General features: G+C 37.7%; 5 protein-coding genes and 1 pseudogene across 5 annotated transcripts; 3 read left to right on the forward strand and 3 right to left on the reverse strand.

Annotated features, from left to right (window-relative positions):
• The first annotated feature begins 51,153 nt into the window (after positions 1-51,153).
• LOC103453698 ((R)-mandelonitrile beta-glucosyltransferase-like) lies at positions 51,154-55,012 on the forward strand. The gene is made up of 2 exons (XM_029095310.2): positions 51,154-51,756; positions 53,919-55,012. Exons 1-2 carry the CDS (start codon positions 51,246-51,248, stop codon positions 54,857-54,859), a joined length of 1,452 nt encoding a protein of 483 aa, XP_028951143.1. The 5' UTR covers positions 51,154-51,245; the 3' UTR covers positions 54,860-55,012.
• Positions 55,013-78,802: 23,790 nt separating this feature from the next.
• Positions 78,803-80,448, reverse strand: LOC114821638 (uncharacterized). The gene is made up of 2 exons (XM_029094592.2): positions 79,413-80,448; positions 78,803-79,239 (listed from the first exon to the last, which is right to left on the reverse strand). The coding sequence occupies exons 1-2, from the start codon at positions 80,323-80,325 to the stop codon at positions 79,226-79,228; spliced, it is 927 nt and encodes a 308-aa protein (XP_028950425.1). The 5' UTR covers positions 80,326-80,448; the 3' UTR covers positions 78,803-79,225.
• Positions 80,449-88,293: 7,845 nt separating this feature from the next.
• Positions 88,294-89,696, forward strand: LOC114821569 (protein PHOSPHATE-INDUCED 1-like). The gene has a single exon (XM_029094268.2). It carries the CDS (start codon positions 88,572-88,574, stop codon positions 89,562-89,564), a length of 993 nt encoding a protein of 330 aa, XP_028950101.1. The 5' UTR covers positions 88,294-88,571; the 3' UTR covers positions 89,565-89,696.
• A 1,107-nt stretch (positions 89,697-90,803) lies between these two features.
• On the reverse strand, positions 90,804-91,495 carry LOC139191967 (uncharacterized). Its single transcript, XM_070813006.1, has 2 exons — positions 91,159-91,495; positions 90,804-90,835 (listed from the first exon to the last, which is right to left on the reverse strand). The coding sequence occupies exons 1-2, from the start codon at positions 91,493-91,495 to the stop codon at positions 90,804-90,806; spliced, it is 369 nt and encodes a 122-aa protein (XP_070669107.1).
• Positions 91,496-97,260: 5,765 nt separating this feature from the next.
• Positions 97,261-98,241, reverse strand: LOC114821413 (protein PHOSPHATE-INDUCED 1-like; annotated as a pseudogene).
• Positions 98,242-105,678: 7,437 nt separating this feature from the next.
• Positions 105,679-107,092, forward strand: LOC114821735 (protein PHOSPHATE-INDUCED 1-like). The gene has a single exon (XM_029094945.2). It carries the CDS (start codon positions 105,987-105,989, stop codon positions 106,929-106,931), a length of 945 nt encoding a protein of 314 aa, XP_028950778.1. The 5' UTR covers positions 105,679-105,986; the 3' UTR covers positions 106,932-107,092.
• The last annotated feature ends 37,087 nt before the right edge of the window (positions 107,093-144,179 follow it).

Genomic DNA, 144,179 nt, shown 5'->3' on the forward strand with positions numbered 1-144,179 from the left:
TCTGCAGACTTCTCCTTCTTTTAATTTTAGTTTGGGGTCTTTTCGAGCAAACCAAAACTTGTGAAGCCGGTGAGTCTTTCGCTTGCAACCCAAAAGATGCGGCGACCAAGGACTTGCCATTTTGCTGTGTGACATTTGTTCGTACAAGACAGAGTGAGGGACCTTCTCGGAAGGTTGACATTGCAAGAGAAGGTTAAGTTGCTGGTGAACACTGCTCTGCCTGTCCCACGCCTTGGCATCAAAGGCTACGAATTGTGGTCCGAGGCACTTCACGGCGTTTCCAATGTGGGCCCCCAGGACTAAGTTTGGTGGGGACTTCCCTGGTGCCACTAGCTCAAGTCATTACAACCGCTGCTTCCTTCAATGCTTCTCTGTGGGACGCCATCGGACGACTGCAAAATCAGAACGAGGAGTAGAGTAAGTAACAGCGAAGCAAGCAAAAGCAGAGGAATTTGAGGTGAAGATGGCGTTGCTGAGGTCATTGCCGATGTTGCTCTTTGCCCCTTTGAGGCAGTCAAGGTCCGTGTGCAAACTCAGCCTGGATTTGCTAGAGGTTTATCAGATAGATTTCCTAAATTTGTTAGATCAGAAAGTGCTCTTGGGTAAGTTGTACTGCATCATTGGAGATAACCCATATTGGAGGAGCAAGCCCTGAGATGACCACTATGGAACTGAAAAGGTTGTGGACTGGAACAAGAAGACCAGACCGACAGTAGAGAGGAAGAAGATAAGCTTTCTCAATAACAATCCTATTATTATTCCTTTTGTCTGCCATCCGCCAAAAGAAAGAAAAGAAAAGAGAAACGAATATTACCCTTAATCATGTCATCAAGTGACATATCCAAAGCAGGAAGAAAAGCAGAAAGAAAAACAGAGAGAAAGAAAAAGCAAAAGGATGTCTGGAAATAGAGTGGGAAACAAAAGCAGTCATGATGAGACAAAGAAAAAGCCAAAGATGCTTTTTCCAAAGATGCATTATTTTTTAATATGCTCCACTATTCCATTATCCCACGGGATAACATGGTCAAAGATAAGAAGATGCCCACCAAGGTTCCCTGTCTCCACTTTCTGTTGAACCAGAAGATGCCCGTCAACATGCTGAAAAAGATGAAACTTTCATCATGAAGGGAAGTGTAGTCCCCTAACGACTGTTTTATTTATTTTTGAATGATGTAATTTATTTTTCTTATCTTTCGGAGACATCTGTATAACCCCATCAGAGGGTAATAAAAAATAAAAAAAAACTAAAGGCCCAAAATAATGGGCTGGAATGTTATGTGGAGGGCGAAGACCCATATGCCCAAAAGAGCCAGGCCCACTACTATCACCAACCAGGTGATCAAAAGTACATCCAGTACTAAAAAAAATTATTCGGCAGCTTGCCGCTATTACCACCAACCAGGTGATCAAAAGTACGCCCAGTACTCCAAAATTATTTGGCAGCCTACCGCTATTATCACCAACCAGGTGATCAAAAGTACGCCCAGTACTCCAAAATCATTCAGCAGCCTGCCGCTATTATCACCAACCAGGTGATCAGAAGTACGTCCAGTACTCCAAAATTATACATGAGCATCACTCATGTCAATCATACATAAACATTCATGAGCATCACTCATGTCAATCATACATAAACATTCATGAGCATCATTCATGTCAACATTCATGAGCATCACTGATGTCAACATTCATAAGCATCACTCATGTCAATCAACATAAACATTCATGAGCATCACTTATGTCAATCAGCTTCGAAAGCTTTATTTATAGAGCTCTAGCTTCAAAAGCTTCTTTATAGAGCTCCAGCTTCGAAAACTTCATTTACAGAGCTCCAGCTTCGAAAACTTCATTTATAGAGCTCTAGCTTCAAAAGCTTCATTTATAGAGCTCCAACTTCGAAAGCTTCATTTACAGAGCTCTAGCTTCAAAAGCTTCATTTACAAAAGCTCCATCTTCGAAAGCTTCATTTACAGAGCTCTAGCTTCAAAGCTTCACTTGCAAAGCTTCACCTATAAAGCTTCAGTGCAGGGTATACAAATACCGCCTCCGAACAACCGCCACTTCGACCCATACATGGATTCAATTTGAAGTCTCCAGCCAACAAACCCTATTGACTGAAGACTTGGGGGACTACACTATGTACCATATATTAGGCCTCAACTGGAACTCATGAAAACTCTTGGGGAACTTAGCCCATCACTTATGTATTGAGGAGTGAGCCCTTATTTTATAAAAGAGATTCCCTCACCATCATTAGAGAGCATCGCCGCCTATTGAGCAACCGCCTCGCCGCGAGCATCAACGCTAGCCCATCACTTATGTATTGAAGAGCAAGCCCTTATTCTATAAAAGGGACTCCCTCACCATCATTAGAGAGCATCGCCACCTACTGAGTAACCGCCTCGCCGCGAGCATCAACTCTAGCCTATCACCCATTATTTATGTATTGAGGAGCGAGCCCTTATTATATAAAAGGGACTCCCTCATCATCATTAGAGAGCACCAACTCTAGCCCATCATTCATGTATTAAGGAGCGAGCCCTTATTCTATAAAAGGGACTCCCTCACCATCATTAGAGAGCATTAACGTTAACCCATCACTTATGCATTGAGGAGTGAGCCCTTATTCTATAAAAATGACTATTTCACCTTCAACGTCACAAGCCGAGCTAACCAAGGCAACATAAGCCATAAGCCGAGCAGCCTCGCAACATGTGCTACTTCCAGTTAAGCATCATTTCAGGTTGAGCACCTCCTCATATTGAGTATCAGTTCAAGACGACATCTAGTTACTTCAGCCCACACATGGACTGAATTTCAAGTCTCCAGCCAAAAGATTCTCTTGACTGAAGACTTGGGGGACTACTGTTTGTACCATACTTAGGGCCTCCGTATTTAGATCTCGTATAAATACTCGGAGGACTCAAGAGTAATTATGTAATAAATGGAGGGGCAAATATGTAATAAGTCAGGAGCCCTGATTCTATAAAAGAACCTCTCACTCTCCTTATTAGGGGAGGCCAATTCTTAGGCCATGGAAGGGCTCCTTCACGCTTAGAAGCTCTCTCCATCTCTCTCGCTCACAAACAGAGAAATACAAATATCAATGTGGACGTAGCCCAAACATTGGGGTGAACCACGATACATCTTATGTTCTTTACTTTCTTGTAGATTCACGGTCGGATTTACGTTGTTCCAAGACCCATCTTGTTTTGTGCATCAACAGAATGCATGGGTGGTAAAACTCATAAAACCTTGCTATGGAAAAACCCAAGGTGGGACAAAATTCCATAGTCAAAGGGGAAAAGTGAGAAGTTGCATTAAGTCAAAACTATACGTCTTCATGACACAAGTAGAACGTACACAAGGGTATGACCAACCCAGGATAGGTGCCTCATCAAAACCTAGTCAAGTAGCAAAAACCCTGTGGGAAAAATGATCATAAGTGTAGGGAAAAATAGTACATTAAGTTCACGTGAGCATTGCAAGTTAGAAAGTTACCCATACCAATTCCTCAAACAAACTTCTGAACAGTAGACTTCAGCAGTGACTCTGTGTAGAGGTCAGCAAGGTTGTCTGAGATTAGATTGCTTGACTTTAATCTTCTGATGCTCATGCTGATGTAGACATAATATGCTTGGAGTTGACTTGTTGGATGTATCATGATCTGGTCAATACATACGGCGTTGTCTTCATTAATCGTTATTGAGACTCAACGATGGATGAAAATCGCAAGGAGTTTGAATATACTCAACAAGAGTTCTCAACCATATCTCTCATGTGATGAGATACAATGAGTCTTGGAACAATTCAAAGGTTACATAACTAAAGGTCTATATCAGGGACCTTTAAGAAATTGTGGTGTTCTTTAATGATAAAGACTTAACTATTCGAGAACGTACCTTGTGCGGTCAGATAGATAGTCTGATTTAGCGAATCCCATAAGGTAGGCATCATTTTGAAGATCAAGGGGGTGTGATATATTCTGAGATGCAAAGGGATAGATAAGCCCAAATCCATAGTAACGAAAAAACGTCTTTAACACCAAATTTAGTGGTGGCATGTAGGTGCAGTGCTGCTTTATGCCAAAAGATTATTAGCACATAAGATGTCCAATCTAGTGCATTGAGCTAAGTACAACAAATGCCAATTGTGTTTAGATATGGTTGCCTCACGTTCTAATATGGAACCTTATGCTCCATATCCTCCGTAAAGGTCTCATTTCTATCTAGCGTACAGACGATCAAGATATACTCGGACATAACACCTTCTGGGTCTAGTTCGATTGGTGAACCATAATACCATCAAAATTAGCTTGAAACTTGAGGTCGAGGTAATGTCGAGTTTTCCCATGATCATTCATCTTAAAATTCGACTTTAGATGTGAGTCAGTTTTCTCAACTCTAGCCATTTTGGATTTTGTACACGCAGGGGCATATATCCCTAACTGATCAAATATTCACTTAGACGGGTATACAGTATCCGCCCGGATAGTTCTACATCCACAAAGTGAAAGCCTCATCAGAACCGAGAGGGTGTTCTTATGGTCTAGAACTATTTAAATCAATACATGTAAGTCATTTGGAAACTCCACGAAGTATCAGGATCCCAGAGATACTACAACCATGTTTGTAATGCTACAATCAATCATATGGCTCATGAGAGAAACCTTGCGCCACAAGGTATCATATCCCACTATTTCATTCATCTCATTCATCATGGATTGATTCTTCTAGTTGACCAATCAGTTCTACGTTGACATTAATCAAAGGAACGTGGTTCGTTATCGCCTCTTTTCATTTATGTTGGTAGTAACCATATAAATGAAACATCGTCTATGATAATCTCTTTCTAATTCCATATCTCATCCAAACTAGTATACTTAACCAAGAACTTTAAGTATCGGGAGTAATCCGGATTGAGACAGTGATCGAGGGGTGGATTCGTTCATGCCACGTTCCTCCATTTTTAGAGAGGCAAATCTTTCAAAATGAGTGATCTTCCATGATTTTGGTGCATGACAGATTGATTGGCCACAGTAGTGTCGTTTCTACTTTTGGGACGAAGGTCCGTTGTACATTTGGTACATATCTTTGTAGGGACATTTGCAGCCGGTATATATGATCTCCCTAAATCAGAAAAAGTGTCTGGTTATACTCTGACGATCAAGATTGGGATCGAGAAGAAACATAATAGGGACGTCCACAATAATTCACGTCGTTCTTTAGGAACGTTGACATTCTTATCTCCTCCTAATGGCAGGAGAATTGTCTCATAAAAGTGATAATCCGCAAAACAAGCAGTAAAAAGATCGTCTATCAAAGGTTTTAAGTAATGAATATTAGGAGGAGAATCATAATCGACATAGATTTCAATCATTCTTAGAGTACCTTTTTTTTTCTTTTGTATGTAAAGGCTGACACATCGACCGCACAACCAAAAATATGCAGATGTGATATATTAGGTTCATATATGGTAACCAATTGACGCGCGCTTTATAAGGTTGGGTAGTGTCGGGCCTCAGGTGGACCAACATGGCAACTTGCAATATTTTATGGCCCCAAACAGAGATTGGGTACTTGGTACGTATGACATATCGATCGTGCAATCATTTGAAGGCGTTTAATGAATGCTTATGTTGGGTCGTTCAGGGTATGAACATGGGGTATTGGATGTTCAATTTCAAAACCTAAACGACATGCAATATCCACTGAAAATTTTAGATGTAAATTCTCCAACTTATCAAATCAAATAGATTTGATCAGATAATTAGGGTGGTGAGCCTTGAACTTGTTAATTTGAGCCACCAGTATGAATAAGGCAGCTTGTGAATAACAGCCACACGTGTGACCAACGTGTAAAAGCATCAATCAATACTATAAAGTATCTAAATGGTTCGCATGGTGGTTGAATTAGTCCACAAATATCCCCTTGAATCATTTGCAGAAAAGATGGAGGGTGCTAAGGCATGATACGCTTCCAAGTATAATGTCTTTACTTCTGGTAAGAGGATGCCCAAAACAGCGCATCATAGATCATCCTAGATATCCCAAACGTACATCCATGGTGAAAATTCCTTTGGAATCTCGGGATTCTTGTCGGCCACATAATGGGCCTGAATGGGTGTAATCCACTCGTTAAGCATTTCATCTTCTCTAGACTACGCTTCTGGCTATATTCGTATGAAGTGCAATATGGTAATAATGCTCTCGATTATCCTTAAAGCTTAGAAAGGCATTCTTCTGGAACAAAGTGAGTATAAGGCTTCCATTTATGGTAAAATTAGTATTATTGGACAATACATGGTAGTGCCATACCCCAGAATTAGATAGGATAAGCCTGAAAGGTTGTCAAGGGGTGATTAGGTATGAAGTTAGCATAGAACCAGACATCTAACTTCCCCACAAAACATACCTATGCATGAGTTAATTGTAGTCACATATAATAATTTTCGTTAATGAACTCTTATTTGAGAATAATAGTGACATCCAAACACCAATCTTAAATCCAATTACAAAATAAATTGTTCACTAAGTAAACCAAATATACAAGGGGGTTTGGCCATATGGTATTCCATGTCAATTTTCGCTCGCCAAATGTGTTAGGTGGAGCAAAATTAGTAACATAGAGTGATTATGGGAATGGTACTCCTCAATAACATTGGTAAAGGCACATACAAGTATAGAATAAATGATCTATTTGAGCAAAATAGAATTAGATTCTGCATAGTTGAGGTTCGAGAATACCATCCTTTATTCTTGAAGCTTTTAGGTCGTAGGTGCCAATGATCATGCTTTGGGCACGATACCACCTCTTCATAGGCCCATATTCTACCATAGGTTAAAAAACAAACTCGAAATTAGATTGTGAGAGAGAGACAGACCAAACTTGGGTTCGGTAGGCTCTATTTGAAGCTAGATGGGTCTGAAGCAGAGCACTACTATTTGGTGCACCTTTGCCGAAGTAGAGCATGGCTTTTGGTGCATCCCTATCGAAGCAGGACACCATTATTCGATAGACTCCAGCCGAAATTGGGTCTATACCATTCGGTAGCTCCCACCTGAATTGATGGGGGTACCATTATCTCACAAGTGTGGTAGTAATCAGATTCGAGAATTTGGTAAACCTTCACTCTCTATTTTGCTACTTTGGGAGCAATTTAGATATAGACTGAAGAGAAAGATTTTCTTCCAGCCAAAATTTGATCGGATATAAACTTCAAAATTGTACCTATTCATGGGCATAAAGATTTCAATCATGTTTTGCTTTAGGCAAGAATTCATCTTTGAATGATTTGAAACGGTTCATAGCGAGTCAAAGAGCCATGGAATCCTTGGCAATGAGGTACTTGTAAACAAGAAAATTCTATAACATATGAAATGAGAACACGTATACAAAGTGGATTGTATTGATGAATTTGTAGGGTTACAATCTTTGTTTACAATTTTTCTCTAATTCAGTCTTCAAATTTAATGTAGATGGTTGATTGTTAATCCAAGGGTCACAATGACTTGATCTCGGATGAACGATTGAATGATTGCTTCAAATTTTAAGCTTGAAACAATGCGTGGATAGTTTTTACCTCATGTTTAAGGTTGCGGCAAAGGTAGAGTTGATGTAGGACTTTGTTGATTTAAGGGTCTTGGCGACTTAATCTTCAATTGAATGTCGTTACAAGTTTTGAGCTTGTAACAAAGTCTTGAAGGAATCAGCACAAATGCTTGTTGATTTTTCAAGGGAATGCTTCGGCTTTGGTTGTACGTTCTTTGAAGAGAGTTTTGGCAGCGTATTAGTCTTCAAAGATTTGGCAGAAGTTCTCCTTAATGTGATAATTTCGGCCTTGAATGTAGAAATTTGTTGACCTTGAATGTAGAAAATTGTTGACTTATGCTTTTCTTGGGACCTTGTATTTATAGACTTCTCAAAGCTTACCTTTGGATGGATTTGGCTTTGATTTGTGTCTTGATTCATCCATGGGAGAATTTAGGCATGTTTTGTGTGTTAATTTCAGCCACTTTCCCTTACCTTGGCCGAATTAGAGGGCTTGTTGCCTATTTGGTGAGCAATTTTCAATTCTTGCTTGTTTTGTGAAAATGCTTTAGTTTTCTTTCCGGTTTTAGGAGCAATTTGGACCCCTTACCGATTTTAAAGAGAGATTCCCTCATTTTGCTGAATTTTAGGGAAGTTTTATGTTGGGTTTTTTCCAGCCCATGATAAGTTGTCGTAAGTCTATTGGGAATTAATAGTCTTAGAGGATTAAATTGTTTTCCCAATTGGAGTTGTTTTCCCAATTGGAGTTAGTTTCTCAATTGGAGTAGGATTCATAACTAGATTCCAATTAGGATTAATAATCCTTATTAAAGAAGACCTTTATTATGCCTATATAAAGGGACTATTGTATTAGTTTTGAGAAGGGGAGCAAAACAATAAATTGTATACCACTCAAGGGATTAGAGTGAGAGAATATTGTAAAGTATATGCGAGAGAAAAGAAAAGAGATAGTGTATTTCTTGTTCTTGTTCTTTTAGGTTTTTCGTCAAGTCCTAGTTCTAGAGATTTGGCAAGATTATTGGTTGTACTCATTATTGATATAGTGAAAGATTGTTGTTGCTGTCCCGTGGACGTAGGCACATATTGTCGAACCACGTAAATTCTTAGTGTTATTTATCTTGGTTATTTATTTTTCAATTTCCGGAGTTTGTTCTTGTTTTTCCCATTCTTAAACGTGATATTCTCAACATTTTATTCTTCCTTTGCTTGATGTGTGCCACATGTCATTGATGACTTATCCATTTGTGATGAGTCATATGGCACATAGAGCTTTGTAATGCATCATTTGTATGCAATGAAATTTACATGTCTACAAATGCCCCCACTTCAAGGCGAATTGTAGGCATGTGCTTGTCACATGTAGGAAATGTGTTTTGAAGTCCTGCAATGTGAATGCTCTAACTCAAGGGTTGTCGAGACTTGATCTTGAATTAGTTTGCTTCTTCAAGGGCCATAGAGGCGTATTTCTTGAATTGACATAATGAATTTTGCCAAGGGCCGTTGAGGCGTATTTCTTGAATGAAACATTTCTTCAAGGGCCCTTGAGGCTTGGTCTTGAATTGAAGTGATGAATTTGGTCAAGGACGGTTGAGGCATATTTCTTGAACGAAATATTTCTTCAAGGGCTGTTGAGGTGTATTTCTTGAATTGAAATGATGAATTTCGTCAAGGGCCATTGAGGCGTATTTCTTGGACGAAACATTTCTTTAAGGGCTGTTGAGGCTTGATCTTGAATGAAATGAAAGTTTTCCTCAAGGGCCGCAAAGGCTTGATCTTGAAAACACCCCCTTGATTTTGAATTTTTTCCATGTGGTTGTAGGAAAAAAAAAATGTTTTTCCTTCCTTAGGTTGGAACCTCCCTCAATTTTGGTAATGAGGGTGATTTCCTTCAAAGTGTTGGAAAACTTTTGGTGATTTCCTTCAAGGTTTTGGAAAGATTTAATGCTTGTTCTTTGGTAAGTAGGATTGCATTGTTTTTCTTTTCCCTTTTCTTTTTTTCGGCCGAGGGGGTGTTTTACCCTTTGGTTTAGGAAACTTGAAGGCTTGTCCTTGCTTTGGAGGGATTACCTTTTGTATTTTGGCAAGGAAAGGTACTTTCCTTTGATGTTTTGGAAATTTTAAAGCCCTTTCCTTTTTTTTTTGTTTCCTTTTCTTTTCTTTGCTGATTTTTTTTGTTGCAAAAAAAACAGCATTTTTTCCCTCTTTGTGAATGAAATTAACTTCCCTCTTTTGCTTGGAATTTGCTTCCTTCTTTTGGTTGGAATGTACTTCATTCTTTTGATTTTCCTTTTGCTATTTGGTATGTATTCTCCCTATAGCATTAGGAAGCAATTGACCCCTATTTATAGGACAATTGGGAATGTGTTTTGTCACAACATATCCTTGGCATGCATTGCTTCTGTGTTTGTCGTGCCTTGTAGCTACTTAGAGCTGTCATGGGTATGCTTGCTACTTAGTGCCGTGGCTTTTAATGCTTGGTGCTTGTTGCAGTGCATCACTTTTTACCGCGTGGTGCTGTGCAAAAGACTGCAGTGAGGTTACAATGTGTAGTGCTTTTTGGTCACAATTTTCCCTCGATGGTGGTGTTGTCGTACAATGCAAGAAACTACTTATGTAATCGTTGCGGGGTTGCATAGTGCGATTGCATAGCATTTTGGTTTTCTTTGCTACTGTAGCATGCTTTGAAGGACCGTCTTGTAGTTGCCCTCTTTAATGTGTTGCTCAAGCTTTGTGGCAGATTTCTTTTCGTCATTGTGACTTTGTCATCGTCATCCTTCAATGCTCATGAGGTTTGTGCCACATGTCTTTTACTTTAGTGAAGCAATTTTTTTTTCTTGCTGTCTCACCTTGTGCTTATGTTGCCTTGTTTGTTTTGTTGCAGCCATGGTACTTTTCATGTTCTTTAAGAGCAACACCATCACCATTCTTGTGAAGGAAGGCAATTCGCAAGATAGGGGAATGACGTTGAAGCTTTGTGCGTCGTTGAGTGGCCTTAAAATGCTTATTCTTCATGTGAAAGATAACTTGATGCATATCAAGTCATGGTCTTCTGAAGTATCTTGGGAGGTGATAGATTTTGGTCTACCAAATACAATGAAGAAGGCGTGTATGTCGATGATTCTTATATTGAATCCTTCGCACAGGCTTTGTTTGAGCTTCTGAGTGATCGTATCCGTAGCGGAGCTATGACTTAGAATAACACTTTGTCGACTACTGGAGAAGCCGTCTTTGTTGAGTTTTATTGGGAGTGGCATGAAGATGTCTTGAGCTGACCCAAAGACGTGCTTACCAAAGTGGGCCTTTATTACGTTGTGTATGCATTTTTGTTTAGTTATGATTGCCATCCTTCCGTTCTTCATGTCTTCTTTGAGCATTGGTGTTCAGCAACCAGCACACTTCACACGTCACAAGGGAAGATGCTGATTTCATTTTGGGATCTCCACAAGATATAAGGCTTGCAGATCCAGGGTAAGTTTTACGACGAGGTTGTTCCTAGTGTGGATGAATTTTCCCACCGTAATAGCCGATGATTGCCTGCGAGTTGCTACTATTTGTTTTGGGCGTATCACAAGCTTTCCCAAAAGGCTCAAGGTAAGTCAGGGGTGAAGATTTCTTCATGGATCTGATTTTGGTATTGGGATGCCATGAAGTACAAGAAGCCTTCGAAGAAAAGTGGCCGCAACAAGACCATTAAGCCAAAGGGAGACTCAGACATGTCAGGTGCCATTGGTTTACCTAGGCACCGTACCCCTACCGAATTGAAAGCGTTTGAGGTTATTGGCATAGCGTTAGAGCACATGGAAGAATCTTATCTAGCCATTTTCTTAGCTTGTTGGCTTTGTAAGTTTGTTTTCCCCAAAGACAACGTCCACTTTATCTTTCCCGGAGTCTTCAAAGTGGCTAGCAAAATGGTTGTAGGTGAATCTTTTAGCCTTGCTATCCCAATCTTAGCCAATATTTATGATGGCTTGAGTGTTGTTTTAAACTCAGCGAGCACCGATGATCGTGCTACAATGTGTACAGTTGGTTGGGTGAGTACTTTGACACTCATTTTCCTTCGTCAACTTTAGACAAGTCGAGGCCTTCTTCGTTAACTTTAGTCAAGTCAGGGCTTTTGATGGCGAAGTATTCTGGCGTGCTTTCTGCAAAGAGCCTTGATGATTTGCAGGTGCAAGCGTTGTTTAGAAGTTGTGAAGGTTTGAGAATGGATCACTTGGCAAGGGTTGGCTCGGCACATCGAGTCCTTATAGATGATTCACATCTTCATTTCTTATACTTGTCTTACCTTACAAGTCTTCGTTAGGGGTATGTTTCGTTATAGCAAGGTGGCCGATATATTGTTTAGTTGTATAATCTTTACCGTTTCAGCATGCAGTTTGGTTTTGTCCAACATGTATCAGGCAAGCTGAAGGAAACACACAATCAAAATCATTGCAAGCCGTATATATGCATTCAGAGTCTTGTACCCGTGCATGTACAAATGCTTCTATCACACTGCTGGCCAAAGACGAGTTCAAGAGTAATCCAATGACACGTTCCTATGTATGTTGGTGGTCAAAGGTACATCGTGAAGACTTGGGGATGACAAGTGACACCAATTCTTCTCATTCACGCAATGATGTGCTGAGAGAAGGTTGTTCTGCGGTTCCTACATAGCTGGCACCTTTTGATTGTGCGAATGCAGCTCATTTGCAAGATGAACCTGCAGTTTTAGCTCCTCAACGCCCGTGCTTGGCTTTTCAACTTTTGGATGCTTCGGAAGAGGCGGGTGACAAAGTTGATTCGCACGAAGATGAATTTGTTTTGCGGCAGCGTCAACAAGTTTTGAACAGGCGACCGTATGAAGGTGCTTTGGATGACAGCAACGTTAATTTTCGTCATAAGATGAAGAAAGTGTTTAGGCCTCCTTAGTTTGATGGCCATGTGTTACTTGAGAAAGATGTATGTATTTTCTTCTTTCTTGTGATTTCTTATGATTTCATTGGTTTAGCTTTTGTTTCTAACACCTTTCTTTGTCTTCTTTAGGCTGGGCCCTCTTGTTATTTTAACTTGGTGAACATGGGCGTTCATTCCTTTACGAAGATCCTATTTGGAGGCAATCTATCGACAGACGAGGAGATTTGGGATCCACCCGGTGTAAAGCTTGTTCCAAAATCGGCCAAGTTACCCAAGTTTGTTATATGTAGGTGAAGGTACGCAAGAGCCCATCATGCGTCCAACACATTTGCCAGGTAGCTCTGAGATCTCTCTAGGAGGACTGAACCTTAGTGGCACTTAGCAACTTATCCATCGCATCAACCTTCGCGTGGCCATGGATATCAATAGCCATATTGAGAAAAGGATTTCAAAGTGCCCATTGGAAGACCTTGCATTGCTCAAGGAGGACTTGTCGAAGCTTGTTTCTGCGATTGACAACCTTAACGTTGACTCCTCACTCTTGAGGGTCAAGATAGCTTATGGCTATCTCAACTGAGTATTCTTCTTTGCATGCTGTTTACTCGAAGAAGTTGAATCCAAAGGATCGAGCTCAGCAACTTGTGGGAATAGACTTATCAATTGCCCAAGTTTGGTCTTCGCAGTAAGCCGCTTCGGAAGGTTATCAAGCCTGAGGGACTTCTTTGGCTTTTGTCCAGGAGTGTTTAGAAGCGTTGGCGCGAGAACGAAGACATTTGGAAGTTGAAGCATCACGACTTTAGGGTGTTCTCTCGGAGTAAGAAACTGCACTTTCTCAGCATTAAGAGGAGATTTCATGCCTAGAGTAAGATAAAGGCATGGCTATGGTGTTGCCGATCTTGTCTCCCACCGATGTAGAGATTTTGAAGACTTTGGAAGGCTTGCTTAAAGATCGTCGCCATAGTTTTAAGGACATAGCTTTCAAGTAATATCTTTCATTCTTTGTACTTTAAGCCTTATATATATATTATTTTATTTTGTTTTTGTAGTAAGGCTTTGGAGCTGACTTCTTCCTTTAAAGAAATAAAGTATTCACATTTTAAATTTTCTCTTTATTCTTCAAAGTATTTGTGTTTTTGTTGATGATGTGACTGTACTTGAAGTTTTGAAGTTTCAAGTTGCCTACGCACCCTTGGTTGATGAGGGATCAAGTCATGACGTAGTTCAAAGGAATGATGGATTGCTTTTGATGGTTTTGGTGGTGATTTTGATGATGATTTTGATTTTTTTGATTTTGTTGTACACAATTTATGCTCTTGCGGGTCAAGAGCGTTGATTATCTCCTTTTAAGCTTGTGCAAACAAGGAGCATTGAGTGTCGCCTTTTAAGCTCGTGCGAACAAGGAGCATTGCGTCACCTTTTAAGCTCGTGCGAACAAGGAATGTTGTGCCATGTCCAATTTAGGCTCTTGTAGGTAAGGAGCTTTGTTTGTTTGGTTTAGGGTGGTAGCACTTTAAGAATCTGCCGTTGATGGAGCCGATCTTTAAACCACCTTCCTCCATAATTAAGTAGACGCCATTGGTGTAGATTTCTTGTATTATGTAAGGTCCATCCCATTTTTGACGTGAACTTGGTTTTTGTCTTATGAGTTGTGATGATAGGCCTTAGTAATGCCAAGACAAGATCTCCAGTTTGGAATACCTTGGGCGGACCTTTTTGTTGAATACCTAGGATAATCGTGCTTGGTAACATTCCAAGTGTTATTTTGTCGAGTGCTTCCAACTCTTGAAGTCATAGCTTTGCATTTTCTTTTTCAGTCAAGCCTTAGTGAGGGGATTTGACTTTCGAGTAGCAGAACAGCTTCCATGCCATAAACGAGAGAATAAGGTGTAGCTTGGGTACGAGTTCTACGTGTCGTCCTATATGCCCAAAGTGCTTCGCTTATTCTTTCATGGTAGTCTCTCTTTGTTCGGTCGATCACCTTCTTTAGCATGTTGCACAACGTTTTGTTGACTGCTTCTGTAATACCGTTATCTGAAGCATGATACATAGAAGACTTGTGCTGCTTGAACTTGTATTTCTTGCAGAGCTCATCCATGAGTTAGTTGGAGAACTGTTTTTCATTATCGGTGGATGATATGCTCTGTGATGAAACGGATGACAGTTTCCTTTTTAACTTCCTTTAAGGGTACGACTTCAGCCCACTTAGAGAAGTAGTCCGTTGCGGCTAGGAAGTAGGCTTCTCCAATAGATGATTTTGGTGTGATTGGTCCCACGACATCCAATCTCCATGCATTAAATGGCCATGAAGTAATCGTATGGTGTAATTGGTCAGACGGTTGATGTATAAGTTGGCATGGAATTGGCAGGCTTGACACTTTTTGGCGTACTCCAGGCAATCATTCACCATACCCGGCTAGTAGTAACCCATTCTCTTGAGCTGGAAGTGTAGTTTCGGTCTAGACTGATGCGCTCCATATACGATTGAGTGTGCTTCTTCCATGGCTTGATTGGCTTCTTCCTTACCTAGGCATCTTAGAAGTACTCGTTCAAAAGAGCGTCAGTAGAGTGTTTCTTTGTAGGTCCAAGCAAAGATGTCTCTGTACTTCAAGAGCAGTTAGTAATACTCCTCGATCTCATCTATATTTAGTGGTGCCCTTACGAAAATAGGCTTCGGTTCCTTGCTTGTGCCTAAGTTGAGCTCCTTGAGATCATCAACCGTGGCTTGCCTTTCATCGTCGAGTTGTGGTGGCGTAGCAATGATGTCCTCCTCAGGGATTTTGTCTTCTTTGTCTTCTAGGATTGTGATATGGAAGACGTTTTGGACCTTCTCTTCAGTGTTGTCCCATTGGGCTTGTTGGTGTGAAGATTGGCCAATGTAAATAATGGTGAGCTTCTTTACCTTCAGTTGTCCTTTTGTATTGACTTCCAAGGTTGATTGGCGCTTTATCCTTGAAGGAATCGAGTCTCAAACGTCATCTTTTTCTACTAAACCGTTGAGCTTTTCTTCATTGGGTGTTGTCTTCCTCTTTCTAGAAGGCTGTTTGGTTTCTTCAAGTCTTTCTAAGGTTGATCGTCCCGGAGGAGAGCTAGCCATGTTGCTTTGTTTCATAGGTTTTGACAACCTTTCAAAAATAGAGATTTGGGGTGTTTGGCGTGCTAAGCCGCTTTAAGATAGAAGTTTGGTCTTAACCACCAATGTAATCAAGTGCCGAAATTCTGGGTTTTGAATGATTTAGCCTATCAAAAACTGACGCTCGAGGGGCAGGTTTAGGCTCATTCTGATTTTGTTCAATGCTCACGCTGATGTGTTGAGCCCTAACATTTTTTGCTTCGCTTGAAATCTTCATGGGTGTATTAAGTGTGAAGCTAAGTCCAGCTTTGTTGCTGTCAACTCCTTAACCATGCTCATTCAACTTCTTTTGAGTCTTGGTGAGGTCACGTTCTTTGTCGTTGACGGTGTTTGCATTCTTCTTTCCAAGATTTGAAGAGGAGGCGGAATTATACCCAGCCTTTGACATGAGTTTGTAAGCATTTGGGTCGAAAACTTCTTTTGTCCTCTTGGTTGGAAGAGAGCTTGGTTTCGTCCCCTTTGGCAGGGGTTTTATGAAACCTTGTGGTGGTTTTGAAACTTTAGCTTTGCTTAGCTGTGTCAGAGGTAAAACTACATTTATCTTGAGCAACTTTACATCGTCTTTATGCAACTATGTGTCGGCTTTGCTTGTTCTAGTTTCGAACAGGGATTGCCCATTTGTTCTTGTTGACATTGGGATGTATCGAAAAACGGGTGTGTTTGGTCTTTTAGAAGGCATCACACTCCCTTTGATTGTTGTGTGCTTAGCAGGCTCATCATCGTCTTTGCTTGAAGATGGCAAGGCTTCTTATTCTTGCTTCTTGGGCATGGCATGCCACTATTGCTTTTTGGGCACAACTTTGCTTGTGGATTTGACCTCTTTTGGAAGAGCTTTGGGTACCATGTTTTCATCCATGTAGAACTTGGCGTCCGCGAAGTGTGATTCGGCTTCGGTGAACTGCTTGGTGTAGCCTTGTATCACTTTCACCCCTTCTCGTTAGAACTTTAGGCATTGGTGGAGGGTGGTCGGCGCTACTCCATTCTCATAGATCCAAGAACTTCCTAAAAGCAAGCTGTAGGAAGTTCTTGCATCAATCACATGGAATAGCGTGCTTGATTTGAGTTTGCCAATAGTCGTCTTCACTCAAATCATGCCCATCACTCTTTGTCCTCCTTGGATTAGCAGACGGCTTCGGGATAGTTTATCCACCTTGATGCCGATTGTGGTCATTGTTAACTTTGGCATGATGTTTATGGCCGACCCGCTATCCACAAGTATGCGGTTGATTTTGTTCTCTATCACGTACCCAAAGACGAAGAGATGATGGTTTTGAGGTTTTGATCCCAGCAGTAAGTCTTCTTCAGTGAAGTTGATTGCGTCATGGATGACACATCATGTGGCATATTCATGTGGCTGAAGTTTCAAACCTTCTTTTTTGCTTTCTTACATTTCTTGGTCGTTAGGACTTGCCAAGACCGCTATAGTGTTTTTCACATCTCCTTGGGAAATCGTAGTACTTCCTCGATAATAAAGTGTGCCGACAAGCCTTATTTGAACCATGTGAAAGGCAACGGTAGTGCACTGTTGGATGAAATCCTTCGGGAATTACTCGTGCAAGGAGACAGGAATACGGGGCTTTTGTTTCATAGGTTCCCTAATGTAAGTTGGCTTGGTAGCTCTTATGCTCCTTTTAGGCTTCCTATTGTTGCGGCAGTGGTGCTTTCTCCCTTGTTCCATCTTTGGCCGTATGGCTTGTGGTTTTGGCTTCCTTGGTTTTTTGTAGGTCACCAATGTCCACCATTCTTCATCGTTGGTAGGTGCATTTTGGTTGGTTGCCCTCAGCAATTGTTATGCAAAAGGTGTCGTGTAGCTTGAGCATGGACGGGAATGATCATGCGTCACTTGGAGAGGCATGAGATCGAATGATCTAAATACAATTCTAATAGTATGTGTTGTGGCAGTGTCTTCAAGGTCAAGCTCGATTTGCCCTTGTTGTGCAAGCTTCAAGATGAGCTCTTTAAGGATGAAACAATTGCCAATAGGATGGCTCACTATACAATGGTACTTGCAGTACCTAGGATCATTAACGTGATTCATCTCTTCAGGGTGCTTGCATTCGAGTAGTTCGATTACTTTCTTTTCCAGCAAGTCATCTAACATTATAGCCACGTCAGAGTCAGGAAAATTGTACGTCTTCTGCTTCTGTTCCCTCAAGGTGTTTTTGTACTTGTCTTGGGTGTGAGAATGCTCACATCTCTTTATCTTATTCGCTTTGTTCTTGGAGAAGATCTTGACGAACACAAAGGAAGTCTTGATGGGAGTAGTATTGACTGTAAAAGCTTTATTGGCGGGCTTTTTCCCAGTCTTGTCTACCTTTGGGGTGAACGCCTTATCCTTCTTGAAGTTGGTGATCAACTCATTCTTCCCATGATTGGTGATGCTCAGCTCTATGCCGTGGGAACAAGTTGCCAGCTCCTCAAATATTCTCGGTTTTATGCCTTAGAGGATGTAATGTTGCCCCCAGTCTATACCTTAAACACACATCTCAATGGAAGAGGTTTCAGAAAGCCGATCTTTACAATCCAAACTTAATGAATACCATCTATTGACGTAGTCGATGACAGGTTCGTCTTTCCGCTGCGTTGTACTCGTTAACTCCAGCATGCTTATGGTACGACGAGTGTTGTGGAAGCAGTTGAGGAATTCTCTTTCAAGCCAACCCCAGCTGTTGATAAACTCGGGCTCTAGGTCGTTGTACTAGTCAAAGGCATTACCTTTCAACGAGCACACAAATTGCTTGATGAAGTCGTCTCCCTCTGTCCCAGTGTTGTTGCAAGTCTCGATGAAATGGGCAATATATTGTTTAAGATTGCTCTTTTCATCGAATTGCATGAATTTTGGTGGCTGATAATCATTTGGCATCCTTAAGGCGTCAATCTTCTTAGAGTAAGGCTTTGAATACAACATGGAGTCATGTAAGCTTCCTTCGTACTACACCTTGATGGTGTGCTTGTGATCATTTTTTACAGTTGTTGGATAAAGAGAGATCCTATAATCATCACAGCGTGGTCCATCTATAGCTTCTCCTCAGCTTTGTCCATCAGATGCTCTTCATTTTCGTTAGTTTTCTCCTTTGGTGGATTAACCTTCAGGTCAGTTTTCCCATCCTACTGCGCCTCGAGACGGTTAACGAGTGTAGCAATCTGCAAGTCATTTTCCTTCATGGTCTTTGTCAGCCTTGTGATTGCTTCGCTCATTTATGCCAGCTGCTCCTTATTGAAATCGCACCAGTAGTCATGACTTGTATGGCTACGGGATACGAGTTGCTGCTTGAGTCAGCATCGAAAGTTAACGACTTTGAGTAGCTCATCGGGATTTCTTCCCTTGACGCTCTTAGCGAGGCCAGGGTGATCATTTGCTCGTGCCTCGGGTGCTCTTTCTCATTCAGCAGAGTTGATGTAAGGGTGGAAGGCACAGCCGAGAAAGCTCTTACCTTGCTTCGGGTTGTGACGCCCAAAGTGCCACCACTTGCTGCAAGCATGTTCTTATTCTTCGCGTTAGTTGCGGGAACAACTTGACCTTTTCTTGATGCCATGTGGGTTTCTTATGTATTTGAAGATAGAGATGAGAGGCAGAGATATCCCATCGGGCATGCCAAATTTGTAAACACGAAAATTGTGTAACAAATGAAACCAGAACACGTGTACAAAGTAGATTTGTATTGACAAATTTGTAGGGTTACAATCTCTGTTTACAATTTTCCTTTGATTCAGTCATCGAATTTGATGTAGATGGTTGATTGTTAATCCAAAGGTTACAATGACTTAATCTCGGATGAGCGATTGAACGATTGCTTCAAGTATTGAGTTTAAGACAATGCATGGATAGTCTTCACCTCAGGTTTAGGGTTATGGCAAAGGTAGAGTTGATGTAGGACTTTGTTGATTCAATGGTCTTGGTGACTTGATCTAGAATCGAATGCCATTACAAGTTTTGAGCTTGTGACAAAGTCATGAAGAAATCGGCACAAGTGTTTGTGATTCTTCAAGGGAACGCTTCGGTTTTGGTCGAAAGAAAGCTTTGGCTTTGGTTCTACGTTCTTCGAAAAGAGCTTTGGCATCGTCTTAGTCATCAAAGATTTGGCAGAGGTTATCCTTAATGTGAGAATTTCAGCCTTGAATGGAGAAATTGTCGACTTTAAATGTAGAAAATTGTCGACCTTATGCTTGTCTTGAGACTTTGTATTTATAGACTTCTCAAAGCTTGCCTTTGGTTGGATTTAGCTTTGATTTGTGTCTTGGTTCGTCCATGGGAGAATTTAGGCATGTTTTGTGTCTTAATTTCAGCCACTTTCCCTTACCTTGGCCGAATTATAGGGCTTGTTGCCTATTTTGTGAGCAATCTTCAAGTCTTGCTCGTTTTGGGAAAATGCTTTAGCTTTCTTTCTGGATTTATGAGCAATTTGGATCCCTTGCCGATTTTAAGGAGAGATTCCCTCATTTTGCCGAATTTTGGGGAAGTTTTATTTTTCCTTTGCTTGATTTGTAGCATATATCATTGATGACTTGTCCTTTTGTGACGAGTCATATGCCACATGGAGCTTTGTGATGTATCATTTGTATGCAACAAAATTTACTTGTCTATAGTACTTCCATTTAATATGCTTCAAGGATAAGTCTTCGAAAGAAGATTATGGCAGAGGCTTATTTAGCTCTTCTATACTATAACTGGCTACAAAGATTTCGCAACTAGTTGTAGTCAAGCAAGGTGTCACGTCTTCTATCCACATAAAGTAGTTTCTTATTTAAAGCTTCCAAATCAGGAAAAGTGAACTTGTTAAGGTTCGACAATATGTTGAACGACGGAAACAAGAATGTGATTGGTGTTTTAGGAAATAAAATTTCCATAAACATCAAAGTTAGAACATTCAGGTTGTAAGACATGGTTTGGTTTAAACAGATTTAAGCATGTTAGACTTCAGGTCTCAACATGAGTGTTGCGCATTAAGAAACTTCAGGTTTCCATGGAACTTTTTCGAAACTTCGAGTTCAAAAGTATGATATGAACTTCAAGTTCATAATACTTGCAAACAAACGCTATATATACAAGACAAAAAACATATAAAGCAAAAAGAAAACAAATATATGTGAATAGGTTTTCGAGGCCTAGTATTATAATTGAATTTAATTATTTGGACTTCGGGCCAAAATTAAACTTGGGTGAAAAATTATAAAAACCCACGGGCAACCTAAAAAATAGGCATTTAAAAATTGTTGTCGTGGGGTCCAAGCCCAAATTTGGGCTGGACATAAGGCAGGCTGAGCCAAGGGCAATAAGCCCATGTGCACAGAAGGGTTGCAAACGTAGGCCCATATGGTAAAACCCTAAAAGAAGGCGCAATTATGTACATTGCGTACACAAATGCACCCGCAAAGAGGCTGGGATTTAGTGTGGCGCGGTGCAAGAAATCCACAAAAGCCACGTGGGTTGGGTTCCACTGTGGTGTTGGACATAGGAACACAAGAGCCCAATTAGGCTTGTGTCGTGTTGGCTGAGCGCGAGAGGTGGCTGGCCCTCAGTACAGGCCTTACTATAAGCCGAGGTGATCCACGCCTAAAATGACGTGGGTTTGTTCCAATTAAGAATCCTAGTGGTGCTGGGTGGGTTCACCGGGGAAGAAAACCGGAGCTGTCATTTATGGTGACGGTGCCGTGGTCTGGAAACCTCATGAGTAAGTTGCGATGCATGGTTGTTCATCGAATAACCAGTTTCAATGACGAAGGAGGACCTTCGACGTCGGGAAAGGGTAGAACTTAGAGGATTCGATTTAAGGAATCCTCGATTTCAATGAATTTGAACGGGAAATTCAAGGGACATCGTTGAAGGCGATGGTGCAAACCCCAAAGGGGACAGGACTGCAGGTTGTGATGTCTAGAAAAAGAACGGCAAAGTCGTGGTCTCGACTTCCGGTGAGGCTAGGTTTTCTGGGTTAGGGATGACACCAAAACAGCATCATTTTCTTGGGTTCTCAGCGCATCAGAGTTGTGCTCTGGTGCATCGTAGCTCCGTGTCTAACGCATGGCTCAAAGCCTACAGCTCACTGGGTTAGGTTCTCGAAGCCCTAATTTTTAATTAATAATTTTTTTTTCAATTCAATTATATGCATATGCAACAATATATCATTCAATTCATGTATATTCAATATAATTCATAACAATATCAATTTACATAATTTAAAATTTTGAGTATAATGCATACACAATTTATGTAGAATTTAAAATTTGAAAAACGTAAAGTTGGGTCATGCATTATCGTGGTGAATGTTCATGCTATCAGGGTTGCAAAAATATCGAGATAAAAACCATTGTTTAGGAAGAACCTAATTGCATGATGATATTGATGAACTGGTTTGATGCAGAAAAAAATTGTATCATGTTGAAGAAAAAAACTGTAAATTGAATCAATAAAAATATATGAATTCAATAAAGTCAAAATTTAATCAATTAAACATAATTGAAACGTAATACCCCCTTAATTGAAGAATAACCACGTCAAATCCTTAGAGAAGTAGAAGAGCGTATTGATAACATGTTGTTGCCTATATTTAACTGAGGGGTGCGGCATGGAGAGAAAGAGAGTGGAGAATAGGCTTGAGGAATTGTGTGTTAATTCTCCATTCATTGTGCCTTTATTTATAGAAATAAGAAAGAGAGAAACTTGCTCTCCATGTAATACAAAGTCCAGTAAGAATGATCTTCTAGATCCCAAAGGATTTCTAATCTATCTCTGCTTAGGATTTACACAATCACAATATGTATTAGAACATATGTCACAACACTTTATAACATTTCCTCTTAATACCTCTTTTTAAGATAATTTTTTTTAAGAGAAACAATGGCATTTTATTCAATATCAAAATTGATTACAATCTTTAAATAGAACATCCCAAATTAAGTGTGGGAGTTCCTCAAAACAAAAAGAGTCATACTCATAATATAAGAGCAATTCCATTGTGTAAAGGCTCCCCATGACAATAGGTAATTGAATCCCATCCAGTGAATAGTAACTGCCTTTAATGAACAGTAATTGCGTTTTACATCTCCACCTCTAAACCGAGTAGTCATGGCAATAGGCAATAAAATATTAGTATTTTTTATTTTTAAAAAATAATTTTATTTGTAATTTCAAATAGGGTTTTAACCGGTCTCGTCATGCCACGTATCATTATTCAAAAGTACAATTTTTTGTGATAGATTTCGATAAGATTTTATCCAATTCCATCGTGCCATGTGTCATTACCATTTTAGAATCATTGAGGATAGATTTCCAATAAGATTTTTAACCAATCCCATCGCGCCACGTGTCATACTCTGTTTAGAAGCTTTGAGGATGAGGATGAGGAATGTAGAAGGAGACATGACGAACCAAGAAGCCAAAGAGCCTCACATTCCCCTCGAGTCATCCAAGCTGTGGCTGAGATCTCCAGGCCCATGCACTCCGTAAACATTGATAGAAGCATGCAACAACGAGTAAGGATCTCTTGGACGATTATTGTGACTGTAACAGTGCATTCCTTGATACGTACTTTAGACGTCATTTTAGAATGCAACGACATTTGTTCAACAAAATCATGATTGTTGTTTGCAACCTTGATTCTTATTTTATGCAAAAAACAAGGATGATTTTGGTGTCATAGGTCTCACTCCTGAGCAAAAAATTACTACTGCCTTGCAGATGCTTGCATATGGAGCATCTGCAGACCAAGTGGATATGATAGCGATAATGGGGAAAACAACCATTTTGGAGTCCCTGATGAGGTTTTTCTCTGCAATCGAATCTATCTACACTAAAGAGTACCTCCAGAGACCCAAGACAATGGACTTGCAAAGGCTTTTTGAAGAAATGTGAGATGCGAGGTTTTTCTAGCATGATTGGAAGCATCGACTATATGCATTGGACCTAGAAAAACTGTCCACATGCATGGCAATGAGCTTATGAGGACAGAAAAGAAGCCAAAAGAATCATTTTGGAGGCGGTGTCATCATTTGATACATGGATTTGACATGTTTTTTTAGGTGTTACAGGAGCTCAAAATGACTTCAATGTCCTTGCTCAATCCCCAGTGTTCAACAATGTCCTACAAAGAAGAGCTTCTCAAGTCATATATACAATCAATGGAACCGTACACTAAGGGGCAATACTACCTAGCAGACGGCATCTACCTAATGTGGGCATTATTTGTCAAAACAGTGTCACGTCCACAAAGTGAAAAGGAAAAACACTTCGCAAAATGTCAAGAGGGGTGTAGGAAGGATGTGAAGTGTTATTTTGGTATCTTCCAAGGTCGTTGGGCGATTGTCACGGATGCCGCCAGATTGCTTGATTTAAAGTAGCTTCAATCCATCATGATTACGTGTATCATTCTTCATAACATGATTGTTGTCATTCTTCACAACAAGATGAGTATGATTATGATCCCATTGATGAATTTGAGCCAGACACAATGAACAATTCCAAAACACAGATATATTATGCTCATGTCGCCATTGAAGAACCTGTGCGGCATGAGCCATTAGAAAGGAATAGACGTTACAATGAAAGGCTCATTCAATGATATACTTCACTTCAATCCTCATACAATCATAAAGCCCAGCAAGGTGACTTGACAGAACACTTGTGGTCATTGAAACAAGCTCAAGAAACTTAAAAACAAGCTTGTGGTGGAAGAAGAATGCTCTTAGTTTGTTTGGTGTGTTTTTTAAGTTCATTTAGTGTGTTTATGTATTTTATTTGGCGTGTTTTTTAAGTTCATTTAGTGTTTTTTTTTTAATTTGGTGTGTTTATGTTGTCACATCCCAGCCCGGGCCCATACCACATCCCGGGCTCGACTCCATCGTAGCAAGATATTGTCCGCTTTGGGCCCCAACCACACATTCACGATTTTGTTTCTAGGCAAGGTTCTAAAAAATGCTAGGCTAGTCGGGCGGTGGCCTGGAGCCTAGCGCCTAGGCGGATTTTGGTAAATATCTTGTATATCTTGTAAATTATTTGTATGAAATTCATGGATAAGATAATAAAAGAACAATAAAATGCAAAAAGAGTATCCAACAAGTCCAAAATTTAAAAACACATTAAGCATATATGCCATATAACCATAGTGTGAAGTATTGTAGGATGACACATGTACAATAAGTTCACAATTTAAAACCACATAAAATGCAAAATATGAGGGAAATAAGGAAATATAGTAATGTAGATAGGAATATTTTTTTTTAATTTAAAAAAAAAAGCTCCTACCACCGCCTAGGACCGTCTAGCGCCCAGCCTGCCTAGGCACCGCCTAAAATGCATCCGATTTTTCCAACCGATTTGCCAGAAAACGCCTTGGGTCACCACCACCCAGCGCCTAGGCTGTTTTTTAGAACATTGTTTCTAGAAACTTACACGAGAACTTCTTAGTGGGTCATCCATCCTGGGATTGCTCTCGTGCGAACTCACTTAACTTCGGAGTTCCAATGGAACCCGAAGCCAGTGAGCTTCCAAAAGGCCTCGTGCTAGGTAGAGATGGAAATATACATATTACAGAATCCATTCCCCTGGGCGATGTGGGATGTCATAATTAAATGTCACATCCCGGCCTGGGCCCCCACCACATCCCAGGCTCGACTCCGTTGTAGCACAATATTGTCTGCTTTGAGCCCCGACCGCGCCCTCACGGTTTTGTTTCTGGGAACTCACATGAGAACTTCTCAATGGGTCACCCATCATGGGATTGCTCTCACACGAACTTACTTAACTTCGGACTTTCGATGGAACCTGAAGCCAGTGAGCTCCCAAAAGGCCTCGTGCAAGGTAGAGATGGAAATATACACATTAGGCTTACAAGGTCCATTCCCCTGGGCGATGTTGGATGTTACAATTAATTGTCACATCCCGGTCTGGGCCCCCATCACATCCCAGGCTTAACTCCGCGGTAGTACGATATTGTCTACTTTGAGCCCCGACCACGCCCTCACGGTTTTGTTTATGGGAATGCACACGAGAACTTCTCAGTGGGTCACCCATCATGGGATTGCTCTCGCATGAACTCGCTTAACTTCGTAGTTCCGATGGAACCTGAACCCAGTGAACTCCCAAAAGGCCTCGTGCTAGGTAGAGATGGAAATATACATATAAGACTTAGAGGATCCACTCCCCTAGGCTATGTGGGATTTTACAATCCATCACCCTTAGAGTCTTAACATCTTCGTCGGCACACATCCCGGCCCGGGCCCCCATCACATCTCAGGTTCAACTCCATCATAACACGATATTGTCCGCTTTGGGCCCCAACAATGCCCTCATGCTTTTGTTTCTGGAAACGCACACAAGAACTTCCAAGTGGGTCACCCATCCTGGGATTGCTCTCGTGCGAACTCGCTTAACTTCGGAGTTCCGATGGAACCTGTGGCCAGTGAGTTCCAAAAGGCCTTGTGCTAGATAGAGATGGAAATATACACATAAGGCTTACAAGATCCTTTCCCCTGGGCAATGTTGGATGTTACAATTAATTGTCACATCCCGGTCCGAGCCCCCACCACATCTCAGGCTTGACTTCGCCATAGCACGATATTGTCCGCTTTGGGCCCCGACCACACCCTCATGGTTTTGTTTCTAGGAACTCACACAAGAACTTACCAGTGGGTCACCCATCATAGGATTACTCTCGCATGAACTCGCTTAACTTCGGAGTTCCGATGGAACCTGAACAAGTGAGCTCTCAAAATGCCTCGTGCTAGGTAGAGATGGAAATATACATATAAGGCTTAGAGGATCCACTCCCCTGGGCTATGTGGGATTTTACAATCCATCACCCTTAGAGGCCCGACGTCCTCGCCGATACACATCCCGACCTGGGCCCCCATCACATCCCAGGCTCGACTCCATCCTAGCACGATATTGTCCGCTTTAGGCCCCGACCATGCCCTCATGCTTTTGTTTCTGGGAATGCACACGAGAACTTCCAAGTGGGTCACCCATCCTGGGATTGCTCTCGTGCGAACTCGCTTAACTTCGGAGTTCCGATGGAACCTGCGGCTAGTGAGTTCCCAAAAAGCCTCGTGCTAGGTAGAGATGGAAATATACATATAAGGCTTACAAGATCCATTCCCCTGGGCGATGTGGGATGTTACAATTAATGGTCATATCCCGGCCTGGAACCCCACCACATCCCGGGCTCGACTCCGCTGTAGCCCGATATTGTCTGCTTCGAGCCCCGTCCACGCCCTCACGGTTTTTTTTTTCTGGGAACTCATACAAGAACTTCCCAGTGGGTCACCCATCATGGGATTGCTCTCGCACGAACTCACTTAACTTCGGAGTTTCGATGGAACCCGAAGCCAGTGAGCTCCCAAAAGGCCTCGTGCTAGGTAAAGATGGGAATATACATATAAGGCTTAAAGGATCCACTCCTCTGGGCAATGTGGGATGTTACAACCCATCCCCCTTAGGGGCCCGACATCCTCGTCAGCACACATCCCGGCCCGGGCCCCCACCACATCTCGGGCTCGACTCCATCATAGCACGATATTTTTCGCTTTGAGCCCCAAGCACACCCTTACGGTTTTGTTTATGGGAACTGACACGAAAACTTCCCAGTGGGTCACCTATCCTGAGATTGCTCTCGCGCGAACTCGCTAAAATTTAAATTTTCGATGGAACCCGAAGCCAGTGAGCTCCCAAAAAACCTCGTACTGGGTAGAGATGGAAATATACATATAAGACTTACAAGATCTATTCCCCTGGGTGATGTGGAATGTTACAACTAATTGTCACATCCCGGCCCGAGCCCCCGCCACATACTGGGCTTGACTCCGCCATAGCACAATATTGTCCGCTTTGGGCACCGACCACGCCCTCACAGTTTTATTTCTGGGAACTCACACGAGAACTTCCCAGTGGGTCACCCATCCTATGATTGCTCTTGCGCGTATTCGCTTAACTTTGGAGTTCCGATGGAACCCGACGCCAGTGAGCTCTCAAAAAGCCTCGTGCTAGGTAGAAATGGAAATATACATATAAGGCTTACAGGATGCATTCCCCTAGGTGAAGTGGGATGTTACATATGTTGTTTGAATAAAGATTCTCTTAGTTTAAATAAAGTACCAAATTAAATAAAGATACTCTTAGTTTAAATAAAGTACTAAATTAAAGAAATACGAAATTACATAAAGTACTGAATTCAATAAATACAGAAATTACATAAAGTACCAAATTAAATGAATACGAAATTGCAACCCAACGTGAATGGAAAATTATGGGCTTCGATTATACAACAAATTCCCTAGTCCCTTGTGAATGGAAAATCATCACCTAACCAATTTGTGGTGCTAGAACGATCTCCACTTGTTCCCTCATCTCTGGCATGCCTCATTCGCACCATGTCCGCTTTCTCCAAATTCCAAAAATATTTAGAATTTAGAGACATTGCATCTACATGTGTGTTCATAATGTCACAATCTTGTTGAGCCCTTCTTTCTTCTTTAAGCATCCCCCTTTCTTGCCTAAGTAGCTCTCTTTCTTTCCAATTAGCTTGAAATACTCTCTCAGCAGCTGTAGCGTGTGCCTCATCTCTAGCCTTATCAGCCTTAAATTTAGCCATTTCCCACGCCAAAGTCAATTCACCTTGGCAAGCAAGTTCTTCCATATATTTTGCATAATCATTCTTGGAAGAACTCATTCTTCTCTTTAAAGTTTTTTTACCTTGTGCCCTAAGTGGATAACGGGTCGACCCTAACACTTGTTCAGGGGTCGCTTTCGGCTTTTATTCTATATCGTTTTCATGACCACGCAAATCGTGATTTAGCATAGAGTGTAAAGGGGTGCTATTCATGACAACTTCTGGATCGACAGGCACAACACTGAATTTGGGACAACCTTTGACAATATAACTATAAACACGAAAATTCTGTATCTAATGAAACGAGAACACATGTACAAAGTAGATTTGTATTGATTTGAATTTGTAGGTTACAATCTTTGTTTACAATTTTCCTCTGATTCAGTCTTTAAATTTGATGTAGATGCATTAGTTGTTGATCCATGGGTTGCGATGACTTGATCTCAGACCAATAGTTGAACGATTGCTTCAAGTTTTGAGCTAGAAAACAACGCACGGATGATCTTCACCTCAAGGGTGCGACAAAAGTAGTGTTTGATGCGGGATTTCATTACTTCAAGGGTCTTGGCAACTTGATCTTGAAATGAACATTGCTACAAGTTTATAAGCTTGCATCAAAGTCTTGAAGGAATCGGCACAAATGCTTGTTGATTCTTCAAGGAAGTGCTTCGGCTTTGGTCAAAAGAAAGCTTTGGCTTTGGTTGATTGTTCTTTGAAGAGAGCTTTGGCAGCGTATTATTCTTCAAAGGTTTGGCAGGGTTCTTCTGTGTAGATATTTTTTTTACCTCTACGCTTGTATGAGGACCTTGTATTGATAAGTTTTTCAATGCTTGCCTTCAGATGAATTTGGCTTTGATTTATGTCCTAATTTCTCCATGGGAGAATTTAGGCATGTTTTGTGTCATAATTCCCTTGCTTAGCCAAATTTAAGAGCCCTTGTTGCCTATTTTGTGAGCAATCTTCAATTCTTGCTTGTTTTATGAACATTTTTTAACTTTTTTTTCGGTTTTAGGATCAATTTGGACCCTTTTGCCAAATTTAAGGGACATTTCTCCCCTTTATTGTATTTTGGGGAACTTTCAACTTCTTTTGCTTGACTTGTGCCACATGTCATCGATGACTTGTCAATTTGTGATGAGTCATATGCCACGTGGAGCTTTATGATGCATGATTTGTATGCAACAAAATTTACATGTCTACAAATGCCCCCACTTCAAGGCACGTTGTAGGCGATGAGCTTTGTGTTTGGTTTAGGGGTAATAGCACTTCAACAATCTGTCGTTGATAGGGCTGATCTTCAAGCCATCCTTTTGAGTTTGTTGGCGTAAAGATTGGTCAGTGTGGCTGATGGTGCGCATCCTTACCTTCAGCGGTCATTTTGTGTCCACTTCCAAGGTTGCTTAAGGTTTACTCCTTAAAGGAATTGAGCTTCGAACATCGTTTTTTTTTTGCTAGACCGTCGAGCTTTTCTTTCTTCGACTTTGTCTTCCTCTTTCTAGAAGGCTCATTGGTTTCTTCAAGTCTTTCCAAAGCCAACGGTCATGGAGGAGACCTAGCTGTGTTGCTTTTTTTCTTAGGATTTGACAACCTTTCGAACACAGAGCTTTGAGGTGTTGGCGTGTTAAGCCTTTTGAAAACGGAGGTTTGGTCTTAATCACCAATGCGATCAAGTGCTGAAATTCTGGGTTTTAAATGGTTCAGCCTATCAAAGACTGATGTTCGAAGGGCGAGTTTAGGCTCCTCTTGACTTTGTTCAATGCTCACGCTGATGTGTTGAGCGCTAACGTTTTTTGCTTTTCTTGAAATCTTCACGAGAGTATTTGGTGTGAATCCAAGTCCAGCTTTGTTGTTGTCAACTCCGTAACCAAGCTACTTCAACTTCTTCTGAGTCTTGGTGAGGTCACATTCTTTGTCATTGACGGTGTTTGACACCTCTCCTCCAAGATTTGAAGAAGAGGTGAAATCGTACCCAACCTTTGACATTAGTTTGCAAGCATTTAGGTCAAAACCTTCTTTGGTCCTCTTGGTTAGAAGAGCACTCGGTTCCACCCCCTTTGGCAAGGGTTTTATGAAGCCTTGCGGTGGTTTTGAAATTTTAGTGTGGCCTAGCTGTGTTAGAGGTAAAATTACGCTTGTCTTGAGCAGTTTTACATCGTCTTTATGCAGTTGTGTGTTGGCTTTGCTTGTTTCAATTTTGAACAGGGATTGCCCATTCTTTCTTCTCGACATTGGGATGAATTAGAAGAAAGTGTGTTTGGTCCTTTCAAGGGCGTCACACTCCCTTTGATTTTTATGGGCTTAGCAAGCTCATTGTCATCTTTGCTTGAAAATGGCACGGCTTCCTATTCTCGTTTCTTGGGCACGGCTTGCCACTCTTGTTTCTTAAGTGCGGCTTTGCCTGTGGATTTGATTTTTTTTTTAAGAGCTTCAGGCACCATTTCTTCATCCATGTAGAACTTGGCATCTGCGAAGTGTCAGCTTCGGTGAATGGCTTGGTGTCGCCTTGTATCACCTTCACTCTTTCTCGATAGAACTTTAGGCATTGGTGGAGGGTGGATGGCACTACCCCATTCTTATGGATCCAATGCCCTCCTAAGAGCAAGCTATAGGAAGTTCTCGTATCAATCATATGGAATAGCTTGCTTGATTTGAGTTCACCAATAGTCATCTCCACGCGAACCATGCATATCCCTATTTGTCCTCCTTAGTTAAAACCTTAGATTAGAAGGCGGCTCCGGAATAGTTCATCCACCTTGATGCCGATTGTAGTCATTGTTGACTTTGGCATGATGTTTATGGCTGATCCTCCATCCACAAGCATGTGGTTGATTTTGTGCTCCTTTATGTACCCAGAGAAAAAAAAATGGCGGTTGTGAGGCTTTGATACCAACAACAGGTCTTCGTCAATAAAGTTGATTGCATCATGGGCAGCACAGCATGTGGCATATTCATGTGGTTGAAGCTTCAAGCTTTCATCCATGCTTTCTTGCTCTTCGTGGACGTCGGGACTCGCCAAGATTGCTATTAGTGCTCATCACATCTCTTTGGGCAATTGCAGCGCCTCTTCCATGCTAAAGTATAACGCCAGGCTTTCTTCAAGCGTAAGAGTTTTCTCTTCCTTGATGACGATAACTTTGCCTTTTGAAGGCTTTTCTATCTCTACTTCAACCATATAACAGGCAGCGGTAATGCACTGTTGGAAGAAATCTTTTGGGAAGTACCTGTACAAGGAGACATGATTGCGCGGCTCATGCTCCATAAGTTCCCAAGCGTACGTTGGCTTAACAGCTCTTATGTTTCTTTTAGGCTTCCTATTATTGCGGCGGCAGTGCTTTCTCCCTTGTTCCACCATTGGCTTTGCAGCTTGGGGTCTTAGCTTCCTTGTCTTTTTGTAGGTTACCAATGTCCATCCTTCTTCATCGTCGGTAAGTGCATTTTGGTCATTTGCCTCCAGCGATAACTGTGTAGATGGTGTCATGTAGCTTGAGTAAGCATACGTTACTTGGAGAGGCACGGGATCGAATGATCCAAACACAATTGCAATAGTGTATGTTACGGCTGTGTCTTCAAGGTCAAGCTTGATTTGCCCTTGTTGTGCCAGCTTCATTATGAGCTCTTTAAGGACGAAGCAATTGTCAATAAAATGGCTCACGATATGATGGTAATTGCAGTGCGTAGGATCATTAACGCCATTCATCTCTTCAAGACGCTTGCATTCCGGCAGCTTGATCACTTTCTTTTCTAACAGGTCGTCTAGCATTATGACAACATCAGATCCAGAAAAGGGTACGTCTTTTGCTCCAGCTCCCTCAAGGTGTTTTCGTACCGATCTTAGGTGCGAGAAGACTCACCTCTCTTTATCTCCTTCGCTTTGTTCTTGGAAGAGATCTTGACGGGCACATGGGAGGTCTTGATAAGGGTTGTGTTGACAGCAAAAGCTTCCTTGGCGAGCTTCTTCCGAGTCTTATCCACCTTCGGAGCGAACACCTTGTTCTTTTTTAAGTCAGGGATTGGCTTTTTTTTCCCATGGTTGGTGATACTCAGCTCAATGTCGTGGGAACGAGTCACCAGTTCCTCAAATGTCCTTGGCTTTATGCCTTTAAGGATATAGTGTAGCCCCCAATGTATGCCTTAAATGCACATCTCAATAACGGAGATTTCAGTAAGCCGATCCTTGCAATCCAGACTTAATGAATGCCATATGTTGATGTAGTCGACGATAGATTCATCCTTCCATTGCTTTGTACTCGTCAACTCCAGTATGCTTACTGTGCAGCAGGTGTTGTAAAAGCATTTAAGGAATTACCTTTCAGCGAGCGCACAAACTACTTGACAAGGTAGTTTCCCTCTGTCCTAGCGTTTATTGCAAGTTTTGATGAAATAGGCAATATGTTGTTTAGGATTGCCCTTTCTATCGAATTGCATGAACTTTGGCGGCTAATAACCCTTTGGCATCCTCAAGGCGTCAATCTTTTTAGAGTAGGGCTTTGAGTAATGCACAGAGTCATGCAGGCTTCCTTGGACTGCGCCTTGATGGTGCTAGAAATCCTATGAGCGTTGTTGCTTGGTCCAGCTTCTCTTCTGCTTTCTTCACCAGAGGTTCTTCCTTTTTGTCTGTTTCCTCCTTTGTTGGATCAACTTTCAAGTCAGCTTTGTTGTCGTGCTGCACCTCCATACGGTTGACAACTGTTTCACAGTCATTATCTTCCACGATCTTTATCAACCTTGCAATTGCTTCACTCATTTAAGCCAACTGCTCCTCGATGGAAGTCGCGCTAGTAGTCATGATTTTCATGGCTACAGGACACGGGTTGCTTAAGTTGGCGTCAAAAGTCAAAAACTCAAAGTACTTCCTCAGACTTTCTTTCCATGGCACCCTTAGCGAGGCCAGGGTGATCACATATTCATGCATTGGGTTCTCTTGCTCCTTCAGCAGAGTTGATGAAGGGGCGGAAGGCACAACAGAGAGAGTTTTTGCCCTGCTTCAGGTTGTGATGCCTAAAGTGCCACCACTTGTGGCAATGATGCCCTTGTTATTTGCGTTGGTAGCAGGAATAACTTGATCCTTTCTTGATGCCATTTGTGCTTTTTGCGGATTTGAAGACAGAGATGAGAGGCAGAGATGTCCCAATAAGCATGCCAAATTTGTAAACACGAAAATTTTGTATCGAATGAAATGAGAACACGTGTACAAAGTAGATTTGTATTAATTTGAATTTGTAGGTTACAATCTTTGTTTATAATTTTCCTCTAATTCAATCTTCAAATTTGATGTAGATGTGTAGGTTGTTGATCCAAATGTCACGATAACTTGATCTCGAACGAATGGTTGAACGATTACTTCAAAGTTTTGAGCTTAAGAACAACGCGTGGATGATCTTCACTTCAAGGGTGAAGCAAAAGTAGTGTTTGATGCGGGATTTCGTTGCTTCAAGGGTCTTGGTGACTTGATCTTAAAATGAACGTTGCTACAAGTTTATAAGCTTGCAACAAAGTCCTAAAGGAATATGCACGAATGCTTGTTGATTCGTCAAGGAAGTGCTTCAACTTTGGTCGAAATAAAGCTTTGGCTTTGGTTGATTGTTCTTCGAAGAGAGCTTCGGCAGCGTATTTACTTTAAGGTTTGGCAGAGGTTCTTCTGTATAAAGATTTTTTTCGACCTCTATGCTTGTATGAGGACCTTCTATTTATAGGCTTTTCAAAGCTTGCCTTTGGATGGATTTGGCTTTGATTTATGTCCTAATTCATCCATGGGAGAATTTAGGCATGTTTTGTGTCTTAATTCCCTTGCTTGGCCGAATTTAAGAGCCCTTGTTGCCTATTTTGTAAGCAATCTTCAATTCTTGCTTGTTTTATGAAGATACTTTAACTTTCTTTCCGGTTTTAGGATCAATTTGGGCCATTTTGCCGAATTTAAGGGAGATTTCTCCCTTTTGCCGCATTTTGGGGAAGTTTTCTACTTCTTTTGCTTGACTTGTGCCACATGTCATTGATGACTTGTCCATTTATGATGAGTCATATACCACGTCGAGCTTTGTGATGTATCATTTGTATGCTACGAAATTTACATGTCTACAATTTCCAACATTCGCACCGGTTGAATGATTTGTTTTTGTTTTTGGCATTGTACCAAGTTTGTGCTTAAAGTGCCTACAAAATGTGGGAGAAGAAAAAATTATAATCAAGGTAGCTAATGTAAATTTGGGTATAGTACAAACAAATAAATAATATATTGTTACCTGATTTGCGTAATTTCCCTTACTTCGAATATTAGTACTAGATTGTGCCAAGGCATTTCTCCAATGAGTAAACAATTGGCTAAGTATTCTCCAACGACTAGAGAATGATTGTTCCGTTCTTTTGCCACCAATTTTCTCAAGAAAAAGAAAATGAATATTGCTCCACATTTCTCGCAACTGCATCTCATTACCCGTAGTCGGATCATGAGTAACTTCAACTGAGTTAGAACACAATGCAACATCTTTAATACGCATCCAATTTGTACCAGCATGGCCCTTTGTTTGGAAACATAAGTATATAGAAACTTTGAGAGAAAAATTGGAATGTGGTTGAAAGTATTTGAGAAAATATGAAAGTGTGGTGTAAGGTGGAAGATAATGATAAGGTATTTATAGAAAAATAAAATAATTAAAAAAAATTAAATTTTTTATTAACTTAATTAATTTGTACCATTGGATTACACAAAATTTGAAATCCAACCCTCTAGATTGTGACACGTGGCATAACGGTAACATATCAGATTTTTTTTTCTTTTTTTTTTTAATTTTAAAGCCAAAAAACTTGAACCGTTCATTTGGATTCGAAGGGCTAAGATCGTGCCACATCATTTAGCTGTTAGGGGAGTTTTGAAATTTTTTTTACTATTGGAAATCGAATAGTCTAGAAAAAATAGCCGTTGAAATTTAACGATCGAGAGGGTGTCAAGTTGCATCCAGCAATGGCTACAAAAAGCCTATCCAGTGCGGAACCCATCGCTTGCAAATCCTGTCAGTGATGCGCCCCCACACGCGCTTGTGTTGCACGCGCCTGATGCAAATTTTTTAATAACGTGGCTAACGTCATGCCTACGTCAGCCTTGCATTATCTCCCTCCTCAGGCACTTGAGCCTTGGATTTTCCCCTAAGCTCTCCCTCGAGCTCCCTCTCAATCCAATAGCCCGAATGGGTTGGAGTTGCTTAGGCTGGCGATTTGGGTTGTTAGAGCAACCGGTCCCCTTGGCGTTTAACCATGCTGGACTTGCTCTAAAGCCAAATTAGCTAGTCTCTATGTTGTCATATTGGTGACGAGGATGACAAACACGTGAGTCATAAATGAACATAGCCAATATCTAATATGATTCACCACATGGCTCAGTGGAGCACCATCATCCCTCAAACTATAAAGCAGAGGGATGCTACATGAAGATTTCTTAAGAGGTCACGAGTCTTAGTATTACACTTTCTCAAACACACTTAACTTTATGTTCTGATGGAATTCAGTGCATGTGACTTGGTATGATCCAATCCCTAAACCAAATAAATTTTTAAAAACAAGGGAATCATAAATTTGAGAAAACTAGGAAATCACTTCAAGCACTAGAAAGAGCTTTTACCTGATAATACTTTTATAAAGAAGCGGTTTGATATTTGGCAAGCAACCAAATAGATGCTTTTACACTATAAACAAGTGGTTTTGATATTGAATAGACCGTTTCACTTCCAAATGAAACATAAAAATTAAAAAAAAAGTTTTAGTTTCCATAACAATATGACTTAAAAATTTGGTATGTATATGGATAACTTGATAATTGTTGTAGGCATGATTTATTGAACAATTATGGAGATCAGAAAGAGAGAGAGGGTGTGGCATAGAGAGAGAAGAGAGAGATGTGTAATTGTGAGATGTGTTCTATTCCGCCCCATTGTGCCTTTATTTATAGTGGTGGGGAAGGTTAATTCCTTACCCTTTTAGGATTACAACTCTAAAAGGATATTAACTACTAAAGGGAATATTCAAAGATATCCCTAGATGCACTAGGATTTACACAATCACATTCCTAATCTAATAGGACTGCAACACTCCCTTTTAGTGTGTAAATACTCAAGTAAATGGCGCATCAGGTCTTCAGCGATGAAGTAAGTATAGTTGATGAAGTCGTCGGCACAATAAGCGAACACGAGTCTCAAATTAACGGAAGAATGCATAAAAAGGTAAAACTCACAAAACCTTGCTATGGTAAAACCCAAGGTGGGAGAAAAACCCATAGACTAAGGAGAAAAGTGAGAAGTTGCATTAAATCAAAACTATAGATCTTATGGATGCAAGTAGAAGAGCTCACAAGGGTATGATTAGCTCAGGATGGGTGCCTCATTAAAACCTAGTTAGGTAGCAAAAACTCAGTGGGAAAAATACTCCTAATCGTAGAGAAAAGGAGTACATTAAGATCAAGTGAGTATACTTCTGGATACTCCCCTTAAGTTTGAAAAAAAGTTCTAAATGAGAACTACAAGCATTGTTTTGAATAGTTAGGCATACCAATTCATTGGACAAGCTTCTGGAAGGTTGACTTTAGCAGTGACATCGTGTAGAGGTCGGCAAGGTTGCCTGGGATCGGCTTGCATGACTTCAATCGCCTGATGCTTTTCTGATGTGATGTAGATGCAATATGTCTTGGTGTTGACTTCGTTGATGTATCATGTCTTGGTCGGGTTGATACATGCGGCATAGTCTTCATAGATCATCGTTGGGACTTAACAATGGATGAAAACAGCAAGTACTTTGAATATGCTCAATAAGAACTCCTAACCATGTCTCACGTGTGGCATAGTGAAGTGAGGTGAATCTTGGAACGATTCGAAGATTTCGTAACTAAGGTCATATCGTGGACTTCTAAGATATTACGATATCCCTTATCAGTAAAGACATAACCATTCGAGGATTTTGCCTTGTGCGAGTTTGATAACTAACCAGCGTCAGCATAACAAACAAGGCAAGCATCATTCCGAGGATCAGGGATCGAATCCGTTCAAGATGTGTTGGGATTTGCCCAAATTCGTAGTACCTTTAGGGTACGTCTTTAATACTAATTCAGTGTTTCCGTGTAGACGCGGTGCTGCATCTTTACCGATAGATTAACAGCGAAGAAGATGTCCTATCTAATGTAATGAGTTAAGTACAACAAAGCACAAAGTGGAACTTAGATATGGAATTTCGGATTTTATAACCTCTTCAAGGGTCTCATTTGCATATAACGTATGGACAATCACAAGTATACTCAAAAGTAACACCTTCGGGGTGTAGTTCGACTGGTAGACCAAAGTAGAGTCAGAACAATGCTTCAACTTCAGGTCAAGGCATAAACGAGTTTTCCCAAGATCCTTCATCTCAAATTCCACCTTTAGGTGCGAGGTAGTTTTCTCAAGCTCTTCTAGAGTCTTAGTGAGATGCATGTCATTAACATAAACTGTAACTCTAGCAATTCGGAATAAAACTTCATAGTTTAGCATGCAAGGGTATTCATTTATATCCCTAATTGAGCAAATAATCACTTAGACGAGTATACCACATCCATCAGATTACTTCAATCCGTAAGTGAACGCCTCAAACGAGCTGAGAGGGTGTTCCGTGGTTTGGAACTATTTGAACTAGTCCATGTAATTCTTCGAGAACTTACATGTAAATCTCCATATTTATATCGCCATGGAGAAAACACTAACCACATTCCATAATGTTGATATCAATCACAGGATGTTTGAGAGAAACCTTGCATCATAAAGCATGCATCATATCGCACTGTTTCATTCATCCCATTATGTTTCCTTTCCCATATGTAACACAACAGGGTTACCTTGGGCAGTGTTGGAACGATAAGTCCAAAACATACTTTGTTACGGAATTTGACCTAGTTTGTAATTTCGGTTGTCCAATCAATTTTACGTTGTCACTTAATCAACGAAACACGGTTCGATATTGTCGCTTTTCATTTATGTCGATAGCTACCATATAAGTGAAAACATCATCGATGACAATCTCATTTCAATTCCATTTTCTCATCCAGACTAGTATACTGGACCAAGAACTTCAAGTCTTGGGAGTAATCCGGATTAATCTCATGAGATGAAAATGATTTGAGACAACGATCAAGTATGGATTCATTGTTGTGCCGTGTTTTCCGCTTATAGGGAAGTGAATCCTACAAACCGAGATATATGTCGTGCTCCTGGCCAAGACAGATTGATTGGCTATCCGCCAGTGTACTGGACCTTCCACTGGACCTTCCACTGGACCTTCCAACAAGGGCATCCAAATTGTCCAATAGGGGCGGCACACCCTTCAGGGATGTTGACTCAACGTCTGTTAAGTACGTATATCCTTACAAGCATGTCTGCAAATGGTATATGATCTCGTCACTTTAGCTAAATCAGAGGAATGCGTTTGGAGCAACATTTTGAAAGCTAGAATACATCACACTTGCTTATCACACTTGTGTGGTACGGAGATCGAGATGAGACATAGTAGGCAACGTCCACGCAACTTCGCGACGTTCTACAGGAACGTTGTCGTTCTTATCTCCACCTAACGGCAGGAAGACTATCTCATTGAAGTGACTCCGCAAATGAATGGTAAAGAGATCACTTACAAGGGCTATGAGAGAGCTAGTGTGAAGGAGAATCATGATCGACAAAGATTCACATCCTTCTTTGAGGACCCATGTTGGTACATTGCAACAGCACAACTTGGCACATGGAATGCACACCCAAATGTGTATATACAAAAACGTCAGGTTCGTGCCCAGTAACCAACTGTAATGTCGAAATGGTTGGGTGGCAATGGGCCTCAAGGCGGACCAACATAATTGTGTACAAGATTGCATAGCCCTAAGTAGAAACAAAAAATTGGTACATTCACCAAAGTCCGAGCGATCATTTAAATTGCGCTTTATGATCACTAGGCGAGGCTATTTGGGGTGAACATGGGAATTCGATGTTCAATTATAAATCCAAAAGACATGCAATACTTAATCAAAAACTGTCGATATAAACTCTCCGGCATTATCCAGTCTCCCGGACTTTATGGGATAAGTATGGTGGTGAACCTTTAAAATCGGCTAGGAGGTTTAGCAACAACGTTTGTGGACAAACATGTGACCAGTTTGTCGATTCATCAACCAAAACCATAAGTATTTATTGGTCCGCATTTTGGTTGGATTAATTCACATATATTCCCTTGAATCCACTCTGAAAAGAGAGTCATTTCATATCTTTGCTAGAAAATAGGTTGTTTCGAAAATATGAAGTGTGTTTTGTTTCCAAAAGTTGAAAGAGAAATTAAAATATTAAATTATAATTTAAATGTTATTGAATCGAATCACGAAATTGGTATAGTATGGTTCCACTAATAATTGGATGAGTATGTCATGATCATGGTCTAAAATATCGATATTATCGGCGATATTTAGCCGATAATATCGTTTTTGTGAGAGGGCGATATTTTTATACTTATCCACTTATCCACTTAACTATCGTTAATATATCGAGATATTATCGATAATATCACGATATTTTAGGATTGGTGCGAATCGGAGAAGAACGCCGGAGCTTCTACAGCTCCGGCTAACTGTAAAAGAGCACCCTAGACTCCGATCTAGGTATCAAAATGAAACACAAGACAAGAGGAATGTTTGTATTCCTTCTGTTTGCCATGAAACGGTTGGAGGTGTTCGAAATGTTCCTCGACACTCACGGCCTCGCCGGAGCTGGGTGTGCCTTCCCCGGGTCAATCTCGTTCTAAAACCTTGTTAAAAAACGAGATAAAACTTCGTATATCTCAACCACACAACATCCAAGATGAATTGAGGTAACCCGAAGGTTACCTAACTGGAGAAGGATCAAGAGAACTAGCCGGAGAGTTCCTGGGTTCCACTATCCTAGCTGCACCGAAAAAATGGAGAGAAAGATGAGGTTTAGATGGTGATAATGATGCCGTTGATGGAGTACTACGAAAGGTGTGCGGTGATTGGGTGTGTGTGTGTGTTCGACGGGAAGATGAAAGAATACAGAGAGACTCGGGGAAGAAGAGGAAAAGGAAAAGAGTGTGAGGGAGGGAAAAAGAAGAGCGAGAGAGAGATAAGCTTGGACCCAGGGAACAACAAACAAATGTGGGCCCCGTGGCACACCTATTAAGACTCAAAAACAATTTTAAAAGTAAAATAAACTCAAACTTAGTGAAAATACAATTTAAATTGGGGGTGGGTGTAACAATCTACCATGCAATGTATAAAGTGTAAAATATATAATGAATTAGTACAATTCATTATATATGCAATGTAGAGAGATCCTATGAGGTTCAAAATGTTGTACTAATTCATTATATATAAATGATTATGGTGTGTTTAAACTTTTTTCATTAATTATTACATATTTTCTACACTCACAATGTTTGTTAGCTCGTTATATAATCAACTTAAATCAGTTAAATCCATTATACAATGCATTTCCTTCCAATTTTTTGTGATAAACTAATGGATAATTGACTAAATAAACATCCTGCAAAGTTTCAATAAAAATTTCCAAGTTTTTCTTACAATTTCCGTGATTATTATTCAATTTTTATCGATATCGATAATATCTCGATATTTCTATCGAAATTTCTGTGTTTTTAGACTACCGATATTTTCGATATCATCGATATTTTAAACCTTAGTCATGATTAATAAAAGTTCGTTGCAACTTGCAAGGGAGAATTAAAGTCTAAAGATAAGACCATAACGACCAGAGTTCTCAAAAAAAAGGATAAGACCATACCGACCAAGATCATATCACAAACAACTGTGCATGTGTCCAACTACAAGTAGGTTTACGTATTAATCGTACGTCTGCTTTTGTGATATTTTTTCTTTTTCTGTCAGGATTTGGTATTTTGACTAATTATTTAATAACTATGCGTGTGTAAATATAAAAGTTTAAATATATATGTATATATTGAAAAGAAAGAAGTTTGAGAGAAATGAAAATGAAAGAAAAAGAAAGAGAGAAATGTACAATTTTTTTTTAATTATTTTAGTTATTAGATTTAATTTTAAATCGTTAAATATTTTTTCATCGTAAAATTTCATTATACTTGACTTAAATTGTTGAATTTAATACATTTATAATTAAAAAAAAAATGAATCTTGAGTATTAAATGAACCAATAATTCATTCACTAAAGTCGCCGCCATAGCCATCGATGATAACTAGCTAGGGGAATTTGGGCGGCTAACAGAGCTGTCAGTGGTGTGTCCAATCATTGGATTTGGTTCATCATCGAAAACACATGTAGACACCGATTGCGGAGGGAATTTATCATCGAAAACACATGCAACTATGCATGTGCTCCAAATCGCACAAGGATTGTTCTCGTGCCCTCCCGTGCCCTTCTGTTATATGTGATCACGGTTAAGTCAAATCAATATTTTATATTATTTTTTATAGAGATAATAAGATAAAAATGAATATTAATATAAAATATTGATATGATTTAATCGTGACCACACAAACAGAAAAGTATGGGAGAGCACGGAAACAAGGAGGCAGACCATCCTTGTCGCTCCAAATCGGTTCACAAAAAATTAAAAATTGCAAATTGCATGGACCAATATGGAAGCGACTCACGATTTCAAATCTGACTTTCATTATCCAATACATTTTGTGATCAACCGTAAAAGTTAAACAATCCGATTTATGGACTTTTAAATCAATTAAAAAACTTATTTAATAAATTCTAAATATATTCTTGTGGTAGTTTTCACATATTTTTATTTTTAATTGGTACCCCCATATTTTTTTATTTTGTGCCCCTATTCTTAAAAATCTTTAACGTGTACCCATAATTTATATTTTGATATGTACCTACAATTTTTAATTTAATTTGTATAATTTGTACCCATATTGTAAATTTGTACAAATATTCTTCTTTTTTTTTTTTGGTTGGGAAAGGAAATGTAATTAGATAGAAAAGCCTCTAGTACAATCTCTCCCATACAATCAAATAAAAAAGCAATATTAGGTATACCAGTATCTCAAATATACAGATTCCCAACTTGATGCCTGATCGGATCATATTTATATATATTTTTACTTCAAATTCACTCGTCTTTTCTTAGTTAGTTCCTTATATTTTTGAGCTATTTACGTTATTTTTGTGTTTATAGGATTTGTTATGCAAAGAAAATAAAAATAGAACAAGTGAAATTTTATGTAATAACTTCGTCAAGATTGTATTCCATTAAAATAAGTTGGAAATAAGTACATAGAGTAATTAACGTCTTTCCTATCTAGCCAAAAACATAAACTGAAAAGTAATTTAATGAAAAACTCATTTTCGACATGTTTGTGTGAAATTTGCATGCAGGATCTCTTTATTCAGAGTTGGCAGTCAGTGGGTTTATATACTGAAAGTCTTAAAGAGCATTGAGAGGAGAATAATAAGGAAAGCAAAGCTGCCTTTGCAGCTGGCGTGAAAAGAAGAAGGCCAGCGTTAGAAAAGGAAGCTGCTTTGCAGCTGGACAAGGCGGGCAGAGGAGCTGCTTTGGCAGCTGGATAGGTCAGAAACAAGAAGAAAAAGAAAAGTCAAAAAGTTAGTGAGGGCAGCGAGGCTGCCAGGAGGAAAAGGAAAAAAATAATAAAAAGATGCTGCCCAAAGTAGCGCAGAAAACGGGATAAAAGAGAGCAGGCGCAGAAAAATGAGGGGAGGAGAGGAAAGCTGCCTTTGGGCAGCGTGGAAAACCAGAAAAACGTGAGAGACTAAGGTGAGAAGGGGAGACTTGCGAGGAGCTGCGGGAAAGAAGGAGGTCAGGGAGTACGGGACAGCAAGAATAAGGAAGCACAGTGAGGGCAGAGAGCAAGGCTTCACTTCTTTCTCTCTTGGTTAAATCTTTCCAAACTCATATTTTATTTCTGTTTTAATAATGTGTAACTAAATTTATTTTGGCTAGAGGTTAATTCGAAACCATGAATATATTTGTAATATGAATTGATTACCTTCAGTTGTGATTTCTGAGTTGTGATTTAATTTGCTTAACTGCTTGATTGATAACTTATTTTTGTATGTCTTTTAAGGATGCATACTTAATTTACATGCATGAATTTGATGCTAGAATATAAGTGAATTTCACCTAATCGTTATGAACTTATATTCACAAGTAGTGAAGGTTGTTATCTACAATCGTGTTAAGTGAATTCTTGGCAAGAGTATCATGCTTTTCATAGTTACGAATGCCTTGTCAATGCTTATAGTTTTCACAAAGTTTAATGATCTTTGATTGTATCTCTATTGTGCTTTTCACGTAGGGGACTTTTGAAGAATGTTTTGAATTGTTGTATGCGTTTTCCCGTCCAATTCAATAACTTAAGGAAAACTTGAAGATTAAAAAAGTGATGTTCACGGTTAATCTGAAGTGTTGAGATTTACAATTTATTGAAAGAACAACTGAAAATCAATTTAGGTTGCATATGTGTCATGTGTGGAGAAGAACCCTCTAGCTAGTCCGTCACCTATCCTTTCACCTTAATTCATGCTTTTGTCAATTCTGTAATTTATTTAAGTTTAATTTACTTTTCATCAAAACCAAACCCCCCATTATTAAATTATATTATTTAGTTAGTTTTCATTGTTGTTAGTCTTTTAATTCAATTCCGTCCATTTCAGTTCCTAGTATCCAATTTGATTGTTTTTATTATTTTGAGTCATTCTTAGTGTGTTTCGAGTTATTAGAGTTTTTAGCCTAGTTTTGTGTCCTTGAGTCTTGTTTAATATTTTTAAATTAATTTAGAATAGATTAGCAATCCCTCCTAATCCCCGGCCTAGAACGATACCCTACTTACATCTATTCTACAATTGTCAAAAAGAGGGTTTAATTTGTGTGCTTATATATTACGCATCAATGCCCCATCATTGCAAGCGCATCCGTCACAAAGTTTGTTTCCTGAAAAACATGAGCCCATCTAACCTCTAAGAAGGCAGAAACGAACCATTTGATATTCTCCAAAATTGACCTTAGGTTCCAAGGAATGTTACAGCGTCCCTGAGGAGTTTCAGTGATTAACTTAAACTTCCTTCTTTTAGCTATAATTCGTACCATATGATTATAATTTATTTTTATGCCCATATTTCTTTTAAACTTTGATTTGTACTCATAATTTCAAAATTGATTTGTACCTATAATTTGTAATATAATTTGTCCCATATTTTTTTTTATGATGTATCCATAGTAATAGTTTTAAAATATATCAATATATAGTTATTTCTTAAAACATATTAACAATTATGTGGGTACATTCTTTTTTTTTTTTTTTTTTTGCTAGAACTATGTGAAGAACAATATTACCCTCTTATTCTTTTTTTTTTTAAAGGGGACCAAATGGTGGCTTCGCCACAATAGTCCACCCTTCTAGGATCCGATAAGACTCACAAAGGCATTTCAACCTTCCTCTGGCCACCATCGTCTGATTCACTAACGACATAAATTGAACCCAAGATGTGTCGTGTGAAATACAAGTGTAGAATTCATCTCAACCAATGGGCCACCCTATGATGGTTACAATATGGGAAATTTTATTTGAACCCACATAACCTCTCTCTACACCAAACTTAAACTGTAAATGTGAATTATCTTTTTTACCCTATTGCATAATTAGCATCAAGTACAAGATAAAACTAACAATAAAATTAAAATTTATCAATAAACCCACTTAATAATCAAACCCTATCATCACATCAAACTCTACCATCACACAATCTTTATCCTACGTCCATTCTAGCTAAAATACTAAGACACTCTCATACAATAAAACAAACTCTTTTTGACCGATGGTGGTGATTTTAAAGTTTTGAATCCTCCCACTAAAGGATGAATCAATATAATCTCAACAAAATCCTCTACGAAGTAGTTGGGCAATTTATACCTAGCTCTAATTAAAAATTAAGCTTGAACTTGACAAATGCAAGAGCAAGGATCGAATATTAGCAACACAATTATTTAAACTCGACTCAATTGTATATCAGAGTGACGAGTACTACATCATATCCAGTATCCACTAGGCCCTTGACTTTGTATATCAGAGTGATAAATATGTCATAGATTGGATTTTGGTGGGAAAGACTGAATAACATGAGGAAATTCATGTTTCCTTTTGATTCAAGCATCTGATTTTGATGTTAATTGTCGATTCAACAAATTTGGGATTAAGGTTAGAACTAATTTTGTATAAACAATGTGTCTTAGGTTCACTTTGATTATTGGGTTTTAATTCTTATTTGGGTTTCTTTTGCAGGTGGTGATTTCTAGGTGTGGCTATGAGGTAATTGCAGTGTACTCTTTTCGTAATTAAAATTGTTTTTGCAATAAGATACGATGAGTTTGATTAAGTGATTATGTTACTCCCGTTGCAATTAAGATTGTTTTTGCAAGTAGAAGATGATAGAAGCATATTTATGTGACTTAGTTAGCTTGTTCTTGTTCATTTATGTTGTTATTTCTTAGTCAATTTTGTATTTTAAGCTATTTTCGTGTGTTTGTAGGTCCTAATAACAAAGTTGGCAAGAAAGTGCATTTTGGTGCATTTTGGAGCAATTTTGGGCTGAAATGGATTGCATGCTTATGGAGCAAGTTGGATGGACGTTTTTGGTGTTTTAAAAAGGGTTTCAACATATGCAAAAATCTGAATAATGAAGTTGAAGTGTGGAAGTGTGCAGATACATACACTTAAGGAACAATTTGAAAGGAAAAGAAGTGAAAGATGCCATTTGTTGGATTGCTTTACAAGTTCTATTCACATTTCCAGCAACTACAAACATAATTGCAAGCTGAAATGATGCATAGCATGTGTGTAAAAGTATCTAGCAGCAGGTGCATGTGTGAAGAGGTGTAAAGTGGCCAAAAGTTGGCGTTTGCAAGATGAAATGATGCAAAACATGTGTGTGAAAGTTGTCTAACAGCTAGAACATGTGGAAGTGAGCTGGAACACAAGGCAAAGAGTGCAGAAATCCACCCATGCCGTGCAGGCCATCCATGTTCAATTGTTGCAGCAACTTTCCACTTCCTTTCCTTTGTCTACCATGTGCACAATATTCTTGTCCACTCCTTGCACTCATTGATACACCACTCGTTCTCCTTTCCACCCATGTCGTGCACATTCATTGTCCCCTCCATCATTTCAGATTTCATGCACCATTTCATCACTTTAACCTCCACTCCATGCACTCATTGCAGCACCATTCCATGTCCCCTTCAATGAATCATTTCAGCACCACTCTATTGAATCATTGCTGCACACACCACTCCATTTACCCTCCCATGCCGTGCATCATTACTTCACTTTCACATTTGAATCATTTCAGCACCACTTCATTGAATCATTGCTGCACACACCACTCCATTTTCTCATACAAATGCCATTCACTTCCTCTATAAAAGGAAGGGTGTGTAACAGCCATGGAGTTCATATTTGGTTAGATCATTTCACCACCATTTCAACACTACACTACATCACAAACACATTCAGCCATTCTTCCATACAACTCACCACCCAAACCTTACACCAAACCTTGTGCCGTGAGTGAAGAAAGAAGGAAGAACTCTTGGATGTTCAAGCTTGATTGTTAAAGCATTCGAGGTGTAATTCGTTCTATACTTACGATGTTTAAATTCATTTTCTTTCGTTTTGTTATGAACATGAGTGGCTAAACCCCTCTTGGCTAGGGGTGATTTCAAAACCATGATTACATGTGCAATATGATTTGATAAATTCCAGTTATGAGTTCTTGAATCGTGAATGCAATTAGCTTAACTATTTGATTGATAACTTATTTGTATTTGTTGATTAAGGGTCGACACTTAATTGGCATGCATAAATCCGTTGCTAGAATATAAGAAAGTTTCACATAATCGTTACAAACTTATATTTACAAGTAGTGGAGGTCGCTTATAAACGATCGCGTTAAGTTTAATTCCTAGCATGAGTGACAGATGTCATAGTTGCAAGTGCTTTGTCAATGCTTATGATTTTCATTAAACGTAATGATCTTTGATTGTATCTCTATTATAATGTCATGTAGGGAACTTTTGAAGAATGTTTTGGGTTGTCGAATGATGTCATCCAATCCAATAAAACAAGGAAAATATAAGGGTTAACTAGTGATGTCACGGTTAATTTGGGGCATTGTCATTCATAATTAAATGAAGTAGTAACTGGAAATCGAGTTGTTTGCATACATGTCATGTGTGGGGAAAAAGCCTCTAGCTATCCCATCATCCATCTAATTTCCTAAATTTGTTTTCAAACCTATTTTTAAGTTATGATTTTTTTTGTTATTCTAAATTCATCCAAAACACAACCCCCCCCCCCTTTACTTTCTTGTTTCAAATTGTTTTAAACTTGTTTTGTTTGTGTTCTAAGTGTTTTGAGTCAAGCCCAAACCTTATTTTCGTCCAAAATTGTGTTTAGTCTCAGAAACTACCTAGTTGATGTTTTTAGGCAGTTTTGAGTGTTTTTATCTTATTTTGAGTCTTGTGAACTAGTTTTGAGTCTTTTGAATCTATCCTATTGTTTTTAAGTTTGTTTTTGTGTCTTTAAGTCAGTTTAGAATCAATTAGCAATCCCTCCTAATCCCCCGCCTAGAACGATCCCTACTTATACATATACTACAATTGTCAAAAGAGGGTTTAATTTGTGTGTTAAGTTAATTTTCGCATCAGAAGATAACAGAAGACTTAACAATGTTAAGCTGTGTTAAGAAATTAGAAAAGCCACAGAGGGACCGCAACCTCATGAGTGCAAAATCTTTGAACTCTATTAAGCACGAGACAAATATGTGAGAGATATTGCTTTATGTACGCCATAAATAAGTTGTAGAACATTAATTTTGAGTTTTTATTTTTGAATGGGTGTAAAGATAGATCTATATATTGAATAATTGGGTTTCCAAGGGTAATTTAAGTAGTAAATTTGGGTTTAAAGAGATATTGATAGTTTAATTAAAAATAATATGGGTGTAGAGGGTAAGTTGGGTGTAAAAAGAGGTTATATGGATTCAAATAAAATTTCCCTTACATTGAGTAATATTTCAGTAATTACCATATTTCAAAAATACAATTTGAACTTGTATAAATTTCATAATTTGTGGGCTATGAAATCATTAAATGTGGGAGTTAAATCACCTAAATGATCCAAACATTTAAATGTTGGATGTGGTAGCAAATTCCACCCTCTTTGATCTTGACGACTTTGTACCTACAAAACAATAAACAGCTTTGATCAAGGGCAAAGCCTTATGCGCCCACATGGTAAAGGTGTTTGACCAATGGATCTCCAATGCGAAGTCAGTATGTTCGAAAAAAGTTAGTGCTTAGGGCCTGTATACGGAGCACAAGCTTACCAATAAATGGCAAAGATGAGGTATTTATAGGGAGGTGGTCAACCATGGTAAAGGTGTGCCATACACTTGGTGGCTTCCTATTGGCCAAGGTGAGTCATCCATAGGATGGATGAGGTAAGAATACTCCCAAGATATCAACTAGGAGATAATATCTTGGGATGATGGGGTAAGTATCCTTGACTGATTTTGATGAGGATTCCTTACTTGTTTGAGTTGATCTTAAATCTGAATTTTATTAAAGGTAGGATTTGATGATTAATCTTATCTTTAATGCCCTTGACTTTTTCATGCCACAAGCAAGGAAGCTTGGTGACGTCATATGTAGATGTTCGAGCTTCTAGGGACGTTGAACTGGTCGTGGGAACATTTGTGTGCCCTGTTTATTTAATGAGGGAAATCTTGTCTTCTTCAGAAAAAGTCCATGCGATATCTTCTAGATTTTTGAAAGGGAAATTTTATTTGAACCTATATAACCTCTTTCTAAACCCAACTTAAATTTTAAATGTGAAATGTCTTTATTAACCTATTGCATAATTACCATCAAGTACATGATGATATTATTAATAAAAATTATATTTATTAATAAACTCATATCCAATAATCAAACCCTAATCATCACATAATTTTTCTGTTACGTTCTATTGCGACCAAAAACTCAATAAATTGGCTAATACCTCTTTAATTTAATTAACACTCTGTTCCCTGGATGAGTTTTGAGATTAGACCCTCAGTAATGATTTTAAACTAAGTACAGTATAATCACATGCTTTTAATTAACTGACGAGGTTAAAATTTTGTGTGGTCAATTCCTCGATTAGTTGGAAATTACATGATATCGAAGTTTTTTTTGTTGAACTTAATGTAGTGTTCATAAACTCATAATGTTATAAGAAAATGTGGTTCTTCAATTTACGTTTGTGTACTTGTTTCATCATTTTTTAATACTTCTTTCTTTGACATCCGAATCTGAACGTAGTCTACATATAACTCATATAAAATCTATGCAGACTAATAAATCGAAAAGATATTAAAAAATCTTTAAGTTCATTACTGTTGTTTCTGTAGCCTACCAAGAACGTTACAACAGCTAGATAAAACTCAAACTCAATGAGGCCTTTATGTACAAACACAGTGAACCCTTAACTCAAATATATGCACACACTAGCGAGTAAGTTGGAGAAGCCACAATAAATACAAGGGTTTTTATCACAAACGGTCCCTGAAATTGACCCACCCCATCAAGATGGTCCCTGAAATTAAAAATCAATCAATGTAGTCCCTGAAATTGGGTGTCGCAAATCAATGTAGTCCTTCCGTCATAATTCCGTTAAAAATTCTGTTATGTGCTGATGTGGCAAATGACGTGGCACACTTTATATTAAAAAACTAAAAAAATATTATTAAAAACTAAAAAAAAATCATTTAATATATATTTTTTTCTTCTTTTTTTTTCTCCTCTTCTTCTTCTTCTTCGGGTTGCAGGGGGTGCGGGAAAAGGGGTTTTTTTTTTTTCTCTTCTTCGAGTTGTAGGGGGTGGGGGAGAAGGGTTTTTTTTTCTTCTTCTTCGGGTTGCAGGGGGTGGGGGAGAAGGGGGTGAAGGGTTTTTGTTTTTTTTTTTTCTCTCTCTTCTTCTTCGGGTTGCAGGGGGTGGGGGAGAAGGGGGAGAAGAGTTTTTTTTTCTTCTTCTTCGGGTTGATGGGGGTGGGGGAGAAGGGTTTTTTTTTTTTCTTCTTTTTCCTCTTCTTCTTCGTCGGGTTGCAGGGGCTGGGGGAGAAGGGGACGGGTTGGGGGGTGGGGTGGGGTTTGACAAACATGGTTTTTTTTTTTTTTAATAATTAATTATTATTTTAACATTTAAAAAATATTAAATGATTTTTTTTAGTTTTTAATAATATTTTATTAGTTTTTTTAATATAAAGTGTGCCACGTCACTTGCCACATCAGCACATAACAGAATTTTTAACGGAGTTATGATGGAAGGACTACATTGATTTGCGACACCCAATTTCAGGGACTACATTGATTGATTTTCAATTTCAATGACCATCTTGATGGGGTGGGTCAATTTTAGGAACCATTTGTGATAAAAACCCTAAATACAAAAGGGCAGTTTAGAGGGGAAGGCTTGTTTGATATGGTCATGCAAAGCAACCTAAGATTTATCGAGAGCAACGCTATAGAGGGTGATAAAGACTCCATCGAAAGCAACTGTTGGAAGGAGAGAATGTTTTGATTTTGGTTTTTTATTTTTCAAATGGGTGTTAAGATAAATTTACATATTGAATTGGGTTTGTGAGAATAGTTTAGGTGATAAATTTGGGTTTAAAGAGATATTGATAGTTTAATAAAAAAATAATGTGAGTGTAAAGAATAAGTTGGATGTAAAAAAAGGTTAGATGGGTTCAAATAAAATTTTCCTTTTTGAAATTATTTTTTGCTCCATATTGAACTACGATGGAAATATTTGAATAATAAAGTTTCATCCTAGCAATCGGGTTGAACAAGGACTGCAATCATAACGTCCATGACAAATTAGTCAGGTAATTTATACACCGACATTTTATTGTATAAAAATATCCTAGACCCTTCTCTTCCCACCACCACCACACCATTTATTCATTTCCATTTGCTTTTGTGCTTTGTTTTAAAAAAAAAATGAGTTCGCCTAGTTTGGCAGAAAAGCCGCATGCGGTTTGCGTACCATTCCCAGCTCAAGGTCACATAAACCCCATGCTCAACGTAGCCAAACTCCTCCACTTCAAAGGCTTTCACATAACCTTTGTTTACACAGAGTTCAACCACAAACGCCTCCTTAAATCCCGAGGTCCCAACGCCCTCGATGGCCTTCCCTCCTTCCAGTTCGAAACCATCCCCGATGGACTCCCTCCAACTGATGCTAATGTTACCCAAGACATACCATCTTTGTGTCATTCCACTAGGAAAAAATGCTTGCCTCACTTTAGAGAGCTTTTGTCCAAGGTGAACTCTTCGCCCGATTCGCCTCCTGTGAGTTGCGTAGTTTCCGATGGTGTCATGAGTTTCACTCTAGATGCAGCTCAGGAACTAGGGATTCCCGAAGTGCTTTTCTGGACAACAAGCGCTTGTGGCTTCTTGGCCTACATGCAGTTTTACCGTCTCATCGAAAAGGGTCTCACTCCTCTTAAAGGTATATTTTGGTCAATAGAAAATTTCATTCTAATCTTTGGCAAAGATAACTTTTGGACTAAAATTACGAGTAAGATCAAAATATAATTTTAGTCCCTTGATATATTAATAACCTCATCTATTAATTACATTTTGAGTTTTTAATTATTTCTCTTTTTCTTCCTAATTTTAATGTATTAATTTTATTTCATTATAACTTGGCTTTTTATATTAGTATCCAACAAAATGTTCAATGCACCCCACATTAAAATTTAATATTAAATGATTTATTTACACTACTATACAATGGCAATTTTGAACTTATTAGGTTTAAAAAAAAATTCTAAATACACCTCAAATCACTTTTAATGTATTATTTGTCTTCTTCAACTATTAAAATCTCTCCAACCCTCCATTGTTGAAAAAAACCCTAACCAATGAAATTACAAACATGTTGATTGAGAAAAAAAAATTTTGACGAATGAAACACGAAATCGATGTTTCGGAAGCTTCACATGAGGTAAGACTTCATATTCTTTATTGTTTTAGTAATTTTGACGACATCGATAATTATTTAATCTTGCTTTTGCTGCGTTATTCAAGCTTCTATATTCGTATTCATATTTTAGGGATCACAGGGATTACATGAAGAATTAAACACCTAAAATTACCATCAAATATTAAAAGCAGATCACATGGGTTTTAATGGTGGAATTGAAAACAACCCACATATGCTTTAAATCCCAGATGGCATCTTTTGTCAAAATTCCAGCCGGCATTTTTTTGTCCAAATTAAAAACTTTATAAGATTTGAGAAATGTGGGGTGGATAAAAAATATGGGGTGCATGTAAAAAATATAAGGTGTATATTGAGAATGTGAGGTGTGGGGGTATTATGGGGAAGTAAGTGGGGTGTATTATAATAATTTTTCGTTGAAAAAGCAAATGTGGGGTGTATTAAGTATGTAGGGTTTATTCAACAATTTGTGGAGTGTTAATAATAAGCATTATAATTTTTATTTTCATTTTATTTATCGTAATATATTTTGTTGTAAACATTTAGATAAACTAATTTTTGTTATACAATAAATTTTGATGTACTTTGTCTTCTTCATTTAGGTACATTAAATTCATTATAATACATTTTGATGCATACATATAGGTACACACATTTCGGTACATACATTTCGATACAAACATTTAGGTGCATTCAATATAATACATTCTGGTACATACATTTCGGTACTAACATTTTGGTGCATACATTTCAGTACAGATATTTGTGTACATTAATTTAATACAATACATTTCAGTACTAACATTTAAATACACTACTTCAAAATAATACATTTCAGTACATATATTTCGGTACTAACATTTAGGTACATTAAATGAGTCTTTCAAGTTTGAAGAATGTTAAATAAAATTAATAAATTAAAAAAAAAAAACTCTTTTTTGGTCAGGAATCAGGATAGAAAGGTAAGTGCATTTGTCGAATAAACCAAAAGAGCTAGGAAAACTAAATTTATAGACTAAATTTTGAAAACTAAATGACATAAAAATTGATAATTGGATTATTACTTAAATATTGATAAACAATCTCATTTCCTATTGGTGACACATTATTTAGTTTGCAAATTTATAGCTGTTAAAAGCTTAAACACTGTCGCCATCAACAATTTCTGCAATTGTAGATCCGTCTTCTACACCCCTGTCTCTCTCTCTCTTACTTGGGAAATTGGGGCCGACGTATTCATTCAAAATCTTCTTCGGTTTAGCTCGATTTTGTTTGGAGATCGAGAGGGAGACGGCTAGTCTCGGGGATGGGTCTCGAGATAGATTTTTTTCCTAGCCCGCCCGGCGTCCGCCCAAACCGCCCACGTCCATCTAGCCCTCTCAGGCGGCCACCTTACGCCACCTAGTAAACTGACCGATTTAATAAACGATTGGTGTTAATCGCGACATAGCACCGATGCCTAGTGCCTAGACGGCCACCTAGAGCGCTTTTTAGGATTATGGATGCAACTCATGTTTGTTGCAGGCTCTACCTTTATTAAATAGTTGGTAAAATGTGGTATAAAAAATGTAATAAGTGTAGCATAACTAAAACAAGTTTATAGGAGCGCTTTTCATTAAAACCCTCGAATTATAAATGTTAACATACTTTCTTCATTGGATTAGCAGATCCCAACTATTTGACAAACGGGTATTTAGATACCATGATAGATTGCATACCAGGCATGAAAGATATCCGATTGAAGGACATTCCAAGCTTCATAAGAACTACAGACCCCGATGACCAAATGCTGGATTTTTTTCTGGTCGAGACAGAACGAGCAAAAAAGGCTTCAGCTATTATTTTGAACACATTCCATGACTTTGAACGTGAAGTTTTAGATGCACTTTCAACTCTGCTTCCGCCTGTTTACTCCATCGGACCTCTAAATCTACAAATCGGTCAGATTCCGGCAGATAACGAGTTGAAATTGATCGGATCAAACCTATGGAATGAGGAACCAGAGTGCCTTGAGTGGCTTGACACTAAAGAACCCAACTCTGTGGTTTATGTCAACTTTGGAAGCATCACGGTTATGAAAAGTGAGCAGCTAATTGAGTTTGCATGGGGACTTGCAAATTGTAGGAAGACCTTTCTGTGGGTTATTAGGCCTGACCTAGTTGGTGGGGATTCAGATGTGGTTCCTCCGGAGTTTGTTGAAGAGACCAAAGATAGGAGCCTATTGGCAAGTTGGTGTCCTCAGGAACAAGTTTTGAGTCACCCAGCTATCGGAGGGTTTTTGATGCACAGCGGATGGAACTCTACCCTTGAAAGCGTGTGCTGTGGAGTGCCAGTGATTTGTTGGCCCTTCTTTGCAGAACAACAAACCAATTGCAGATTCAGTTGCAAAGATTGGGGCATAGGGTTGGAGATTGAAGGTGATGTGAAAAGAAAATATGTGGAGGAGCTTGTGAGAAAGTTAATGGACGGGGAGGAGGGCAAACAGATGAGAAAGAAAGCCTTGGAATGGAAAAAGTTGGCAAAGCAGGCCATTAGTGGTCCTGATGGATCGTCTTTTGTGAATTTTGACAAAATGGTCAACCAGGTGCTTCTGTCACCAAGAACGTAGAGTGAAATGATTAATTAGTGATGTTTGTTGTTGATTAATTGTCTTATGAGTTTGAATCTAGTTGTTAATTGTCATGTCTTTGGACCATATCTATCTTCATCGTTGTAACTTTTTACTGATTTCAATGCAGTAAAATCGTTCTATTCAAGTACATGTCTGAAGTATTCTTTCATATTTGTCTTACTATTTTAGGGCGTGTTTACTAACCCGGAATCGGAATGAAAGTAAGGAATTCGATTTCGATTACCAATCATACTTGTGTTTACTAAAACTGTGAGGAATCAACAGTGTGTGGGACCCACACAAAACGTGGAATCCAATTCCTGGAATGGGAGGAATTGGACTCCCTACATCGATGTGGTAATTGAATTCCAGGAGGATGAGGGAATTGGGAATCCATTTGCTCTTCCTATTATGCCCTCCTATCAATATGTTGTTTAACCCAACAAATTAATCTCACGAGCTTGAAATCTGGTAGGGTGAGGGAATCGGAAATTTGATAGGTTCAGGAGATCTACGATTCACATATGAGATCTTGTCCCCGAACACCGGATCATCGTCGTTCAGGAGGCGATGGTCCAGCTGCTTGGACACCGCCAACATGCACGTGTGGACGTAGCTTCGGACGATGACGCCAACTTCAGTATCTCACAGATGTGCTTCTTGCTTGTCGGCTCATCCTCCTGCGACATCGCTTTGACGATCGCAGCGTTGAGGTCAAGGGCCAAATTCCTCATGTTTCTAGGTTTTTTCTTCTGTGGGGAGGGAAGATGAATGCGGCTGGATTTTTTATTTTGCGGGGAGGGAAGATGAATGTGGCTAGGTTCTTTATTTGGTTTTTACACAATTGTGGATATTTAATTCTTTAATTTAACTAAATAAGTAAAAATAAATAGTTAAAACGTTTTTAAAAATAAATACATAGAATAAAATAAAACAAAAAAGGGTATTTTAGTAATCACATTAAGTCTTATTCCGATTCAACTGAATTAGTAAACAACTTCTATGAACTCAGTTTCATTTCTATTCTGATTCCTGAACATTTAAGTAAACAGCTTTAACAGGAATCTGATTATGATACCTTTCCATTTCAATTTCTCCTCAATTCAATTCCTCCATAATCCAATTCCTCCTATTTTGATTATGGCTACGTAAATGAGCCCTTAGTGTGTGGCATGATGCGTTAATTAAAGTTTGTACTTATGTGATACATGAGCTTAAAATAGTTTTATTTTATTTTTAAACAAAAGTTGCTAAGAAAATCCAATCACAACTATAAGTCTAAGCAAAATATATCAAGCAGAGTGAGCCTCACCCTCACATTGCAAATATATCGCAACTATAAGGTTAAGTTGGTCAACGCACTTCCCTCGACGTAATTCTTTTGTCGTTTAAGGTTTTGCCCGACATACTTCTATCGGCCAAAATTCGTTGCACAAAGGTCGGAGCTGAAACATTTGCATGACGAATTATAGCACTTTGTTGGGCAAGTAATGTTTGCCTAACGAAAGAAGTACGTTGAGTGAAGTGCGTTGACCTACTTAGACCGACAAAACATGTCATGCCCTGATCCTAACATACGTTCAAGATTGACGCGTGATGTTCAACTGTAGGGGATCCGAGGAAATATAAACAAGAAATATTGCACTGAAATTTCAAAATTTACATGGTTGTTGGGTATTTGTCACAAAATACAACTATGCAACGAAGCTAACCTAGTAGGCTCCCAAAAGAAAGTCTATAAGAAATACAAGGAAATATATAAGGGTAACATAATCACTCCAAGCTCTCTAACCTTTGTACGCTACCCCAAGAGCTCTTTGTACTCATACACCGTGGGGTGCACTAGGCAAATCAAAAACCCGAATAAGCTGCAAAGCTCGTGTGAGCAACAATAATTTGACATATGTGATAATCATAAAACAAATCCATCGATCACAGTTTATAAACAGCAAATAAAAATCCATTCTTTATAAAATCATAATCAAACCACTGAACCCTAAAGGAATCACCTAAACATCCATTGGCCTTTCTAAATTAAACCACAAAGGTTCTCAAATCTACGTTTCGTAAGATACACTGGAAACTAGGGTTAGAGTGACTCAGTTCGGCCAAATCCTACATCTTTTAAACTTTCACATTTTAGACTGAATCCAAAGAATCAACAAGTCAACGAAGATCAAAAATGCAATTTCAGATTACTCAAAAAAATCCAAAGGAAAACAAGTTCTGGACAACTCAACAGAATCGAACACAAAGAAGGATTCCGAATCACTAACAGAATATGAACAAATACAATACTTGACCACTCAATAGAATAGCAGAGTATGAGGGATTTTGGACCACTCACCGAAATCCGAACAAAGACAAATGGATCAATTCCAAACCACTAAATGGAATCCATACGGAGCAGGAAAACCAAACTACTCAATGGAACAACAGCAGAACTCGATTCCAGACCACTCAATGGAATCAAGTAGAATCCAAGGAAACACAATTTAAAATGACTCAATGAAACAAGGCATGACAAGTCGTCTAGGAAAATATAGATGGATTTGGGACTTGTTGACCAAATCTCAACTGTCGGTCAAAGCTCAACAATAGGGTCAATAACTCCACCTAACTTAATCCGTAATATTCGCACATCGAATTTTCGATTCGTAACTTTCTTGGAATTTTTCACGAAAAAAAAAATCCATGATTGGATTCGTGGGGTTGGCATGATCACAATAGTGCTATCTGTTAGTTAAATTTCACTGGAAAATTGGATAGGTGATGGTAGTGTTTTCTTGGCAAAGTGGAGAGGCGAGAAAGATGAGAGAATTGGAAAGAAACGGGAAGGAAATTGAGAGAGAAGGCTCCATAGAGTGGGGGAAGGATCCCACATGGCACACAAGCCAATATCAAAAAATAAAATCACATGTGTCTAAATGATGGCAAATTACCAAAATGTCTTCAACTTCCAAGGCTCGTAGAATTTTCATTATAACTCCAAATTGTGTTCCACTTGTGCCCACGCATTCATAGCAATATGCACTATCCAAATATACAAGAAATGTACAAAACATGTAAGGGTAAAATGCATCCATGTACAATTTTGTGTAGCCCAATAGGGGCGTTGTCATCTTTTTTGCAATTTCGAAAATAATCTATGCCGTAACTAAACACGTCGTAACTACTAGATATGAAATATAAATTGTGAAATCCAGGAGTAGGATTTCACATGCCAACTTGCCCGACAAAACTATGTTGTCAAGTTTTAGGGATTTCACAAAACCAACTAAACCTAATCCGCTCCTAGGTCTCGGAGCTCTCAGACTTTTCCTCATTAACCCTGTGCATCAACAATTTTAGGATACCTTTAAGGTGTCATTTGCTCCATTGGTATTTCTAGTTGTTGCTGTGAAGAAGCTAGGCAGATTAGGGCTCCTAAACTAATGAAGCTGATGGAGTAGCCCGGTTGCCAACTCGTATCACTGGTTCCCGTTACTGGAATATCCGCCATCTATGTCGTTGGGTCATTCTGACCTGGATAGGAGGCAAAAGAATGACCACTAGTGATCAACTGCAATGAAATCTGTGGAAAATAATTCACAACAAAGCTAACAACATTGTACAAAATTACATTATTTCAAAATTCATACATAAAAAAAAAATTACTAAATGACATTATTCCTTAATATGCATACAAAATCATAAATTTCTTATATTTCCAACAAAATTACTAACTTCTAATATCTTCTACAAGTTTCACAAATTTAAGAAATTTCTTACAAATTTCACAAATTTCCAATCTCCTACAAAATTCTAATATGACATCATGTCCCTTTCCCACCTTACCTTGCCCCCTCCCTCCAAATATATCACACATCTCACCCCATATCATAAATGCAATTACATATTACCAAAATCAATAAAAAGAAAAACCTAGGAAAGAGAGAGGACAGACCTTCCTTCTAGCTTGAAAGTGAGGTGATAGAGAGAGATAGGGCGTAGAGAAATAGAGCAGAGAAGGCAGAAAGAGATGGGACTGAGAAACGAAGCTATGAATAATAAGAAGGCGCTCGGCCTAATATCAGACCTTTGCCCATGAATTGGTATGTAGGGCAAAGGTTCTTAAATCGTGACACGTGTATTTTGACCTAATACATTAGTTGAACAAGTAAACAGTTCGTCTGGCAAAGTTTGCACAAAAATGCCTGTGCTGTTTAATGTTGGCATAAAAATGGTGGGAAAATAACCTTGCTCAATGAAATTACAATATTGCGTCTGGCAAACCCTTTAATCTGAAGGGAAACTAATTTTTGGCTAAATCCCGAAAATGGTCCCTGAGACTTGTATAACACATCACTTTGGTCCCTGAGATTTCAAATCAATAGAAGTGGTCCCTGTGATTGTCCACCATCCATCATTTTCATCATTCCGTTAAAAACTCCGGTAAGTGTCCTGGAGTTCTTGGCCAGAAGTTTGAGCAATTTTCAAAGTTTCGTAACTCAATCGTTTCTTAACCAAATTTGACCCATAATATATCAAAATAAAGATAGGAAAGTGTAGAATAAGATTATATCTATTTGGAAGCCCAATAGTTGTCGAAGATGGCCGGAATATAGCCTCAAAGTTGATTGGTCGGAGGGAAAACTGGAAAACTCGTCGGAAACTGGGTAAAATTTGAACGTTCATAACTTCTTCAATACTCAAAAAAATCAAGTGATTCAAAAACAAAAATCATACTTCTCGACGAGATGAAGAGAATGGTACCTTTTTCAGCATCTAATTCTCAGTGGTTTGGCCAGAAAACGGCTCAAAATTGGCTGTCTTGGTCTTGAGTTAGCCACTCCCCTGAGCAATGTCTTGGTCTCGAGAAGTATGATTTTCATTTTTGAATCACTTTATTTTGTTAAGTATTGAAGAAGTTATGAACGATTAAAATTTACCCAGTTTCCAGCGAGTTTTCCACTTTTCCCTCGGACTAGTCAACTTTGAGGCTATTTTTCGACCATCTCCGGCAACCATTGGGCTTCCAAATAAGTATAATCTTATTCTACACTTTCCTATCTTCATTTTGATATATTATGGGTCGAATTTGGTTAAACAACGATTGAGTTAGGAAGCTTTGAAAATTGCCCAAACTTCCGGCCAAGAGCTCTAGGACACTTAACGGACTTTTTAACGGAATGACCAAAATGATGGATGGTGGACAGTCTCAGGGACCACTTCTATTGATTTGAAATCTCATGGACCAAAATGAGGAGTTATGCAAATCTCAGGGACCATTTTCGCAATTTTAATTTTTTTTGGAGAAAAAGTGGGGGAAATTATAAAGTTTGCTCGACGAAAATGGTAAATTTTGTCGAACAAACACCAAATATTCAAAATTTCCCTATTTTTTAGATAAATTTTAAATGGTTAAAACATCATCCAATTTGATGATTAGATCAATTCAGCGTGTGAGTTTATATTCAATTAACGTCTTTGCAAAAAATCATCAAAATCAAAGGTGATGTAGCCATTAAACCATCGAACCTTCCACCCCGTTACCTAATCCCTAAAAGTTTACTTTTGGTGATTTGGGGCATATTTGATCTCATACTATATTCAAATAGATATGACTATTGGATCATTGATATTAGTTTCGTACGCTGCATATTCTGTCAAAACAACATATTTAACAAATTTAGAGTTTATTCTACAATTCCAATAAGTACAACGTAAGATCATGTGGTAACCACTTGTGTAAGTTTTTTAAATTATGTTCCGGCTCGTTCATTGTATTCTTATAGGGTCGAGGACTATAGTTGTAAAAAAACATAAAAATCGAGGCTAAAATAACCGTTAAATCATGATGATACGTTTGTAACCGTTAAATCATGATGATACGTTTGTAACCGTTGAATAATTTGGTCATGTTACCTAATCCCTGAAATTTTGTTTTAAGTGATTTTTAGCAGATACGATCTCGTATTATTTCAAAAAAGTATGACAGTTGGATTGTTGAAATTAGTTCCGTAGACTGTGTCTCTCGTCAAAAAAATAGATTCAATAAACACTTAGAATTTATTCTATACTTCCATTAAGAAGAACATAAGATTTTATGGTAATCACTATTGTAAATATTTTATGTAACATCCCACATCATCCAGGGGAGTGGATCATGTAAGCCTTATATGTATATTCCCATCTCTACCAGCACGAGGCCTTTTGGGAGCTCACTGGCTTCGGGTTCCATTGGAACTCCGAAGTTAAGTGAGATCGCGCGAGAGCAATCCCATGATGGGTGACCCACTGGGAAGTTCTCGTGTGAGTTCCTAGAAACAAAACCGTGAGGGCATGGCCAATGCCCAAAGCGGACAATATCGTGCTACGGTGGAGTCGAGCCCAGAATGTGGTGTGGGCCCGGGCCGGGATGTGACATTTTAAATTGATGATTGGGTTTGTAAAAAATCATCAAAATCGAAGCTAAGATAACCGTTATATCATGATTATAAGTTTGTAGCTGTTGAAGGATTTTGTCTCATTACATAATTTCTAAAAGTTTGTTTTAGGTGAGTTTTGACATATGCAATTTTGTAGTATTTTCAAAAAGTATAATGGTCAGATTGTTGAAAATAGTTTCGTAGACTATGTGGATGCAAATTTCCGCCTTCTTCTTCTTAGACGAAAATGCATCTGCAAAACAATTAACAACTTAGGTTAAGGCCAAGAACCTCACGCGCCCACGATGAATGGGGGAGGCTTTGGCCGAAGAACCTCCGATGCCAAAATTAGAATTTGAGGGAAAAGTGTATAGAGAAATTTGGAGAATTTTTAGAAGAGAATTAGACTTAGGTTTTTGGAGAAATGAGGTGGTATTTATAGGGGTGTGGCCGGCCCCCTTTTGGAGAAAAGGGATCCGGCCACTTATGGTGGTTTTTGGCTCTAATTGCAAGATATTATGCCAAAATAATATCTTGCAATCAATTAGGAAATTAATTAGAAAATTAATCAATTCATTTTGGTAATTAATTCTAATTTGAAAGGATAATTGGGGGTTACCTTGTGGGGAGGATTTGATGAGGATGAATGAAATAAGTTTTGAATAAATACCTATTTTGATCACCTTTGACCTTGATTGAGCTATTATTGCCCGCTGCTTGCGCGTGGGAGTTCCGATGCGCCTCAAGGGTAATTTTGTCATTTTTCATCCAAAAATTCACGTGTCGCCTTCATATTTTTCTTGAATATATTTGTCTCCACAGACTGTGTATCTTGTCAAAAAAAAAATTCAATAAACACTTACACTTGTTTGGATGAGAAATTTTCAGATTACAAGGAATTCAAAAATGACAGAAAAAGAAATGACGGAATTTTATTTTCTAGAATTTGTGAATTTTCTTATTTTGTTAACCTAAAAGAACAATGGAACTTCAATATGTAATTTAATGTGTGTGTATATAGCCATTAATATATAAATGAAAATTAGTAGTTATGAAATGTCCTAATAATGGTGGTGGCAACGACAGTGATAATGGTGGATGGTGGAGGTGGCGATGATGGTGGTGGCAGCGGCAGGGGCCATGTGGTGGTGGATGTAGCCGTGGTGGTGATGATGGTGGTGGGTGGTGGTGACATGTGGCGGTCTTGGCAACTCATGGTTGAGTTTTTTTGAATTTTTATTTTATTTTTAAACTATTACATAGAATTTAAACTTGGTAACTGAGGAAACCAAATTCTAAGTTTTATTTTTTTTCTTGTTTCCACGCGGAAATTGTAAATTTTTATGTTTATGAATTCACATAAGGCTAGAGATATTCTGTACTTGAATGGTTCATCGCGCAAGGTGCTATATTAGGGGCCAATTTTTTCCCTTGACGCGAAATCTTTGCCCAATGAAAGATACTTTGCCCGACGAAAGATACTTTGTCCAACTAACAAGATACTTTGCCCATCGAACCTTGTTCGTTGGGCAAAGATCTCTAAAAAACACAAAACGTTGAGTATTTTGCCCGCCCAAATGCTTTGTTCTGTCGGACAAAGTTGCTTTGGCCGACGAAAGTTGGTCTTAGAAAAATGACAATTTATGGTAGTGAGGTGAATTGACATATCGTACAAGAGCATCTGTAACAAAATTAGCTTCCCAATAATAATAAACCTAGGTACGAAGCTGCTAGGTAATCAAGAAGCGACCATTAACAACATCAATGATAACTTTGGAGTCACTGTATATCAACTTTCAAATTGAAAATTCCTTTACTCGAGGCAACTCGTAGACTATCTGAGAATATGATCGTCAACAATAAGAAAGTTTGAAAATCCAAGCTTTCGAGCACCAGCTGAAGCCTGAGCCACATAACGGTTGAAGAAAACATAACCATCAAAATTTAAGTTGAGAGAGTTATAAACCATCCTCAGACAGCTTCCATCATATAGCTTGAAATTGACTCAAAGTTAGGGTCCAAAAGTTCACTAAAAGCCCAACTACATTTGGAAGCTCAATCATCGCATATTCGTGGCAAACCAAGCTCAAATTTATGATAGCTAAAAGTGCATGACAAGGGGTGTACGAATTCACAATCATGCCATGCTAAAAGAAACTATAATTCATAACTTGTGCTAAATATATGCAATAACACACTTATCCACCATGTCGGGCTACATAGAATCAAGCTTGAAATATTTATACATTAACATGTCACCTTATTCTTCACCTAACACACTTGAGTGGGCTCAAGCCACATAGCAGGCATGCTGAGTAGATTTGTGATGTGAACGGTTACAAAAGTCTATCGGACCTACATGAAATTCAAGCTTGTGGAGATTTTGGGCTGCTTAAGAGTACCAATATCCAGCCCACAACTTTAATCTCGTGTGGGAAGGCAGTGAGAGATGAATTTCATATCCCTTCCTTACAAACCAACTAGAATCCTTGATATCTATTCATATTCACCAGATAAGAACCTTACTTGGAGCCATGCGTTGCCAGAACCCACCCTTACCTAGCGCCGCGCATCTTGTTTTGACTGGTAACAATCTTTTCATTTTCAGCTAACACAGGGAATGAAGAGAGAAATTGAAGAGGAGCGTAGTAAAAAATGGATTTCTGTTGTAAGACTTGGTGCAAGAAAGAAAGGGCTTTGGACAAATCGGCTTCTCTAGCTTCACGAGGAGAGATTTTTCAGTGTAACCGTCACACAATGTGGTACACCACGTGTCCCTATATAAATGGTGGGTTATATGTGTTAAAAGGTTAATAACTTAAAATTTAAAATTTTTCACCACTTGCATAAAAACACGTGATGTATCATCCGTGTTCCTGTCACAACTAAAAATTTCTCCTTCACGAGGCCACTACCTCTCCAAAATATTACTCCAAGAATTAGCTTTAACAATGGAAAATAGAATTAAAGACTTAACAAAATATGAAGATTAGAGAAAACCAAGGGATTCCTCAGCTAGGGTTTTCAAGAGTTCCTGCGCCTATAACTTGAGATCATCGATGAGCTTGGAAGGTAGAATGCAGTAAGTAGAGCTAGCTATCCCTAGGTGATGGAAAACCCCTTTAGTTCTCAATCTTTCATTCTTCCCTTCCTTTGATCTTTGCCTCAAACCCAGCAATCATGGATGTTCATGTCTTGTGTGCCAAACTCATGAGCTTTTAGCTTCCACACAACGAATCATGCATTTAGACAAGTCATAATTTGTTGTTACATTTATTTATTCCTTGTTATTTGGAGCTGTTAATTTACTGAAATATCTCTTAAGACACGCATTTTCTTTCAAGGTATTTCAGGGCCTAATGCCGAAAGCAAACAATCACCTTGGAGAGTCAAGTGTCTCATAGCACACAAAGACTTGCATGATTAAAAGGTCCGCAAAACTCCCTAATTAAAACGGTAGCCTTCAACTACCACATCATGGTTAGTGAGGATAAGGGTCAACCCGGTATATGAAACTTCTTTTTAAATATTTTTCCTATGGAGCACTCCTTGTCCGAAATTTGGGTTAAGAAAGAAATGCGGGTTGGCATTTTGCCAGCTTTTTTCTTGTAGGATTGGACTTTGTTCCACCATTGAGTGACCGGTCGAGGGCTTAGAATTTTGAATCTTTTCATGGGTGAGAAATTTCCATACCATAGAATTGGAATAGGGAGGTGTCCTCTGGGAGCAAAGTTCATAGGGTTGCTATTTTTTTTTTTATGTGGGACCTATTGCTTTTTGGAGCTAAATGTAACCTTATGTTACCCAAGAAATGAAATGGCTAACCCCAGTGGTAAATCTAGCCTCATTTTTCTACTCATTGGGAATAAAATTTCTCACTAAGACTTAAAATATAGTAGTCTCATGGAAGATAAAGCCCCTATTAGGAATGCTCTTAAATCCTTGCTCCTAGAGACATTTAGTTATTAGGCTCAAGTGAGAAAGAAAAAGACTCGACGGTAGATTTGTTCAAAAAAAAAAAAGGCAATAGTAGTAGTAATGAATTGGCCCAGCTCAACTCAGCTTAGCAATTAAGTGTTGAGAAGGCTCAGTGCTTTGCGTGTTTTACTTGATGTTTATGTTTGTTGAGTTGTTTCTTTTTCAATTATTTGAGTCCTTTGAGTCCTTGCAGTGAGCGAAGACTGAAGAAGGGGAAGGATTTGCACTGTGAAAATAACGTCGACTGGACTCGAGACCGAGAATCAAATAGTCAAAGAGAAAGATGTGGGTGTGGCCATGTTACGACGTGGTTGAATCCATATTAAATATCTAGACTGGACCAAATAACCAATTAGAACCCAACACCTAATGGTTCGGTTCGGTTCCAGATATTCAAATGAAAACCAAACATGTTTCTTCATATTGTGGTTCGCTTTCTAACCGAAACATTTCAAAACAGCAAAAACCAAACCATTTGGTGCGGTTCAATATGATCCATGTTTCTGTAGACATCGAAATTTCGGTAAATAAATGTTGACCGATAAATCAAAGTTTCAACGCTCATGTATTACATAAATTTTACACGTAGCGTGTGTCTAGACAAAAATCAAAATAAGTTGGAAAAGTCATCAAACAGGACACGTGTCAACACCTGGCAAAAACGACTTATTTCATCTGGAATATTATATTCAAAATTAGGCCTTGGAAATTTCTATAAATAGAAGGCTAATTCATTCATTTGAAGGGAACCAATTCATATTACACCTTGAAGCTCTGAAGCTCTGAAACTCCGAAGCTCTCAAGCATCCAGGTTCCCGAAGAATCAAGAAAGCCTTCTTCATTCTTCGTTCATCGTTCTTCCAAGATCAAGCCCCAACGGCCCTTTGGATCAACAAACAATCACCAACTCAAGATCAAACCCCGACGGCCCTTGAAAAAAGTGTTCTTCGTTCTTCGTTCATCGTTCTTCCAAGATCAAGCCCCGACAGCCCTTGGATCAACAATCACCAACTCAAGATCAAGCCCCGACGGCTCTTGAAGAAAGTGTTCTTCGTTCTTCGTTCATCGTTCTTCCAAGATCAAGCCCCGACGGCCCTTGATCAACAACATCAACAAATCCACACATCCAACCGTTCTTCAAGATCAAGCCCAAAAGCTCTTAAAGATCCGTTCATCACCGTTATTCAAGATCAAACCTTAACGGCCCTTGAAGAAACACTCATCCTCAAGATCAAGCCCCAACGGCCCTTTGAAGATCCGCTCAAATCCACCTTCAAGATCAAGTCCACGGCCCTTGAAGAACGTTCATCCTTAGATCAAGCCCAACGGCCCTTTGGATCAATCGCACATCCACAAATACACACCTTACGGAGATTGAATCAGAGGATCAAATTTAAGAGAGATTGTAACCCAAAATCATCAAATACAAATATTTGTTTGTGCACGTTGTTCTTGTCTCTTCCGTTTCAGGAATTTTCCGTGTTCACAGTTTCGATTTTGATTTTCTATTCCAAGTCCATACCCCTAATAGCAATAGTCATTAGAATCAATCACAAGGTATTTTTATATAAAAAAAAATCAAACTCAGTTGAATTCGTTTACTAATGCAACTGCATTAATAAACAGATTATCTTCTATCATGGTTGAATATGATTTTCAAAGAGTAATCAATCTAAAGCATTTACTAATGCAGTTGAATGCAATCATATAAACCAAGAAATTATAATTTTGTAGCACAATAATTAGCAATTTATGTTGTTTCATGTAAAAACTATGTTACGTAGGTTGAGGATAGGGATGGGCAACGGTTATGGTGGGCGGGAAACAGCGGTTATTTACCCATAACTGTTTATGTTCATACCCACATAACCGTTTACCGGTTGGGTAATTGCATAAACGGTTATACCCATACCCATAACCGTGTACCTATTTAACCATAATTGTTTACTCATTTAACCATAACCATTTACCCGTTTACCCGTTTTTGAACCCGTTTATTTTTTTTTTTTACCCATTTACCCCTTTTTCACCCGTCTACATGTTTTTTTTTAGTAACTTGGAAATTACAAAAGAACAATTTGTCATAATTTTCGTTTTCTAACAATTAAACACCGTTATAGGTACATTTTAACATGCATTTCCCTATTTTAATCATTTATATCATCATACAATTCCAATAATTGAAATAATAGTTTACGAAACTAAATGATTCAAAGCTTATACATATTCTGAAACTAAACACTTTCGAATACTAATGCTTTCAGAAGAAGTTAATTAATTATGTGGCTTTGTGCTTAGGTGTAATGTGTCCCTTAATTTACGTGACTTTATGGAGCAACTGCATTGGAAGCATGTATCCTGATATCAAAATGGGATCTACTTGCACGATGTGGTCACGTCATGGGTACATAATCTTCTTGCTGTGATTTTGTTATCGGTCAAACTTTATGCTATAATTTAAAAATATTTCAATCACATGAGTGTTCACACACAAAAATATTCATCCTTTATTAAATTAAATGGAGGGAGAGATGGGCGGGGGACGAAGCGTTTGAGACTCTAAGTTTGGCGGAGAGATTGAAAATTTAAGGTTTTTTAATTTTTTATTTATTTTACATATATTAAATTAAATGGGTAAATGGATACCCGTTATAACGGCGAGTAATACCCATAACCAATGGATACCCGTTATAACCGCGGGTAATACCCATAACTGCCCATTTAAATTTCACGAATAAACGATTATACCTATAACCGTTTGTTTGTCTAAACGGTTACCCATAACCATAACCGTAAATTTTAAATGGGCGGGTAATCTCGGTTACCCAAACGCATGGGTATTTTGCCCATCCCTAGTTGAGGAGGCTACAGCATAATTTATTTTATAAGAAGCAATAGAGTGGTATTTCAAGCGATATTTCATTCAACATCATAAATAAATATAAAGGATGTCAATTGGCTACATAGCTCCAGTGACTAAAAAATTGATTTGGAGTAAATTTGCAGCCAAACAAACTATAGAAAATCTATTAAGTTGGAAGTAATGATGATGTGGCAAATGCATGGCCTGTATTTTTGCTAACATGGCAATCAGTTGTGCATATAAAGAAAAAATAAAGAGTAAATTGCATTTTACTCCCTCAGGTTTGGTTACAATTGTAACCTCATACAATTTCTTTAAAACATTCCAATCTCATATTTTTACTTAAATTTGACTGCAATTATATATAAAAGTAAGTTAAACAATTAATTTGACCGTTAAGTGATGATGTTGTAAATGTAGAGCCTGTATTTTGCTGATGTGCCAGTTAAATTTGTCCACATAGATTAACAAATAATTTATAAATAAAAAAAAATTTGAACCTCACCCTTTCAATCCTACGCCTAACCTTCTCATTTCCCCTTCCCAGCTCCTCCCTCACAGACACTATCGATAAACAACATCCCCACCTTCCTATCAATACAAGTGATCGATCTATCAAAACTGGTGACCACTTTTCTCTCTCTCCCTCTCTCTCTCTCTCTCTCTCTCTCTCTCTCTCTCTCTCTCTCTCTCTCTAGTCAGTCAAGAAGGGCATGTCCCTTAAATGAGGAGGAAGTGCTTTTTCAATGCCAAAGGATGTGCCTTGGAAGGAAGTGCTTTTTCAGTGCCAAAGGATGTGCCTTGGAAGGCCTCAAACATCAAACCCATCCCCAAAATTTACCATTCCCCTCTTCCCCACATAATCCCCAACCCTACTTCCAATTATGCCCTCTCTACCATAAAGATCAGTTTCTCCCAAACCTTACCCTAGTTTTACACCTTTAACTACATTTTTGTTTTTTGTTCCTAAAATTCGCACAATTTCACTTATTTAAATTTAGAGCCAAATTATGGCTTTTTATGTGTAATGTCTAGTAAGAAATCCTAGCAAACCACATCTGAAACCTTCATTCTTGTTGGAACCAAATTCATGCACCACCAAGTGTGGTGGTTGAGTACAAACTGGAGCAACCTGCAAAACAGTAAACAACCGTGAGCAATCATAAGATCGGAGGAGATGTGCCTGTGAAAGGTTTTCCGACAATCAAGTTAGTGAATGCTTTTAGACTCAAGAAGTGGACAAGAGATTTCAAGTGCTTAGATTGCATTACCATAGATGAACCCTAGAGGGTGTATATATACTGTGGGGATAGAGACTTTTTAGGATAGAATCATCATTCTAAGCCTGGAGAATCCTAGAGGACCCATAAAAGTAGATATTGCATCCTCTTAGAAGTTATGATTACTTGCGGCGCACGTCAATTCCTAGATTGTAGAAACTTGAAAAACTTATAGGATCTGATTTTGTCCATATCCAGAGAAGATCGCGTGTCTTGCGGAACAAGCATGGTCATCCAACAGAGTCGCTAGGACTCTGTCTAGTGCCCCAAAGTACAATAATGGTGGCACCGTTACTTCGTCTGATACAGCTCTGCCTCGAGCTGGTGAGTCAATGACCGGACTTCTGAGGTAAAAAGTCATGGTCCCACAATTGCCCCTAACTATCTGTATGAGAGGCAACTCGTTCCCTTTAAGGATAAATTGTTATCCAAAGACCATGTCATTCGAAGTAAGCTAAATACGTACTGTTTAGTCTTCAAATTCTTGTCAATGATGTAATCCTTGGTATTGAGGTGGAGACGTTTTGGATCCAGATGTGCAATCTTGGGTATTATTGCAGAAAATTTGCAATGATGAGATCCTGCACTTTGTGGCGTGTGCATGAGAAACGAGAAATTTTTTTCAATATGCATCATTAAGTTTAAACGCCAAATTAAGAGATCCTTAAACAAATCAATTTGAACTCAACGGCTACATGACTATGTCTTTCGATGCCTATATATCATCGGCCTATGGTTTCTAGACCTTAGCCTTCATTTTCATCTTTCAGACTTCATAAAGAGCATTTTACTATGTTACGACATAGTTATCTAAAATTTCTCCCCTACTGCTTTCAGGCTTACTACTCGTTTCAAGTTGCTAAATCAGTGGTATAGGGCTGAGTTGGATATCCCTGAGTTCAGAATGTTGCACATCATCATGATGGGTTTTGATGGCCATTTCTACTTTACGGCTAGACCTAGCGTTGCCTGAGGGTCGTATATTCAGGATGTTCCTTGCCACGGCAGGGATTGGTATAATAACATCCTAGTTGTCGACAGAGATTAAGAGGGAGATATTGATGGGCTTTGAGTCATATTTTGCCCATCTCGTAACCTAGAGTTCAAAGATGAATTGTTTAATATCGAATTATGCCTTCTGGAATTGATTCATCGTGCAATGTAGATCCTTTCACACATCACAACTAGAAGTGGCTTATCTTGCACAAACGTTTCACTAACCACAGAAAAGATTGGGCCGCATATCACTCCTTGAGGTTTCCCATACAGGAACCAGAATAAGTCGAGGCCCGAATTATGCACAAAAATATTTGCTCATCCAGGTTACAAAGTTGCTTCGCCTCCTGATTCGGAAAAGCGAAAGCATCCTTGTAGTTCTTCCTCATAACAATTGGTCATTCCTCTACAACCTCAACTGGTAATCAAAGATGCCACGTTCGAAGGTCTTAGGAGAAGTATGAGGCCCATATTCATAGAAAGAGTCATACCGCTCCTCATGCTGCACCATCTTTTTGGGTGTTTACCCCATTATCATTGGTGAATAATTGTCTGCTTCATCTTCTTTACCCTTAAAACCAACAATATTTTCGTCACTCAGGCTTAAGTTTTTTCAAATCAATTTCTACTTCAAGTATTCCATAGTAGATGCACGCGGCTTCATCTCCTCAAAATGATGACCCTCCACCAATTGTTCCAACATGATCCGAAGGAACAATCTGTCCTCCTCTTGTGATCCGACATTCAGTTGACCATGTTGCCCTTCCTATTAACGCCAGCGGATTCCGGAGTATTGATTTCGCTCGTGCTCTCCCTGAAGCTACAATTTCACTTGCCAATTACAAAAAAGTTTGTATGTCTCATGAAGATTTCCTGATGCGGTGTTATGGTAGCCATTATGTGGTGAATTTCCTTTTTTATGTTTGATTTTTCACTTACAGGTGTTGTTGACATTGTCCTCTTATGTACTTTATACTTATTAGGCTAACATGTGAACGGAGATGGCCATGTTTTGGCAACGCGACGAATCTAGGAACTTGAACGAACATGTGATTTGGAAATTGAGGTGGGACTAATAGTAGAGCAGCAAGAATTGTCTCAACTTGAGGAGCTCAAGAAGCTACAGTCTGAGTACTAGACTTGAAAAACGCCCACGAAGCGAAGATACGTCAGTATATTGATGCCGTAACGTCCGAGGAGTTAAAGGCTAAGGAATATCAAAAGGACCTTATACAGGCGAGAGCGAAGTTAAGACTATAATGTCAGGCTAGAGCTGAACAAACCTGGCTTTAACATTCTTGAAAGAGGAATAAGAGTGTGTGTTGGCTTCAGAGGTCGTGTTTTGGCAACAGAGCTAGTGGTTTTTCAATAGGAGATTGAGCATCGCCAAGTGGTCGATCGTAAAGAGAACGAGCGTATAGTGGACCTCCCACAACTTACTAACAAGCATACCTCAAAAATGTCGATGCTTTGGGATGAGCATGAGAATATGCTTGACGAGGAAGGATACGATCTTGGATACCTCACTAGTTACGCCGGGCGAGATCATGTTAAGGGCTGGGACGTTCACTAGTTCTATAAAGTGATAGCGTGTACATATTTCCCTCATTCGCAACATCTACTAGACGGGATATCAGACTTAGAGGCAGAGCGAGAAAAGTTTATCCCCGAGAATGTTCTGGCCATTGGCGCTCACAGAAAGTCTTCTACAATGTCTAAAGGGAAAAAAACTACGAAAGAAAATTATCTTTGAGGCCTTTTTGGCTAAAAAATAAGCATGCCCCTTCTATCACTTCAAACTCTTTGTGTTACAATGTGGACTTCTCTTTGCTCTTTCTTTGCTTCATAAGGGAATCTTAATCTGATAAACTTCTCTAAAGTAAACGAACTTTATATGAGAAATAAGTGGTAGAGCAAAATACAATAAGCTTGTGGGCCCAAGACAAAGCTCAAAAGGCTCCCTTGGCAACATTGATTTGGGAAAACATTGCCTCCTAAACTTAGTATTCATAAAGTATTCTCATCGCGATATCTAGAATACCACCTTACTCTAGTACCAGGAATTAGACATTAAACCTATGAGAAACTTTTGCTTTTGCACTTACTAAAACGCATTTATCGGATTAAAGAGCTTCAAATCATACCTGAATACATCCTATAAACAAATGTTGATTGCTTCGTGATTGGCCCATGTTCTTGGATCAAGGGCTCGAATGCTTGCAACGTGGTGCTAGAGGAGGTGCACTTTCCTAGCCGGAATTGCGTATCCGTTTCTAGTGAATCTTAAAAGAAAGTTCATTGGAAACATGGTTGTTAACATGTAGGTTGGAAACACCTTTTGAATTCTTTCGTCAAACCCTTTGTGTCAAACCAAAGCGTTTCCTTGGTTGGCTTAACTAAAGCATTGTCGTGTATCAAAGAATTGTTGGAATAAAATTCCTCTTAGGGATTGCCTATTTGGATGCCCTCTTCAAGCCTGGTAACATACGATGTTGCAAAACATACATGGCTTAGTATGCTGGTTCAGGATAAAAGTGGACAAGAGAATTAGAATATGGAGATTGAGTTACCAGAGATGAACCTAGATGGGTGTATTTATATGGTAGGGAGATAAACCTTTTTTAAGATAGTATCATCGTTCAGATGTGAGAGAATCCAACAAGATATCTAAAAGTAGATATTGTACCCTCTTAAGAGTTGTGATTACTTGCGACGTATGCCAATTCCTAAATTTTGGGAACTCTAAGACTTACGAGGATCTGATTGTGTCCATATCCAGATCAGATCGCTTGGACTTTGCCTTTCAGAACAGGGTGATGGTGGCACACTACTTTGTTTGAACCAACTTTGTTCGGAGCTGTCAAGTTCATGATCGAACTTCTAAGGTATCAGTATTTCGATCAGCCTGACTCCAGCCCTAGAAAATCATGGTCCCACAACTTAGGTCCTCTAAGATATTTTTTGGGTATGGAAGTACAATGTTTTGCTAGTGGTATGCACTTATCTGAAGCCAAGTGTATTTAGGATTTGCTCAAACAAACAAATATGCTAGATTATAAACATGTGTCCACTCATGCCATTAATGATCGTCATCTTAATTAGTCTCTATGATGAACCTTTGATATGACTGAATTTCGTAATGTGATTGGTGTTCTTCAACCTTCATGAGGCCTAATATAACATTTGCTACGAATCAAGTCCGCTAGTATATGCATCGTCGTGCCTCTACTCATTGGATTGCAGTCAAATGGATTTTAAGTTATCTCAAAACCACTCCTGATTATGGTTGGTGTATAAGTCCAGTTCCTTGTATGCATCGTCGTGCCTCTACTCATTACCTATACTGATATTGACTATGCTGGTGATCCTAATGATCGTAAGTCCACTAGGGATATTGTATTTTTCTAGGCAATAATATCATCTCCTGGAGTTTAGAAAGCAACATGGTGTTTGTCACTTAAGCATTGAAGCTGAATATTGCCAACTTGCATAACCTACTGCCACGATTTCTTGGCTTCGTGAATTTTTTCGTATTCTTCGCCTACCATTGTCATCTCCCAAGATTTGGTGCGATAATATTTCAGTAATATCCTTTGCATCTAACCCCATATTTATACTCACACTCATTATGTTGAGGTTGACTATCACTACATCTAAGAAAAGGTTACTCGAAAGAAACTCACTGTTGGTTTTGTTGCTACACTTGACCAAATTGCATATTTACTAACCAAGGGTTTGTAGATAAGCAAAGCCCACCAATTCAGTTTTCAAATATTGCATCTTCCAAACAGTTGAAATTGGATGTTTCCTCAATGCCTTACTCGTACATAGATTATGTGCGGCCTTACGGTTTTCACTTTTGAATTTTGTAAATTTAGTTTTATGTAATTATCCCTTGTGTTACCAGTTTGTTTTACTAGAGTTTAATTCTACCATAGACTCTTTCTTCAGTTCTTGTCAACTGTATATATTAATCTATATACAGAAGGAAAATTTTATCGAGCCAAATTATATTCAAACTCAAAGTTTATTGGGGTGATGTATTGAATTTTGTACTATTGTAAAGCAGCTATAAAGACTTGTTCACTAGAATTTGTAGGACCAAATGGTGCAGTTGGTCCATGCTTGATAAGCTTCAACATCATGGTACTCATAGAACTTCAAATGCTAACCCATGCATATGCAGACTCATGTGCCCTTGGGGGCAGTGGCGAAGCCACATGAAGGCAAAGAGTGGGGGCCGCCCCTCCCCTCACCAGAAAACAGGTCTGGGGATCTGGTTCAGCCCCTCCCCTCACCAGAAAACCTAACTAGTTCGCCACTGCTGCTGCTGTAAAACAACATCGTTTTGGTCCTAGTAAAAAAAATTAAAAAAAATAAAGCGAAACGACGTTGTTTTGTATATGTTGGGTAGAAAAAAAATATAGGGGCCGTTCACTAACTTCTCTTCAGACTTCAGTCTCTATCCCCCGTTCCCTTCAATCTCTCTATATCCTTTTTTTATTCAACCCTCCAACCAGAGAACAAAATGCAGCAGAGCTACCCCCTTCCTTGCTTCCTCAAACCAAAATTTACATGAAATTTGTTGTTTGATAGGCTGGGTAATTGAACAGACAAAAAGTTGAGGAGAGAGAAAATGAGGTTTCGCGAAGATGAAGAGTTCTCAGGTGAAGGATTGGTGTTGATGTTGAATTGTTGATGGGCAGTGGGAGTGATGATTGATTTTATTTTTGAACTTTTAATTATTTACTTATTTAATATTATTAAACATTGATACTATTAAACTGAGAGTTAAAATAAAGACACATGTCGTAAATATTAGAAAGGAGACATAAAAGAAACACAAATTTGGAGATAGCAGATCCCTAGCCTTAGGAAAATATTAAATAAATAGGTGTTATATGGTTATTAGACCACCTGTTATAGTGAGTAAATTGAGTACTAACTTCAAGTATTGTCCTCTTTTTTTCTTTTCTGACCCCACCTTTTTTGTGGTTTGTTAACCAATTTCTCTTTTTTTTTTCTTGTATGTATTTTTTCCCTCTTTTTAAGACCACAGCGTATTTATCTTAAATTCTCACATTATCTATAAATATTGTATTAATTTTTAAAACATAATGTAAATATTGTTTAATGCTTATTCTACGATAAAAGAAATTTATTTAAATCCATCTAGGCTCCTACCTAAACCTCCCCTAGGCGCCTAACTGCTAGGCCACAGTTCACTGTCTGACTAGCGCCTAAACGTTTTTTAGAATCTAATCTTAACTAATTTAACATTTTTACATGACTTTGATATTACCGCTTACAACCGCTTTGGTGAAGGGATTGTTTTCTGTCATAAATATTGATTCAAAACTTTGCATTTCCAATGTGAAAGTTTCCGCTTTGATTGAACCTTGCACTCTTTTGAATTTCGTCCCTCCCCTCGGCAAATCCTGACTTTGCCACTACTTGGGGGTTCACATGCATGCCATGCTCGGTACCACAAGTTCCATACCTGACCTTACCTGACCTGACCTGACCTGACTTGATCACTGCATGCAGGTATAAATGTTATTAAGGACTTCAAAAATGGATAACTACGGATTGCTAGATCTACCCACTGCGGAATTCGGATCTCTTTAATGGAAGTTGTTAACAATAGCTATGGAATCTGAAAGATCAGGAACAACTAGAGAGAGAAAGAGAGAAAGCTCAAAAGAGAGGGAAACTTTTCTAACTGATTTATTATTTCAGTTGCTACCTTATTACAAGAGATATTTCACTATAAATACATGTTGACCTATCTATCTCAACTCATATAATCCAATGACACATGTCATAATCTTGACCACTAATATACTCTAACATTCCCCCTCAATCTTATGTCTTCGGCGAACCAAGCATAAGATTGGAACAATGAGTGGTAAACAATGGAGAACATAAACCCTTTGTGAAAATATCGGCATATTGAGCTGTGGAAGCAACAAATTGCAGAGAGATAACACCTTGTTGAACCCTCTCCCTCACAAAATGACAATCCACCTCTATGTGTTTGGCTTTAGAATGCAATACCGGATTTGTAGCCAAAGCCATAGCAGAGACGTTGTCACAATGTAAACTGGGAGGAGAGGAAATGTCAAGATGAAGGTCCTGCAAAAGTTGTTGAAGCCAAACAACTTCGGCAGTGGTAGTGGCCATAGCCCTGTATTCAGCCTCTGTCGATGATCGGCTAACTGTGTGTTGTTTCTTATAACTCCAAGAAATGGGATTGGAGCCTAAAAACACAACAAAACCTGTAATAGACCGCCGATCATTGGGATCACCAGCCCAATCAGCATCTGTGTAAGCTCGTAAACATAGAGAACCAGGTTGAAAGAAGATGCCCCAATCCAAAGTACCGCGAAGATAGCGAAGAATCCGCTTGACAGCAACATAATGAGATTCCAGAGGAGAATGCATAAATTGGCACACTTGATTCACAGAATAGGCAATATCAGGCCGTGTAAAGGTTAAGTATTGAAGAGCTCCGACAATGCTCCTGTAATGTGTTGGATCGGAATAACAAGGACTACCATGAGTCAGAAGTTTCTGATTAGGATGACAGGGTGTGATACATGGTTTACAGTCGAGCATATTCGTCCTTTGCAAGAGATCATGGACATATTTAGACTGATGCACAAATAATCCCGGAGATTGATAGGCGATTTGCAAGCCAAGAAAATAGTGGAGAATCCCTAAGTCCTTCATGTCAAACTCAGTGGTTAACTGAGAGATAACAGACTGAACACAAGCATCACTATCACCAGTAAGAATAATGTCATCCACATATAACAGTAACACAACCATGTTGGTACCATTGTGTTGAACAAACATTGAAGGATCGGCATAAGAAGACTTAAAACCCCATGAAAGTAAGAAGGTGGTGAACCTGTCATTCCAAGCTCGGGGAGCTTGTTTGAGACCATAAAGTGACCATTGTAATTTGCAAACATAGTCGGGATGAGCCTTGTTAACAAAACCCTGTGGTTGAGACATATACACCTCTTCCTCAAGAAATCCATGTAAAAATGCATTCTTGACATCAAATTGTTTCAGTTTCCATCCCTGAGTGGCTGCAAGAGATAGAATAAGTCTCACAGTAGTTGGCTTCACCACTGGACTGAATGTTTCATAATAATCCAAACCAGCTTCTTGAGAAAAACCTTTGGCCACCAAACAAGCCTTATATCGGGCAACTGACCCATCGGGATGTCGTTTGACTTTGTATATCCATTTACAACCCACCAAATTTTTATTGGGTGGTAATGGAACAAGTTGCCAGGTATGTTGCTGTAGTAATGCATCCATTTCTTCTTGCATAGCAAGCTGCCACTGTGGAGACTTAGAAGCTGCAGAATAAGACGTTGGTTCTTGCACAGAATCAAGATGAAATGAAGTATGATAAACCTTCTTCTTCTTAGATATCCCAGATTTAGACCGTGTCTGCATAGAATGGAAATTTTGAGAATGCAATGGAACTAGTTGTAACTCAGGAGCTTGAGAAGTAGTAGTATCTGGATGTAAGTCCGAACCCATAGGAGTTGGAGAAGTAGTAGCATTTGGAGGTAATGAGGAACCCATGGCAGAATCAGAGATTAACCCCATTGATGAATCTGAGACTGAATTAGAGATAGCCGGCGATGTGGAGACAAGATCACCTTGATGGAGAATATGGGACTGAGTAACTGGACTAGTAGTATGGGAAAATGCAGGAACAATGGCACGAGGTAAGAGATCATGATTTAAGGAAGGATGCTCAAATGAGTTTGAATGAAGGACAGAGAGTGGGACAACTGATGACAAAGATGCAGTAGACTGTAGATGGTGAAGGGTAGTGGAACCAGGAAACTGACTTTCATCAAACAAGACATGTCGAGACACAATTAACTTGTTATCTTTGACAGAGTAACAGATATAACCTTTATACTGAGATGCATACCCCAAAAAAATACAAACAGTGGTTTTTGGATCAAGTTTGGTTGTTCTGTAGGGTTTCAAAGAGGGAAAACAAGTACAACCAAAAATGCGTAAGTGAGCAAGTTGAGGAGGTGATTTATGCAAGACCTCAAAGGGAGATTTCATGAGTAAAGTGGAGGTTGGCATCCTATTGATAAGATAGGTTGCAGTAGCACAGGCATGATACCAAAAAATAGAAGGTAATGAAGCTTGCTGCAAGAGAGTAATGGCAGTCTCAACAACATGCCTGTTTTTCCTCTCGGCTAATCCATTCTGCTCAGGGGTATAAGGACAAGACTTTTGATGAGTTATACCATTGTCCCGAAGAAAAGACTGAAAAGAAGCACCAATATATTCCCCACCCCCATCACTTTGAAGAGTTTTAATATGAGCATCAAAAGAATTCAATACAAAGGAATGAAATTGCACAAAATGACCAAAGACAGCAGCTTTATTGATGATTGGAAAAATCCATGTATACCTAGTACATTCGTCTATGAAAGAGACATAATATCTATACCCCTCAATAGACATACAAGGTGCAGGCCCCCATACATCAGAATGTATAACTGCAAAAGGAAGTACAGATTTTGAAGCAGGAGAAGGAAAAGGAAGTTTAGTAAACTTTCCTTCCAAACAGGGAGTACAAGGCTGAGATGGTGCAGTACAATGGAAAGGAATGGCAAACTTACTAAGAGCTAGCTTAACTATGTGATTAGTAGGATGACCCATGCGACGGTGCCACAATGAAGAAGACACCTTTTGACCAAGAAATGCTGCTGGTAAGACCTTTGATGTTGGAAGCACAGGAAGAGGATAAACGACATGATTACTCAGTCATTGGAACAATATTCTCTCAGTGATCTTGTCCTGTATACAGAGAGAAAACTCATCAATGATACATCGACAATTATTATCTTTGCATAATTGATGCATAGACAATAAGTGTTGGGACAAACGAGGAACATGCAATACAGATTGAAGTTTAAAAGTATGAGACTTGGTTGGAAGGTTAGATTTGCCAATATGAGCAATAATCAAACCTTCACCACTAGCACCAGTGACAGTATCCGTATGAGGATAAGGAGAGGCCATCTGAAGATTAGAAATATCAGAGGTCATGTGATGAGTAGCGCCGGAGTCAAGAAGCCAGAACTCTTGTTGGGGTGCAGATGGAGTAGATGTAGCTTGAGCCATCATAGCCACAGGAGAATGAGAAGAACCACTCATGCCAGAGGACTGACCATTGAAATGCATGCCAGATGACTGACCATTGAAATTCATAGACTGGTGTGAGGCTGGAGGCTGTTGAGACTGGAACTGTGGAAAAGGTGGTTGATAATACTGCTGTGATGACTGATATCCCGGAGCTGAAGAATTATTTCTGTCAAAACAAGTTGCAGCCGTATGCCTCACTCTATGGCAAATCTGACAACCATGTTGAAAACAATTGATAGCAGAGTGACCCTTTTTATCACAAATTTGACACTTCTGCATTGGTTGATAACTCTGTGGAGAGATCATTTGGTGTTGTGGTCCTGATGCTGAATGCGATTGAGACTGAGGTGAGTACTGATTTCCACCAAATGAGAACTGTTGTGGAAACTGTCCTTGATTTCCTTGATTACCCTGAAAAAACTTCTTGCCTTTCCCTTTGTGTTTGAAATTATTGCCTCTGAAATTATTGTATGTACCTGAACCACTTTGAGAGACAAAGGCCAAGGGTCCAGGAAAAGGAAGTTGTTGAAACTGAGGATAGGGTAATTGTTGCTTTGAAAAGGGTTGTGAGAAAGGAATAGGTAAGAACTGAGGAGGTTGTTGAAGAGGCACATAGGAATATGGTGACTGAGGGCTAGAAGCAAGGCCAAAATAGCTGCCAGATGAACCTTCCTTAGTACCAGATACACCTCCAGTGTCATATGCAGATGGAGAATTATGAGCCAACATAGCAGACATGAGAGGAACTTGCTTAGTGACTTCATTCAACGTATCTTCTTCAACTTTCAATTGAGACCGCAGTTCTTTGAGAGATCAGGAACAACTAGAGAGAGAAAGAGAGAAAGCTCAAAAGAGAGGGAAACTTTTCTAACTGATTTATTATTTCAGTTGCTACCTTATTACAAGAGATATTTCACTATAAATACATGTTGACCTATCTATCTCAACTCATATAATCCAATGACACATGTCATAATCTTGACCACTAATATACTCTAACAGAAGTCAATACACACCAATATTTTCGATCAATGGCCAGTTACGTACTCTTGCTTCTCATACAATGTCAGTACTGAACAATACTTGCGTCTCACTCTCGATGGACGCAACTTGTTCCACCTTCTCTTTAACAAGAGGGATTCTTTTTCTTTTTTTTTTTAATTGAAACATTCTCTTGACCGTTGGATTGACTTTAATGAAATTGTGTGATTGAAATTAAATCACAAGCCACACAATCTCAATCACACAATTTCATTAAAGTCAAATCCAACGATCAAGATGATGTCTCTATTTTTTTTAGAAAAATAAGGATCCCTCGTCGTAAAGGATTCTCTTAATACATATATATGTCATAAGTGAAACTGTTTATCTCCTAAATCATCATTTCAAGATCATCTTTGTAATTCAAATAAATTGGTGACAGTTTAGTCATCCATAAGTATCAAACTAATAGACGATTTTGGTAACAATTAAGATCATCATGGTGAAATCTGCAGTTTAGCTTATACTTATGAACAACTAACCGATTTTTAATTTGGTTGGGTTTTATAGAGATGGTATTGAAACGGTGATTTAAGAAATGATTGTATAATTATATGTATAGGAAAAATTCTTTAAATAAATAGGATGGAATGAGGGGGTTACACAAGCTAGAGTGGGACGCAAAGTATTTTTCTCTATAAACTACATGATGCAACCATTGAAATTTGACCATTATGTCTATATATGTAACAATAATATCATCAAGCACATGCTAATTAACAATTCTGGATTATTATTAATGTAATGGATATATGATTTTAATTGGATTTCCAGAGCACCACTCGTGCAAAGTGTTATAAAATTTTCATTTATTAGGGTGACCATGTTTATATTTATATATGACATAGTGGTAACCATGTCTGCAAGTATAGGTACAAACGTGAAGTGATTAGCCATTAGACAGGCTAGCTGGATCGATGTTCTGCTGGTGGCATCCGAGGAGACTAAGCCCCTTGCTAATCGAATCTACAACATTTGAATATATATGACTCCAGTTCCAACAGCTTGATCAGTTGCTTATTCTACAAGTGGTAATGAAACGAATAAAAGTTTATTCAAAAGTAATCATGTTGATTAAGTCAAATGAAATTAGGGCATGTTTTCAATTTCTTTTTTACAAACAAGTGCATTATTTGTGATCAATTTCATATGCAGCAATTCACATTATTACGTAACAACTCATTTGTGGCGTTCTTAAAAACGATAAGAAAAGTCAATTTATGTCGGGTATTAAATAAAATCCGATAAGAAATGGTGGTGATGTTGGATCCGCTAAGATCTCTTCTTAATTGGGAGAAGAATTCACGCGAATTTTGATTTTTTTTTTAGGAGCATATCGAAGATATCGAAGAAAGATCTTCCCTAAGAGCTCATGGTTTGGAATCCTTGATGTTGGCTCTTTCGCCTCCCGGAGCTATATAGCATATGACTCAAGGGTTAGGTTGCTCACCTTTTAATAGAGAAAGTGATAACTAAAAATAAATAAATAAAAAAGTCCACCCCTTTAGGCGTATTGGGGCCGGACTTTTAAGGTCTATTTAGCTTACTATATATCTCTATTTAATTTAGGCGTATTGGGGCCGGACTTTTAAGGCCTATTTAGCTTACTATATATCTCTATTTAATTATATTCGTTGTTCTAATTTGATTTATTCACTTTGATGGCTAGATTTAAAGAAATATGTGAGAAGCTAAAAAATGATATATAAAAATTATACAACTCACAACATTGGTCACGGGGAGTATATTATATAAGGTTAAGGTTATAGTCGTTCTGCATTAAACTTTATTACAAATTAAATTCAAGTACAATATTACTAGTCAAAACCAAATCATTTCTCTAAAACTTCAGCATTCAAATGCAAGCTTTTTACAAAATTATTTCAAACCCTTTTTCTTTAGACGCGGATGCTACATGAACAAACAGATCTAGTGTATTTACCTATAGGATCCCCTGATTAATTATAATAATTATAGTACAAATAGTTTTGATCGACATTTTAAGTATATATGTAATCTGTAAAAATTAACTTGAAAGACCTTGATCATCGTGAGAATGAATAGATGTGGAAACCATTTTTTAATCCGCAATAACAATTAATGTGACCAAGAATACGGATCAGAATCCTCTTCAAATCTTTTTTTTTTTTTTTTTTTTTTGAGAATCAATTAATTGTAATCGTTTATTGTATATCGTACGGTCAATTTTCATTAAGTACTATTTATATTCAATTTTAAATAAAAATTTAAAATATTTTCTAACAAACATGATTAATTGATCTTCTGAATTCTCTTAAAGAGGATCCGGAGCCTATCGCTGAGAATACCACATATATATGATCTGTTTAAACATTCAAACTTAAAATAAAACCCAGCATAATGACAAAAATTGTCTGCTTTCATGATCTTTATGACAGACAAAAAGAATCCAGGAAAAATTAAGAAATGTGGTGACAGATATATTTTATATATATATTAAGCAATAGAATCCTATAATGTTTAAGATTATTTGAAAATGTCTTTTAAAATAATTAAAAACGTTTTTAATAAAAATATTTTTAGAATTAATTTTTAATAAAAATGTTAGTGAAATTCAAAAAAAAACATTTCAAGTGATTTCGAAACTTAAAAATATTAGCTTTAAAAACATTTCAATTATTTGATAAGTTTCCAAACAAACCCTTAATTGTTCAGTCTTTTTTAATAAGATCGAGCGGCTGCCAGTTAACCATATTTAAAGAGATTCAACGAAAGGGAAAGAACTGAAGAAGTAAAGGACGAAAAGTTAAAAAAAATAAAAATAAAAAAAATAAAAACAAAAAATATGAATAAAGCATAGCCCACTGACAGCCGCACGATCTCATTATAAAAGATCCAACAGCCGATCGTGTGATCCCTTTCTTTGTGTAACTACACAAACCTTATTGATAAATTAATAAAAGTGATTAATTAATGGCTTAAATATAAATATGTATATTATGTATGTTGCAGGGGAGAAACATAGCGGCTATATCTAGTGCTGAAGATCCCTTCCCATCAGCCACGGTTTCTTTAGTCAATCGGGATGTGAGTGCATTGTGATTTGAGCATATTTCATCATGCTTACAGGGGAAACCAATTAGGGTTTGGATAAGTAATGTTTTCTTATGGTATATACATGCATATTACTCGCAGCTCGTGAATTTAGGTTGTAGCTTTTGGAGCATGATGATACCCGGCTACTTATTCTAGTTTAACGTGATCATTTGTTTAATATGCTAGCTTATTAAACCATTTTTTTACGCCAGCTTTTTCTAACAATAAAACAAGTTTATTAGAACTAGGTTTGTTAATTACTTTGTTAAATGATCTGTAATAGACATGGTCGAAGTTTCAATTTTGGCACGTTCATGCATCTCCGGTAATGAGAATTAGCACCTTAGAATGCTTACTTACCTGGAATAAATATTCAAATTATTCTTATTAATTCGTGTTTCGTGATTACTCACATTTCAAGTAAGTAAACATTGAAACTACAGCTAGATTAGTGTGTTCTCATCTTATACATCTATATTTGCAAACCAGATTTTTGCTTCAAAAGAAATAACTATATATATATATATGGAATTGTTATTAATATTCCAAAAATCTTATTTGGCACTCCAAACTTTCTATTATTAGAAAGAAAAATACACTTATGAGAAGTATAGAATGAGATTTTTAGAGTGCTAATAACAATTCTTATATATATATATATATATATATATATATATTTGAAACTGTACTTTCATTTGAGCGCATCGACCTTTCTTTGTAAATACCACTCTTCATGAAATTTCTTCATGAATCTATATACATGTTGTGGCCAATTAATTTGCATATATGTTGGGATAATTTGGATACACAGATTGAGAGAGGTGCTAAATTCATCTCCAATCACACTCGCTAGGAGAAAGACTTGTCGAAGCGTGTGTCTTGATCCAGCTTGTAGTGACTACTTTTCTGCATCGACTAGGGAAACAAATCCTATATTTCATCAAGACAATCCAACGAAAGTTTTCTAGTTCTTTCACCCGCTTATCTACTGCTCTTGTCTAATTTGGATTGGGAACCCATGAGATGAGACATAAGAGATTTCGAATTTCATTCCTCTGTTGTAAACTCTCTTTCTATATTGGAGGAAATTTTTTTAGCAAGCTCCTAAGAGCATCTCCAAAGGAGCGATTTGTGCAATTGTGCTTAATTGTTTACCGCTTAGTACTATGGTCTAGTAGTATTCCTCTTTACTTGTAAGTGCGAAGTATTATGTTTAATTTCACCACCACATTATTGCTAGCCCATTGTGAGATTAAGCCCACCCTTTCCCCTTAGAGCAGCTCCAGTGGGAGCTCTTACTCGAGGGACAGGCTCCGGAACAGGGCTTGATTGCCCGAGGGAGGAAGTCCAGCGTTGGCTGGCGAGGGAGCCCGTGCAGCCCCGAGCGCCAGGCCAGTCGATTATCGCGCGGCTCGAGAGCCTGAGGTGGATCTGACGTCAGACGCCTGTTTTAATATTTTTTTCTGTCAGGCCTCGAACTCCTCCAACATCGCGCCGATCTCGTCCACTATCCCCATCTTCTCCACCTCCAGCGATGGTCGCGGTGGAGAAGGAGAAGGAGTTGACGGAGGATTCGGAGCATGCGATTCCGGTGTCTGCAATGCGAGAGACGGAGACTGCGCAGCGGAGTACGTGGCGGTGGAGGAGAAGAAGGGGAGGTAAGGATAGGTAGCATAATAGTGGTTGGCAAGTAGGAAGAAGGAGAGGGAGAGAAGGGCAATGACCATAATTTTGATGCAAGTAGGAGAGGAGGGCAAGTCGGAAAGGGCGATGGTCGTCATGATTGGATTTGATTTTCTCGGGAATGCGAAGGAAACAACAGGAAAATTTTGAAGGGAAAACAAAGGATGGGTGTTAATGGAAATTAAGTAATTTAATTAATTAAAAATTAAATGAAAAATTAAATAATCGCCGAGTTACTTTGCGAAATTACAAATCTTATACAAATTACAAATAAAATTATTTTGTATTATTTTATAAATAAATAAATAGTAATATTTTATTGCCAATTGCCAGGGTTATTCAAGTGCAACGGTGGAGATGCAAAAGACAGTTATTGTTCATTAAGGGCAGCTACTGTTCACTGGATGGATTGAATAGTGAATAGCCTGAGGGGAGGGCTCCCATGCTGGAATTGCTCTTAGTGTTGAAAATATTGTTTGTTAAAAAAAAATATATATATAAATGCCAAATCTTCTTCAGTTCCAATAGATTTGTCAAATATTTATTTTATTAATATATTGGACCATATTGTTGCGTGAGTCTTCCGTTGTGTCTTGGGTTGCAACTCTCATTTTGCTTGGGCCTTTTATTTTATCTATTGTTGTTTACCTATTTTTTTGGGCCTTGTACTAGTTTTTAATGTAATGAAAGTTCTCTTGCTTGACCAAAAAAAAAAACGAAAAAAAAAGAAAAAAAGAAAAAAGGATGCACTAAAATTTTATATAATTTACTTTTAATGAAAATTTTCTTGCAATGTGCAAAAAGTTGACTTAAAATACAATGCTACAGTATTAAGAATTTGAATTACCTTGTATGATGATACATTCCCTCTATTATATTCCTTATTGTCTGTACTTTATAGATATACTTGAACTTTGAATTACATTGTATGAAATATATTCCCTCTTTTATTTTATTTTTCTAGACATTTCTGCTGTTATATTCTGTGTCGTTTGTATTTTGTAACATGAAACCTTGACAGTACGACATATAAGTTTTTTTAAAGAAAAAATGCAAAGTATTGTAGTTCAGAAATTTACTAGCAATTATAAAATTATTGTTATCGAAATCGAATGGAATTTTTACTAAAATTACTATCCAATCATCTCTAAAATCTCCTAAATGGTTTAGAGACCGGACGAAAGTATCAAAAAGTTTATCCAAATTGGCAATATTATCAAAACATCTCTTGATTTCGGAGATATCCTTGAAAGATATTTGCTTTTCCCGTTTCGATCATCAACAAGCTCATTTTATAAATTTGTTGATAGATATTTTCAGTAATATTTGATGAATTCTTTGAGTACGCCCATGATGACTCGTTTAAAAATATTTTTAAAATGATTAAAAATATTTTTTGTGAAAAAAGTTTATGAGATCAATCTTAATAAAAATTCAAATAAAAAATAAAAAAAATACTTAAAGTGCCATTTACAATAACTTCTTTAAAAGCACTTTTTAGATATTTTGAAAACACTTATAAACATCGTGAATCAGCCGGTGCAAGTTATGGGCGCTCATAATGATTAGCTTGATCCAGCTGGAACCGGAAGGACTGATTTAAATTCGCACCCCATCTTTAATTACCTTATTACCAAGATTCGCCTTCGCCCAGCTCACCTCACGAGTTCGTGTGAGACTGGGAGGGCGCGTGCAATCACGTTCTCGCCCCACATCGGATTCCAGGCTTCCAGCTGACTGCCAGTCGGGTCAGAGTCCACGCTTCCCAATAGACATTCATTTTTTCCGTCCAGCCTGGAATCCCAACGTTTATCTTGACAGCGATTTTACAATTCTGCTCACCTAATATTCGGGGGTCTGTCCGTTTAACCGAGGGTGTTATGGTCAATAAGGGGGTCGTGCAATCTGTAACTAAGCTGTAATGCTTTTTGTCTTGTAGCGAGAAAGAGCATTTCACTTACTTCCATAAAGTATGGGCCCTACGTAATAGCATTTCTTCCCGTTTAGGTGTTGTCGGCAATGGCTGTAAACACACGTTTTCTTTTTAATCCTGCCTCTTCTACACGGGCTGCAAATCCAATACTGGGTTATCCGTTTTCAAAATAGTTGTAATATTATTATAGTTTAATAATATTTTATTTTGTACCTAAGTGTGAAGTTTAAGCTCGATTCTGATAAATCAAAAGTTTAGTATCAATTTATTATTATTAGATTATTGTGCATTTTATTATCGCAAATTTCTCAAAATATTGAAAATTCAGTATCAATTTACTATTTAGCTTATTCTGTATTTTTTGTATGTAAGTTTCAAGTTTTAAGTTATATTCTAGTAAATCAAAATTTCAGTATCAATTTGCTATGGTTGTACTTTATCACAAAATTTTTCTAATAAATTCAAATTTCAGTGCCAAATTATTGTGGTTAGCTAATTGTGTAATTTATTATGGTTAGCTTAATACGTAATAAGTATTCTATTATCACAATTTGATATTTTATTTTGTACCTAGGTATGAAGTTTTAAGTTTGATTATGGTAAATAAATCGAAATTTCAGTATTAATTTATTATGGTTAGCTTATTATGTAATTTCTTGCAACTTTCTCTTATTGTAAATATCATTTGTTAAAACAAATTGTTATACGGACGGATCCGTGACATGATTTTTTTACACAACTATTAACACGCGTTTATGTGAATTCTCTTCTGTAATGTATTTTAACAATCCAAACTATTATTATTTATAATACATAAATCATCATTCCAAAAAAAATAAACACATAAAAATACTGAAAAAGTGAAGTTGCTGATTCCGTTATACACTTGTATTTTTACTAGATTAAGGAAAAAGATAAGAAAACAAGAGGGTTTTCGGAACAAAATAAGTTTTGATTCTTGGATGGAGTGTGGAAACAAATGCATGGTGATAATAAATAAAGAAACGCGCTTGGGAGTTGGGAGCAGCGTTCGGTCACCTCTCTCCTCTCTCCCTCTCTTTCTCAACACCTCCCATTCAATTAACCCCACCACCACCTGCTTTTTCCAATTTTTTAATCCAAAAATTTGAACCTCCTCCGTCCCTCTATATAAGCATCCTCCCCACCTCTATCACTCACTCCACACTAAATTCTCACTCCCTCTCTCAGCTTTTAACCCCCAAAATCTAAACATTTTTTAGGAAAAGAAAAAATGGGTTTTAATTCTGGTCAATGGCTTTTGAAGCTGTTTGTTGTGGCCACCTTGTTCCAAGTTTCATTCGGTTCCAGCAGATTGTTCCAAGTCTCTTTGGCAACAAGGAAGCTGAGTGAGCTGGTCCAAGACCAAACCCAGCTCCTCAAATACCACAACGGACCTCTCCTGTCCGGCAAAATTACCATCAACCTCATCTGGTACGGTAACTTCAAGCCCTCCCAGAAAGCCATCGTTTCCGATTTCCTTTCCTCCTTGTCCTCGCCCTCCAAAACCACCCAACCCTCCGTCGCCGCCTGGTGGAAGACCACCGAGAAATACTACCACCTCACCTCCAACAAAAAGTCCAACTCTCTCTCCCTCTCTCTGGGAAGACAGATTCTCGACCAAAAATACTCCCTCGGCAAATCCCTCACCACCAAACAGATTGTGGCATTGGCCGCAAAGGGCGACCAGAAAAACGCCATCAATGTTGTCCTGACATCCGCCGACGTCGCCGTCGATGGGTTCTGTATGAACCGGTGCGGGACCCACGGGTCTGCCTCCGGCGCTACCAAAACCGGACACGTCAAAGGCAGCAAGAACTATAAGTTCGCATACATCTGGGTCGGAAACTCGGAGACCCAATGCCCGGGGCAGTGCGCGTGGCCATTCCACCAGCCTATCTATGGACCGCAGAGCCCACCCCTTGTGGCTCCCAACAACGATGTGGGCCTCGACGGCATGGTCATCAACCTTGCTAGCCTTCTTGCCGGGACAGCCACCAACCCATTCGGGAATGGATACTTTCAGGGCCCAGCCGAGGCGCCTTTGGAGGCGGCTTCGGCCTGCCCTGGAGTTTACGGGAAAGGGGCTTATCCTGGTTATGCCGGGGACTTGCTGCAGGACGCCACCACAGGTGCCAGCTACAATGCCAATGGTGCTAATGGAAGGAAGTACTTGCTCCCTGCACTATATAATCCTGCAACTTCATCTTGTTCCACTTTGGTTTGAAACATGAGAGGGACTAATGTATAAGCCTAATTAGGTGTTAGATATATTCATTGATTTGTTCAAATTTTCATTTGATTAAGCGGATTATAATGATAAAAAAAAATGCAAATTGATTCGATTTGCATCAGAAAATGTTGTGCCTTGAGTTATTCTATCTAATTTTCACGCAATTTTTTAGTATTTTAACAAATATTTTTTTTAATATTTTAGCAATTAAATTGAATAAATTATTTATTAAAAGAAAATAATTTAACAAGAATGTATTATAATTTCTAATATTTTTTTTTTAATTAGATTGATGGTTTCTGATGAAAAAGAGAAAAAGTTGGAGTAATGGCTTTTGAAAAGCTAAAGCCTCGAACGAGCTTTACCGGTTGTCTGATAATTGTATATATAGCTAGAGGCAAACTATGTTTCACCAGCTTTTGCCATACCTCTTTTCATAACAAAGGTTTCAACTTTCCTTTACATGTTGATAAAACATGAATAGTGAAACGTAAATTGTTATTTTTGTGTTAAAAAAACACATGAGATAAAATAATGTGCAAGTTCTACATCATTATACTTGAACAGTTAAGAATTAAATAAATTTTCTCATATAGTTACGTTATCGATACTTTACATGATGTTGTTCTCTTCCTTCCGACGCATTTGAGTTTCTCATATAGTTACGTTATCAATAATTTATTTAGTGTTAATATTGTTCTCTTCCTTCCGACACATTGTGTGACATGTGAAAAATTAAGCAAAGAGGTTATTTAATTTTCAAGGACATGTAATGATGAACAAAAATAATTTATCATGTTATATTATATATTAACTCTTTAATCCTACGCCTTAAAATGCAGAGATTTATTTTCAATATAAAGATATATTTACACTAAAATATAATAAAAAATTAATATCAAACTCGTTATACTGAATATTTAAACATACTATACACAGCAAAGCCAAAAAGCAAAACAAAGATAATTCTATGGTTGTAACGAAAGGAAAAATGTAAAGAAAAAGGGGGGCATTCAATCATCCACGTAGTGAGCCAATTTTAACACACAATTTTCTTTAGAATAGTGCTATCTAAACCACTTTTACTTCTCGCATAGTTTTTTTTAATTTTTTATCATTGATTAGGATAAATTAAAAAAAATCAATGTTAATAAAAATTAACAAAAATACATTAGAGAGAAGAAAGAGTGTTTGAACAACACTATCCTTTCTTTATCTACATATTTATTTACATTAGCAGTCTGCGTATATTAAACAAGGGATCTCTGCACAAGAACAAAAGTTAAATGTTGAAGCAGAATTTCTTTTTCTTTATAGATTGGGGATAAAGCACCTCTCGACAGTCCTTATTTATAATAAGTTACCTTTTGCATGTCGTGAGGCTTAGGCCCGTTTAGTATTTTTTTTTCTTTTTTTTTTACTTGACTTAAAGTTAAGCAATAAAAAAGTATTGGTAAAAATAATATCCTGCTTATTTTTAAAGCAACATTCTTCATATAGTAGCTTTTAAAAGTAGCATATATGTTGCCTTTAAAAACTATTTTTATTAAAAGCACAACTATCGCTACTACTACTACCACCAACACACCATTACCACCACCATTGTTGCCATCATAATCTTCTCCACCACAACCACCGTTTCTGCCACCACTACTACTATCACCACCACAAGCATAACTACCGCCACTAGCACCACCACCACAGCGATCATTACCACCACCATCGTTGTCGTTACCTTTGCCATAATTATAATCCCCACCACCACAAGCATGACAGCCACCAGTGGCACCACAACCACCACATGTACAATTACAATTATTGCTACCACCACCATCGTCATCACCATCTCCACCGCCGCCACTACTATTGCCATTGCAATCGCTACCATTATCGTCCCCATCACCTACAATTGCAACTACGGACATTATACCACTGCCGCCATCACCACCACCATCATTGCACTGCTAAGAACGCTGCAATCGCCACCATTGCTACCTCTACAACCCAGCCCCCACACTATATCATTGGCACCACTACCACACCTCCACCATTAGGGCTACTATCATTGCCATTATCCTCAACACCATTGTCGTTGCCACCACCCCCACTACTATGTCTATTTTTTCTTATTATATACAATTTTATCATTTTTACATTAAATTTTACCAAACACTTTTACACTGGTTTTTACACTCACAACAGTTTTAAAAGTACATGTTATCAAACACTCAACTGTTTTATGTTACAGCTGATTATTCTACATACAATACATCTTTCTGTTGGCAGAAGCAATTCTTTTGAAAAAGCACAACAATCCCAAACTGGTCCTTAGTGAATATTTTGGTTTGTTGATTATCAAGTATGCCACCGTTAACTTCAGCCAACAGAAAGATGTATTGTATTTAGAATAAATTGTATGTATGAATACTTGCACCATAAGTAATAAGACTTCTTTTACAAAGGATTGTGCCAATGTTTGGCTCAAGCTTGGTTCTTCTTAATGTGTTGCATGTTAAAGACACTAATTTTTTTTCTCAATATTGGACCATAAACTATTAAGATAAGGTTAAAACAAAATGATTATTTTCAAGCATATCACTTCAATCATTCACAACAGAAAGTAAAGACAGTAAGCAATAAAAACAATAACTAAGTAACTAAAATTGATATTAATATTGTTGAATATCAAAACAAACAAAGTACATACATGTATGAACTTAGAAGAATCGATAAAATTCTTAGATCATCTCCAACCGATTCGGCCAGAGGACCATAGGGCTAAAAATAATCCTAAATGACACACAAACTGTCTCCAACCAAGGACTAGGCTAAAGAACTTGTGGGCCCCACCGGGCTAAAATTGTACAATCAGGCCAACCAGCTGGCCCAAAAAAGCCAACTAGCTAGCCCTAGGCTGGTCCACAATTCAAGCCCAACGGCTACCTGGCGTCATGCTGACACCAAGTAGCCATTGGATTTGATTTTTTTTTTTTTTACAATTTTTTTTTCCTATTACCCAAACCATTAAACAACATTAAATAACATTAAACTTAAACAACATTAAAGAACACAATCTCCACCCTAGTACTAGTTGGGGAATTTATTTAAGGGATATGATATCCACACACCCCTTTTTACTTCTCTCACACCCTTTTATTTTTCGGCCGTTGGATCGGATGAATTGAAGAAGATCAAAGGACAAAAATTAACAAGGGGTGTGGGAAAAGTAAAAAGGGGTGTGTGGATAGCACACCCCTTTATTCAAACTTAAACAACATTAAAAAAAAGGGAACTTTAACGAAAAGCACTCGGTACTGTTCACTTTAACGAAAAACCACATTTTTACACTAAAAAGTCAATCCTGGTACTATTCACTTTACCTTTTATTTTGTCCTTATCATTAAAACTCAAAGTTTTCAAGCCCTTTTCATTAGTTTTCTTTAAAAAAAAAGGGTAAATTACATTTTACCCCCTCAGGTTTGGAGTCGATTGCAACCTCATACAACATATTTAAAACATTTCAATTTCATACATTTACTTATCATTTTATTTCAATTTCATACATCCGTTAGAAAATTCATTAAGTAAACCGTTAAGTGATGACATGGCAAATATGGGATTCACATTTATGCTGACGTGGCTGACAAACATGTGCCATGTGGCATAAACAATTAATAAAATATTAAAATAATTAATTAAAGAAAAGTTAAAAAACAAAAAACCCAAAACCCTCTTCGTCTTCCCCACCCAACCCACGAGCAGCAGTAATAAAGCCGCAGCCATCCCCTTCCCCATCACCATTGTAGTCCTGAAACCACTTATCCTTCTTCACCTCCCCAACCCAGCTTCTCCCTCTCCTCCATTATCTTCACCTCTCATCCCTTCTTTCTCCCTAGAGACCCAATCATCCCTCTTTACATCCTCGACCCACCTTTTCCCTCTCCTTCACTCTCTTCACTCTCTTCACCTCCCCTCCATTCTCTCTCCCTAGATCAACCTGAACCCAACCTTAATCCTCAAAATTTTATATCCCCTAATTTTATCCCCAATTTTAGCCCCAACCCTACCTAATGCTGCAAGCTACGAGGTCGCAGGTCTCGAGGGAACCAGAAGAAGAGGATGAGACACAACAGAGCTGGGAGACGTATTTGAGATAGCAACGAAGGAGTCAGCGTCTTGGGGCTTCTTCGATGGTGTGCTGTGACGAGATAAGGTGTTGCAGATGGGAGAAGAATGAGATGTTGCAGACGGAGGAAAGGAGATGCTTGGGATTGGATTTTTTTTGGGTTTAGGGTTCTGGGTTCTGATGACGGAGGAGATGTTGCAACGGGGATGAGCTTGGTGCATAAGTGATGGGGAAGGGCGTGGTGATGGGGGAGGGGTTGATGACGGGAGAAAGGGTGGCTCGGGTGGGCAAGGGGGTGGTGGTGGGAGAAGGGGTGGGGAAGATGAAGAATTTGTATTTTTTTTATTTTTTAATTAATTATTTTAATATGTTAATATTCAAATTAGATTTTAATTTTTTATTAATTGTTTATGCCACATGGCACGCGTTTGTTAACCACGTCAGCACAAATGTGGATCACATATTTGCCATGTCGTCAGTTAACGATTTACTTAACGGATTTTCTAACGAATGTATGAAATTGAAATAAAATGATAAGTAAACGTATGAAATTGAAATGTTTTAAAGATGTTGTATGAGGTTGCAATCAACCCCAAACCCAAGGGGTAAAATGTAATTTACCCTAAAAAAATATTTAACAACATAAAACTTAAATGCCTACTCCATGCTTCTTTTGGCCCAAAGATGTGCGACAAGATCCTATTGCAAGTACTTGTTTGTGGCACACAAACGTATCATCCTATGACACCTCATGTACTCATTTAACGAGATATTACCGGTTCTTGGATCCAAAGGCAAATTAGGCCCATCATATATTTTTGCATGAGCTCTCCTTGACTTATTTGGATCATCTTGTTCGTCATCAGATTCTCCATCAATATAGTCATCAGATACTCCAAAGAAAGCATGCCAGATCCATGTGTCAAACGAGGCAACCGCCTCTAACACAATAGTTGGTTTTCTTGATCTTCCATCTGAACAGTTATTCACATATTGACACATGACACTCGAAATCCAAGACGTAAAGTTATTGAGATTCCATATCGACAAGAAATCTGCAAAGTTACTCACAAATTGACACGTGGCACTCGAAATCCGAGAAGGAAAATTATTGAGATTCCATATCGACAAGAAATCTGCAAAGTTACTCACTTTAGCAACACGTGCCACTCGAAATCCTATTCGAAAAATTATTGAGATTACATCTCGAAAAATTATTGAGGTAGTTTAATTTAAGTAACCATATTAAATCAATTAAAATAATAAATTATGTTTGGCCTATGTTCTTTTGGCCCCCTCGGTTGGAGATGGTAAGAAATATGGCGTGACACTGTTTATTAAAATATTAATTTCTTGGAGGGCTATAGGGCTAAAGGGAGCCCTCTGGCCCTCCTTCGGTTGGAGATGACGTTATCAGATTGGATATGAGCCATCAGATTAGGTTAAAGATGCTTCCTTACAAAGAGTTACAACCAAAGAGACTAACTTTCTTAAGGCCAGTAAATCAATACTACGCAAAGAAATTGTAGTAAAGCAAATTCTAATAGGTCTTTGAGCCTAAATAAGGCTTCCTAAAGTTCTTAGGTCTTGGTTTCAAGTGATCATTTGGTAAGGCAAAAGGAATGAAACAAGTACAACAAAAGAGCCTTTGGTTTGAAACCTTGTAGTATGTGTTGTCGAATGATTTAAGTGTCTATTGCTCTAAATCATTCGCTTGTATTTATAGGCCTTTCACTCTTATTTCTTCGAACACTGTGAAGCATCTTGGAACTGACTCGATAATTAACTATACAATTTACTATACATGTGATAAGGTAATTACAATTGAATTGCTTGAAGAGAACACCAAGACTTGTCCTATACAATTTACTATATTTAGCTTAATCTAGGAGATTACAGAGAGATTTGAGGAGGCAAGAGAATCTCAAAACATCATTTGAGTAGATGATATAACAGGTTTTACCAATGTATTCTGCTCGTCCCCACCGCTCGATGATGGTTCGCATAATTGACCCTCACAAGAGACACTCTCCTGTTGTGTTAGTTTGTGGTTGGGCTACTTTAATTTGGGTTGTGTGTAATCACCTTTATTTCAATGTAAATCTTATTTACCAAAAAACATGTGGGTTAGAAGTTAAAATAGAGTGCGAAATAATTTTCCATTAAGCCATCTCCAACCGACAGAGGGACAAAGGTCTCGTTTTAGCCCTATAGCCCTCCAAGAAATTAATATTTTAATGAACAGTGCCAGGCCATATTTCTTACCATTTCAAATCGTGGGGCCAAAGGGCCATAGGCCAAACATAGCCATGTGACAAAAAACCATCTCCAACCGAAAGGCCAAAGGGCCATAGGCCAAACATAATTTATTATTTTAATTGAATTAATATGGTTACTTAAATTAAATTATCTCAATAACTTTTCAGACAAGATTTCGAGTGACACGTGTCGATAAGTGAGTAACTTTGCAGATTTCTTGTTGATATGGAATTTCAATAATTTTATGTCTCAAATTTCGAGTGCCAAGTGTCGATATGTGAGTAATTTTGCACATTTCTTGTCGATAAGGAATCTCAATCATTTTATGTCTCGGATTTCGAGTGCCATGTATCGAGATGTAAATGGAGTAGGCATTTAAGTTTTATGTTGTTAAATGTTTTTTTAATGTTGTTTAAGTTTAATGTTGTTTAATATTATTTAATTTTGTTTAATGTTACTTAATGTTATTTAATGTTGTTTAATGACTTAGGTAGTTATAAGAAAAAAAATTAGAATTTTCAATTTTTTTTAAAAATTTTTGTCATACATACATACATACATACATACATACATACATATATATATATATATATATATATATATATATATATATCCAATTTGACGACTAGTTGACATCAACAAGTAGCCGTTGGGTTTCAAATTTCTAGACCGGCCTAGGCTGGATGGCTGGTTGGTTTAGGCCAGCCGGTTGGCCCAATTATGCAATTGTGGCCTGTGGGGCCCACGAGCCCTTGCCTAGCCTTCGGTTGGAGATGGTTTTCGTGTTATTTCGGGCTATTTTCAAACTTATGGCCCTCTAGCCGGATCAGTTAAAGATGGCCTTATATAAACTATGGATAGTTTTATCTACATACTCATTTTTACCTCTCACACACCTATTATTAATCTTTATTATTTGGTCTTCTTTAATCCATTTAAGCTAATGACTAAAAATTAAAATGATGTGTGAGGAATAAAAAAAAAATGTGTGTGGATAACATCATCCTAAAAACCCAAATGGTCGATTAGTAGGCACACCTTCCATTAAAATTCAATATTTAATCCAGCTTTACCAGTAATAATCTCGTTGGAGCTTTGAAGTTTGCAACAAGAGAGAGAGAGGCACATAATATTACTCAAAGTTTGAAAATGGTCATTGAAATTATAAATGCAAATCGAAACAATTTGCCTATTCTTTAATATTTAAATCTGCATTAACCAAAAAAATTGAACAAATGAATGACTGAATTTATCTAACTACTACATAGGCGCGTATACATTAATTAGTGACAAGTAATCTAGCCATTAAACCAAAGTGGAACAAGATGAAGTTGTAAGATTATATAGTGCAGGAAGCAAGTACTTCCTTCCATTAGCACCATTGGCATTGTAGTTGGCACCCGTGGTGGTGTCCTGGAGCAAGTACCCGACATAACCAGGATAAGCCCCTTTCTAACTCCAGGGCAGGCCGAGGCCGTCTCCAATGACTCCTCAGCTGGGCCCTGAAAGTATCCATTCCTAAATGGGTTAGTGGCTGTCCCGGCAAGAAGGCTAGTGAGTTTGATGACCATGCCGTCGAGGCCTACGTCATTGTTGGGAGCCACAAGGGGTGGCTCTGCTGTCTATAGATAGGTTGGTGGAATGGCCACGTGCACTGCCCTGGGCATTAGGTCCTCACGTTTTGGACCCAAATGTATGCGAACTTGCAGTTCTTGTTGCCTTTTACGTGTCCAATTTTGGTAGAGTCGGAGGCAGACCTGTAAGTCCTGCACCGGTTCATACAGAACTCATCCACCGCGACGTCGATGGATGTCAGGACAATGTTGATGGCGTTTTTTTGGTCGCCAATGCCATAATCTGTTTGGTAGTGAGGGATTTGCTGAGGGAGTATGTTTGGTCGAGAATCTGTCTTCTCAAAGAGAGGGAAAAGGAGTTAGAGGACTTTTTGCTAGAGGTGAGGTGGTAGTATTTCTCGGTGGTCTTCCACCACATGGCAAAGAAGGGTTAGGTGGTCATGGAGGGGGACAAGAATGAGGAAATGAAATTGGAAACGATGGTTTTCTGTGAGCAATTGAAGTTGCCGTACTAGATGAGGTTGATGGCAATTTTGCCGGAGAGAAGAGGGATGTTGTGGTATTTGAAGAGTTGGGTTTGGTTTTGGACTGATTCACTTAGCTCCCTTGTTGCTAATGAGGCTTGGAACAATCTACTCGAACCAAATAAAGCTTGGAACAAAGTGGCCACAACAAACAGCTTCAAACGCCATTGACTAGAATTAAAATCCATTTTTTGTTGTGAAAAAATATGGGATATTGGAGAGGTTTTTTATGTGTTAAAAGGTGATAGAGGTATTGAGATTTTAGTGTGGAATGAAATGGAGGTGGGGACACTACAAGAAAACAGGGTTTTTGTGGTGACAGACATTCGTCACATAAATATGAAAATTCGTCACATTTGACTATATGTGACGAAATTCCAGCGTCACAATTATCGTCACCTATACAGCGTCACCGATAGTTTATGTGACGAATGTTAGAGTTGCCACATTTTTCTTTTACGTGGCGCTAATTTCGTCACATATTCTGTTTGTAAGTGACGGAATAAGCATCACAAAATAAAAAAGTCAGTGACCAATGTCTTTCGTCTCATATTAAACTTATAAGTGATGATTTTATCATCACCCAATATAATCCCAGAATGATATGATTAACACTAAATGACATTGAAATCGTCACATATTCTTTTGACATGTGACACAACTTATGTCACATATGTTAAATCAAATACCTATTTAGGAATAATATATGATGAATTAATTACTTGTTCCTGTTTCGTAATCTAGATTTGCAATTCATAACTATAAGGTAATATACTTAATTCACATTTTTCATTAATCAACAATTAAAAGCACATAAGTCGAATACATTCATCAAGTGTACATCCCACAAAATAACATAAATATCCGGATATCAATCTAACTCAGGGTGACCTATCTCAGTGGTAGTAATTCGTCATGAAGGGCACCAACACTTATACATAGACAACTTGAGGTCCTAACAATAGGAAAGTCTAATCAACATGAGGTGCTAACAAAAGAGAAGTCTAAGACACTTGCAGCCAAAAAAGCCTTTAACTTTTGATACCAGACTTTCATCAACATTGAGGTGCTAACAATAGAGAAGTCTACGACACTTGCAGCCAAAAAAACCTTTAACTTTTAATACCAGACTTTCATCTTCATTTTGGAAATCCAATTGAGCTCTCAATTGTTCATCTGAGGAAACCAGCTAATAAAAACTTGATTTAAAGGAGTACCCTTAGGTGCTTCTTGGATCTGCTTCATCATTCTTTTTCTTCATTTTATTCTTTCATAATAAAATAGAAACATATCAGTTTCTTTTTGAAAAATCAGCTACAATAACCTTAATTAAGAAAATACAACTTGACTACTGTATGAGACCACCAGGTATAACCTGTCTTTACATATGATTTTGTAGTTTCTGTTTGAATGTGGGTTAAATTGAACTAGGCACATACAAGGTTTTGCTCAAAAAGTAATAAGCATCAATAGCATAAGAATATACTGTAATAAGCATCAATCAATATCATAAGGATATATTGGTGGGGCAAACAAAATGAAGAGAAACATAAACTTATTAGGAACATAAATGTAATTTAATTCATAAAGGGCCCTTTCAGCATCTAGCTAGTTATATCAAGTTTTTTTTCTTAAAGTCAATCTTGAATGTTCACTTTATTTGTGCTTTCTAAGTTGTATCTTGTCAAATGTGAATTTTGACTCTCCAACTCTCTTGAAATGAAAAAAAATGATAAGCCTATGAATGACTGAATGACTTATCTATTTGTCTAGAGCAACATCATTGATCCACTGGCTGTTCTTGTCTTTGTGGAGGAGGTGGTGGCGGAGGAGGTGCAAGTGCATCAATTGGAAGAGGAGGTAAGGGATCCCTCACCTATTTCACCCTATTTCCTCACTACGTAGAAGCTTCCATCTAAAATATGAAAATGAAAAGTAACTAACATAGACTACAATGTTAATATATACAAACCATTATACACATAATGACTATTTGTAAAATCATAGGCCAATAGATTACTATTGTAGGATATGAATTAATTTATCATGCACATATCTCACCACAGTCATCAATTATAATCACTTTATCATCATCGTCGTAAGCTCACCAAATTACAAATCCATGGTCTATCCATGAATCTAAGCCAAATCACTTTTAGTCCTATTATTAAGCTGCACATTCTGACACATTTCAATAGGTTGGCATAATAAAACATATGTAAAATTGTTTAAACAGACATATAATATGACAGGAAAAACTAGCATGCTTTCAACATATACATGCACAATACTTCATATTCATCATTACTATTCAAATGCAATAATACTTTTGACTAGAGGTAGCTTGAATACTATGTCATGTTAAATTGCAAGTATTAAATACAACATACGAACTTAAAACTTTGGTCTTGTACTTAACTAATCTCAAGCTTGAGCACCTTTAATCCTGAAAATCAAGAAAGTACAAGAATTTCATATATGTATATACAAAAATAAATCTGCATCAGAGCATAATATAGAAATTTTAAAAGTTGACCAACCAATTGTAGATGTTCAATCAATTTACTAGTTCTAGTTTCCTATCCTCCCAACAAATGATTTTGGCTTTATATATCCCATCAATTACAAATTAATTCAAATCTTTTGTTCTCTTCCTCCATTGTAAAGCACTTGAAGGTACTTTGGGTAGAATAGCTGAATCTCTTAGCATGCCAATGTCAAACTACATTTTGCTCCAACAAGCGACTAGGATGTAAAATCCAATTTGATCCCAAACTTGGCAAGTTAAAACGATGGGGAACATGAAATCCAAATTTAAGCTTTCATAATGCATGTCCAATGCCCTAAAAATGAAATGCGTTCAAGAAAGTGGCAAAACCAAATTCAGCCCTCATTGTTCTAGTTTCTTGAGATTTTCAAAAACACCCCATGTAGTCTGCAATACAATGGACCAAATCACATAATAAACCAATTATAGAAGGGCAACGGCATAGCGCCATTGGCACTCTCATGTTTAACTTTTGGCGCTACATATATTGCGTGTATAAAAACTATAAAATACTTAGTTTGAAGTGCTAAAAGCATTGCACTTAATAGATAGGTAAATAAATGTGTGGGAAAGAGGAAGAGTACCATGACAAAAGGTGCTTCAGTGAGAAATAGAATAGGAAACCCTCTAAAGAACGAGAAGGGTCCTCTGGATTTTAAAATCATACACAATACTAAAATTGTACTTGTACCTAAACTAACAAACACCAAAATTTAATCAATTCAATCAAACTCAAATTAATTAACAAAATATTATTTTGTTTGAGAATTTTATTAGACGATATGGGTTGACTGATGCTGCATAAGCAATGCTACATACTGGGTGACTGATGCTGCATATGACTGATGCTACATACTGGGTGACTGATGTTGGGTCACTGATGCTGCATATGAATATTAGACGATATGGGGTGACTGATGCTACCAGATTTTATGTTTCCTCTTTCCGTGGGATTCTATATTAAGTCTAATCCCTTAATTTGACAAAGATTGACATCTAGATGACTTGTTCATAGTTGTGTGCTAGCTACTTGCTACACTCCCTTAATTTAAGGAGTGACAGCTTTAGGGTTTACCGGGTTAGTAAGATTTGCCAAGGTAGGGTTGCATGTAACCTTCTACCTCATTATATATCCCCCCTTGTACATTCAATCAATCTATGAAAAATATATTTAAACAAACTTAAAATTTCCACAAATTACGTGTTGAAAAAATAGTTACACGAAAAAGGGAGTAGTTCCATTTTTTTTTTTTTTTAATATTGCGACTAGTATAATCTTCTTCATCTACCAAAAACTATTCCTCCTCTTTTTTTTCCTTTTGTTCAGTTCTTCTGTTTTCCCCCCTTTTGTTCTTATTTGTTATGGTATAGCAGGACATGATAGTTTTTTTTTTTTTAGAAGTGGATTTGTGCTATAGCCGAGATGCTGTAGTTTTTATCCTACCTCAGAGAATTAACTATGCAACTAATCAAGAGCTTAAATAGTTGCAATAATTGAGTTCTAACTAAATTAGAAATAAGAAAATTACAATTTAACAAATGATAATGTTCACAGATGGCCATCAACGACATTCCAAAGAGAAAATGGAAAAATAACAACCATTATTCATTGATTTTCAAAAGAGAAAGGAAATTGATAATTGGGTGTCTAAGCTTGGCAAACAAAGACTGACTGAAGAAGAAAATCCAAAACAATTAAAGAAATAAGTACCTTGTTATCGATTGAGAGGCCGAGGGAGGGAGACGAATGAGAGGTGGTACATGGTCACCGTCGATGGCAACCACCGAGTGGCTGGTCGGCGAGGCGGGGTGAGAGAGTAGAACCAAGGGGAGCTGAAATAGATGAGGTGAGAGAACAGAACAAAATAGGTTTTTTTTTATTTTTAGGGAAAACGAAATGGGTTATTAGGTTTTACATTTGGGAGTTTTGACATTATTATTTCAATATTTTTAATTTTTACTGTTAGTATTATAAGTGATGAATTGACTATTACGTGGCCTACTCTTTATATAAGTGATGAATGTAAAATTTTTGTCACATATTAACATTTCGTTCGGCGGTAAAATTTTCCGCCCAATAGTTTGTGACGAATTCAAAATGTTTATGTGACTCAAAATATTTTGGTGTTTGTGAAAATCTTTATGTGACGATTTCTAAAAAAGCCTCACTCATTTTAAGCCAAATGTGATGAATTTTTAGGTGCCTCAAAAAATACCGTCACCTAATCCATGTTTTCTTGTAGTGGGAGGGTGTTTATATAGCGGGACGGAGGAGGTTCAGAACTTGAAATTAGGTGAGTGTGGTGGGGGAGTGGTGGTGCTCTGCCTTCTTTAAGACCGAACAATAGAGAAATAGAGAAAGTGTAAAATCACTCAATCCTATTTCAAAAATTCAAATTTAAAAATCATGAAAAGAGGTATAAAATCACTATAACAATACTAAAGCTGACATGTCAAGTTGTCTTTTTTCGCACGTGACTTCCCCTAAAAGTTCAAGTTGCTAAAGTTATTTTTAACCGAAGGGGCTAAACATAATCATGTCTTAAAATATAGTCTGCAAAAAAATATTTTTAAATGAATAGTATCAGGCCATGTTCATATATCATTTACAATCGAAAAAACTAAATATAGCCCCGTCAATAATTTATTCGTTTTAAGTTATACTTTAAATTTATCGGTTAGTTTATTTAAACAACCATTAGATGTTTTCAAATCTAGTTGTTGAATTTGAATCAATTACTGCAACTGAGGAGGTGGACCTAAAAAAAGGGCTAAGAGCATTCTTAATGATGGGTTTTATATGTGGCCAGAAAAGTGATGGATATAGCCCAATTTAGAGCTCCGGTGAATCTTTGGGGTTCTAAAAAAGAACCCCTCCAATAAGGGGCTATATATCTATCGCCTCTCTATGAGGCTTATTTTATTTATGTAGTAATTTGATTACGGGGTAAATTTATTTTTGTTTTAACTTTTCTAAACTTGATTTTTTTACGTGTTATCTTAAATTTTAATTTATGAACTTTTTAACCTAAAAAAATTTAAATTCTGACAAAGTTAGATTTCATCACTTATGCACTATTGTAGGCTCTCTTATCTCAATCTCATCTATCTGTTTGTTTTTATGAATTAGACATGATAAGATTTCATTTCATAACAATCATTGGATTTGATTATCTTATCTCAATCTCATCTGGTGGTTTATTTCTCTGATTGACACATTCTCCGAAATCAAACAAGATTTTCATTTCATAACAACCATTGGATTGGATCATCTTATCACAATTTAGTTATGTTATTTGTTTATATTTTCGGTTTAGGTCTCTAAACTGTCAATGTTAAATTTCATCACTTTTTTTTTTATGAATTTTTCAATCTAGAAAATTAAACACAAAGCACAACATTTTTTTTCTAATCAATCACACAAAAAAATAGTTATTGTTTGTGTATGTTTTCTTAATCAAATAAACGGTTGAAAAATAAACCCTTAAAATCATGTTTTAGAATTAAAAATGGAGCTCACCCATTTCTAAACTAAAAACAAAAACAAAAACAAAAGCCAAGATTGGGCCCTCAATTTGGTGTGGGTTTCCTACTTTTTGGGGCTAGATGTAGGCTAAATTTTTGCCACCCAAGGATTGAAGTTGCTAGCTCATGTGGTGGATGTAGACCAATTTTTCAGCCAATTAGGATGAAATTTTTCATTAGAGCTACAAATGTGGTAGCCTCAAGGAGGATAAAGCCTCCATTGCAGATGCTCTAAAAGAGGGGCTATATTTGGCCAGTCTGATGCCCCTTTGGCCAAAAAATGGTCTGGTGGGCTCCATGAAGTTATAGCCCAATCATCGGTTAGAGATGAGTTTTTAGGCAAATCAGGTCATTCTTTGGCTTTTGGACCTTTAACCCTCTCCATTGGAGATGACCTAATTTTTCAGACTAGAACTCTTGTTTAGAACTTCATTCTCAGTTGCTCATTGGAGCTCCTATATAGTGGGCTTTGGTTTCAAATTTTGCATCTCCAATGTGCAACTATAACGCAATTATGTCATATGATGCAGTGGCAAATGTAGAATTCTAATTTTAGCAATCTTTGTATAACAAATCCAAGCTTTTTTTCAGACAGGAACAACACATCAAGTGCGCAAATTCTATACAATTAATTTTTAAAGTCATACATTTTTCATCATACATTTGTTAGGCATATAGTCATATGTCGAGTCATTTTGCGCACATTTCATACATATGACAACAACTTACTATTGAGCTTGTTGCAATATGTTGACAACTTTTGAGTGAGCCTATCAACATACTATCATTGAACACTTGGTGGCCACTCTATGATCCTCGGAAGACCCTCTTAAGCGTTTTTTTTTCCAGCCTCCGAAGGATCCGAGACTATCATGGTTTCATAATGAATCCGTTCTGACATGAAAAGACTAAGATGTACAAATTGTGAAGTAAAATTTTCATTCCCTAGAGATGCCACCCCTTGACCCTACTTAATGTTTGAAACCACAATTAACATGGATGAAAGTATGGTAGTAAGAATATTCATCTGTATTAAAAAAAAAAAAAAATATATATATATATATATATATATATTTCATACCAAATGTGTCCAGAATATTCCTAAATTCATATTTTCTCCGATACATAGTGCATATATATATATATAGAGAGAGAGAGAGATAACACTCTAAAAATCTTATTGTACATTCCTCACAATTGTATTTTTCTTTTTAAATATAGAAAATTTGAAGTGTAGAATAAAGAATTAGAAGTGCTAATAACAATTTTTTTTCTCTCTCTCTCTCTATATATATATATATATATTCCTTTATTCGGTCTCTTTGTCCGTCCATTTTGAATGGTAGGGGCCAACATGATTTGAATCTATTTTTGTCCAACTTTTTTATTTAGTTACATGACAAAATTTCATCAACAATTTATTAGTCACACCCTCCGCCACATAAAGTCCACCATACCTTTGAAATAATACAAAAAAGCAAATAAAACGAACGCGTTTTCGTCCTCCTCCTCCCTACCATTACTCTAATCCAATAGCTGCCTCAGTTCTGTCAACTAATCATAAGTCTTCAGATCCTCTCCTTCCAAAAGCCCTAAATTTAAAAATACACAACGCGTTGTCCTGCTGGCCTCTCACTCTCCCCCCGTTTACTTTCGTTTTGTTTTTGGTCAATACTCCCTCCACTTTAATTGCTCAAAAGTCCCACCCTTCCCACCTCCTTCCATGCACGTTCTTCCTCCAACTTTTCAGCCCTATATATTTCTCCCACCTCCTCCCTCCATTTCCATCCCACTCCACAAAAACTTCAGCTCCATTAAAATCCCAACTCCCAAATTTGATCACTTTCTTTAGAATAAACCATGGCAGCTTTTGCAATTTTGAAACTAGTCCTTGTTATTTCTTTATTTCATTTCAGCTCAGCGGCCAGGAACCTTGCTAAAACTTCTGATAAAAACCAAATGCAATTCCAGTACCACAACGGCCCTCTCCTCACCGGAAAATTCTCCGTCAACTTGATTTGGTACGGCCGCTTCACCCCCTCCCAGCGTGCAATCGTTTCCGATTTCTTCACCTCCCTATCCAAACCCACCTCCGACCAACCATCTGTCGCCACGTGGTGGAAGTCCATAGATAAATACTACCACCTCGCGCATTTGAACACACCCTCTTCATCTCTCTCCCTTTCTCTGGGAACCCAAATTCTTGATGAAAATTACTCTCTAGGAAAATCTCTCACTTTCCGCCAAATCCAACAGCTGGCCTCAAAGGGTGCACAAAACTCCGCAATCAATGTCGTTTTGACATCGTCCGATGTTCTTATCGATGGGTTCTGCATGAACAGTTGCGGTACCCATGGCTCATTCAACGGCGCTAATCAAATCAGAGGATCAAAATCCAACAAGTTCACTTACATTTGGGTCGGAAACTCAGAGACCCAATGCCCAGGGCAGTGCGCGTGGCCATTCCACCAGCCCATCTATGGACCCCAGAGCCCACCCCTTGTGGCCCCTAACAACGACGTGGGCCTAGACGGCATGGTGATCAACCTGGCTAGCCTTTTGGCGGGGACCGCGACCAACCCCTTCAGAAACGGCTACTTCCAGGGTCCGAAAGAGGCTCCTTTGGAAGCTGCTTCATCTTGCCTTGGGGTATACGGTAAAGGGGCCTATCCTGGTTATGCTGGGGACCTTCTAGTTGACCCCACAACCGGAGCCAGCTACAATGCTCATGGATCGAATGGGAAGAAGTACTTGCTTCCTGCTTTGTTCGACCCTTCGACTTCAACTTGTTCTACTTTGGTTTGAGGGAGAGTGCTTTGAGACATTTTAACAGGATATATGAATTAATATTGAAGTACATATACATTACTAGAGAGATTTAGGGAGATGTATTTTGATAACTAAATATTTTTTATTCTTTTGTACCAAATTGAAAATTAATATAACTACATTATTTTGTCATTCTATTAATCGCTCCTATTATTTTGTTATGCTTCGTTATCTTAAGAGCATTTCCAAATGAGATGTCAACACTACTACATAGACCTACAACAATAAAAAATGATAGCAAACTCTCTTAAATTGAGTCTTCTGTTTCTTACATGGTGCTGAGTCAATTAAAAGCAAAGTCAATGTTGTTAAATTTGATAGCAGCTATCAAACTTATTTAATAATTTTTTAATAAATATGATGCAATATATAATAAATGTTGTTGAGTGTTCCAAGTATTCAATTGGTTGTGTTGACCCTAAAAACTATCAAGCCTACGTGGCTTGCAGGTCAAATAGCTAATGAGCTAACTATGCCCTTTAGTTGAAAACAGGGTATGCTAACTCGTAAACAGAGCTCGGTCGGTGAGTGAATGAATGTGGTAGTGGTGTCGAATGCGTTGCTGACTTATGTTATTCAAGATATCACAAACGAGGAAGGAACTCATCTCGGCCTCTGGGTTCTATAGCCTGAAGACAAGGTTGCTAGTCACTATGAAGTTCATGAATCGTCAGCTATGGGCTTGGCTGCTTCAATTATATTTGTGAGAATATAAGTGCGCTAAATCGGTATTAGAGTGTGAGGACACAAATACTCAAAGGAGATAAGTGTCTTGACTGTAAATGTGGTTCGGCCGTCGAAATGCCGAACTCTAAAATACACTTGAGAATATCCAATCATAAAATGGGTTCGGCTTTCGATGTGCCAAACAACATAACTTGGTACACCTCACTCATCGAGAGGCTAATGAGATGACCTTTTCTAACAAGGACTCGAAGGCTCCTTGTTGACAAAGAGTTTGATAAATAGTCATCTAAACTCAAAGCAAAGTTGTTAATCCAAACTAATGGTACTCCTCGATCGCCTGACTCTATGGCTCCAGTGCTGTTAATCCAAACTAAAGATGTCACCAGTTGTTAACCACAGTGCTTTTAATCCAAACTGAAGATGTGCTTGATGAAGTTAGGAAGGTCAATGTTTTTCTCAAAAATGAAAAGGTTTTGCATAAAGTGAGAAAGTGCGCATGGCAGATTTGTATAATATGTTGAAGGTTCCTTAAATGTTGCAGAACCTTTTCTTCAACATTCCTCGATTCAATCTTTATCGTTTGGCCACTCCTACTGAACTTAGGACTCTGAACCCAGTCTTTTCTTTGTATTTCATTCACTCTTGATCTCGATCAGCCATGAACCTTGATTCTTGGAATATTACAAATCTTATCAACCATCATCTTGATCCTTAACCAATTTCACTCATAATCGGACTCGGTCGAATCTAACCTGACTCCCCAAAAGTCCTACACTTATTAGGATTCGGCCATCCCACCTTAGGATGGACTCCATCTTAGAAACACGACCTAAGTAGAAGATCTTTACTTTGTGTCGAGCCCATAGCTATATTCAGCCCAAGCCTAATATTTTGGGTCCAAACAGGTTATGGGGAAGGACAATCGGCCAAATCTCCCTCGAACGATTGATTATAAGCCCATAGCTACATTCAGCCCAATCCTCCTCAAATGATTGATTGTAATCCTAATTATTACGAAGCAATTCATAGACACTATAAACAAAAGGGTCCTTGTCAATCTAACCCATAAAACACCAAGAAAAATTATAGGGAAGGACAATTGATGTTATTGCTTTTATTGATAATGAGCCTATTATGCGATGTTTTCATGAAAATTTCGCGCAACAATTTTAACTTGTTTGTATTAATAGATTATGAACGACATTAATATTGTCTACTATCTAAAAGGATTCAGTTGTCTAAATTTTTTTTTGGACCTTTTTCTCTTTTAAATTTTGCCCCTCCTTTCTATGAATGTACAAAAATATTCCTAATAAAAAGAAAATCACAATATTACCCAATATTATGATAAATACAATAATTGACTCACGTCAACAGAAAAAAGTTCATTGTGTTAAACAAAAATTTCTGATTCCTATTAAACAATGCGTGCTTGTCCTTTACCCTCACTTTTATTCTTTGTCAAACTTATTATCAATTGCAGTGTGCTGGTAGGTTTAGGTCCTTGCGACCGTTATGCCTTTGAGCACACATCGCTGTCCAAGCAGCCAGCACCATGCAAACTTGAAACATTTGCACTCCAATTCCATAAACCTGATGACCTTCACATGCCGCAGCCGCGCATATTTGGCAGTGAGCTAGCCGACCATCCACTATCGACAGACACTCCTCAAATCCAAAGGGCCCAGAGCCATACGTACATAAATACCTTAGACAGCATATATATGCATAATGCACGAACCCTCTCCGTCTCCGATCCACGATAATGAATTATATGGTATGAATTTACTGTTATGATTACGTCTAATAATAGAAAGACATATGTAAGTTTTTATATCCGCATATTTTTATTTCATTGACAAAAAAATATTAAGTGATGATGTTCGCATTCTATGTATATTGTTCTTCTAATCTACAAGTGAAGAATTAACTAGTACTACTAGACTGGTTTAGCGCCTGACAATGCTCAGATTGTCACAATTTAGCACCGACCATTCTATGTATATTGTTCTTCTATCTACACGTGAAGAATTAACTAGTACTACTAGACTGATTTAGCGCCTGACAATGCTCAGATTGTCACAATTTAGCACCGACCATTCTCCACACCACTGTCGCCGGGTGTGTAGAACTTTCCGTCTTTCGGACCCATGATATATAGTATTGTTCGTCAAAAAGCTGTATACGTACTCCATTTTAGTTTCCAAGGTTCTTCACCTCTACACTACTACTAGTTTAACAGCTTAGTCATCTTCTATGCTTTATAATTCCAAAATTTACTAAGTTTTGCTATGAAATTGAAATTATAATTTCAAATTTTACTTTCCGATCATTTCTCAATACACTTATTGGTACATTAGAAACAAATGAAATTCAGACTCATACTGTATACTAAGATTGATAGGTGAATAACATCGGACATATAATCTGGTTATGTATCAAGCAACAAAGAACTCAAGCAAGATGGCGGCAGAAATCATTTCAGAAGGGAAACTTTTTTTAATGATGGAATCTATATATTAAATTCATCTAAACTACAGGGAGGGAAGAGAGATTGAACTCGGAAAGTAATGAGTTGAAAAGAAATGACATATTCATCATGGCAATCTACTATTTACGATATAAAGGGGAACTTCAGACAATGAGATAAGGTTAAAAAGATCAACAAACTAACAAACATAAAACTTAAGTGTTTTTTTTTGATATTTGCATATGTTGTAAACATACATAAGAGACTTTTAAGTACTACTACGATCAATTCATTATGTGTAAAATATATCAAGTCCATCTCTATGTAGGACATTTAGTCTTTCTTAAAGACATGTTGTGTTGAGAAAATCTCACTTCTGTTCAATTTTGTTGAAGTTTGATTCCATTTAATTGACAGACCACAAGTTTTTATTTTAACCCTAAGTAATCGTCCTTGACAATAAGTGAGATTAAAATTGAAGAAATTTGCGTAGAAATGAGATTTTTTCAACACATCAACGTCAAGAACAGACACACTAAATATTAGTTTAGGGGCAAATGACCTTGTACTAAAGTTGGATAGTTTTACTGAAAATAAGCAGATTACCGCGTTGTAGATTAAAGATAGATAATTAGAAGGAAACCCTAATTGCGTGATTAATAACTAGCATGCGAAGGAATCTAAGATCACCACTATACCCACCTCCACCATGATCGCTAAGCTAGTTGCCATATATATAGAACCACCACATCCTTAATTAATTGTGTGATTAATTTGTATACCATTCATATGTTCCACGCCGACCAACCCACAGGAAAGCTTAAATCTTAGTAATGCTTGCATTTAACTAATTTGTTGATAATCAGAAGTGGGACGTGCATAATATAAAGTACTATTGAATGCTAGATTATCTATAGTATCTTACCAATATTTAAACATACGTGACAAGTGTTAGAATTTCGTCAAATGTTGGGGATAAACACGAAGGGGAAGATGAGGGCAAGAACTGTAGTCAGTCTCAAAATCAAAACCAAAACCAAAACCAAACTATATGATCTGTATAATTCTCCTTGAAAATTGAAACCCTAGGTGCTGTGCTGCCTTTTAATTTAGGGAGTTTTAACGAAAAACCCGCGGTACTGTTCACTTTAATGAAAAACTACATTTTTACACTAAAAAGTCAAACCTGATCCTATTCACTTTACCATTTATTTTGTCCTTATCGTTAAAACTCAAAAAATTTAAGCTTTTTTCATTAGTTTTCCTTTTAATTTATCCCAATCAATAAAGTAAGCTTAATCCCCAAGCGGCTGCATTTAAAAACATGCCAATCATCACTGACTCTCTCTACCCACCCGTCCCTAAGTTTTAGCTTGTACACGTCCCCTCCTTCCCTTGTATGAATACACATCTCTCTAGGGCATTTTCACTTAAAAGGAGTCTTGTGGAATTTTTCATGGACTCTCATCCACTTTATGTTTTTAGCACAATATTTTATAAGAAATTTTCATAAAAAGAGCTTGGGTTAAATTTATTTTAATAAAAAACCATGCTATAACTTTATTTAATAAAAAAAGACTTCAATTTTAATGAAAACTAGTAAATTTTAAAAAAAATGACAAAAGAACTTAAATTTTAATAAAAAAGATATAATTTTCATATTAAAAAAATAAAAATAAAAAAATTGTCACGCGGACCCGTGCATCCTCACACAAACTGTTTATAAAACTTTCTACACTGTTCATGAATCTTAACAGTACTACATTGTTTATGAAACTGTTTGGGCCAAAAATAATATTATTGGGCCGAGCGAATGTTTATGTTTGGTCCAAAGCTTTTCCAATAATATTATGGGCCGCCTAGTCAGGTTGGCCGAGTCCTATTGCAAGAAGGATTGATTTGGATTAGAGCGAATGAGCCGAGTCCTAGTATGATAAGGAGTCTTATTGGAATGAGGATGGTGGGATTTGAGAAGTGAATGTGGTCGGATAAAGAGTTTGGTTCAGGGTCCTAGTAGAGGTAGGATTGGCCGAGACTTGGTTAGATTAGGATAAAGAATCCTAATCCAAGTATAGTCCTAGTTCGGCTATGATGAGATTGACTACTATAAATACGAAGGGGGTGCATCATTCTAAGCCCTCCAACTCAACATACAAACTGCCCTGCGCAAACTCTCGCTCTACACGAAACCTCTCAACAACCTTGAGATTTTTATTTTCTTTTTCGCCAATACATCTTCAGTTTGGATAAACAGCACTGTGAAGGCAACCGGCGAACACCTTCAATTTGGATAAACAACATTGTTGCCATAGAATCAGCCGACCGCGGAGCACCTTCAATTTGGATAAACAACACTGCATCAGGGCCGACTAATTATCTATCCAAGTCTCGGTCAAGAAGGATTTGCGCATCCTTATTAGCAGAGGTCATCTCATTAGCCTTCTCGGAGAAGTGAGGTGTTACGGATTATTGGGCTCGGCGCATCGAACGCCGAGTTGTTTTATGATTGGATACTCACAAGTGGGATTGTTATTCAATCCCCAAATCACAACCGCTAGTAGTTCAGTCTCGGCTAGCGTTGGGATCGTTATTCAATCCCCAAATCATAGCCGCTGGTATTTCTCTCTCAAGCTTGATTTCGATTGCACGAATAATCAGGCCAAATACGAAGCCCTTATCATTGGCCTTGGTGTCCTTCACGATTTACGGGCAACTTGTGTCCTTATTCTCGGTGATTTTGAACTTGTAATTAACCAACTTAACGAGATTCTTCGTTGCATGAGTTGTACTTTGGCGCCCTATCACATGGTTGCCAGCTATTTGGCCGAGTCTTTCAACGACGTTACTTTCAAACACATTTCACAGGTTTGAAACACTAACGCCGACGAATTAGCTCAAATAGCCTCTGGAGCATAACTCCTGGGGGGCAAACTAGGCCGAGAAATACCTATGTCATGACGAGCATACCCAGCCTTAGTTAATCAGCAAGTTCTCCAACGCGATTGCGTGATCCATACACGAGTCATGTCATTACTTTCGTTGTTAGAGCAAAAAGACCCTATAGAGGTTTGCGCAGTCGAGGCAATGCCAAATGACTGGAGAAATTCAATTATGCAGTATCTTGACAATCCCAATGGCAAACACGAGCATAAGACAAGGGTTCACGCCACGAACTATGTAACGTACCAAAATGAATTGTATCGAAAGGGTGAGGACGGTCTATTATTGTTATGCCTCGGCTTTCAGGAGGCTGCTCAAGCAATTACAGAGGTCCATGAAGGAATTTGTGGGGCTCATCAGTCTGGACAAAAGATGCGATGGTTGTTTCATCGACATGGTTATTTCTGGCCAAGCATATTGAAGGATTGTATTGAGTTCGTAAGATGATGTGTACAATGTCAAATTCATGGCCCTATACAGAGAGTCCCGACCAAATCACTTCATTTGGTCACCAAACCATGGTCGTTCAGAGGATGGGCCATAGATGTAATCGGTAACATTACACCATCTTCTGGGGCAGCTAAACATGCGTGGATACTCGTTGCAACGAACTACTTCACCAAATAGGTCGAAGCCAAGTCATATGCCGAGCTAACATCTAAAGAAGTTTGTAATTTTGTTGAAGAAAACATTGTGACTAGATTCGGCGTACTAGAAACAATCATAACAAATAATGGTACGATCTTCACATCCGACAGGTTTAAGGAGTATATGGCAAATCTAAAAATTTGACTCGAGCAGTTTACGTTGTATTATCCGTAGGCGAATAGATAGGCTGAAGCAAGTAATAAGGTTTTATCGGGATTCTTGAAAAAATGGTAAAAGAAAGGCCTGGCATGTGGCATTTAAAGTTGAACGAAGCATTATGGACTTATCGAACTTCACTCCGATCAGCCACCGGAACGACTCCATACGCGTTAACTTATGGACACAACGCTATGTTACCAGACGAGCTAAGTATAAACTCGTTGCAAGTGATTAAACAGAGTGGTTTGTTCAGTGTCGAATACAGTCAGGCCATGAGACAAAAGTTAGAAAACTTGGAAGAAATTCGACTTGACGCTTATAATTTATTAGTGGCACAGAAGAAGATTGTTGAGTGAGCTTATAATCAACGAGTCAAACAAAAAACATTCGGAGAGGGCGAGTTGGTTCGGCAAACTGTGCTGCCCGTACGTATTAAAGACCCTAGGTTCAGCAAATGGTCACCGAATTGGGAAGGACCGTTCGTCGTTCACAAAGTTCTTGGCAAGGGGGCATATCACCTTAAAGATCAAACCGGTTTAATTCATAAACTACCAATCAATGGGAAATTTAAAAAAAAAAATTATCTAGTTACTTGGGAGATGCAAGAGTTAAAGTTCATTTCATTAATCTTTGCAAAAACGGTGTACAAGCAGAACTGATTGACAAATTTACAATGAAAGACAAGTTTTATGGGGTCGAAGGAAGTTAAGCTTCAACAGCGGCTTTCAGCTCTAACCATATCACTTCGCCCATTGTGATTTTAGCTTGCCGAGTCATTTTGTTCATCTTTATTTGCTCAATCCGCTTCATGCCAGCTGCGTATTCTTCCAAATGAGGTTTGCTTGACTCAAAATCCTTTGCGAGATTAGAAGAAATTGCCGACCTCTGGCGTTGGAGTTCTACAATTTGACGGTTGAGCTCAGCAATTTGTCGGTCGAGGTCGGCCAGCTTTCCATTCTTCGCCTTTATCGCCTCGACCTCTGGATGGAGAGCTTCTTGAGCAACCAACGCAACCTTGAACTCGTTTTCTACTCAAAAAGCTCTTTTGAAGATATTAAAATAATCTCGAGTTCGTTCTAGAGTAGAAGACAGACGAGTTATAATTTCATTGCTCAATAGGTCGTCGGCTGCGAGGTCGTTCAAACATTTTCTTACAAAGTCGAGACCTTTGTGCTCAAGGATTTGAGGAGCCAAAAGAGATAAGAGCCCATGCAGCTTGGCAAATACGATCGACTCAGCCACTGATGCAGACGGTCTGGCTGTGGTGGTAGAATGACCAGCTGCCCCCGAAGAACTAGAAAGAAGGGCGTTGAGTTCGACTTCCCATGATGGCTACATAGAAAAGTGGATGTTAAGAAAAGTCAAGTCAAGAAGCCAAAGAAAATGAAGGTTTACTCTAAGACTTGCCGAGATGAGACTTCAGCCATGTCTGCTGGTTCGTTGCTCGAACCTAGAGAACTTAGCGGCTGAGCCCAGTGTTTAAGAGAGCCTCTTAATTCTCGTGGCCGATGAAGGTTATCCACATTCGACGGCCACTGGGATGGCCATGAAATATAGTTTCCCTTCGGCGCATAGAATTTTTGGTAAAATGAGTAATTGGGCACCTGACATTTAATATTTTTCGCTTAGACTTCTAAAGCAGGAAGTTAATAGAAGGGTAATGAAGGTTCTTACGAAGGCCGAAGTAACATCCTGCAGAGGAATGTCAAGATTTTGATCTTGGGGATGAATTGGCGTTTCTACTTTCACCTCCATCTCGACAAGAGATACATTTTCATGCCCCTTATTTTCTTTGGCAGCAAAAGGGTTGACTTGACCAGCCGTTTCGACCACTAGTTGGGGGTTAAGGGTCGTTCTCTCATTCTGACAAGATCTCCTCACCAGTTGGGGTCTTCGCTCTCATCCTCCTGAGCAAAAGGGACAATCATTAAGCAATGAGTTTTAGGTGAATGAACATTATAAAATGTTATACCTTTTCTTCCAGGATGATCGCAGTAGCCTTCTTTCGGAGTAGAGGGGTTCTTCTCAACCAAGGAAGATGCCTCCTCCAGGGTAGCAATCGTCGGACTGGTATTAACGTAAGCAATTGTCGGGGCACAAGTTGCAAGCTGTTCGACGATTGGGTTAATGACCGGCTTAATCACCTGGGTTGGCTGCATATTGGCCGAAACTTCGACGACAAGATGAAGGAGGAAATGAGCAGTTGCTCTCCGTAGTTTGGCTGGAGATAACATGAATCTCCTACTCCCATTTTTTAGCTAACTTTTTGATGCGTTTTGTGGGCTGATGAGTGTTTCCTACCGTTTCGGCTTCTGGGTGGGGACGTTTACTCGGTGGAGTCGGTACAGCAGCTGCCACCCTTTTTGGAGGAGGAGCAAGTTTCTTCTTGGCTGCGGCCATCACCACTACCTCGACCCTCTTGATAGTACGGCTACCTGAAAACATTGAAATTGATTTAAATTAAAACTCGAACGAAAATAAATGAGCAAGGAAAGTAGACGGTATGTACCTTGGGCCGTGTCTTTGGATTTTGGGGCAAGAACTTTCTTCAGGCGATCATAAAAAGGTTTTTTTGAAACTTCTTCGGCCGGCATATGAAAGAAGTCCTTGGTGTAAGCCTCCCACCACTCGACAAAGGTGCTGGCGTATCGAGATTCTAGGTCTCTCGGTCGAATGTGGAATTTGGCCCGTCATTCGGCAAACTCCTTCTTGGCTGTCTCACATTCCTTTTCCGAGGAACCAGAAAAGCATTCTCGGCTTAAGAGAGAGTAAGATGAAAGGAACGGCAATGGGTACCCTTGGAGATAACCCAGTTGGCGAGCCAGGAATTGGGGTGGTAAACCTCCCAACTACCTCGCCGACCTTCACAGCCATAGGGTAGGTCACGAACCATAATGAATGACCTCCAAGTCTCCCGAAAATCGGTATCCTCGGTCGTTTCCCATGCCAATTGTGGAAGCATGATGGAAGATGGGTATGTCTGGCAATAGCTTATTTAGAATTCATCGTCGGACAAATCCTAAAGGCTGAAGAAGTATTTGAAAACGTCTTCGGCCGAGTGAGGAGGAAAAGGGCGCGAAGTTAGCTCTAGACCCATAGCTGTGGAGAAGTTAAAGCTTGAAATTTCAGGTTGCAGGGTTGAGAAGTAGACTTGCAGCCAAAGCTGAAAGACCTAGAGTGGGCCATTTTAGTGGGGTCAATTTTCCCTAAAGTTGCTTCGGCCAAGCACTAGGTAAGGTTGGCAAGGACAACTGGGCTAAGAGCCAGGGTGTCGCCGCTGGCCAGGGCATCAAAGATATGAATGCTTTCGGCCAAGCACTTATTCAACTTGGCACAAAAGAAATACTTGTTGTACCAGTAGAATAAGAGGAAATAAGAGTATTTATAGGCTTTTTTTTTTGGGGGGGGAGACCCAACGGTTTAAAGTTTCAAATTGAGAATAAGACCAACTGGGTATTTGGTAATCATGGTGAATATTTAAAAAAAACCAAGTGAAGGGACCGAGAAACTCACAAATCGAGACTGCACGACGGCATATGACAGCAAGTTTAATTATGAAGAGACGTTTAAGAATCTACACGAGACAGAAATCCACGCAAATCAAGGTTATAATAATGGTGTGGGTGTTTCAGTTTCAAGTAAGGAAAAACGTGTCCAAAGGATGTCACATAGTAAAGTGTCTGACAAAATTAGGATCGTGCGATCGTGCTTCATAAATGCGGCGATAGGTGGAAAATTAGGGTTTCATTTCACTTCTTCAAGGTCGAAACTCGGCTAAGGAGTGTTAGACCAAAGACCTTAGAAGCAAGGGGGCAATGTTTGGGCCAAAAATAATATTATTGGGCCAAGCGAAGGTTTATGTTCGGTCCAAAGCTTTTCCAAGAATATTATGGGCCGCCTAGTCAGGTCGGTCGAGTCGTATTGCAAGAAAGATTGATCTGGATAAGAGCGAATGGGTCAAGTCCTAGTATGATAAGGAGTCTTATTGGAATGAGGATACTGGGATTGAAGAAGTGAATGTGGTCGGATAAAAAGCTTGGTTCAGGGTCCTAATAGAGGTAGGATTGGCCGAGACTTGGTTAGACTAGGATAAAGAATCCTAATCTGACTATAGTCCTAGTTTGGCCATGATGACATTGGCTGCTATAAATAAGAAAGGGGTGCATCATTCTAAGCCCTCCAACTCAACATACAAACTGCCCTACGTAAACTCTCGCTTTACGCAAAACCTCTCAACGACCTTGAGATTTTTATTTTATTTTTTGCCAACACATCTTCAGTTTGGATAAACAGCATTGTGAAGGCAACCGGCAAACACCTTCAGTTTGGATAAACAGAACTGTTGCTGTAGAATCAGCCGACCACAGAGCACCTTTAGTTTGGATAAACAGCACTGCGTCAAGGTCGACTAATTATCTATCCAAGTCTCGGTAGAGAAGGATTTGCGAATCCTTATTGGCAGAGGTCATCTCATTAACCTTCCCGGCGAAGTGAGGTGTTACGGATTACTGGGCTCGGCGCATCGAACGCCGAGTTGTTTTATGATTGGATACTCACAAGTGGGATTTAGAGTTTGGCATTCTGTCAGCCGAACTACGTTTACAATTAAGACACACATTATCTTTGAGTACTTGTGCCCATATAGTTTGGTGTCGATTCGGCGTGCTTATACTTTTACGAATATAATCACTGTGACCGAATTCGGCACCAACGATTTGTGAACTTCGCAAGACTACTAACCTTGTCTTCAAGAGCTAGAACCCAAAAAGCCGAGATGTGTTCCTTCTTCGGCCGCAATCGCAAGATCAAGAAGTCATCAGCGCGCTGAACGCAACATCAACAAATTTTACTCCCCGGCCAAGCTCGGCCATCGAGTTAGCATGCTCCACACACAACCGAATGACGTAGTTAGCTCATTAGTTACTCGGCCTGCGCGCCACGTAGGCTTGGTAGTTTTTAGGGTCAATAGAAACTTACTACACTGTTTATGAAACTTAATGGTACTACACTGTTTATGAAACTTACCACACTGTTTATGAAACTTAACGATACTACACTGTTTATGAAACTTAACGATGCTACACTGTTTATAAAACTTAACGGTATTACATTCTTCTCTCCCTTCTTCTTGAATTTTCTTGGCACATTCTCACCTTCTAAACATATTTTCTTCTTCTAATTTTCTTCGATACTCATTAAATATTCTCTTTATCTCTTCAATTTCTTAACTTTCTACACCAATTACTGAATTTTCTTTTATTGTTCGCCAATATGCGGCTTCTTCTTCTCTTCCACTTACAATTTCACCTTCTCCCTTTGCAAAATAATAAAAAAAAAAAAAAGCTCAAATGAAACCAATAAAATCAAATACACCCACATATATGAGCTCAGATCGTATCCCCACTTCATGTCCTTCAATTTCAGAAACATCTCAAGTTTTCAATCATTTCAATATCTGTGTTGACTTAAAAACCCTAACTTTTGGTTACCATACAATTTTTGAAGCATCTCACGACACCGGCTGTTTTATGGATGGAAATTGCTGGGAACATCGTCTTCATCTCAATGGTGCATCATGTAAATCAAAATTGTAGGTATATAAGGTAGTGGATATATATATATATATATATATATATATATATATATATTGTACAAATATATAGAGGTGCGTGTTGTAAAATAGATATTGGAGTAGGCATGATTGGAGTTGCTTCAGGCAAAGCAATTTTTGGACCCCAGTTGATGAGTACCGGAAAAAAAAACAGCCAGAAGTTGCAAGGGTAAAGGAGACTGCACACGCTTTTGATAAGGTTTTTTTCTTCTCTTGACCTTATCATTAAATAAAGTTATTAGATGGCTTTTGGTTAAAATTCAAAGTTTTAAAGCCCTTTTTATTAGTTTTCCTTATTTTATAATGTTGGCACGTGAATTATGCCAAAAACATAAGGTGGCGGAAAGTCAATGGAGAGTCTCACTTTTGAGAGAGTTTCCTTAGCATTTCTCTTCTCACAAACACCTACAGTCTTATAACTCACCAAGTCACTTAACATAAGCTAAAACTCCAGTCGCCAACGGCTTCTACTTCCTATTTGGCAAGACATTTTTTAATGTGTAGGGAATTAAATCCTCGAAAAAACTTACTTTCTCAAAAAAACATTCATAGATCAAAAACTCATGGCTCTAGCAGCCAAAGCATCAAAAGGCTAAAATGCAGATTAATGTCATTTTGAGTGATGCTGTAACACAGGGAGCCAGTGTCCAGGTCAGTGCGTGTGGTGTTGGAAATGTGCCCTAAACCCAATCATATGATGATACTTTATGGACATTTCACATATTAAACTAAACTAGTTTAATGTAAGGGCAAAGATTATTATTTAAAGCTGTCCCATTATCTATTATACGCTTAAACGATAAGTCTAATGAATAATTAAGTAGGAGAATATGATCTAAAGAAGTTAGATTCATAAGACAATTATCTTTCGTACACATATCCTAAATGTTCCTGATCATAAGATTGTCAATTAAGCAGTGACGATCCGTTAAGATCAGTACATTCTTGTCTTCTCTTCGGGCGAGTATCTAGTCTCGAGTCATTGGTGTGATTGATACCAAGACAAGTATGTAGGTGCTCAATATAGAATGAGTCCAATGAAGGCGATCAACAAGGAGTTCCCATACTCATGTCACATGAGAACTTCTAGTTGCGATAATGCAAAGTAGTCCTTAGACCTGAGGGCATTATAGTTGTCTTGTGGTTAGGTCATTGATCTTTGACTATGTTAAGGGCACTCAACAAAGGGTGTCCATGGTGTAGTTGGGGTTAAGCTACTTAACCACAAAGGCAGGTGAATGCGCAACAAGGGATCTCTAACCTTCAAACCATTGAGGGAGAATACTCTATGATATGATTAAGAATCTCTTATCAGTGTATGAATGAGATTTAGAAAGTCCTTCCAAATCAGATTCAAGGTAATCATATAAGTAAGAGAATCACATTAGATAGTAGACATGAATAAACTATCAAACCAAACAATGTGATCAAGAGTAATGTATTAGAGAAATACCGTATTCATTTGTAATCCAAAACTGAATAGGTTCTCCAACCTTTTCTGATTAGCTTGGGTAGCCATGACATATTGTTTGGTGTCACTCATGACTTGTGGAAACCCTGAAGATGTATAATCCCTAAAGAGAAAGTTGAAAGTAAGTTTTAATTCACAGTCGATTAGAAAAAGTTCTAATCGCCTACTGCCTCGCTAAAATGAACCCAATGGGTCGTTCACCGTGTAAGGTTTATTGAAGGAAAAAACGAAGATGAGTAGGGACAACTAAATAGTTTAATTGTTTATGGTAAGGATTAATTTAAAGTTAATTAATCGAAGAAGAAAGGTTTGTTTAAGCCTTAAGTTAATTTCAGGTTTCAAGGCCCAAAATGAGTTTTGCATTGAGTTTAAGTTGTACGACAACTAAAGTAAAATGGAAATTAACACAGACACACTAAGCAAAACCGTCCATATATAGTGGGAAGGAGATGGTGGACTTATTACAAGTTCACCACTCATTTGGAAGTACTATAAAAGCAACTTTATAGCTCCATCCTTCATAAGGGTTTTTCTAAGAAGCAAAGAGAGAAACACACAAAACTCTCTCCTTCCTCTCGAAGGCCGGCCACCATGGGAGAATTAGCTAGCATTCTTTGCTTCCGTGGTCACTCATCTTCTTCCTTCACCATCCTTGGTGTCAGAACTTAGAGGTCTCCAACTTTGGAGAATTTTGGAGAATCATTCAAGCATCCAAATCCAAGAATCCAAGGAGATTAAAAGATGAAGATGAAGGCCATGGACTCAAGGAAAGGAATGAAGGCTCTCTCATAGATGATTAGCCTTTGCTCATGCAAAGAAGAACTCCAATGGTATAAGGTTTCTTAACTCATTAGTATTTTTGTTAGAATCGCTAAGCATTTGTAATTGTAGGTCCTTCTCTAATAAACATTAAAGCATTGGTAAGTTATTTTCCATAAAACACTAACAAGTATTTTCTTTTAACCTCTATCACGATTCCAAAAGCATTTTCGAACAAGCAAGTTAATAGTTTCGAAATTAAAATTGGAGTGTGTTATCCACTCACCCTTTTTTACTTTTTACACATCCTTGTTAATTTCTGTCCGTTGATCTTCTTCAACTCATCTGATTCGACAGCCGAAAACCAAAAATGTGTGAGAAAAGTAAAAATGAATGTGTGGATATCACACCCCTTAAAATCAACCAAACAAAAATGAACTTTAAATCCGAAATGTGAACCCATCTAATCTAATAAAGACCAACCACCTTCGCAGTACGAATGATTTCGGACCAGACAAGTATTGGGCCTCAACGACCTAGAACCGGCCTGAAAATTGGTTGGCCTTCAAGTCACTTAACAAGAAGCAAAAGAAGACGATCATCCGATTGGAATTGGGCTTAACAACAAAATATAATTCGATTTGAGGTTAAGAGTAAAATCCAATTGCAATTGGGCTTACAAACAGTTACAATAATAAAGATCCAAAACTTGATCAGCACCCTTACCAACATCCCAATCAGTTTTTCTTTAATGACATCACTAGATAAACATCTTAAACAAGAGTCGTTAGATTAAAATGGGCGGATAAAATAAGACTAATTTAATTACAATCCGGTCAAAGAAACCCGAATTGCTAACCTAGAATGTCGAAGACCTAGTAACATGATCCACTACAACTGCAACTATAACCGAGTTCACTTTTTCTTCACTTTAATTTGATTCCGAGAGAAGTCGACACAGATCACTGTTGGAACCAAATTCACAAATCATAGTCCCACAACCACCACGGTCGAACCACCAAGAGAGATCAACAGAGAACAAGAGAAAATGGAAGTCGTCAGGTTCAAATTTTCAAGTGCATTGGATGTAGTATGTTTTTTTATTCCTAATGTAAGGGCTGGTTTGGTATTGCTGTGCTTTGAAAAAAAACTGCTGGGAGAATAAGCGGCTGTGCTGTGAAAATAAGCGGCTGTGAAATAAATCAGCAGAGTGTTTGGTAAACTTTTTGTACAAGTGCTTTTGGAAAAAAAAGCAGTCTGATAGTGGGTCTTTTCATTAAAGGAGCATTGTAGCTCCGTGTGCTTTGAAAAAAAAAGCCAGTTTTTCAAAGCTACAAATAGCAGCTTCAGCTTTTTCCTTTGATTTCAGCTTATTCTCACAGCAGCTTCCAAAATAAGCCCTTTTTTTCAGTTTACCAAATACCTAAAACCCTCATAGCTTTTTTTCATGGGTGCTTTTTTTTTAAGCACCTCACTCCCAAACCACCCCTAAGTATGGGTGACAAATAATTAATGGTTGTGGAATCAAATACATGATATGCAAATTCCACTATTCAAATTAGGTATTAATAAACAAGTGCATTTAATAGTTACTAAACTGTATATAGCATTATGTATATACAAGAGCGGTAAAGCGCTAACCAATTAATATTTTAATACGAAACTAACCACTTGTTTGGACTCATTGACCAATATTTCTCAAAACCTGAATCACCTCAATTTTAGTTTATCATTAAAAGATCATTCATGCAAAAATTTACTGAAATAATAAGTTGTTGGTTATGTAATTGTTACATGACAAATGGGCCAAGACAGAGTTGTCGATAAACAATGAAATATTCACAAAAATAATTAAAGAATTAAATGATTTCAATTTGGATGAACTTTTCCAAGGATGATCTAATAGTGAAGCGTACTCAAATGAATGGTTAACGTTGTATTAAGATACTAGATTGGGATAAGGGGACAACAATTTTGACACCTATTTTGAAATATTTTCATGTGATTCTAATTTCATAATTTTTTTCAATAATCTGAACTGTCTAGATTTTAATTCATAGATCATATTTGCAAAAAATTAAGCATGTCAAAAAATGTGTCAAAAAGCGTGTCAAAAATTGTGTATATATATATGTGTGTACACATGTGTGTTTATATCTGCCTAATATATATGTATTTTAAAATTGATGTCACTCAAGTGGGTCGATTTCAATTGAATTAATACTTCAACCCAACCCCCTATAAAATGGGTGATCATACTTTTACTCAAACATAAATTTCAAGTAATTAGATTTTTAAACCTTCGGTAAATTCACTAAAATGTCCACCCCTTAGGCCATCTCTAACCGAGGGCTGGCCAGAGGGCTCGTTTTAGCCCTCTGGCCCTCCAAGATTCTCCAAGATATTAATATTTTAATGAACAGTACATGGCCATATTTGCCTCCGTCTCCAACCGAGGGCCAAAGGGCCAGATGGCTCGTTTTAGCCCTGTCACAAAAAACCGTCTCCAACCGAGGGCCAAAGGGCCATAGGGCCAAACATAATTTATTATTTAAAAACTACAACTAAAATGTTGTTTAAGTTTCATGTTGTATAATTTTTATGTTGGTTAATGTTGTTTAATGTTGTTTCATGTTACTTAATTTAATTTAATGTTGTATAATGGCTTAGGAAGTTATAGGAAAAAAATAGAATTTAAAAAAAATATGAAACAAATTTTGTTAAATAGAAGTTATAGGAAAAAATATGGAATTTAAAAAAATATATGAAACAAATTTTGTGAAATAGAAGTTATAGGAAAAAAATGGAATTTAAAAAACAATATGAAATAAATTTTGTGAAATAGAAGTTATAGGAAAAAAAATGGAATTTAAAAAAAAATATGAAATAAATTTTGTGAAATAGAAGTTATAGGAAAAAAAAATATGAAACAAATTTTGTGAAAAAGAAGTTATAGGGAAAAATGGAATTTAAAAAAAATATGAAACAATTTTTGTGAAATAGAAGTTATAGGAAAAAAATGGAATTTAAAAAAAAATATGAACCAAATTTTGTGAAATAGAAGTTATAGGAAAAAATAGAAGTTATATGAAAAATTTTGTAAATAAAAAATAATAATAATAATAATGTAAAAAAAAATCAAATCAAATGCAACGGCTAGTAGCCGTTTCATTTGAATTTTTTTTAAAACAATCATGTCGGTTATAACTGACAGGAATACACCATTATTTAGTATATTAAATAATAGCATGTATTCCTGTCGGTTATAATAACAAAACTATAAAAAAAAAAAAATAGCCAGCCGCCCTTTGGCCCTTTGGCCCTTTGGCCCTTTGAAATTCCGTGAGGCCCTCTGGCCTAGCCCTCGGTTGAAAACGGTTTTAGGACTATTTTTGGCCCTCTAGACCCTTCGGTTGGAGATGGCCTTAGCATTTCCAATTTAGAAAACAAAACATCCATTTCGGGAAGTTGAGGCACATTTGATGCAAAACTAGCACAAGAACACCTTAAACTTTTTCAGAGTTCAATGCTGAATAATTATGTTGGTAGATGGGCTCCGTAATTCTGTGGTGGTGGGCTAGTCCATGTTTAACCTTATTCATTCCCACAATTTCTAGGCGTGGAAGAAAAATGAGGAGGATTATCTCTCCTCCTAATTTCTCTTTTGTTTCCTCTCCTCTTATTTGAACAATTACAATTAAGTCACGTTAATATTTTATAATTGATTTTTTATAAAGACAGTAAAACAAAAAACAAGTGTGACAAGAGGAGAGAGAAGGATATGAAAATAGGAGGGGACATAATCATATTCCACAAAAAAAATCAAGACTGTTATAAATAAGTAAAAGTTAGAGAGATAACCTTTACTGGTGATAAGAGCGAAGCAGGTGTAAAATATCAGACTGTAACTATAACATAAGGGGATGACAAATAAAAGATGGAGGGATAAATAATGATGTTATTTATCTTTCCTTTTTCTCTGTGTCTCTTGAAAGCATACGGAGCGCTCTATTTATAGAGCAACTCCAAACAAACGTATTAACTATACATTGAAATTTACAACACACCTTTTGACAATATGATCCTTCTTCATTTCCCAAGTCAATATCACTTTGTGTGGGCATTTAAAAATCTACCAATGTTTTCAATATCACCGTGGGCATTCATTAACCCACCAGTATTTTAAACAAAGACTGAATTTTTTAACTTTTGTTGCATGTTTGAATGAAACTTGAAACCACTAGAAAAGTGATTTCCAGACTATTTTCTCTTTTTAGCTCTTTCTTTTAACTACACTAGCATATGGGCACACACAAAGTGTGTGAGAATTTTTTTTATTTTTACGTTTGAAATAAAGGAGAAAAATAGAAGGAGAGAGGAATAGAGTGATAGAAAATGTGGGAGTAGGAAGTTTTTTTTATTTATTATTTTATTATTTTTTAATTAGATATATATTAGGATTACATGTAGGTGAGGCTTTGAAAAAAAAACAAAATTTGGTTGTGTGAAATTACATTTCTACCCCATATTTCTTATTCATGATATGTTTTAATTAGAAGGTTAAACTGGTAATTTCATAGAGTTTTGTTTAACAATGAGTGTTTTATTAATTAGTAGAGATAATAAAAACAAATTAAAAGAGAATAAAGAAATACAATAAAAAAACAACAGAAAACGAAAGTATAGAAAATCACTATATATTCTATGACTATAATAATTAAAAATTAAATTTAATTGCCAAACTCATCATTTTACCCTTATAGACTTAAAATTTTGACAAGAATTTACTTTTCTACTCTTATTATATAATTGCTGGAATGGTAAGGTCTGTTGGTTGTCAACCTACTTGAAATTAGGACGGTCCTTCCATCCTGAATTGTAATAATTTGCATAAGAGTTATTCCTACGCCTCTGAAAGTTATTCGTCATGTTGACATGTTCCTCCGCAAGCTCAGGATAACAATTTTTGTGAGGGAAACTTAGAATATCATGAGTGGGCATGCTACGAAAGAACATAATGAACCGTCGGGAGGTGATGGTTGCTGTGCAGATACGACCATCTGCTCTCAAAAGTATGTCAAACTTGGCGTCAAATTTCTCGAATTTGTTTTTCATCTTTTTCATCTGTGCTAACATGCTGGAAGATCCTACTGACATCTCAAAACCTTTTCTGTGAATTCTCGGCTGCCCATTGTTGAGATCTCGTAGCCATCATATCAAATAATTCAAACGCCCCTAGTTGATTTAGATGACAAAGATCCTCCAGCTGATGCATTGACATGACCTTTTTAGACGTAGTATTAAGCCCATTGAAAAATCTATTCGTCTGTGTATCTGTGTTAATGTCGGCATGTGGACATTTCATGTACATCTCTGTGTATTTCTCTAATGCCTCGTGAAACTCCTCATTTGGCCTCTATGAGAATGTCATAATCTCTGTCTTGTAATTCAATGTCTTGGAAGTAGGATAGTATTTGTTCAAAAACTTTGTATACAATTGTTCCCAAGTAGTGATGCTATTAGCTAGGAGGGTGAATAGTCATGTTTACGCCTTCTCCTTCACAGTGAATGGGTAGAGACGAAGCTTGATAGCTTCAGCTGAAAACCTCTGATCAAAATATTCTTGCATCTCATAAAAAATTCTGTAACGTGCATATTGGCATCCTCATTTGGCAGCCCATGAAAAGGTGGTAAAATTTCAAGCATGTGGTGCTTGATCTCAAAAGCATTGCCTTCTTCCTGTTCTGAATACACAATACAGCTTGGGACATCATTAGCACGGGCCTCTTGTGATTGTCTGTGTGGCCGACATGCTAGTGGTATTGCCAAGGCCATTCGTTCCTTGCTGTCCGCATAATCAGCAAACAGGTAATGTAGAAAAGTCCTCTGAAGGGGGGGTCCCACGTCAAATTCCTTTCCCGGAGCGTTCGTCGTAGCGTACTTCAAGTTCTGGGTCTAACTGTGCAAGCTGTGCAGTTTGTAATCTGGTAGTAGCCATGCACATAATGTACCTGCTGCAAAAACGAGATTAAAAAATTAATTAAAAAAACTATTTACAGAAATAATGAACCAAGAATATGATAAACACAAATTATCTATAAAAAAAAATCCCCAAAAGCAACGCAAATTTCTTGATGGGGTTTTTACCACATGCTCAAAAGGGTTAAAAACACATAAAATACTTAGAAGAGAAATAACTTACTTGTAGTATAAATATTCATACAAGGTCATTCTTCACAGGGATTATTATAAACAATTTATATTTAAAACCAATTAACTAACTAATTTAGCCTTTCAAATATGTATAAAGTTTTAACATTCTTTTTGAACAAGAGGAGACACAATATGGAAAAATAAAAAAACAAGAGGAAACAAAATAGGATTCTTTTGTATACTTTATATATAGAAGGGGTATATCTCCGACATTTACAGTCATCGTTTCAAGTAAAAACTAACCAAGATATTTTTTATAATTACAACTCATATAAACAAAAATCATTTAATATGGTAGAAGATGATATTCGAGATATGGATAAAAACACGGATAGAAAATATTTTGATTGGAGAATTCTCAATTTTTGTCTTACAACGAAGGTCGATATTGGGGCCTTGGTCAATATTGATACTGACACTAACATTAATAAATATATTAAGACTAGGGTTAGTAAGTATCAAATAAATGATAAAATCAATAATGAGGGCCTGAAGTTAGAGTTAATTCCAATTCATCTACTTTTATCCGTGGGGGTGAAGAGACGTTTGTATCCAGCTACAAAATTTATTTTGTACACTGCAAGAAGTTCTGTTTTTTATTTGGGAGTTTTAGGTATTGGTTTATATGGTTCCAATGAACCAACATCAGATTTTGAAACATCAACAAATCAATCGTATCATGTAGCACTGTAAATAATATTCTATATTGTATTTATTTGTTTCTACAACTTATCTACTACCTCACTTTTCATCTTTGAAGTGTCGTTTCTATTTATTGGAGGACTTTTAGGTCGAGGTGGACTTGGGTTTTGAGAACGTTCTCTTGTCTCTCTTGGTGCGGATTCGTAACAAGTTCCAGAATATCTCGAAAGAATTAGCTTGTCTTAGGAAATACCCCGATAACATGAACAGCTCGAAGATGGCATGATTGATCAAGATAATGACTTGCTTAAGTGAAGCGTAGTGTGGATGTTAGAAAATTATCAATTTAACATGAGAGAGAAAGGGTTTGCATGGCTGCATGGCATTGTGGGCTAGGTAATTTGGGCTTTCCTAGAGTGATAGAAAGGCTTCTAATGACTTAGATGTTTAATGGAAGGCTGTGGAAATTACTAAGGTTGCATGAATAGTGATGCTTGAGGCTTGAAGTATGCTTCTGGACTAAATGGAATTCTCTAGGCTTGTCTGGGTGGTTTTCTCTCCTTGCGTTTCTTCTATCTCCCTATGTGTTACTGATGCGAAATATATAAGCACACAAATTAAACCCTCTTTTTATCAATTGTAGTAAAGTATGTAAGTAGGGATCGTTCTAGGCCGGGGATTAGGAGGGATTGCTAAATCACTTGGAAACTGACTTGAAAACGTGAAAACAAAGTTTAAAACACTAACTAGACTCAAAGAATGCAAAACTAGGCTAAAAACTCTAATAACTCGAAACACACTTAAAATGACTCAAAATAATGAAAACAATCAAATTAAACACTAGGAACTGAAATGGACGGAAATTAAATTAAAAGACTAACAATAAAGAAAACTAACTAAATAATATAATTTAATAATGGATGGGTGTTTGGTTTTGACGAGAAGTAAATTAAACTTAATTAAATTACAGAATTGACAAAAACATAAAATTAAGGTAAAATGATAAATGACAGACTAGCTAGAGGGTTTTTCTCTACACATGACACATATGCAACCTAAATTGATTTTCAGTTGTTCTTTCAATAAATTGTAAATCTCAACGCCCCAAATTAACCGTGAACAGCACTTTTTTAATCTTCAAGTTTTCCTTAAGTTATTGAATTGGACGGGAAAACGCATACAACAATTCAAAACATTCTTCAAAAGTCCCCTACGTGAAAAGCACAATAGAGATACAATCAAAGATCATTAGACTTTGTGAAAACTATAAGCATTGACGAGGCATTCGTAACTATGAAAAGCATGATACTCTTGCCAAGAATTCACTTAACACGATTGTGGATAACAACCTTCACTACTTGTGAATATAAGTTCATAACGATTAGGTGAAATTCACTTATATTCTAGCATCAAATTCATGCATGTAAATTAAGTATGCATCCTTAATCGACATACAAAAATAAGTTATCAATCAAACAGTTAAGCAAATTAAATCACAACTCAGAAATCACAACTGAAGGTAATCAATTCATATTACAAATATATTCATGGCTTTGAATTAACCTCTAGCCAAAATAAATTTAATTACACATTATTAAAAACAGAAATAAAAGAGAAGTTTGGAAAAATTAAACCGAAAGAGGATCTGCTGCGTTCGTGCCCATGCTTGCCCTCTCCCTCGCTGACTTGCTTTCTGTTTATCACCTGGACTGCACTGCCTCACTTCTCTCACTACCGCTGCCCAATGGCAGCCCTCGTGTTCTCTGTCCGTGCTCACAGCTGCCAAATGGCAGCTGTTCCTCTTCAGCCTTATTTCCTCGCCTCTCACTCCCGCGTCTTTTCTGCGCCTCCTCCGCTCTCTGCGAGCTTCTCTCCTTCCTGCGTCTCTGCGAGCTGCCCAAAGGGCAGCCCCTTTCTCCCGCTCCCAGACCCCCCTGTTTCTCTTTTTTTCTTATTTTATATCTCTTTTCTGACCTTCTCAAAGCTGCAAGGGCAGCTTACTCCTTTCCTCCCTCACGCTTTGGATCCCTCCTTTTTTTATTTCTTTCTCCCTCGTTTGCCTTTGCTTTCCATACTTTTATTCCCTTTTTTTTTTCTTCTTCTCCATCCGTTCCTTTCTTTTCTTCTACAAAACAAAACCATCATGATGATGTTTCAAACATCATCATGACTTATCATTATTATATATATTTTTTAATTTAATTTAAAAGCTGATCTACACAGACAGTTTTGACGAATTTATTACATAAAATTTCACTTGTTCTATTTTTATTTTCTTTGCATAACAAATCCTATAAACACAAAAATAACGTAAATAGCTCAAAAATATAAGGAACTAACTAAGAAAAGACGAGTGAATTCGAAGTAAAAATATATATAAATATGATCCGATCAGTTACTTCTGTGTGTTCTCTCCCTTCATCTGTGTTACCACCCTCTAATGGTTTCTCCCTTCTTATGTAAGTGAATGGTTATTCTTTAGGCTTTAAAGGAATCTCCCTTTGTGGCTTGGTCTTCCATTCCTTTCTCCTTAGCCCTCATATTATTCCCTTTTTGGTGTAAGGTAGCTACACTGTTGAAACTTGCAGTTTGCTTCTTCTTGAGGCGCATCTTTCTACAGGTGCTACTTTTGGTAGCACGTCTCATGGCTTTTGCGCGTTGGTTGTCTGTGCAAGCTGGGAAGGGAAAGTCAACATTAAATGCCTGACGTGATAGGCTTAACATGCATTTAATGCATGAATCTAGTTTATTCCTAACTAAGGGGGTTGGCTTGCTAGGGAAAAGGGTAAACTATGCTAGTTTTCCCTCAATGTTGCTTGCGTGAAATGCAAAGGGTATGGGCTTGGATCTTTCGCCCCGATGTGAGACTTGGGCTTAGCATGAATAGTGACTAGCATAAGGAAGCATGGCGTGAACATTTGGCTTAATCACCGTGACATGGCATGTTTGTGAATACATTTCTCATCGATCCCGTGCCTTGGCATGTGTTTAGCTTGAATGTAGGCAGGACAATTGGTCCTTGAGATTTGGTTGGATTGGTGTGTGATATTTTTAGGCCCCAACACTATTTTTACTAGTAAAATATAACTTCGACACATTTAAGGTCTCTTTGTAAAAGTTTGGATAAATTACATTTTACCCCCTTGAGTTTTGGTGCAATTACAACTTCATACAACATCTTTAAAATATTTCAATCTCATACACAAACTTATATTTTGTTGCAATTTCATACATCAATTAGTTAAACCATTAAGTGATGACTTGGTAAATGAATCACTCACATATTTGATGTCGTGGTATATAAAAATAATTGATTATCAAAAAAAATTTAAACAAATAATTAAATTAAAAGAAAATAAAAATGGGCCCACCCCTCTTCTCCCACCCGAGCACAGGACCTCTATCTCCTTCATTCTCCACCGCCACCACCCATCCCATATAACCTCCATGTCAATCCTCCCCCTCCCAATCCCTAAAATCCATTTCCAAATCTTCTAAATTTCTTCTGATTCTTCGTTTTCCCCAGATGTCCTAAATTTTTTTCTTAGTTTTCGCTGTCAATCTGAAGAAAAAAAACCCAGAAATTTTCCTGGAACCGAAGTTGGTTTGCGTCTGAAATAGTTTCCTTTTTCGATTGGCTCATAAGAAGGAGTCCATATCGAGAGCTCTCTATGCTCATGCCCTTAATCTTAGGTGCAGCCGCCTCTGCTGCGACACTCGATCGGAAGACCTAGATGGAGAAAACCCGGAAAGACGAACCTCGGAGGAAGGAATCGTCCTCATTAACGCATGCTAGTGAACGAAGGATATTGGGATTTGGAATCGCTGTTGCAGGGCTGGGTGGCAAGGATGGTCAGCCGCCGATGTCGAAGACGTCAATCCACGCCATGCCGTGTGCCAAGATTTGGGAATCATATTTGTTTTCAAATTATTGGTTGTGTAAATTTCAACTTTGATGATGGTGATGCAGAAAGAAGAGATGGCTGGTTGTATAGGATGGGTGGTGGGGATGCAAAAAGAAAAGGATGGCTGGTTGTGTTGCAGAAAAGGAAGAGATGAAGATGGAGGCCTTGCTCGGGTGGGAGAAGAGGGGTGGGCCCCATTTTTGTTTTGTTTTAATTTAAATTTGTGTTAAATTGTTTCTTATAATTACTTATTTTTTATATGCCTCGCCATAAAATAGGTGAGGTCATACATTTGCCACATCATTAATTAACGGTCAAATTAACAGTTTAACTAACAAATATATGAAATTGCAAAATATAGGTTTGTGTATGAGAATGAAATATTTTTAAAATGTTATATGAGGTTATAATTGCATCTAAATTCAAAAGTGTGAAATGTAATTTACCCAAAAATATTTGCAAAATAGTTTTTCGTTTTCGGATAAAAAATAAGAATACTTCTGAAATCATCCCATTCATTCCCATATGCCAAAAGACAACGTTGGCTTGTTACATCAAACTTTTATGGTTTTGATCTTCCCTAATCCAATGGCAACTTTTGGTAAAAATTATTACAAATAATATTTAAAGTTTAATAAAAATATTTGAGGTATGAATAATTGTCTTGAAATGGAAATAAGAGAGGGAATAAAAGCACAATGACCCGCTTGACTTGCCCACTGCACACGACCTTTTCACACATTTGCATTTTCCACAGCATCAATATCCAATTGTATTTATTTATTTATATATCCTTATTTTCCGTGGGTTCATGTTCTTCCGCAGTGACTTAGTGAATTAAAGCATAAAGGGTATATAAATTAGTTAGTTTACAAATGCAAAGTCAAAAGGAAGATTATAATTTCATTTTAACACTGCATAGTCCGAAAGAGATTTAGTATGTTATGAACGAAGGAGATTTTTAGCTGATTTTGTTTCATTTGTAATCGAGAAATCTTAAATTTGATTATTTTTTATATCGCATTAAATTAAATTATTATTGTTAATTCATTGTGAGACATAGCCCACCCTCTCACCCTTTAGTCTAAATAATATCATATTTATTGAAGAAAAAAAAAATATCTAGCTCACTTAAAAAATAAATAAATAAAATATCGTTTGTTAAAAAAAAAAAAAGGGAACAAACAAAATTTAAAACATGTGTTTTTGACAATTTAGGACGGTTGTTATCCTCAACCCATTATTATGTTTAGCAACTTTCCATATTTACTTCTTTTTCACATGTTAAGCAAACAGATTTTTAGTCACTTAGTATAATGATTTAAGGGTATTTCTTTTTACTTGTTATTCTCAACTCATTATTATGTTTAGTAACTTTCCATATTTACTTCTTTTTGACATGTTAAGTAAAATGATTTGTAGCCATTTAGTACTACAGTCTATTGGTATTCCTTTTCACTTATAAGTGAGAGGTCTTAGGTTTGATTTTCGCGTAAAGGCGAATTTGAACCACATTATTACTAGCTCATTGTGAGACTTAGCTCACCTCTTCCCGTTATTGTAAATACCATGGATTAAAATATCGATATTATCGGCGAAATATCGCCGATAATATCGTTTTGGTGAGATAACGATATTTTTATACTTATCCATTTACTTATCGTCAAAATATCGCTCCTTCCTCTTCCGGATCGCTCAAGCTCCGTCACCGATCCGTTCGTCGACTTCCCCTTCCTGAACTTCTCGCCGTTGTTTCCCGCCTGGGTTTGCTGCTGATGCTGCGGGTGCACTAAGGACGCGTAGGACGCGCTGTAGCACCTGAGATCCTGCATCCCATTGACCCCCGACGAAGCGCCGCTGCCGCCATTGACTCTCCACCTCCGTTCTTCCGTGGCCGCACGATTTGGATCTGAACATAGGCGAAGCTACATCGCCCATCCCCTCGCCGGAAATGAAGCCCAAGCGCGATTGTCCGCCCTCTGCCCAAGTCGGAAACCTGCAAGTTGTGATTCGTGAAGCCCCTCCTGCTGCTGCGCGCTGCTGTGTTTTTTAGAGGTGTAGAGGTGTGGCTTTGAGAGGCGCAAAGTAAACCTTCGCGTGAACAGAGTAGAGTAGAGAGAGGAACAAGAAACGGACGGACGAGATAAACAATTTGCAGAGTATACAGATTACAGAGTCGAGAGAGGAAGAAGAAAAGCGTTTGGCTATAATTACTAAGTGTGCAGAGAGAACACGTGGCCTGTTTCAAGCCACTCCCACATCTCACTTCTGAGGATACGTGGCTTGCTTCAAGTCACTCTTCTCTCTCTCACTTTTGAGGATTTGAATTCTCATTCAATCCAGTTTGAACCGGACCCGTGACCAACACAGTCACTCAAGGGTCGGTATAATGTGGATGTATTTGTTACATAAGTGATAAGTCATAATGAAGGAAATGGACTCAAACTTGGTAATTGCCAAAATTCTTGTTTTGTCAAACTTATTTAGAAATTCAGGTTTAATTTTCACGTACCTTGTTTTCCTTGCTTGGATCATTCAGAAATAATCTTGGACATATAAACACATAAGATTTAGGATCATTTGTTAGTGTGTTCCTAAAAAAAACACAAATGTAATGATGCGTAAAATTACTTGACACACAAATTAAACCCTCTTTTTGACAATTGTAGTATAGATGTAAGTAGGGTATCGTTCTAGGCCGGGGATTAGGAGGGATTGCTAATCTATTCTAAATTAATTTAAAAATATTAAATAAGACTCAAGGACACAAAATTAGGCTAAAAACTCTAATAACTCGAAACACACTTAAAATGACTCAAAATAATGAAAACAATTAAATTAAACACTAGGAACTGAAATGGACGGAAATTAAATTAAAAGACTAACAATAAAGAAAACTAACTAAATAATATAATTTAATAATGGATGGGTGTTTGGTTTTGATGAAAAGTAAATTAAACTTAATTAAATTACAGAATTGATAAAAACATAAAATTAAGGTAAAATGATAAATGACGGACTAGCTAGAGGGTTCTTCTCCACACATGTTATACTTGCATACAAAATGATTTCCAGTTGTTCATTTAATAAATTGTGAATCTCAATACTCCAGATTAACCGTGAACAGCACTTTTTTAATCTTCAAGTTTTCCTTAAGTTATTGAATTGGACGGGAAAACGCATACAACAATTCAAAACATTCTTCAAAAGTCCCCTACGTGAAAAGCACAATAGAGATACAATCAAAGATCATTAAACTTTGTGAAAACTATAAGCATTGACGAGGCATTCGTAACTATGAAAAGCATGATACTCTTGCCAAGAATTTACTTAACGTGATTGTGACTAGCAACCTTTACTACTTGTGAAAATAAGTTCATAACGATTAGGTGAAATTCACTTATATTCTAGCATCAAATTCATGCATGTAAATTAAGCGTGCACTCTCAACCAACATACACAAATCAGTTTTTATACGAACGGATAAGTAAATTGAATTCACAACTTATAACTCACAACTGAAGATAATCAATTCATATTACAAATATATTCATGGTTTCGAATTAACCTCTAACCAACATAAATTTAATTACACATTATTAAAAACAGAAATAAAATATGAGTTTGGAAGGATTTAACCGAAAGAGAAGGGTGCTTGCTGCTTCTGTCTGTCTTCCTCCCCGAGGCTCACTGTCTTTCCCGCTCACCTCTGCCCTCACTTCTCGTCCCCGCAGTCCCGTGCTCCTTGCGCCACGTGCTGCAAGGCAGCTTCTCTCTCTCTCGCACCAGCTGCCAAATGGCAGCTCTCATCTTTCTTTTTTTATATATTTTCTTTTTCTCCTTCTGCCGCAAGGCAGCTGTGCTGCCAGCCTTCTGTCCTCCCTTTATTTTCTGCAGCTGTCCTCTCCTTGTTCTGCCAGTCAAGCTGCCAAAGGCAGCTTGTGACCTCACCTCATGCTCAAGCTGCCCCGTTTCTTTTTTTATCTTTCCTGCACGCTGCCTTCTGTTTCATTCTTTCCCCTTTCTTCTAATCCGTCCTCCTTGGATCCTTTTAGCTGTCTCTCACTCATCTCTCCACCGCTGCCCAAAAGCAGCTTTCTCCTTTATTCTTCTTTTTTTTTATTTCTGGCCTCACCTCCCCGTAGCTAAGTTGTCCTCCTCTTATTTTCTGTTATGCCACAAAACATGAATCATGATGATGTTTCAAACATCATCATGATTTATTATTATTATTTCTTTTATTAATTTTATGTAAAAGTTGATTTACACAGACAGGTTTAACGAATTTATTACATAAAATTTCACTTGTTCTATTTTTATTTTCTTTGCATAACAAATCCTATAAACACAAAAATAACGTAAATAGCTCAAAAATATAAGGAACTAACTAAGAAAAGACGAGTGAATTCGAAGTAAAAATATATATAAATATGATCCGATCAAATACCCCCACACTTAACTTTTGCTAGTCCTCGAGCAAAACAAGGAAAACATGAAAAAGTAATAACATGAAAAACATTAGCTTCCCTCTATGTGACCCTCATAGAATTTCATTCAAGAAAACAAATCATCAAGAACCATAGCTAGCACCAAACAAACTAATCCAAGTTCATCTTCCTAATTCAAATATTAGCAGTAATCTTTAAATCATCCTTGAAGTGTAGTGTGTGAGATAGCCATGCTAATACAATTTCAAATTTTTTTATATTTTTAAAATCATCATATGCAAACTAGCGACCTTCTCACGGGATATGCACTCAATCACACATGTGTTTAGTTTTAATGTGTTTCGCTCAAAAAAAATCAAATGTGAAATTTCTACCATAAGCTTGCATAAAGATCACTTGTCCACAGTCATAATTGCAAAACTTAAATCAAGAGGACTTTTATTGGATGTAATGAGGTTTAGGGATAGGGTTATTGAAACGATAGAATAGGAAAACACAAGTTCCAAGCTACATTGCAAGCAATTCTTTTCTTTAGATTTATAAGAACTCAAGCTCTCCAACGATTCTTCTTAAACCTCCAACCACACCCTTAAACTGAAAATTAAACAACTTTAAAAACATTTTTTTTTTTCTTTTCTTTTCTTTTCTTCGTATACAATCTTTCTTTTTCTTTTTTTTTATTTTTTTTTTATACAAACATGAAATACCCCCACACTTATTTTTTTGCCAAACACCTTCAAAGTACTTTACAAACATTTCTCATAAGACAATCTCGCATTGCTCGCTTGGAAAGGGTAAGGAAAAAATGTTTCAGGTGTAAGGGTAGACATATCTGGTGATAAGAAATAAAAGGTTCAACATACACGGCTCAAATTGGCAATCTAATGATATCATTTTTCTTTGGGAAACATGGTTATTTGGGCCATGGTGGTAAACCTAATGCCTCTATCATTTCCAAGTTCATGCAATCAATGATAAACATTTCGAAAGATCGTTACGCAAGTTCTAGAGATATATCTCACATAAGTTCATCACACATGAAAGAATAGGAGTGTATGAAAAATGCACACACTTTCAATAGGCTCAAAAACTCACATGGGATGTATATGGTCACTAAATTCACATATGAAGCTTTAAGTCATGCTTTAGTTTCACATCAACAAGGCTATGTGCATTTGGTTTTTCAAAGATGATCAAACATATACAAAACTAACAAGAGAATTAGGAACTTCATAAAACATATGTTAACTAAGTTCTTGATGATCATGATTCAAATTTGATCTAATTATATCATTGGGTCGGGAAACTAACAAAAATCTAATTCAAAACAATAAGGGAAACAAGACAATATTTTTGGATTTTTTAAATTTTCCGATTTTTTTTTTTTTTTTTATAGAGAAAACAAAACTAAAAAAAATTAAAAAATAAAAAGCAACAACACAGAAACAAATGAAATTCTAGAGATTTCTACCCCCACACTTAAACTTGACATTGTCCCCAATGTCAGAAAACACTATAATGCAAAAATAAATAAAATAAACAAAATAATAAAAAAAAACAAAATAAAGCAATTGGACTGAAAACTTCCCTAATTTGCAGTAAAATCAAGCGATGACCCTCAAGCTAAAATTCTGCAATCAACTTCAAGGGTGGAAATAACCAAAAGTTCCTGCAAAGAAAAGGAAAAATTCAGTTAAGTACGCAAGAAAATTAATTAAAAAAAATATTGCAAACGAAAAATTGAAAATTACGATAAAAGATAATGAATAAAACTAATAAATAATCATTGGTCGTGCTTGTTGACTTTCCACAGCTTTCCTCTTGAACAGGGTGACACTTAGCTTTTTACTTGCAAGTGATGATTTGATGATATTGTACGGCGAAGCTTTGCTCTTTGGTTATGTTGCAGTTCCTTATTTGTTCTCCAAGCAGATGTGGCAGCTTCTCTAGTTCCTCAGTTCGGACTCCTTCCGCTGGGATGATTGTGCAAGCTGCATTCTTCTCTGCTTGTTTCTTCTGCACAACGGGCAGGCACGAGGGAAAGGTGTTGGTCCTTATTTCTTTCTTCAATCTTTCCAAGTGCCCACCTCTTGCTTTCTTTCTCCTTGTCCCTAGCTGAATTGTCTCCACATGCTTCGAGGTATCATTTTCACTTCCCTTACTGTCCCCCAGGCAGATGTGGTAGACGAAGAGAAAGCATAAAATGAAGAAGATGAGTACTCGAGAGCAAGGCTAGGTAAGCAATCAGGAAAGGGTTCCAGGCAGTTGGCTCCAGATTGGAAGATTGATACCAAATGCTGGCTGATTGCTCTCTTTCTCCTTGTCGGAAAACAAAGACAAGGAGAAGGACATGGAGAAAGCATGATATGAGATACTCTTGCTTTCAACCTTTATGATATGAAATACTTTTGCTTTGAATAGGTTGTTCGCAGGAGTATCCCAAGGAATGAGGAACACAGAGTGACTCGAGAGGATTCTTTGGGAATGCATTTTCGGAGATGAAGAGGTGCTGAGAGGGTGTGCTGAGAGAGTGTGCTTTTGCTGTGGAAGGCGAAGGTAGAAACTTATAGGACTTGTCTTCACAACCGGAACTGTTCTCTCACTTAGTGTCGGCAGCCGGTGGATGGGTGAAGAATACAAATTACGCGCTTTCTGACAAAGCTGCCCGTAATTTCCGCAAAGCTGATTCCTCATTGATATCTGTAATCGGCGCTTCGAGCTCTGAGCATCGTCGATTGTAGAGGTAGCATGTGACACGTGCGGATAAATCTGGAAAAGAAGATTTTCCCGTGGGTTGAAGCCCAGCTTTTGAGAAAGCTAGCGTGTCTTTGACTGTTGAATTTCCCTCTTCGATTTCTGAATTGGTGCTTCGACAAATTGCCCGAGATTTCCGCAAAGCAATTTGCGTGTGACAAGTGACGACACGTCTGGACAAATTGATCTTTTGAAATCCGGGGTTCGGCTCGTGGTTTCTGAGCAAGCCCAGCCTTTAAGAAATGAAACGCCTCTTTTGAGAAAAGAATCCGGCTTTTGAGAAAGGAAACTCCTCTTTTGAGAAAAGAATCAGACGTTTGAGAACGGAGCCCCGACTCTTCGATTTGCGAGAGGACGCTTCTCTGAGGAGCGCCTCTTTGATTTCTTCCTTTTTATAGAGACGTTAAGCTTGTTCCACAACACACTTGAGTACCCTCCCGTAAACACTCCCTTCTTGCACTTGTTTAATCTTGATCATTCCGACTCTCTTCTGTCTTTACCACCTCTGAAAAATGTCTGGCCCTTCTGATCGTCGTTTTGACTTGAACATTGGTGAAGAGGCAGCTTCGCCTTCACCAGACAACATATGGCGGCCATCCTTCATATCCCCTACCGGTCCCCTTACCGTGGGGGATTCGATGATGAAAAATGACATGACCGCTGCGGTGGTGGCCCGAAACCTTGTCACTCCCAGAGATAACAGACTGCTCGCAAGGCGGTCTGATGAATTGGCAGTCAAGGAGTCTCTGGCTCTCAGTGTGCAGTGTGCGGGTTCCGTATCCAACATGGCCCAACGCCTATATGCCCGAACCCGTCACGTTGAATCCTTGGTGGCTGAAATACAGAGTCTCAAGCAAGAGATTAAAGGGCTCAAGCATGAGAATAAGGAATTGCACAAGCTCGCACACAGCTATGCCACCAGCATGAAGAGGAAGATTGACCAGATGCAGGACACCGATGGTCAAATTTTACTTGATCATCGGAGGTTTGTGGGTTTGTTCCAACCGCATCTGCCTTCGTCTTCTGGGGCGGCACCGCGTAGTGAAGCTCCAACTGATCAACCTCTGCCGCCTCCTCCTTCTGTGGCCCCGCCGACTGCTGAAGCCCCGCCTACTACTGAAGCACCACCCGACCAATGAATACTATTAGTTTACATCATTGTAAAATATTTGTACTTTTTTTTTTTTTTTTTTTTTTTTTTTTTTTTTTTTTTTTTTATGTAATTTTTTTTTTTTTTTTTTTTTTTTTTTTCATTAATTTTAAATTTTATCTTTTTTTTTTTTTTTTTTTGTAAATTAAAGTAGAAAGACTTTGGTTAACCTTCCCCCACACTTAAACTAAATAACACAAACTCACAGAAATCAAACAAATAACACAACTAACTAAACAAAACAAAATGAAAGCAGTAAAGATAAGGGTGTAAAAATGCAAATCTGATTGGGTTAGCGATTCCAAAGTCTCCCTTCGTTGAATGCTTGGGTTGCCTCCCAAGAAGCGCTTGATTTAACGTCTTTAGCCGGACGCATCTTTCCTTTAAATTTCCCTCAGCTCCATTTGTGCCTAAAATCAAAGAAAGAAAAATAAATCAAATATCAAAAGTAAAATACACAAACACCAATATAAACATAAACAAAAACAAAAATAAAAGGATTAGCAAAGTTACTAATCCCCGGCAACGGCGCCAAAATTTGATGCGTAAAATTACTTGACACACAAATTAAACCCTCTTTTTGACAATTGTAGTATAGATGTAAGTAGGGTATCGTTCTAGGCCGGGGATTAGGAGGGATTGCTAATCTATTCTAAATTAATTTAAAAATATTAAATAAGACTCAAGGACACAAAATTAGGCTAAAAACTCTAATAACTCGAAACACACTTAAAATGACTCAAAATAATGAAAACAATTAAATTAAACACTAGGAACTGAAATGGACGGAAATTAAATTAAAAGACTAACAATAAAGAAAACTAACTAAATAATATAATTTAATAATGGATGGGTGTTTGGTTTTGATGAAAAGTAAATTAAACTTAATTAAATTACAGAATTGATAAAAACATAAAATTAAGGTAAAATGATAAATGACGGACTAGCTAGAGGGTTCTTCTCCACACATGTTATACTTGCATACAAAATGATTTCCAGTTGTTCATTTAATAAATTGTGAATCTCAATACTCCAGATTAACCGTGAACAGCACTTTTTTAATCTTCAAGTTTTCCTTAAGTTATTGAATTGGACGGGAAAACGCATACAACAATTCAAAACATTCTTCAAAAGTCCCCTACGTGAAAAGCACAATAGAGATACAATCAAAGATCATTAAACTTTGTGAAAACTATAAGCATTGACGAGGCATTCGTAACTATGAAAAGCATGATACTCTTGCCAAGAATTTACTTAACGTGATTGTGACTAGCAACCTTTACTACTTGTGAAAATAAGTTCATAACGATTAGGTGAAATTCACTTATATTCTAGCATCAAATTCATGCATGTAAATTAAGCGTGCACTCTCAACCAACATACACAAATCAGTTTTTATACGAACGGATAAGTAAATTGAATTCACAACTTATAACTCACAACTGAAGATAATCAATTCATATTACAAATATATTCATGGTTTCGAATTAACCTCTAACCAACATAAATTTAATTACACATTATTAAAAACAGAAATAAAATATGAGTTTGGAAGGATTTAACCGAAAGAGAAGGGTGCTTGCTGCTTCTGTCTGTCTTCCTCCCCGAGGCTCACTGTCTTTCCCGCTCACCTCTGCCCTCACTTCTCGTCCCCGCAGTCCCGTGCTCCTTGCGCCACGTGCTGCAAGGCAGCTTCTCTCTCTCTCGCACCAGCTGCCAAATGGCAGCTCTCATCTTTCTTTTTTTATATATTTTCTTTTTCTCCTTCTGCCGCAAGGCAGCTGTGCTGCCAGCCTTCTGTCCTCCCTTTATTTTCTGCAGCTGTCCTCTCCTTGTTCTGCCAGTCAAGCTGCCAAAGGCAGCTTGTGACCTCACCTCATGCTCAAGCTGCCCCGTTTCTTTTTTTATCTTTCCTGCACGCTGCCTTCTGTTTCATTCTTTCCCCTTTCTTCTAATCCGTCCTCCTTGGATCCTTTTAGCTGTCTCTCACTCATCTCTCCACCGCTGCCCAAAAGCAGCTTTCTCCTTTATTCTTCTTTTTTTTTATTTCTGGCCTCACCTCCCCGTAGCTAAGTTGTCCTCCTCTTATTTTCTGTTATGCCACAAAACATGAATCATGATGATGTTTCAAACATCATCATGATTTATTATTATTATTTCTTTTATTAATTTTATGTAAAAGTTGATTTACACAGACAGGTTTAACGAATTTATTACATAAAATTTCACTTGTTCTATTTTTATTTTCTTTGCATAACAAATCCTATAAACACAAAAATAACGTAAATAGCTCAAAAATATAAGGAACTAACTAAGAAAAGACGAGTGAATTCGAAGTAAAAATATATATAAATATGATCCGATCATGTAACACATGCTAGTCTTGGTTTTGTTTTAGTGCAATGTGTTTGTTTCTTTATATGAAATCTCGTTGGCAACAATTGTAACTTGTTTACAATAACCACAACAACAAAACCTTATACTATTAAATGGGGTCAACTGTATAAATCGTAGAACGTTACTGTGGTTACCATGTAATGTATAAAGTGTAAAATATTGTACTAATTCATTATATATAAATGATTATGGTGTGTTTAAACTTCTTTCATTAATTACTACATATTTTCTACACTCACAATATTTGCCAGCTCGCTATATAATCAACTTAAATCAGTTAAATCCATCATGCAATGCATTTCCTTCCAATTTTTTGTGATAAACTAATAGATAATTGACTAAATAAACATCCTGCAAAGTTTCAATAAAAATTTCCAAGTTTTTCTTACAATTTCCGTGGTTTCCATGTAATTTTTATCGATATCGATATTATCCCGATATTTCCATCGATATTTCCGTGTTTTCGGACTACCGATATTTCCGATATTACCGATATTTTCTTCCTTGGTAAATACTATCGTTTTTTTAAAAAAAAATGTAAAAAGATTTGTAGAGGACCCTATTGGTAAAGTTTATTACATTATTCAAAACAAAAAAAGAAATAAATAATATGGTGTCAAAGTAATGAACATACAAGCATATACATTTATTTGCATTGTTCTGACTATATCTTTATATATAAAGTCAACAACTCATTTTGGAGTCACAAGTTTCATAAAAAAGATTTGGACAAAAATGCCCCCAAAACAAAAAAAAATTCAAAAGCAACCCAAAATAATTCACCAAATAATGCAGGGGTATTTTCGCTATTTTAACAGTGTTTTTTTAATAACTAATTCTTTTTGTACAGTTTTTTTTTAGTTAGTACCTCACAATAGGCTAGCAATAATGTGCTTCAATCAGTAGTTCATTAAATATTATTTTCTCTATTTTCAAGCACGTTCAAAACATCTTAAGAGGTGTGTAATGT

This window comes from Malus domestica, chromosome 15 (genome assembly GCF_042453785.1).
Source record: "Malus domestica chromosome 15, GDT2T_hap1".
NCBI lineage: Eukaryota > Viridiplantae > Streptophyta > Magnoliopsida > Rosales > Rosaceae > Malus > Malus domestica.

Bases quoted from the DNA above. Each gene is read 5' to 3' on its own strand.
- LOC103453698 (XM_029095310.2), top strand. From the start codon at position 51,246: ATGAGTTCGCCTAGTTTGGCAGAAAAGCCGCATGCGGTTTGCGTACCA. The intron at 51,757-53,918 runs GTATATTTTGGT...TTGGATTAGCAG, and splicing joins GGGTCTCACTCCTCTTAAAG to ATCCCAACTATTTGACAAAC.
- LOC139191967 (XM_070813006.1), bottom strand. From the start codon at position 91,495: ATGTCCGTAGTTGCAATTGTAGGTGATGGGGACGATAATGGTAGCGAT. The intron at 90,836-91,158 runs GTGTGTTGGTGG...GTTCTTGTGCAG, and splicing joins CAACAATGGTGGTGGTAATG to AGATCCCTTGTTTAATATAC.
- LOC114821569 (XM_029094268.2), top strand. From the start codon at position 88,572: ATGGGTTTTAATTCTGGTCAATGGCTTTTGAAGCTGTTTGTTGTGGCC.
- LOC114821638 (XM_029094592.2), bottom strand. From the start codon at position 80,325: ATGTCTGCTATGTTGGCTCATAATTCTCCATCTGCATATGACACTGGA.
- LOC114821735 (XM_029094945.2), top strand. From the start codon at position 105,987: ATGGCAGCTTTTGCAATTTTGAAACTAGTCCTTGTTATTTCTTTATTT.